This window comes from Salmo trutta, chromosome 22, assembly GCF_901001165.1.
Source record: "Salmo trutta chromosome 22, fSalTru1.1, whole genome shotgun sequence".
In the NCBI taxonomy this organism is placed as follows: Eukaryota; Metazoa; Chordata; class Actinopteri; order Salmoniformes; family Salmonidae; genus Salmo; species Salmo trutta.
In genome coordinates this window covers 14,475,066-14,593,709 of record NC_042978.1, presented here as the reverse complement: position 1 = coordinate 14,593,709, position 118,644 = coordinate 14,475,066, and the positions used below count along the sequence as shown (strand labels likewise).

General features: G+C 43.5%; 5 protein-coding genes and 1 long non-coding RNA gene across 10 annotated transcripts; 2 read left to right on the top strand and 4 right to left on the bottom strand.

Moving 5' to 3' along the window:
* Positions 1-19,553: 19,553 nt before the first annotated feature.
* Positions 19,554-23,396, bottom strand: hsh2d (hematopoietic SH2 domain containing). Of its 2 annotated transcripts, none has more exons than XM_029706782.1 (6): positions 23,216-23,396; positions 22,413-22,551; positions 22,167-22,256; positions 21,769-21,934; positions 21,248-21,541; positions 19,554-20,454 (listed from the first exon to the last, which is right to left on the bottom strand). In XM_029706782.1, exons 2-6 carry the CDS (start codon positions 22,532-22,534, stop codon positions 19,900-19,902), a joined length of 1,227 nt encoding a protein of 408 aa, XP_029562642.1. In that variant the 5' UTR covers positions 22,535-22,551; positions 23,216-23,396; the 3' UTR covers positions 19,554-19,899. The 2 variants fall into 2 exon arrangements, with proteins under 2 accessions (XP_029562642.1, XP_029562643.1); XM_029706783.1 differs by having other exon boundaries at positions 23,267-23,396.
* Positions 23,397-26,080: 2,684 nt separating this feature from the next.
* LOC115158168 (ras-related protein Rab-8A) lies at positions 26,081-31,751 on the bottom strand. The gene is made up of 8 exons (XM_029706789.1): positions 31,567-31,751; positions 29,645-29,705; positions 29,434-29,494; positions 29,019-29,096; positions 28,812-28,901; positions 28,473-28,538; positions 27,029-27,079; positions 26,081-26,940 (listed from the first exon to the last, which is right to left on the bottom strand). The coding sequence occupies exons 1-8, from the start codon at positions 31,688-31,690 to the stop codon at positions 26,851-26,853; spliced, it is 621 nt and encodes a 206-aa protein (XP_029562649.1). The 5' UTR covers positions 31,691-31,751; the 3' UTR covers positions 26,081-26,850.
* Positions 31,752-31,932: 181 nt separating this feature from the next.
* Positions 31,933-35,401, top strand: LOC115158169 (40S ribosomal protein S27-like). Its single transcript, XM_029706790.1, has 4 exons — positions 31,933-32,088; positions 32,788-32,896; positions 34,683-34,793; positions 34,904-35,401. The coding sequence occupies exons 1-4, from the start codon at positions 32,083-32,085 to the stop codon at positions 34,930-34,932; spliced, it is 255 nt and encodes an 84-aa protein (XP_029562650.1). The 5' UTR covers positions 31,933-32,082; the 3' UTR covers positions 34,933-35,401.
* Positions 35,251-62,373, bottom strand: tpm4a (tropomyosin 4a). 4 transcript variants are annotated; one of them, XM_029706785.1, is made up of 9 exons: positions 62,013-62,373; positions 57,747-57,872; positions 40,766-40,899; positions 40,303-40,420; positions 40,063-40,133; positions 39,692-39,767; positions 38,932-38,994; positions 38,750-38,819; positions 35,251-36,604 (listed from the first exon to the last, which is right to left on the bottom strand). In XM_029706785.1, exons 1-9 carry the CDS (start codon positions 62,124-62,126, stop codon positions 36,522-36,524), a joined length of 855 nt encoding a protein of 284 aa, XP_029562645.1. In that variant the 5' UTR covers positions 62,127-62,373; the 3' UTR covers positions 35,251-36,521. The 4 variants fall into 4 exon arrangements, with proteins under 4 accessions (XP_029562645.1, XP_029562648.1, XP_029562644.1 ...); XM_029706784.1 differs by lacking the exon at positions 35,251-36,604 and adding an exon at positions 37,219-37,487 and having other exon boundaries at positions 62,013-62,371; XM_029706788.1 differs by lacking the exons at positions 57,747-57,872; positions 62,013-62,373 and adding an exon at positions 53,647-54,111.
* LOC115158165 (keratinocyte proline-rich protein) lies at positions 40,907-44,034 on the bottom strand. The gene is made up of 2 exons (XM_029706781.1): positions 41,608-44,034; positions 40,907-41,565 (listed from the first exon to the last, which is right to left on the bottom strand). Exons 1-2 carry the CDS (start codon positions 43,256-43,258, stop codon positions 41,498-41,500), a joined length of 1,719 nt encoding a protein of 572 aa, XP_029562641.1. The 5' UTR covers positions 43,259-44,034; the 3' UTR covers positions 40,907-41,497.
* Positions 62,374-95,221: 32,848 nt separating the features above from the next.
* On the top strand, positions 95,222-96,744 carry LOC115158164 (uncharacterized). The gene is made up of 4 exons (XR_003868636.1): positions 95,222-95,416; positions 95,524-95,705; positions 95,812-96,156; positions 96,335-96,744. It is a non-coding gene; the product is annotated as an uncharacterized LOC115158164 (long non-coding RNA).
* Positions 96,745-118,644: the final 21,900 nt, after the last annotated feature.

Genomic DNA, 118,644 nt, shown 5'->3' with positions numbered 1-118,644 from the left:
TTTGCGTTTGACAGGGCATGCATCTCAAGTTAACTGCCTAAAATCAATGGCCTCTAGGCCTTTTCTCCTGTTCCCCAGTTAGCAAAATTACTCTGGTGCAGCTGTGGGGCACATACTTTGTGTTTTTCTGGACCATATGCCTGGGTCAAATACTGCATCGCCATCAGATGAAAAAGGAGCGGCCCAGATCTGGCACACAGAGTGCAGACTGATCAAATTGAAATGTGTGGCCCTCTGTAAAATTGTTCATTGTAAAAAGGTGTGGCCCATATCTGGTGCAAAACGATTGTAAAATTAAAAGGTCTGGTTCACGTACTGCACAAAGGTTGAGTTCCCGCTTAGATTCCCGGTCCAGAGGGTGGCTAGATGCACGCTGCCACATGGACCTTATATGGGGATATATTAAACCTGCTACTCCCCAAATCACATTTAAGTACTCTGCTATCAAATTATGTATTTAAATTAAAGGTTAAGAGCAGTTGCAGATCAAGTCAATCAAAAATCTATGGTTCATAAAATGTAGCAACAGGTAACATGAAGCATAGGAAAAACACTGAGTATACAGAACATTAGAAACACCTGCTCTTTCCATGACATATACTGACCAAGTGAATCCAGGTGAAGCTATGATTCCTTATTGATGTCACTTGTTAAATCCACTTCAATCAGCGTAGATGAAGGGTAGGAGATAGGTTAAAGAAGGTGTTTTAAGCCTTGATACTGTTGAGACATGGATTGCGCATGTGTGCCATTCAGAGGGTAAATGGGCAAGACAAAAGATTTAAGTTCCTTTGAACGGGGTATGGTAGTAGGTGCCAGGCACACCAGTTTGAGTGTGTCAAGAACTGCAATGCTGCTGGGTTTTTCACACTCAACAGTTTCCCCTGTATGTCAAGAATGGTCCACCACCCAAAAGACTTCCAGCCAACTTTACAGAACCTTGGCAAGCATTAGAGTCAACATGGGCCAGCATCCATGTGGAATGCTTTCAACAACTTGTAGAGTCCATGACCCAATGAATTGAGGTTGTTCTGAAAAAGGAGATGCAACTCAACATTAGGAAGGTGTTCGTAATGTTTTGTAAACTCATTGTATATAGGTACTATTGACTTGCATCGGATTGATGCCACAAATGCAAAAAAAGTTAGCATTTGAAACAGTGACCAGGTAAAAAAAACCAAAGCATGGACTGGTGTCATACCTTGTCCATAGACTGCTTACATTCTAAGGACATTTGGGTGAGCTTTCCTTATTCTTTAGAACCCATAGCGGCCATCTACGGCCATCTAGTCAGTTGCACAACTGAATGCATTCAACCAAAATGTGTCTTCAGCATTTAACCCAACCCCTTTGAATCAAAGAGGTTCAGGGGACTGCCTTAATTGAAGTCCACGTCTTCGGCGCCTGGGGAGCATTTGTTGTTGGGGGTTAACTGCCTTGCTCAAGTGCAGAATGGCAGATTTTTTTCCCACCTTGCAAGCTCAAGGATTCGAACCAGTGACCTTTTGGTTATTGGCCCAACGCTCTTAACCACTAGGCTTCCTGCCGCAAATGATGATATCGAGGTGATTGAGATGAGTAAACAGCAGATATAAATTCAGTAAATTCTGAAAATATTCAGACCCCTTTTTCCACATTTTGTTACGTTACAGCCTTATTCTAAAATTGATTCAATTGTTTTTTTCCCCTCATCAATCTACACACTATACCCCATAATGACAAAGCAAAAACAGGTGTTTAGAAATTTTAGCACATTTATTACAAATAAAGAACTGAAATATCACATTTACATAATGCTTTGGCAGCAATTACAGCCTCATGTCTTCTTGGGAAGGATCTTTGTACTTTGCTCCAATCATCTTTCCCTCGATCCTGACTAGTGTCCCAGTCCCTGCCACTGAAAAACATCCCCACAGCATGATGCTGCCACCACCATGCTTCCCGTAGGGATGGTGCCAGGTTTCCTCCAGATGTGACGCTTGGCATTCAGGCCATATAATTCAATCTTGGTTTCATCAGACCAGAGAATCTTGTTTCTCATGGTCTGAGAGCCCTTTAGGTGTCTTTTGGCAAACTCCAAGTGGGCCGTCATGTGCCTTTTACTGAGGAGTGGCTTCCATCTGGCCACTCTACCATAAAGGCTGCAGAGATGGTTGTCCTTCTGGAAGGTTCTTCCATCTCCATAGAGGAACTCTGGAGCTCTTTCAGAGTGATCATCGAGTTCTTGGTCACCTCTCTGACAAAGGCCCTTCTTTCCCGGTTGCTCAGTTTGGCCGGATGCCCAGCTCTAGGAAGAGTGTTGGTGGTTCCAAACTTCTTCCATTTAAGAATGATGGAGGCCACTCTGTTGTTGGGGACCTTTAATACTACAGAAATGTTTTTGTACCCTTCCCCAGATCTGTGCCTCGACACAGTCCTGTTTCAGAGCTATACGGACAATTCCTTCGACCTCATGGCTTGGTTTTTACTCAGACATGCACTGTCAAATCATGTCCAATCAATTGAACTTACCACAGGTGGTATTTGTTATTTTATTAGGATCCCCATTAGCTGATGCAAAAGCAGCAGCTACTCTTCCTGGAGTCCACACAAACATGAAACATGACATAATACAGAACTCCAATCAAGTTGTTTGTCACGTCCTGACCAGTAAAGGGGTTATTTGTTATTATAGTTTGGTCAGGACGTGGCAGGGGGTGTTTGTTTTATGTGGTTCGGGGTTTGTGGTTATATGTGTTTTGTAGAGGGGTGTTTGTTTAGATTAGTCCGGGGTTTTTGGTTAGGTTCTATGTTGTGTATTTCTATGTCTGATCTAGGGTGTTTAGTTCTATGTTTAGTTAATTGGGATTGGGCCTTCAATTGGAGGCAGCTGTTTCTCGTTGCCTCTTATTGAAGGTCCTATATATAGGGTTGTATTTGTTTTGGGTATTGTGGGAGGTTGTTTGTGCATAGCTGTGTATAGCCTGCATTACGGTTTGTCGTCTGTTTGTTTTCTTGGTTTGTTTCGTCAGTGTTCTTAATAAAGTTAAAATGAGCACTCAACCCGCTGCCCCTTGGTCCACTTCCTACGACGACCGTTACAGAACCTCCCACCAACAATGGACCAAGCAGCGGGGGAAGGAGCTACAAAGGAACTATGTGGACTATACGGAAACTTGGACATGGGAGGAGATCCTGGACGGGGCTGGACCGTGGCACCAGGCTGGGGAATATCGTCGCCCACCGGAGGAGATAGAGGCAGCCAAGGTGGAACGTCGCCGGTATGAGGCTCTATACACACGGTTGGCATTTAAGCCTGAGAGGCAGCCCCAGGAATTTTTTTGGGGGGGCACACGGGTAGTTTGGCTGGGCCAGGGTTAAGCCCCAAGCCAACTCCCCGTGCTTATCGGAAGCAGCCTGTTATTGGCCAGGTCCCGTGCTATGGGATGATACGCACGGCGTCGAGGCCGAGCATTCACAAGTCGGTGTGCGAGGTGCCAGCGCCCCGCATTTGCCAGGGGGAAGCGGGCATCCAGCCAGTAACTGTGGTGCCAGTCCTGCGCTCAAGACCACCAGTGCGCCTTCACGGCCCAGTGTATCCTGTTCCCGCTCCTCGCACCAGCCCTGAGGTGCGTGTTTCCAGTCTGGCACATCCTAAGCCAGCACCAGGCTTCCAGTGCGTCAGCCCAGTCCAACTCGTCCTGTTCCTGCTCCTCGCACTAGCCCTGAGGTGCGTGTTTCCAGTCTGGCACATCCTAAGCCAGCACCACGCACCAGGCTTCCAGTGCGTCAGCCCAGTCCAACTCGTCCTGTTCCTGCTCCTCGCACTAGCCTTGGGGCGCGTGTCTCCAGTCTGGTACCTCCACTACCAGCCCCACGCACCAGGCTTCCAGTGCGTCAGCCCAGTCCAACTCGTCCTGTTCCTGCTCCCCGCACTAGCCCTGAGGTGCGTGTCTCCAGTCTGGTACCTCCAGTACCAGCCCCACGCACCAGGCTTCCAGTGCGTCAGCCCAGTCCAACTCGTCCTGCTCCTCGCACTAGCCTTGGGGTGCGTGTCTCCAGTCTGGTACCTCCACTACCAGCCCCACGCATCAGGCTTTCAGTGCGCAGTCCCCGTCCAGAGCTTCCGACGACAGTACCCTGTCCAGAGCTTCCGACGACAGTACCCCGTCCAGAGCTTCCGGCGACAGTGCCCCGTGTAGAGACGGCCTACAGTCCGGAACCGAGTGAGACGGCCTACAGTCCGGAACCGGGTGAGACGGCCTACAGTCCGGAACTGGCGCAGCCAGAGTCGCCCTACAGTCCGGAGCTCCCAGAGTCGCTCTTCTGCCCGAGGTCTACAGCGATGCGCTTCAGCCAGAGGCATTCAGCGGGGGTGGACAGGTTAGGTGGGGGACTAAGGCCTGAGCCACCTCCACAGTGGGAGGGGGGGATGTAGCACGGGAACCGTCGGTGACGGTAGCCACCCTCCCTTCCCTCCCTTTAGTTTGAGGGGTTTATTTTTGTAGTTTTTTTTTGTGAGGTGCATCCGGGTCCTGCACCTTTTGGAGGGGGGGGGGGTACTGTCACGTCCTGACCAGTAAAGGGGTTATTTGTTATTATAGTTTGGCCAGGACGTGGCAGGGGGTGTTTGTTTTATGTGGTTCAGGGTTTGTGGTTATGTGTTTTGTAGAGGGGTGTTTGTTTAGATTAGTCCGGGGTTTTTGGTTAGGTTCTATGTTATGTATTTCTATGTCTGATCTAGGGTGTTTAGTTAATTGGGATTGGGCCTTCAATTGGAGGCAGCTGTTTCTCGTTGCCTCTGATTGAAGGTCCTATATATAGGGGTGTATTTGTTTTGGGTATTGTGGGAGGTTGTTTGTGTATAGCCTGCATTACTGTTTGTCGGCCGTTCGTTTTCTTGTTTTGTTTCGTCAGTGTTCTTAATAAAGTTAAAATGAGCACCCAACCCCTTCCTACGACGACCGTTACATTGTTGAAACATCTCAAGGATGATCAATGGAAACAGGAACCACCTGAGCTCAATTTCGAGTCTCATAACAAAGGGTCTGAATGCTTATGTAAATAAGTCATTTCTGTTTTCTTTTTAACACTTTTTAAAAATTATTCTAAAAGCCTGTTATTGATCCGTATTGGGTATCCATTTTATAATAAGTATTTAACGAAACAAAATATGGAAAAAGTCAAGGGGTCTGAATACTTTCCGAATGCACTGTATGTTTGAAATTGTCGATGTTTGAAATTTGGGGAGTAGCTCTCAGATTAGCAAATCCTGTCATGATCTCTTGGTTTGTACAGGCGAGTACATCAACGGTGGAGCTCAAAGGATTGCTCTCTGTCTCATGGAAAGAGTTGCAGTGTTTAGCTGTATATAGTCAGCTAACTAGTTGGTTGTTTTGTCTTGTTTCTACTGATGTAATTAATATGGAAACGTCCCAAACGGCTTGCTATATCTAGCTAGCTAGTCGGTCAGGAAAGAAATGTTGTGTGGCAGTAAACTGCGTTTGCGAAGCGTCAAGCTCAACTGTTACTTTTACTAGCTAGCCATACAGACAACCAGCTAACTAGCCACCGAAATGTTGTTTCTGTTATATCATGGTTTGTCATGTTTGCTAGGTACAGATATTCATAGTCTACATTGCCTCGTTTTCCGAATATTTGAAAGTTTAGCTGTCGTGTTAGGGTAGATGCCTGCGCAGTGATATTTTAAAGTTACTTGTTTTGTCCTGTTTCTACCGATGCTATTCACGTGGAAACTGTCCTAGCTTCGTAACTAATCAGCTAACATTGGCAAACTGTAGTTTGTCTCAGGCAAGAAAACAAGAGTTGATTGAAGGCAACATTGTGCTTCGCTCACTCGCGACGCTGTCACTAACCCTAACCCAGCCAACTATACCCATCGAAATACATGAATTATTCTAAACCTGTTTGGCTAAATTTCATGTAGTGTCTTCTTTGTAATATCTTACTTTCAACATCCCAAATAAATAAACAATAGTTGCTGTGTTGAATCTGTAAGCAGTGGTGCCACATACTTTAATTTATCATCTATGAAAAGTAATCTGACCATCGGTTTTGAGGTGTGTGTACCCTATTTATTTATAATTTGACCCATCTATGAACATATTCATGAATGTATTTTTGTGTACTCTATCCTGTCTGATTATTCATCAATCAGACATACATATGCACACCATGAACTGAAAAACAATCTGGCCACTAAAATAAATCAAAATAATATTGATTTATTGAAAGTGCCGTATAGCATCATTATGATACTGTGTGTGTATTTGGGGTGAGAGCAGCAGGAAGCTCATGTTGACAGGAGAGCCCACCTGTACTCGGCTGGCTTAAACAGGAACAGGATATGACATCAAACAGGAAGATATATATGGCAGGAGCAGTGCCTTGTATGTCCCGGGTTTTTCTGTTGTAGGCCGGGTTACTGTAAAAGCCCTTTGTGACAACTGCTGTTATAAAAATATATACTTGATTGATAGATGGTATATTAAGTACAAGTGATGACCTCCTATTCATCATGTAGGAAGTAGCTGTACCAACACTGCCACTTTGTTGGGATGTCCACCAACAGAGTGACACACAACACACAAAAGGAGAGGAAGGTCATGTCTTCCGTGACATACTTCCCCAGAGGGAGCAGAGGGAGAGTAGCTGGTTAGAGCCCTCACACACTAGCCCCTTCAGAGGGTACGACACGGTCTGCCTCCCCACCTCCTACACACACAAACACACGTCTCCTCCCTCCTCCCTAATTTCTCCCCGTCTTACGAGTAATGGCTGTACCACAAGGAGTGTTGTTGATAGCTCCATGGCTGTGTGCATGCAGTATAAGGGCTGCTACCCGCTCTGGCCCTTTCCACAGTCACGTTGAACTCTCCAAGCTCTCGACCAACACCTAGAACACTGTCACCAGAGAGACTTCATACACAGCTGCATCTCGGCAGCCCCTACACACACACACAAACACACACACACACAAACCCAGACACACACACTCAATTGAAGTAGCAATCAAGCTAACACATCATCACATAATAGCCTATAGGCTGTGTATGATGGTTAGCACAGACACACAAACCCTTACTAACACTGATAGCATGTAGCAAGCCTACTATTAACGTTACAGTATATTAATTAATAACAGATGAATAATTAATGAATCATAGATTAATTTATAGATAGTAGATTAAATGAATTAGAAGGCTGAACTGAGTTGTTTTGTTTTTTGACAAAAAGGAAAAACAAACAACTAAATATCAACAAAAATACAATTTCTTTTGTTCATCTGCAAAAGATGAGACAACAAAAATCAAGGCATTTTTCACATGTGAAAAAAACTAAAAATGGTCAGTTTTCACCTTGCTAACATTGCCGTTTTACATCGGAAAACCATTGGCCATGATATACACTGATATACACTGGGAGTGAACGTTAATTATAATAAGGGCCACATGGAGAAAATCACCTGTCTTTGTGCTTGTCTTTGTGCTTGTCTTTTTCACCTGTCTTTGTGCTTGTCTCCACCCCCTTCCAGGTATCGCCCATCTTCCTCATTATCCCCAGTGTATTTATACCTGTGTTCTCTGTTTGTCTGTTGCCAGTTCGTCTTGTCAGGTCTTACCAGCGTGTTTTCCCGTCTCCCTGTTTTCTCAAGTTCTGTTCCCTAGTTTCCCCGGTTCTGACCATTCTGCCTGCCCTGACCCTGCCTGCCGTTCTGTACCTGCCTGACTCTGCCATGGAATATGGACCTCTTCCTGCCTTTGACCTGTCTTTTGCCTGCCCCCTGTTTGGATCAATAAACATCTGTGACTCTAGCGGTCTGCATCTGAGTCTTATCCTGAGTTCTGATAGAGAGATATATGCCTGTGTGTTCATCTTATCATATTTCTCCAATGCCAAATCAGTGCGTATTGTTCGCAATGAAATCTGAGACGCCATTAGCATGGTACTTTCAAAAGTTAGGCCTACCTTTCCTCCCCAGACAGAGTACGTCTACCGATGCTGAAAAATGTTAGCTTTAACTGCTGGCTACCCTTCTTCTGTGGCTTAACCCAACTAGAGAAGGTCACAAGTGTTTCCCTAAAAGCTGTCTGGGTTTAAGAATCTTCTATTGTACAGAAAGTGAATAGCTTAATCAATTAATAGTGACAGAATTAGATTACTTCCAATGCAAAGTCAATGTTTTGTCTCCTCGGCTATATAAGGTTGTAGCTCAGCCTCTAAATCTCAAAGAAACTAAACAATGATATCCCATGTGCATCGGAGTTACGTCTTTCCCGGGTATTTTACAGCTTGTTTGTAGCATAAACCAACGCGGACCAAAGCGCTGTCATAGATCAATTTATATAAATCGAATCAGTTTTATTTTCCTCAAAATCTAACAAGGGGTAGGCCTGTGCTTTTTGCCATTTTCTTTAATAGAAGGTAGGCCTATTGCACACTCTCATCAATTCGTCCTGTTTTTAACTTAACAGTCACTGACACAGAGGTAGGCTTTTTAGGATGGGTGGGTGGGCATAAAGCACCCCCTGAGAAACTCTATGATTTTTTTTAAATATTACTTTTCCCCAAAAAGTAGTACACTGGGCCTGTATTAGTCCTGTATTAGCGGACCAAAACAGTAATCTGTAGCATGAGCAAACATTTTTCTGTTAAACAGGTAGGCCTACCTCTCATTTCTTAAATAGTAAGAAATAGACTCCAACACAAAGCCGTCTAGTTGTGAGTCTAATTCAAATGAAGACGATGAAATGAATTATGCCTACTTGAATTTGCCTACTTTCAGCACCATGGGCTGTCCATTTCCGATTGTGCCTCAGCTGCTGTTTCATGTTTCAGCAACACAATGTAACTTACTTGAATCTGGCTTATTTTGAGGTCAATATCTCTGATAAATACGTCATGGGTAAGAAACTGTTTTTATTCAAATCAATTATAGTTGTATCAAACTATCAAAGTTGACCTCCGGTCCTCCTCGTCTTCGCGCTTTCCTTCTCAAACTGAACAGAACATATGCTATAGGCTAATCCGCCTGCAAGATATTGCATTTTTTGGACTAGGCCTAAACAAAACAAAAATTTGGAAGAAACCTTTGATTTTCTTCCTAAACTGCCTGAAGGCCTACACAGCACAGCATTGGTTAGGCAGCACAGGAAAAAGGTTTTGATCGCAAGAGCAGAGCAGGCCGGGGCTCAGGGTTGGAATATCCATTGCCGTGTATAATTTATCCTAGTTTTATTTACACCATCCCAGTAGCTATCTTAGAAATATACTGTAACTTTGTGTTTCTTCAAGCATGCAGTTCGTTGCCTATAGATTGAGACCACACTAAATAGCCTATTGGTGAACTTGAAATTGTGCACCCAGCTGAGAAACAGAGATGAGGGTCGGCATAGGGCACACATCGATATACTGTATAGCCTAACAAGCAGCTCATTCTAAAACAAAATTACATGACAAAAAACAAAACTCTCCCCTTGACTGAAATTGAAAAAGCATGACCCTCCCCCATTTTCCTCCAGGTACCAATTCTGTACATTTCAATCCATCCTTTAGTATCTTTGGTACAGCGATAGCGTTAGCTAGCTATCAGATGATGTAACAGGCTACCTGGATGCCTGCTTCTTTTCGGCGTGTGATGAAAAGGCCCCCAATATATACAGTAGTGACTGTAACTATCTGTATGGGTCCCCAAGGTCTGTAGCATAGAGAAATCACACAATGTTATGTCTGCTCTACAGAACAATAGTCTCATTGTTTGAATGTCTGCCACTGAATCAGAGACAAACACTTCAATCACAGACTGACCTTTTCCAACATCATCATCGTCTCCTTTTAATATTTTTCTCAGGTAATTTTACCTTAACCTGTCTAGGTTTTTCATATCACAATAGTTGAAGGACAGTCACTAAAACATTGGCCTATCACTAAAACTAACATGAATGCTATTGAATGTGGTTAAATCTCTCTACCACATACACTCACCCAGTATGTATTGGCTAACTATTTAGCAGTCTTATGGCTTGGGGGTAGAAGCTGTTCAGGAGCCTTTTGGTCCCAGACTCAGTGCTCCAGTACCGCTTGCTGTGTAGTAGCAGAGACGACAGTCTGTGACTTGGGTGGCTGTAGTCTTTGACAATTTTGAGGGCATTCCTCTGACACCGCCTGGTATAGAGTTACTGGATGGCAGGGAGCTTGGCCCCAGTGATGTACTGGGCCGTACGCACTACCCTCTGTAACACCTTGCGGTCGGATGCAGAGCAGTTGCCATACCAAGCGTTGATGCAGCCAGTCAAGATACTCTCAATGGTGCAGCTGTAGAACTTTTTGAGGATCTGAGGGCCCATGCCAAATCTTTTCAGCCTCCTGAGGGGGAAGAGGCGTTGTCGTGCCCTCTTCACGACTGTGTTGGTGTGTTTGGACCATGATATGTCCTTAGTGATGTGGACACAACAGAACTTGAAGCTCTCGACCCGCTCCACTACAGCCCTGTTGATGTTTCCTGTGGTCTACGATCAGCTCCTTTGTCTTGCCCACGTTGAGGGGGAGGTTGCTGTTCTGACACAACACTGCCAGGTCTCTAACCTCCTCCCTATAGACTGAATCATCATCGTCGGTGATCAGGCCTACCACCGCCGTGTTGTCGGAAAAGTTAATTATGGTGTTGGTGTCGTGCACGGCCACGCAGTCGTGGGTGAACAGGGAGTACAGGAGGGTACTAAGCACGCACCCCCGAGGGGACCCCATCATTGTCTCCTTTTCTGTCTGGTCTCCTTTTCTGTGCAGGTTTTTCATATCAGTGTAGCTGAAGGACAGCATGGCCTGTCACTAAATACACTGGCCTCGCACTATACTAACATTAATACTATTGACTGTGGTTAATCTCCCTACCACAGACACTCCCCTCGTATGTATTTGTACAGTGAAGCTAACACACATGTAATAATAATATTTGGCTCTATACTCACAGCATGTTTCATATGGGTATTTTCATGCATATCTGTTTTTACCGTTTAGATATTAAAGCACTTTATATATCTAGTACCCCAATTTGAAGAAGTCACATGTATTTGGACCAATTCACCAAAAGTGTATTAAAGTACTCAAAAGATTAGTATTTGGTCCCATATTCCTAGCTTGCAATGACTATATCAAGAGTGTGACTCTACACACTCTTTGGATGCATTTGCAGTTTGTTTTGGTTGTGTTTTGGGCTATGTTTTTCCCAATTGAAACTGAATGGTGAATGATGACTGGAATTTTTTTTTGTCTAAGTAAGTAGATACAGTAAGATGTTTCTGAACTATACTGCCTACCAAGCAAAAAGGCAGTAACATCTCATAGTGTGAAACTGAGAAAAAGTAATTTTATTTACCTTGGTTTCACAGTAACTTTATGCAGTTACTGCTAACATGACCCCCATTTTCTCCAAAACACAATACAATAGAGTCAGGATACTTGTCCACACGATTAAGCATGTATTTAATGTAGCAAAAATGACATTAACTCATTTCTGACCAAATGAGCAGTTACTGCCTTTTTGCTTGTTAGGGCAGTATATTATAATGCCATGATTAAGAAAAATCAGGAATAACGATGAGTGAGAGAGTTAGAGGCTACAACAAAACATGCTAACCTCCATCACCATTACCAATAACAGGGGAGATGAGCATTTTTGTGGGGGGTATGATCTTTGTCCCTCTGTAACTTTCTCACTTTTTATCTTTCACAATTTATTCATGATTATCCATAATAATGGTATCATCCACATTAACATAGACGTGTTCAGAAACATCCTTTCCTTATTTCCTTTCCTATCTCCCATAAAGAAATTTGATAGTCCACACTTTTCTTAATCTAACAGTCTCTTTGCTCTTGTCCACCTCTAGTCCACCAGATTCCTCAAGACCTTGCAAGACCTAGGCCCCAGCAGACACCACCACAAGGAAACCTAAGGATTCATCAGACGCACAAGGGAGAGATGGGTCCATCCTACGCCGAGGATAGACACATGTTCCCTGTCTCTCCTCCTGGTGGGCAGCAATATACTTCACTTTAGTCCACCTCGTTGAGTATAGTGAAATGCCCCTTAAAAGGTTTTTCAGAGTTAATTCAGGAAATGCTCATCAAGCAAGAAAATATCCTGGAACAGAAAACAATCATCATACACCTCATAGTGGAATGCTGCAGAATATGTGATCTAAGAAGGCCTTTTGCCGTCTAAGGATCAACAAGGTCTCCAGAGCCTGGAAACCAAACTTCAGGGGGCTGACTTCAAACTGAAACTGGTGAGTTTCATTCCACTTTGTATTTCATGCTCTTTTTGAGAGATTCAATTTTATAGCATTCCATGTACCTGTTACAACTACATTTCACATATTTCCAACCACTTGTGCTCTTGTTCATTAGCTGCTGTCCGGAAAAATCCCAAAACATCTAAAGTACCGAGAACAGTGGAGTCGGTCATGAAAAGGTGGTTGCAGCTGGCAGCTGGCAGCAGACCGGTAGAGGGAGAAGGAGACGAGCCAGGGGTGTGAAGGCATCTGTGCCATGATGGACTTGGGTAGAGGGGTGTATTTGAGGGTGGAGAATGGTATGGAGTGAGGGATGGTATGTCCTAGTGTAACCGATGTGAAATGGCTAGTTAGTTAGCGGTGGTGCGCGCTAATAGCGTTTCAATCAGTGACGTCACTCGCTCTGAGACCTGAAGTGGTTGTTCCCCTTGCGTTGCAAGAGCCGCGGCTTTTGTGGCGCGATGGGTGTCAGTTGTTGATGTGTGCAAGGGTCCCTGGTTCGAGACCAGGTTGGGGCGAAGAGAGGGACGGAACCTATACTGTTACATTGATGCTGTTGACCCGGATCATTGGTTGCTGCGGAAAAGGAGGAGTGTAACCGTTGTGAAATGGCTAGTTAGTTAGCGGTGGTGCGCGCTAATAGCGTTTCAATCAGTGACGTCACTCGCTCTGATGCTTCGTGGGTGTCAGTTGTTGATGTGTGCAAGGGTCCCTGGTTCGAGCCCAGGTTGGGGCGAAGAGAGGGACGGAACCTACACAGTTACACTAGCTGGCGGATGGAGAGATTGAGAGGATCTGACGCCGAAGATCGACACTCTCCCCTTCTCCTGTGGGGCAGCAATACCTCACTCACTCATGCTTCAGTACCAGCTGGGGAAGGGAGATGTGGAGGATGTAACCGTTGTGAAATGGCTAGTTAGTTAGCGGTGGTGCGCGCTAATAGCGTTTCAATCAGTGACGTCACTCGCTCTGATGCTTCGTGGGTGTCAGTTGTTGATGTGTGCAAGGGTCCCTGGTTCGAGCCCAGGTTGGGGCGAAGAGAGGGACGGAACCTACACAGTTACACTAGCTGGCGGATGGAGAGATTGAGAGGATCTGACGCCGAAGATCGACACTCTCCCCTTCTCCTGTGGGGCAGCAATACCTCACTCACTCATGCTTCAGTACCAGCTGGGGAAGGGAGATGTGGAGGATGTGTTCATCCGAAGCTGAGGATAGACACATCTTCCTTGTCTCTCCTTCCAGCAGCTCGGAAAATATATACTAACCTTATCAAATCCAGGTAGAATTCTCAGGTTTTGACCTCCTGTTGAAGTGTTTGTCATTTGAGTATGACTAAATCAAATTCAAATCAAATCAAATTTATTTATATAGCCCTTCGTACATCAGCTGAAATCTCAAAGTGCTGTACAGAAACCCAGCCTAAAACCCCAAACAGCAAGCAATGCATGTGAAAGAAGCACGGTGGCTGGGAAAAACTCCCTAGGAAAAACTCCTGAGAAAGGCCAAAAACCTAGGAAGAAACCTAGAGAGGAACCAGGCTATGAGGGGTGGCCAGTCCTCTTCTGGCTGTGCCGGGTGGATATTATAACAGAACATGGTCAAGATGTTAAAATGTTCGTAAATGACCAGCATGGTCAAATAATAATAATCATAGTAGTTGTCGAGGGTGCAACAAGCACGTCCGGTGAACAGGTCAGGGTTCCGTAGCCGCAGGCAGAACAGTTGAAACTGGAGCAGCAGCATGGCCAGGTGGACTGGGGACAGCAAGGAGTCATCATGCCAGGTAGTCCTGAGGCATGGTCCTAGGGCTCAGGTCCTCCGAGAGAAAGAAAGAAAGAGAGAAAGAGAGAATTAGAGAGAGCATATTTACATTCACACAGGACACCGGATAAGACAAGAGAATACTCCAGATGTAACAGACTGACCCTAGCCCCCCGACACATAAACTACTGCAGCATAAATACTGGAGGCTGAGACAGGAGGGATCAGAAGACACTGTGGCCCCATCCGATGATACCCCCGGACAGGGCCAAACAGGCAGGATATAACCCCACCCACTATGCCAAAGCACAGCCCCCACACCACTAGAGGGATATCTACAACCACCAACTTACCGTCCGAAGACAAGGCCGAGTATAGCCCACAAAGAACTCCGCCACGGCACAACCCAAGGGGGGCGCCAACCCAGACAGGAAGACCACGTCAGTGGCTCAACCTACTCAAGTGACGCACCCCTCCCATGGACGGCATGGAAGAACACCAGTAAGTCAGTGACTCAGCCCCTGTAAAAGGGTTAGAGGCAGAGAATCCCAGTGGGAAGAGGGGAACCGACAAGGCAGAGACAGCAAGGGTGGTTCGTTGCTCCAGCCTTTCCGTTCACCTTCACACTCCTGGGCCAGAATATACTTAATCATAGGACCTACTGAAGAGATAAGTCTTCAGTAAAGACTTAAAGGTTGAGACTGAGTCTGCGTCTCTCACATGGGTAGGCAGACCATTCCATAAAAATTGAGCTCTATAGGAGAAAGCCCTACCTCCAGCCGTTTGCTTAGAAATTCTAGGGACAATTAGGAGGCCTGCGTCTTGTGACCGTAGCGTACGTGTAGGTATGTACGGCAGGACCAAATCGGAAAGATAGGTAGGAGCAAGCCCATGTAATGCTTTGTAGGTTAGCAGTAAAACCTTAATTACTGTTTCCCCTTCCTACTTACACTGGGCTCACAAATAGTTAATACAACACAATAGTACAAAAATCCAAATAAAATACAGAAAACAATTAACCCTATCAACACCAGTGGGCTTCACATGGGAAGGGGAAATAGTAATTAACCCTTTAGACCCCAATAGAATTCAAGAATGTTGCTTTATTAGAATGGTGCCCGGGGGAGATTGCCGCGGTTCTTACGGCTCCTGACAAATTGTGATATTTTCAGTGTTTTTAACTTTTTTTGTACATAATGTTTCTGCCATCGTTTCCTATGACCGAAAATAACTTTTGGACATCAGAACAGTGATTTCTCACCTCGATCTGGACGAGGATGTTTTCTTTAATGAGTCGTATGGAAAGGATATAATGTTCTTCCCGGACCAGGCCCAAAACCCCGTCATTCGTAAGAAGAGGAGATGCTGCTCCAGGGGTCGACGAGCCGGATGCCTGGCGAGACTACATCTGCGAATGGATAATCCGCCTCTACCCTCCGTTCCACTGGTGAACGTGCAATCACTGGAGAATAAACTGGATGAACTTCATTCAAGACTATCCTATCAACGGGATATTAAAAACTGTAATGTCCTATATTTCTCTGAGTCCTGGCTGAACAAGGACATGGATAATATACAGTTAGCTGGGTTTTTCATGCATCAACAAGACAGAACAGCAGCCTCCGGTAAGATTGGGGGCGTGATCTATATTTCTTTATCAACAACAGCTGGTGTGCTCTAATATTAAGGAAGTCTCAAGGATTTGCTCGCCTGTTAGTACCTCATGATAAACTGTAAACCACACTATTTACCAAGAGAGTTTTCATCTATCTTCTTCATGGCTGTCTATTTACCACCACATACCGATGCTGGTACTAAGGCCACACTCAGCGAGCTGTATAAGGTCATAAGCAAACAAGAAGATGCTCCTCCAGATGCGACGCTCTTCGTGGCCGGGCACTTTAATGCAGGAAATCTAAAATCCGTTTTACCTCATTTCTACCAGTATGTCAAAAAACTCTAGACCACCTTTACTCCACACACAGAGACGCGCACAAAGCTCTCCCTCGCCCTCCATTTGGCAAATCTGACCATAACTCTAGTCTCTAGATTCCTGCTTACAAGCAAAAACTGAAACAGGAAGTACCAGTGACGAGCTCAATACAGAAGTGGTCCGATGAAGCGGATGCTAAGCTACTGGACTGTTTCACTAGCACAGACTGGAATATGTTCCGGGATTAATCCGGTGGCATTGAGGAGTATACCACATCAGTCACCGGCTTCATTAATAAGTGCACAGACGACGTCGTCCCCACAGTGACCGTAGGTACATATCCCAACCAGAAGCAGTGGATTACAGGCAACTGAATCCACTGAACTAAAGGCTAGAGCTGCCGCTTTCAAGAAGCGGACACAATCCGGACCCTTATAAGAAATCCCACTATGCCCTACGACGAACTATCAAACAGGCAAAGTGTTAATACAGGACTAAGATGGAATCCTACCACACCGGCTCTGATGCTCATTGAATGTGGCAGGGCTTGCAAACTTTCACGGATTACAAAGGGAAACAGAGCCGTGAACTGCCCAGTGACACGAGACTACCAGACGAGCTAAATGCTATCTATGCTCACTACGATACTGTGTGATCCTGTTCTCCGTAGCCGATGTGAGTAAGGCCGATTACCAGTATGCGGACTCAGAGCATACGCTGACCAGCTGGCAAGTGTTTTCATTGACCTTTTCATACTCTCCCTGACACAGTCTGTAATATTTACATGTTTCAAACAGACCAACATAGTCCCTGTGCCCAAGAATGCCATGGCACCCTGCCTAAATGACTACCGCCCCGTAGCACTCACATCTGTAGCCCTGAAATGCTTTAAAAGGCTGGTCATGGCTTACATCAACACCGTCATCCCAGAAACCCTGGACACACTCCAATTTGCATACCGCTCCAACAGATCCAAAGTCGACGCAATCTCTTTTGCACTCCAGCCACAAGAGCCATAGTGAAGTCAGGCACTGATGTTTGGCGATTAGGCCTGGCTCACAGTTTACATTCCAATTCATCCCAAATGTGTTCGATGGGGTTGAGGTCAGGGCTCTGTGCAGGCCAGTCAAGTTCTTCCACACCGATCTCGACAAACCATTTCTGTATGGACCTCGCTTTGTGCACGGGGGCATTGTCTGGCTGTTGCCACAAAGTTGGAAGCACAGAATCATCTAGAATGTCATTGTATGCTGTAGCGTTAAGAATTCCTAGCCCAAACCATGAAAAACAGCCCCAAAAACAGCCCCAAACTAAAAAAACAACAGTTTTCACGTTGCTGACGTTGCCGTTTTACATCGGAAAACCATTGGCCACGATATACACGGAACCCCACCTCCCCTAACCCCTTTTTTCTGTAGCTGTACCATAAGCTGACAAGATCAATACAACAATTTGGAAGGGGTGCTTTCAGGACCACTGTAAACCAGATTCTTAAATACAATTACATTTTAATTTACTCAACCAGTTGTCTAGGTGATTAGTCATTATGCAGCTGGAAATTTGTGACAAAATGTACACAGGAAATAATTATTAAACAGACTTTTTAAAACAATGGTAGTGCTTTCAGATTTCTATCACCTGAATGAAGCATGTGCACACGACATACAGGGCATTCGGATAAGTTTTCAGACCCCTTGACACCTTCCACATTTTGTTACATTACAGCCTTATTCTAAAATGTATTAAATTGTTTTTCACCCTCATCAATCTACACACAATACCCTATAATAACAAAGCAAAAACAGGTTTTTATACGTTTTTGCACATAATACATTGTTTTTTAAATATCACATTTACATAAGTATTCAGACCCTTTACTCAGTACTTTGTTGAAGCACCTTTGGCAACGATTACAGCCTTTAGTCTTCTTGGGTATGACGCTACAAGCTTAGCACGCCAGTATTTGCGGAGTTTCTCCCATTCGTCTCTGCAGATCCTCTGAAGCTCTGGGAAGTTGAATGGGGAGCGTCACTGCACAGCTATTTTCAGGTCTCTCCAGAGATGTTCGATCGAGGTTCTGTGCTCTGGCTGGCTGTGTGCTTAGGGTTGTTGTCCTGTTGAAAAGTGAATCTTCGCCCCAGTCTTAGGTCCTGAGCGCTCTGGAGCAGGTTTTCATCAAGGATCGCTCTGTACTTTGCTCCGTTCATCTTTCCCTTAATCCTGACTAGTCTCCCAGTCTCTGCCGCTGAAAAACATCCCCACAGCATGATGCTGCCACCATCAGACTTCACCGTAGGGATGGTGCCTGGTTTCCTCCAGACGTCACGCTTGGCATTCAGGCCATATAGTTCAATCTGGGTTTCATCAGACCAGAGAATCTTGTTTCTCATGGTCTGTGTCCTTTAGGTGCCTTTTGGCAAATTCCAAGCAGGCTGTCATGTGCCTTTTACTGAGGTGTGGCTTCCGTCTGGCCACTCTATCATAAAGGCCTGATTGGTGGAGTGCTGCAGAGAAGGTTGTCCTTCTGGAAGGTTCTCCCATCTCCACAGAGGAACTCTGGAGTTTGGTCAGAGTGACAATTAGGTTCTTGGTCAGCTCCCTGACAAAGGCCCTTCTTTCACGATTGCTCAGTTTGGCCAGGCGGCCAGCACTAGAAAGAGTGCCAAGCATCACATCTGGAGGAACCCGGGCACCGCTCATCACCTGGCCAATACCATCCCTAAGGTGAAGCATGGTGGTGGCAGCATCACGCTGTGGGGATGTTTTTCAGCAGCAGGGACTGATGAATGGAGCAAAGTACAGAGAGATCCTTGATGATGTCCTGAGCGCTCCGGAGCAGGTTATCAGACTGGGGCGAAGGATCCCTTACAACAGGACAATGACCCTAAGCACACAGCAAAGACAACACAGGAGTGGCTTCTGGACAAGTCTGTCCTTGAGAAGCCCAGCCAGAATCCAGACTTGAGCCTGATTTAAAATCTCTGGAGAGACCTGAAAATAGCTGTGCAGCGACACTCCCCATCCAACCTGACAGAGCTTGAGAGGATCTGCAGAGAAGAATGGGAGAAACTCCCTAAATACAGGTGTGCCAAGCTTGTATCGTCAAACCCAATTAGACTCGAGGCTGTAAACCCTACAAAAAGATGTATGAACAAAGTACTGAGTAAAGGGTCTAAATACTTACAGTATGTAAATGTGATCGTTTTAAATTAATACATTTGCAAAAATGTCTAAAAACCTGTTTTTGCTTTGTCATTACGGAATATTGTGTGTAGATTGAGGAAAAACGATTTAATCAATTTTAGAATAAGGCTGAAACGTAACAAAATGTGGAAAAAGTGAAGGCATCTGAATACTTTCCGAATGCACCCGAATGCCCACTTCGTCACCTGATTCTCCCGATTGACTCACTCACATTCATCTGGTCAAACCAGTTAGACCAGCACCTATCTCTGAGAGCACACTTCCCTATTTTATTGTTGATAACAGATCAGCATTTGACTGCCATCTCTTTGCAGAAACAAAGTTGTATCGCATAACTGGATGGACAATTGAAACACGTATTTGCCATGGTTGTATTTTAATGAAAATAATACATAGATGTCTAACATAATTCCTCACACCAAATGAAATAAAACAAAAGTATTTTCACATTTGATATGAAATAGTTGACCATACACAGCACTGTAAAAGCATTGGACATTGTCTAACCACTAACCAGAGCTGGTTGCAGACATAAATAGTTCTCAATGTTACGTTGTAAAAGAGATAGATATATCCAGTTAAATAATAAAATCTTCAGACTAACTTTAACTCATCACTGCCTTCTCATAATTCATGTGTCCGTTTGGCCACCCAGCCATCCATCCATCCACCCAGCCATCCATCCTCAGGGTAGAGAAGTGGACATTAGTATCCAGGGGCAAAAGGAGGAGGGGTCAGATACTCTGGCGGTAACCCACTGTCCGTGGGTCTAACAGTGGTGACAGCAGTGATGGGTGGAAGGCCATTGTCAATCTCTCCTGGAAGCATCTGGTACTCGTTATCAACAGCTGTATCAACATCCCCATCTCTAGCCTCCAGGGCTGTGAGTTTCCCCTGGTCTTGCCCCTGCTCATCCTCAACACTAATCTCTGCATACATGTGCTCCTGAGAGGCACTTCTCTTCTTATGGAACTTCCTCTTGAAGTAGGCCAGGTTGCTGACCACTGACTTTACATCTTGATTCTTCTGTTGGTTGGAGTTTGGGTCCTGGTGGTGTGTGTTTGGTTGGGTCTGTGGTCTGCCTGTACCCACAGTCCTGGATTCTATGGGACCTTTAGATGTTGTGCTGCTCTGGACCTTGTCCTTTCTCGGTGGTATAGCAGGGCCTCTGGCAGGTAATTCAGGAGGCTGGTCCGGCTGGGCCGTGGTGACTACATGCATCTTCCTGGGCAATGGCACTGGTTTAGCAGTATGATCTACCTGGAATGAAAAGAATAGATGCCGTATAAGAGTACAGTCTCACCTTAGTTTGCTTAACCTACAGAGAAATATGTAGGTATGTAGTCTTTTTTAGACCCAAAGTTAGGTAACCTCAATATTATGGCAACGTAGGCCTACAACACATTTGCAATAGCATTATCTCACCATTCAAAGTATGAAAATAAAGCTTTAGCCCTATCTCTTGTCTTATCCGGTGTCCTGTGTGAATGTAAATATGCTCTCTCTAATTCTCTCTTTCTTTCTTTCTTTCTTTCTCTCGGAGGACCTGAGCCCTAGGACTACCTGGCATGATGACTCCTTGCTGTCCCCAGTCCACCTGGCCATGCTGCTGCTCCAGTTTCAACTGTTCTGCCTGCGGCTACGGAACCCTGACCTGTTCACCGGACGTGCTTGTTGCACCCTCGACAATTACTATGATTATTATTATTTGACCATGCTGGTCATTTACGAACATTTTAACATCTTGACCATGTTCTGTTATAATATCCACCCGGCACAGCCAGAAGAGGACTGGCCACCCCTCATAGCCTGGTTCCTCTCTAGGTTTCTTCCTAGGTTTTTGGCCTTTCTCAGGAGTTTTTCCTAGGGAGTTTTTCCCAGCCACCGTGCTTCTTTCACATGCATTGCTTGCTGTTTGGGGTTTTAGGCTGGGTTTCTGTACAGCACTTTGAGATTTCAGCTGATGTACGAAGGGCTATATAAATAAATTTGATTTGATTTGATCCCCCAACAAACACATACTGTAAACACTATGATAGTCCAGCGTCTTTACCATGCTTGGGGTTTGGAAGCTCAGTGTGTTTAACTCAGTCTCCAGGCAGGGGTAGAGTCTTAGAGAAGGGGTGTTTGGAGATACAGGTGGTTTGCTAGTGTTTGGAGGTGGGCCGGCAGGGTCACTCAATGTGCTGGGACGATGTGGGAGGGCAGGTGGAATGTCCTCAGCTACTTTCAGATGAGTACTACTGTTCATGTGTGGGGGATTATTTGGCAACACACCATGATTAGGTTTCATGGCTGGTCTTTTGGGGAATAATAGTTCTGCATAATCAGTCTTGTCCATTGATACCTACAACAAGAAGTAGATGAAGGGGAAGAATGTTGAGTCAAACACACGTCAATTCACTAATGTATCCACAACAGTGTACAGAAATGCAGCACAGTGTACCATACCCGGACCACTGTGTGTTTATGCTATATCAAACCAACTCAATTCAAGCCTATAGCATACTGGTGTGTATACAAAATAAACAATACAGTAGTTTGTAGTTTACTGAATCAAGTATAGTTCCTCACCTGTCCACAAGCTACAGTCAGCAGCTCATTGAAAGGCATGATAGGCACCCTGCGGTGAAAGTTCACCAGGTCTTGCAGTGAGCTGTGACGCATGTCCTCTCCTACAATAATGTAGTGATTGTCCTTCAGCACATCGATCATGAAGTGCCTGCACCGATCAGTGACACTAGATGTACAGAGAATTTATTTTGATAAGGAGGTGCAGATGGACTTTGAACTACACTGATGAATAAACATGGCGTTTCAGTGGGCAGTATGTGGCACTGACGTAGAATAGGATAAAAGCTATGGAAACAGAACACAACCAATATGCTTATTGTCATCAGCTGAACAAACAATCAATCTAATGACGCCTCACCTGGAGGTGTCTATCTCATGTACAAAGCACAGAGGCTTACCGATAGGAGAGTGTGTATCCTATCCTGCTTTCGCTGACACGGATCAGGAAGTAGCCTGTGGGATTGGACAGGAGCATTTCCTCAGCAACCCTACGGTGAATAAACACTACGATGTTAGAACAAACTTAGTGTCCTACTGTAAGACAATGACAGTCATGAAGCATACAGTATACCCTTCACCACACATTGGTCTCATCTATGTTGTTTATCTGGGAAAAGAAACAGAGACACAATTTGAGAACTTACTTCCTGGAAATAATGCCATGGAACCATTCTGGAACTATCCCATTCCTGATGACACAGTCCAGTTGGAACTCAGTGAACCAGGAAAGGGCGTCATGTCTTCCCTGAGTCTGTGTTCCATCCATACCCCCCCAGTTGTGTCCTGGTAACATACAGTAAAGAATGTCAGGAAGCACCCCTCATTCTCTAATGTTACTCCATTGCCAGTTTGACATGTCAACAATTATTTGAAAAAAGGACAATAAACATATTTAGTATAAACTGTAAGAAGACGGTAAAAAAATGTAAGCACTCCAATTTCAGAGAGCACTTCGCTATTGCTCTGGTTGTTCCTCTATAATTTTCCGTTTCTGAATTCAAAGAGGAAGACCATTCAGCTGGCTGGTTGATTCACTCATTTACATTAGGGCAACAACAAAAAGACATTTATGCTGCCAAATATTTGGTAGCACTAATAAACCTTGGATTAGTATTATATCTTCAACTAAATTTAAACTGAGACAGTTAACAAAGTGAAATAGCGTCACATACATGCCACATTGTCAGCCTCAATGCAAATAAAAAAAATGTAAACTCTGCTCTTAATATTCAAATATTATTTAGACAAGTGGGTACAACCAGATACAAAAAAATGCATCCAAATGAATACAATACTATAAGTATAGTAATACCGGAGAAATTAGGCCTACTACATCTGCATACCACATTGTCTAACAAAACAAATACTCTTCTTTGAAAATGTACATCATAAGAAAAATTGTCCAAACCCACAAATAAAACGAACATTAAAAAAAATGTCTACGCACCTGTTGGGGCTAGTTACAATTTTAGTCGGCTTTTCAATAAAAGCGATTTACCTCGTGAGGAGCAACGCGCAACTGGAGCTCTGCTCTGTTCACACACCTTTACAAAGTAACTCCTGTGAGGGAAAAGGGTGGAGAGATTTTTCCCATGCGTGAAACAGGTAGGTCTATCGTCGTAAATAACCTTGCCTGGCCTCAATACTAATTACAGCTTCATCAAGCTCGTTTAAACATTTTTTTTTTTTTAATTTATAGGCGTAGTCCTCTTCAATATATACGATTGATAAGATTAGATATACAGCACAGGTGCAATCGAAAGTGTAGAAAATTAAACGAGTTTCGTTGTGGTCGGATCTTGGGATATAAATATCTGACATTTCTGCATGGATAACGTCACCCTTAATATTATTATAGGAAGGAATTCATTGGGACAACGATTGATGGTAGCCTAATAAGTTGTAAGTAAATTGAGAAACTGCAGCAAGTTTTAAAATAATCATTTTAATAAATCATCAAAAGTACACATCTACAAAGGTGTAGATCAATTCAGTAATATTTATGAAAGTACAGTACAATCATTTTAGATCTTTCTTATTTACAATTGTTTTCTAAATGCTATTTCTCCCCCATTTTCCATAGTTATCTATGAAATCCAAATTGTCTTGAACATGGAATGCTGGACTGATTTATGAACTGAAAAAGATGTACAAATAGTTCCACCAAAAGGAAACGAAACCTTCATAATTGCTATTCTGAATAAACATTAGCCAGACCTATACAGGGTCCTGAACATACACAGCGGTTCAGCAAACTGACTGCCACTCGTGATGTTCTACACAAGAGGACATAAAAAGCTCAACCGCAAAATAATATATTTCAGTTTCTAAATACAATTTACTTGGTCACAAGTAGAGATAAGAGCTGTGCAAATTCAGGGGGGGAAGTAATTTCCTTTCGCTGTGATTTAACATGTGCTCAATTTCCTATAAATGTTTGTGTTGACAAATGGAATGCAAGTTCCACATTAAGACGGATTGAATGGAATGGTGGGAGTGACAAAGTATAAAGAGAACAGAAAGCAATGCAATAATGATCCTTTGCACATGTTTAATCTCAAAGAAAAGCTCTTCAAGTCAAATGTGCAAACGCTCAAGAGGTCCTACAGCCTCATGATGCATAGTTGCAAAGACCATGATATCAAGTATTAGGTGAAAATAAGACACGCGTGTTGTCATGGACAGTGGCAAATTCAGAGGGAAGGGCAAGCAAGGAGGGAGAACGAAACCGAAACGCTAAATCCAATAAGCAAAGCTACTTTCCTCCAGGAATCCATTTAACATCGTCACCCTATAGCGGACTAAAAATCCCGGAGACTGTGATTAAGCCTAGAGGATAGGGACTGGTAAAATATTTCAACTCTGGCAAGGGTTTCTACAAGGGCACTTTCATATTTGGATGTTTTGTTGTGTCACTGAAACTACTGACGACATGTCCTCTGACTCGTTGCCTGTGACATTTTAGTTCATTGCCATGTCACTACATTGCCCCCTAGTGCTTAGATAAAGTACTGATGCAAATGCCTTCAATGTAAAACTGCAACATTAAATCAAACCCCAAACACCCAGAATTAGATTGTCTTAATACTGGCACATGAATAGTAATTATCAACACCAAAATGTGGGCCTCTTCAGTTTCAAAGCAGCAAGTATTAGGAAACATATAGCGACTATCGTCAACTGAAAAGGCTGCAGGAGTGGTTCTCTAGTGAAATGGACTGTCATTGCATATTTCAAATATTCTCAATACAGTAGGTTGACGTTATTCAATTGAGTTCTTATAACCATAACATGTACTTTAGTTGGAATGGACTACAGGCCTACAAAGGCAGACTAATATTTGCACCATTGTCACTAATTTTCTGCCACAAATACTGGATAACAACAGCATTAAAACAGGCCACGAAAGCCACAAAGGCCCCACAAAACCAGACCTGAACGGTATTACAGTATCACAATTTAACAACCAGTAAACAAATATGGAATAGGCTGAGGTTGGCATTTGAAAAGGTTGCCTAAGACATGACTTAAAAAGTAATTATAATCCATGACAAAGTGATTATTACCACCCAAAAGATTCTCTCCACATCACACACACAATATTCATAATTGGGGCAAAGAAAACATTTTGTGGAGTGGTTTAATATTAAAACACATTTTGAATGCCAAAACCAAAGATGTGGGCAATTTATGCAACTCAATTGTTAGGAAACGAATTGTGATCTAACTAGACTGATGTTACTGTGGAACAGATTTCAACTGACAGCCACTGGAAGTTCCGGAATGTAATAGTTCTAAAGAATAGTGACATATACAAGGGAACAGAATAAGACATGCTTTTGCAAATTTTAAGCAGTGAAGCCAATTTCATTACTAAAGTGCAATCAAAATGTGCAGATATCGGCACAGAATTGTTTTACCACTCAAATATGGTTAATAAACCTTGCGCAGAATTTGTTTTGAAACTGCATAATGATAGAGTACATGTAAAATGATGAACACAGGTCATTTTTTTTAGGTATGTCTAAGATGGAATGTCCACTATTGAAGAAAAAAAAAAAAAAAGTAGGCAGCCAGTACATTGCAATACATTTTAGTGAACTGTTAACAGAAAAGATACATATTGGAGCAGATCAGCATTGTGCATGAGGACTTACAACTGCGACGCGCTTTGACTTCTACAGTCAGCGTCAAAACGCATCGCAGTTGTGCGTCCTCATGCACAATGCTGATCTGCTCCAATATGCATATTTTCTGTTAACAGTTCACTAAAATGTATTGCAATGTACTGGCTGCCCAATCATCTTATTTCTTGGATTGCCTGCCATTTAGGGGCCTACCTTCCCACTGTCCTCACCTCACACGTCCTCACTATTAACATGGTAAGACTTCAGAATTTTTCTAGGTATTATCTTAAGAAAATAAGTGTCTTTCTTGGATGCTATTTGTTGGATGGCAAATGAGTAACGTCAAGGTAGAATCACTATCATTTGAGAAAGGAAAAAAACAGGGACGCATAGATGTCCATAGTAGTAGCTAGATGACACAAAAGGCAACTATCTGACAGAAGACGTCAGATGTGTATGTAATATATATATATATATATATATATATATATGATGGTTAACTAGTCTCATCATGGAAATAAGCCACTGCTTTTAAGGATCGGGTTAATTCACGTTGAGAAAAAACAAAAAAACCTCACTAAGGATCAACTTTGGCAGCAGTGCAACCACATAGCAACATGATGTACCTGTAAGAATACCAGTTGCATAGGACAAAGAGAGGAGAGGGGGAGCAGAAGCCTAAGTGTAATTATGAGAGATGATATAAGAGCATGAGGAGTGCCTGGTATACAGATCTCCATCTAACAGCCCTGATTGAGCAACCGATTGATCCACCTGACCAACGAATACTTCCGTTTTTAAACTGGGGGACACATGGTGAATCAGAACAAAAAGCTCAAAGAGGCCTGGGATATGGGGAATGAGAAAGGGATGAGAACAGGGCGAAAGAGAGGAGAGCTCTGAGCAAGCTCAGTCCAGTTCTGTCCAGCTGTGGACAATGATAAGGCCGTGGTCCTCACAGGAGGGTGCAGCGGAAGAAACTGCTCTTCTTGGGCTGCTCTGTGATCTTCACCCCCTGACTGCTGCCCTGAGGACTGTTGCCCTCCTGGAACACACATAGACTCTAAGTCAGAGGGCACACACACATTATAGTCCATCTAAAATAGATGTGCACATACTACACACACACTTACCAGTTTCTTGTCCATTTTCGCCTTGATGTCTCTGGCGAGCGTCATAAATGCCTGAAAATGTCAGGGGAAAACCAGGGCAAATAGAGATCAAATCAAAGAGACAAAACAATGTGCATTGTCTTTCACTAACTTCACAACATTACTGTACTCCCATTGTTTTTAGAACTGCTTGGAATGAGTCAACTATGTAGGCTCGAGCCTAAACGGTGTGCTCGCTGTCACCTGGGGCTGCATGGCAAATGAAGCTGTCTATATGGATGTATGATCTCCGTGGTAACTTGTATTTGTACAGGGTGAACTTTAAATAACTATAGATGAATAGGGGTTTGTCTTCAGGCATTCCGTCTTATTTACATTGGTCTCGTCCCTCACACAAGCCTTTAGATTCTGTGACACCCTATGGGTGATCAGGTTACTGTAAACTTTGGATCATATGATTGGTCAATGGTGGTTGGTTTTACACCTTCAGATGTTTGAAATGAAGGTCTGCTGTTCTCCCTGTTATCCTGCATGCAGTCCATTGGATAACGGTTGTATGATATTTCCTTAGACTCTGGCCTAGTAGGCATCTCTTTGTTCATGCTTTGCCTTGTAAGTTAACCTTAATATTATGACTTGTATGTGAATTAGAGGTCTTCACGGATCCACTTGTACCCAAATACCCAAGACCCAAACCGGGACTCGAGCGGGTCTGGATCCAGAATTCTAAATAAAGTCACGGGTCTGATCGTCACGGGTATGTGTAATTTTAACCGACTTGTCCGGAAGGGCCGGTACAGATCCGAACGCAACTGCTGCAGTAGAGAGAGAGCGACAGTTTAATAATTTATGCTGCTACTCTTGCTTTTCACAAGAGTGGAGCATGGCACGTGTAGCTACGGCAGCCATTAGTCTACTATAGTGCGAGTCGTCTTGGTTGGTTGCCATCTCTTCCTCCCCGTGCCACTCGCTCACAGTTCGGCCCCTCCCCCACCTGCTAAAGCAACACCTCTCTCTCCCTCTTACGCTTTATCAGCTCAGGTTAATAAAGTAGCTTATAAAAATTATTTGCTGCGGCTTCCCTCACTCGGATCGGACCTGGTCTGGAGCCAACCAGGTCGATACGGAATGGGTCTAGTTGTCCTCGGGTTCGTTCGGAACGGGTTGCAATATTTAAAATAATATATTTATTCATATCGGGTCTGGGTGGGAAAGCCCAGATCCATTTTGTCCAAGTTTTTTGACCCGTGAAGACCTCTAATGTGAATCCATTCATTTAACAAAGTTATTAAATAATACTTGCTTTGATATTCTCTTCTCATGACCATTCCTTGATCTTAGTCAGCTAAACACATAATTGCACATGGTTTTACTATAATGTTAAATCGAGTCAGACATTCGGTTTAATAGACTTTGATCATATTAATTGCATAGTCTTATAACATTTTACCCCACTGCAACTCACATTCTCCACGTTGATGTTGGCCTTTGCACTGGTCTCCATAAACTTAATACCGTACTCCAACGCTAACTGCCAACAGGAGATAAGAGCGACACACACACACACACACAAAACCTCAGTCAACATGTAGATTTCTGATTGTACTGGCCATGTTGCCTCGCAAAGCCACCTGATCCCGTGAGCTTACATGCAGCGTTTTAATGTAAGTTTGCGTGGATCAGGTGCCCTTGAGTGGCTACATGGACAGTATCATAATCAGAAATCGACATCTACTGTATAGACACTATCAGTTATTTTGTTTATGATATCATACTTTTAATTTACTGGTCAGCGATCACCCACCTTCTCCCCTCTGTCTTTGGACACCTGTCGCTTGTCATTGACGTCACACTTGTTGCCCAGCACCATCTTCTCCACATCTGCAGAGGCATGCTGGACAGGAAGAGAGGATAAGTCATTCATAGTGTTTATAGAGCAATGCAACGCCTTCAATTTCACTAACTTCTGTTCTCCTACAGAGGTATAAATGTTACAATTTCTGACGACTACCTCCTCTATATTCCTTATCCAGTTCTTGATGTTTTCAAATGACTTCTCGTTGGTAATGTCGAAGACTAACATGATGCCCTGGGGAGGAAGAAAAAAACAACCGACCACTTTAACAGAGCATGTCAGATATCAGCATCCTGTTAAACTTGAGAAACCTGTACACTTGGGAGGATAGCGAATTGTTATAAAGGGCCTAAACAGGATTCCAGGGTGATTGTACCCACCTCCCATGGATGATCTCAGGTATGTACTGCTTCATTTACAACTATAAAAGGGAGAGGCTCAAACTACTTAGGAATCTATTAGTTGATGCACTGATCGCCATGAATGTCTCTGAATATTCTTAGCTAGCTAGGCATATGCCTAGTACATTTCTGACATTGTGAGAGTGACATAGTGAAACAAGGCGACTGACCATGGCTCCTCTGTAATATGCCGTTGTGATTGTTCGAAACCGCTCCTGGCCAGCTGTGTCCCTGGTAGAGAACAACACAATGAGAGCCTTTCATTCCTATCCCTGAATCAACCCACTTGTTGAATTATAGGCCAATTGTGAGCATTCCCAAGGTGCTCTTTCTAATACATAATTTAAGACACTGTGTGAAGAAGTCAAAGGGCTGTCTTACCATATCTGTAGCTTGATCTTCTTCCCGTCTAGTTCTATTGTTCTAATTTTGAAATCAATACCTAAAAAAGGCAAAGAGGAATAGCAAGAGTGAGACAATTCTTGCTCTTCTACCCACCTAAAACAGGATGTGCATTTCACTGTCGTCTAAGAGTTGCAAATGACAAAGGATTTTTGAAACAGCCATTTGACGTTGATGTACAGCACTGTTTATGCACAGGTGGAAAAAGCAGACTGCATTCAACATTTGCTTGGAAGCTAGAAAGTACTTATTGTAATTCTTAATGTAATTCTCAGCTAAAATTGGACTGCTTGCTGTGTAGGAACGTCACTGCTAGATTAGCTAGCTAGAATACACAATATGACCAAAAGTATGTGGACACATGCTCATCTGGTTTACCCAATAAATTACTGGGAGTTTATACATGGAGTGTGCGACTCTGTTTTTATAGACACCTGCTCGTCGAACATCTCATTCCAAAATCATGGGCATTAATATGGAGTTGGTTCCCCCATTGCTGCTATAACAGCCTCCACTCTTCTGGGAAGGCTTTCCACTAGATGTTGGAACATTGCTGCGGGGACTTGCTTCCATTCAGCCACAAGAGCATTAGTGAGGCCGGGCACTGATGTTGGGTGATTAGGCCTGGCTCGCAGTCGAAATTTGAATTCATCCCAAAGGTGTTCGATGGGGTTAAGGTCAGGGCTCTGTGCAGGCCAGTCAAGCTCTTCCACACCGATCTCAACAAACCATCTGTTTGTGCACAGGGGCATTGTCATGCTAAAACAGTAAAGGGCCTACCTCAAACTGTTGCCACAAAGTTGGAAGCACATAATGGTCTACAATGTCCTTGTATGCTATAGCATTAAGATTTCCCTTCTCTGTAAATAAGGGGCCTAGCCCAAATCATGAAAAACAGCCCCAGACCATTATTCCTCCTCCACCTATCTTTACAATTGACACTATGCATTGGGGCAGGTGGCATTCTCCTGGCATCCGCTAAACCCAGATGGTGTGATTGACCACTCCAGAGAACACTTTTCCACTGCTCCAGAGTTCAATTGCGGCGAGCTTTACACCACTCCAGCCGAAGCTTGGCATTGTGCATGGTGATCTTAGGCTTGTGTGTGGCAGTTTGGCCATGAAAAAAACATTTCATGAAGCTCCCAACGAACAGTTATTGTGCTGGCAGTTTGGAACTCAGTAGCAATAGTGAGCATTGCAACCAAGGACAGACGATTTTTAAGCGCTGAGCTTGTGTGGCCTACTACTTCGTAGCTGAGCCGTTGTTGCTCCTAGATGTTTCCCCTTCACAATAACAGCAGGTAGTTGAACGGGGCAGCTCTAGCAGGGCAGACATTTGACAAACTGACTTGTTGTTAAGGTGGCATCCTATGACGGTGCCACGTTGAAAGTCACAGGTCTTCAGTAAGGCCATTCTACTGCCAATGTTTGTCTATGGAGATTGCAAGGCTGTGTGCTCGATTTTATACACCTGTCAACAACGGGTGTGGCTGAAATAGCGGAATCCACTAATTTGAACTGATATATATATATATATATATATATATATATATATAGTAGTGTAGTTACTGAGTCAGAGTAGTCTACTTGCTCACCTGACAGCTAACGTTAGCTAGAAAGCTAAAGAGTCAGCTGGTGACGTCGCCAGCTAAAAAAATATCATGAACATTTCAATGAGGTACTGGTTTTATTGTCAAGCGAACACTGTAACAAGCCGATTGTTTCCTGGCGTTGTTTCCTGGCTGGAGAACTGAATGCTAACCAAACAAGCTCTAGTTAGCTAGCGTTAGCATGACAGGATGGGCGCTCACCACCAATATTGCTAGTTGGGGTCGAGAGCTAGCTACCCCTCCTCCTGCATAACTTTTCGAACCAAAAAACTTAAGAAATGTACATACCTATTGTCGAGATAAACGTTGAGTTAAACGCATCTTCTGAAAATCTGAACAACACACAAGTCTTTCCGACGCCAGAATCGCCGATTAACAGTAATTTGAACAAGTAATCGTAAGTCTTCGCCATGTTATTAGCTATTGCGGAAATCCCGCCCGGCAGCTGTGTAAAGAGATATGCTTAGTTGAAAAAAATATTTGGATATGTCACTGCTTTTTCGATTTATACTGCACCAGTGATTGGACAAACAACATGTCACTCTTGACAGCAGTCGTGGCTCCGGAAGCGCGACTTACCCACTGTCAATCAAAATAGAAAAGGCAGCTGATTGTGCGTTTGCAGTCAATGTCCCACCCATTAAGATGTGATCCCACCCATTATATGATCTCACGCTTTATACAGTTTTACAACTTCTCAGCTTCACATTCACAACAACAATATCAGTGTACAGTCTGAAAGCCGTGCTATAATCTTGTTATCAAAGTACAGTACCAGTGAAATAACAATAACCAAGAGAAGCAATGTCGGTAAGTGTTTTTTCTTTGCTCATGCGTTTGTAAAGTTGCCACACCACAGTCAAATATATCGTGTTTACACCATTGGAAGAGCCAGTCAAATACAGTAGGCCTAATTCTTGATTGTAGGCCCTGCTTTCATTGGTGTAAAGTACTTAAGTAAAACTATATACCCAAAAGTACTCGTTACATTTCGAATGCCCAGACAGGACAGCAATATTGTCCAATTCACGCACCTATCAATATAACGTTTTGTCATCCCTTTTGCCTCTTATCTGGTGGACTCACTAAACACATACTGTGTTTGTAAATTATGTCTTGAGTGTTGGAGTGTGCTACTGTCTGTCCGTAAATAAATAAAAAATCGTGCCGTTTGCTTAATATAAGGAATTTGATGTATAGCATTTACTTTTTACTTTTATTCAAGTATGATGATTGATTGCGTTTTCACCAAATGCCTTGAACAAATTAAATAATGGAGCTTGTCCCGGGAATGGGATACATGTCTGGGCATGCCTCAAAAATAGCTCTGCTGAAGTTTTTCTACCAGACATGAGAGGGCGCCCTTGACTTATTTACATAAAAACCATACAGTTATATCAAATGTTATTATATCTAACGATTTCCCTTTTAATCTGTGTTTAAATCTTTCTATGGGTCTTAATGTATAAACTGTACAATCATATATTTACACAATAATCCGTATTGCAGCTCGCTAAGGACCTAATGCACCCTACTTTGGTGGCTGAGAGGCAAAGACACAAGAAGAAGAGGTTGGTTCAGAGTCCCAACTCCTACTTCATGGATGTAAAATGCCCAGGTGAGTTGTAAGGATGTACAGCTACTTACCATTAGGGCTGAGAATTGCCAGGGACCTCACGATATGATATTATCCCAATACATATGTGCCGAAACGATATGCATTATAACTCTCACGATTCTGTATATTTTGGGGGGGCAGGGTAGCCTAGTGGTTAGAGCGTTGGGCTAGTAACCAAAAGGTTGCAAGTTCAAATCCTGAGTTGACAAGATACAAATCTGTCGTTCTGCCCCTGAACAAGGCAGTTAACCCACTGTTCCTAGGCCGTCATTGAAAATAATAATTTGTTCTTAACTGACTTGCCTAGTAAAATAAATATGCATTGCACTTCCATACTGATATTTTATTGCGATTTGATGGTCCAAATATTGCTCACTAAATATCTGCTGCAGAGACCATGAGAAAATTATTTTTGATCAGTCATGGAAATACATGTGTTGGAAACATGTTGGCTCACTATTTAGAAAGAAGATGGGGAACAAGCTATTGGATGATCAATGCTGGAGTTTTGGCACATAAATGAAAAAGCACAACGCTTGCACACATGGCTTGTGTGCGCCTTGAGCCTTTACCTTTTCAATGAGGATCTAATTGTTTGATTGCACCTCGACTCACATTGGTTGAGCGCCTGCCACTTCTTTCCATTACCAATATTTATTTACAGACACGGTAGTAAACTATATTTAAGTAAATTTCCATGGAAAGATTACTGTCAAGTGATTCTCTTCCGCCCATGCATAGCCAGCCTACTCTATTTAATTGAGACCACACATACTGTAGGCACACTTGATCTTGCAAGCCCAACTAGGAGAGGAGAGGTAGGCCATTGAACTTGAAGGAGTGAATTCTGAGTGTGTGAATAATGCGACAAAAAGTTGCTTATAATACAATAGGTCGGCCCAGGCTAATGCATACAAAGCAGAAAGACAATTGTTTCCAAATAATCTGCGTGACCAAAAAACATTTTCATCCCAAAATTGTCTGTCTGACTGGCCGCTCCTGCCCACAGCATGAACAATTACGACGCACCACAATGATCTCTGTCAGGACGCGCAGCCCTCTACTTGGAGTCAAAGTATGGATACTGTATATCTGCCAAAATAATATAATGATATGTAACAATTCCCCCCCCATAACTATTTACCATACTGCATTGATAAACTATGTATGTATGTATGTATGTATGTATGCATGTATGTATGTACAGGGCGGCAGGCAGCCTAGTGGTTAGAGCGTTGGGCCAGTAACCGAAAGGTTGCTTGATGAAATCCCCGAGCTGACATGATAAAAATCTGTCGTTCTGCCCCTGTACAAGGCAGTTGACCCACTGTTCCTAGGCCGTCATTGTAAATAAGAATTTGTTCTTAACTGACTTGCCTCGTTAAATAAAATAAATATCTCAAATAATTATAATTTACAACAAATAAATGAAGCATGAAAATAAAGCATTTACAAAGGCTTATTAAAGGGATATATCGGGATTTTGGCAATGAGGCCCTTCAGCTACTTCCCCAGAGTCAGATGAACTCGTGGATCCCATTTTTATGTATCTTTTAGCATTGCGCAATGACAAAATCTACAGGAACAGCTAGCATGCCAGTCATTGCGCTAACGCTTGTTAGCAGCTTCCTTCAAACTACGCAGGTACATCAAAATGGTATCCATGAGCTCATCTGACTCTGGGGAAGTGGATAAAGGGCAACATTGCCAAAATCCTGAACTATCACTTTAATGAAAACATATATAAGGGAACAGAAAAACATCTTTGTTTTCCCGTTTATTCCAGGCTGCTACAGGATCACCACAGTGTTCAGTCATGCCCAGAGAGTGGTGCCCTGTGGCGGCTGCTCCTTCATCCTGTGCCAGCCCAGAGGGGGGAAATGTCGCCTCACTGAGGGTAAGAGGTTGTACAATCACATTGCTCAAGAGCCTGAACTTACAGTTTAGAGCTCTATTGAATGTCTACTGATTATTAACTTCCAACTTCTCTTTCTCCCCTCTGTCCAGGCTGCTCGTTCAGAAGAAAGCAACACTGAGGGAGGTTACAGTAGTGAGCTTTCAACTCTGATAGTCGTGAAAGGTGGACCATGGATGATTCTGACTTCAGTCTTAATTTTAGCTTACATTATGTTGATTGGAATGGGTATATTTAGCTGTGCTGATTGACAGTGCTTTGATCTTATTGTGATGTCTTTCATGCAAAATACAAGCAGATTAATGTTTAGCTACAATATTATGTCTTCTTTTCATATTGAATAGGAATAATATGATATAATATAAGTTGAAGTAGTCTGCCTCTGTATGTGTATGAAATTTATATTTGTCTTAATAAGTAATTGCTTAAGCCAGGTAACTTTGTTTTGTAAAAATTTATTAGATTGAAAGAGGGAAAGGTGAATGAAACATTTTAACACAGACTCAAGTCAAATGAGAAGCTTTTTGCACGGGCCAAGGATGAGAAACTATGATCACCTTCACAGACAACAATAAAAACATTTGAGGGTTCATCTTCTCTGGTATGTGTATTCTTTGGTTTCAAGAGTTCCCCTGCCAGAAAGTGGTGAAAAACTGGAGCAATATATCTTCTCAATAACTAACATTATTCTACTATATACAATAAGTATCCATGTTTTATTACCTTGATTGAGGTGCCAGTGGTGCTTATTTGGCATAACGTTTACTGCATATGCTACCACCACATTTAATACCAGGAATGTGATTTTACATCCCAAGGCTAGGCAGTCAAATGTAGAGCTGGGATAGTGGAAAGTAGGTGCTATGAAGCTGCATGTCAGCATATGGTGTCACTTTAAAACCATACAGATTATAGGTTAAGTCAGAGGATGGGATGCAGTTCTTTAAAGGATTTGTATGAGGCTCTTTTCACATCAAAAACATTTGAGTTTGGCTTTGGCAAACCCTCCACCTGACTGTCAGTCATAGTATTTTACCACCACAAGTAGCACCACAGACATGTTCACCATACTTTCCTTGAGTCATCCTCTATTCTCAACGACCATGTTAACACACGCAAGCACACCAAAGGTAGAATATTGTCTCATTCTGAAAAGGCACAGTCCAACCTGTGAATATGATCACACACATTGTGAATGCATTAAATATGACCATGTCAATGGGTGCATGGACAGTAAAGCTGATTCCTGTAAACTGTTCACATAAGACCTCTAGGTGGAGCTCATGAATCATACATAAAATGAAGACCATGTCACATGACCTATTTCAAAAACTTGCTCTTGGAGTGCACGTTTCAGATATGAATTGTCGTTTTTTTCTATTCTTTACTAATTGGTCTGAATATAAGACTGTTTGTAAATATGGTCATAATCCATTTTTTTAATGCTGGTCTATAATCTCAAAGTTTCATAAAACAAAATGCTGTAAACATAAGAAACGGGATTCGAGGAAGCTGGTGATTTGGAATGTATTTCTCTTAAAGAGAGAGAGAAAGTTGTGACTTAAAAAGAGAAGAAAATATTAAGGGTACAAGTATTTAAGTTAATCCCCTTTCACTGGGAATAAGACTTTACAGCTGAAAATGTGGAACGAAATTGAATATTTATGGAATGTTGCAAGACTTTTATCTTTTCCATCTTCTTCATAATTTTTATAAGCTGTTGAGCTCTTGCAGTGTTTGATCCAGGACTTGATGCATCCCCAAGTTCTCTTCTTTGGCACCTGCTAATTTTTCTGGAAAATAAAAAAGAATGACATATTGAAGAATAATTGAATGAAACCACACAGGACAGGAGCATCATAAAGTTGATTCATATTCATTCATTCTCCTTAGGTTTGGTAAACAATAGTCTACACTGACGCCAAAGCGATTCTTATACAGTATGTCCAACAGCTGTTGAACATAACTGCTGTGGTCATGTTAAGTTGTTCCATATGCAAGCCTCAACCACACTAAAGAACCCTACCCAAAACAAAAGGCAGATTTGCATGCATAAAACGGATGATGGTGAAGTCTGCATCTATTCAGCAGCTTTGTACAGTAACAGTCTATTGACAGCAATTTGTTAAACTGAACTTAAAAGACAAAGCCACTGGACTTTTCCGATCTTTTGAGCTGTAAGCAAAATGCACACTTTTTAAAACTCGTTGCTATGAACACACCTCAAATACTTAAACTGCAACCACAAGCAGGAGTGTGTTAGTCAAGAGATACATAGTTGTGTGACATTTATGCAAAAGTGGTGAGGGACACTCAACGTGAATGCATACGTCACTCTATAAATTCTCACCTTCTTAAAACAGTTGTTTTGAAACATTTAAACATTTAATTCAAGAAGAAAGGCTGGTTTAGATGTAGGAAAGACTAGGCTTTTAATGAGTTTCATTTGCACAGTGAGATGGACAGAAGGCACAGAGAACTGGAGAAAGGCCTGTGTTTCTGGAAGCGAACCCTGGGACACAGTAGGCCAACAGTGGGAAGGGTGAGAGGACGGACACCCTAGAGGCAGCATGAGACAGACAGGAAGAAACATCTACAAGGAGGTCATGTCATTGAGGGCATGGTCCAGCTCCTCGCTGATTGCCTTGTACTTCAGCTTCTGAGCGTACAGTTCATCTGGAGGTCAAAGCGCAGCAGGAAGTAGTGCAGGTAAGGCCCAAGGGAAGCAGCAGTAGCAGAGAGAGAGGTGGAGGACAGGGAATGAGAAAAGAAATAGCAGCAAAAAGAGAGGGAAGAGAAATAGAGGACAGGTCACTGGTTGCAGAAGAGAAAATTCATACAGTATAAACATCTAAGAACAGAAGATGCCAGAAAGACAAGAGATGTTTGTCTACCTGTGAGCATTTAAAAATAAAAATATGTTGCAAATCTTTTTTTATGGGCAGGAAGTGACTACCTTAAGCAATTAAGCCCATTTAAAGGTTTTCATCAAAGTACTTCATACCGGTAAACCCATTCCATGTGGCTTTAGGACCAAATATGCTGATCTAAAAGGAATTTGAGCATACTTTGTCCTTTGTGCAGACAGCAGACACAAAAAGTGGTTCTCTTTGGAAGCCGGCCTTTTGCCGGTTAGCAGAGAATGGGCCTACATATTTCTTTACACTTGAGACCACAGCAGTGTGTTTTATTAGCTTGTCGGAGAAGTTTCCATACGTTTGGCAAGGTACCCTTTCTTCCAGAGAGCTAGTTGAAACACAAAACCCTTGCTGGGACCGTGTCAATGTGAAACGTTATCACAAAATGGAACTGTGTATATTAAGATGATGTTTCTTTGCTCACGGAGAGGATTAAATAACCAGACCTCTTGACCTAGGAAACTACATCCACTGAGGATTCCTGAACTAGCTTTGACATCTTTAGTAATTTAATAAATTGGAACGTCTCCCTGGGAGAAATGTATTTGGTAAACTGTGGCCTCACTTGCCTGATATACTACTGTATGAATGACATTTTATTTGTGTGTCAAATCGCCAATTGGCAACCCATCCCTTATGTGATTCATTTACACATAAACAAACATTACAATAATTCACTGTGGTAATTCAGTGATAATTCTTCTTCCGGTGTTCTCTGCAGTGCACATTGCATAAAGAGTGAAAAAATTAAATGTACAAATCTATCAATAACAGTAAAAAAGGTTATCCAAACAATAATTATAATCCCTGTATGTTATTCTTGTTAGAGATACTCAGGTTTACAGGTCTGAGTTGCTACTAAAAACAATGATAAAACTGTTCTTTCAAAATATAGTTTAATATCATGCAATAAAATATGTCGAACTTACAGTAACTTGCTCTACACTAAGATAAGTTGACATTCTCTTCTATATTGCCATAGAGCAGTTTGCAACAGTTTCGTAAACAAAGCACTCATACCTTCCAGGTCGTCGATGGACTTTTCCAGTTTGGCTACAGTCCTCTCTGCAAACTCTGCACGAGTCTCAGCCTGGGGGACGCAGAGGGAGTGGGAGGGCGTCAGAACAAGACGCCATCTTTGACATGGAGCAAATTGGTTTACTACTGTAGGAATTAAGAATCAGATGCCAGCAGCTGCTTACCTCCTTCAGCTTGTCACTAAGAACCTTGATCTCCTCCTCATACTTGTCCTCTTTTTCGGAGTACTGTCAAAATACAAGTCTGTTACAGACAAGCTCTGAACTCTTCAACATGTCTGAACTCCAAAACAGATGCAGACATATTAGCATGAAAGTGCACAGAGACTGATGGTCTTGCAGGACTGTTTGTCAACCATGCTTAGTTGTAATACAACTCTTCAGGTGCGATCAAACTGGCTATGTGTTGGTATAAGGAACACATTGTGCTGCGATGCCAAAGAGAAGGACATTGATTTAATCAGCACAGGGCAACTGCTTAAGTGGCTACGGTGGAATCATGTGGCGTGAGTGGCACTAGAGCGGCTGGGCAGGAACGCAGAGACGAATCTGTGCTGGTTCAGGACTATTACACCTTCATGCGTCATCGACATTATCATAGAGAAATCAACGTCCAATTTGTCAGGTGACAACAGGGTCTTTGCGCTGACGTCTGCGAAGGTAAAAGTGCGGCAGGCAGTGATTATACTCAAAACTACTCTGCTTTCACGTCAGCAGTGTCGAGTCAACTCCTGACAAACGCAAAGGCTCGGGAGATCCCTAAGTGGGTGAACTAACCCCGATCATGCAGATATCCAGAATAAGTTCAAGTCATGTATTTTGATTTGGGAATAGGTGATCTACACCGTTCTTCACACTTCTACAACGTTCACTTATCAGCAGTTGACTGCATTTACTTGTATGATGTAATAGTATGCACACTGACCTTCTCAGACGAGGCTTCTAGGGACTTGAGGTTGTTGGTCACATTTTTCAACTCCTCCTCCAGGTCACTGCATTTACTACAGGTGGAGATAGGAAGAGAAGTACTTGGCTTTGACATCGTAATAGCTACACAAGCCTGGAAAAACCTTCAAGTTACTGATGTCCATTTTAGCTTATGGCAGAAAATCCGCGTTTTTAACTGGACACTGTTTTTTAAATGTTCATAAAAAAAGGTGTTATGAAACTCCTTACAACCCTTAGTCTTTTGACTCTGCTATTTCTAAACAGGAGGATAAGAAACCCCATCTCAGAGGTCCTAACCCCCAATTCCCCCTGTATTCCAGCGTAATAGGCGGACTGTGCTGCACTTACAGTTCTGAGACCTCTGCCCTCTCCTCAGCTCTCTCCAGCTCTCCCTCCAAGATCACCAGCTTACGGGCCACCTAAGGTAGACAGAGCCAACTGCATGAGTGAACAGTAAGATGAAAAGGAATATGAAAAGGAAGAGGGGTGAATGGGAGAACAGTATGAAAACACTGTGGACGGGTGAACAGACGGTTGGGTGTAGAACTGCAGACAGGACAATCGCTGTGGGACTATATGATGTCTCACCTCCTCGTATTTGCGGTCGGCCTCCTCAGCGATGTGCTTGGCCTCCTTCAGCTGCATCTCCTGGATCTCCATCTTCTCCTCGTCCTTAGAGGCCCTGTTCTCTATCACCTTCATTCCTCTGATTGGACAGGACACGCAGCGATGTCAGCAACACCCAAGACACACTCAATTTCAAGAGTCATTTAGATAGCCCATCCAACATGGAGGCACATTGAATCATTTTACACAATCAAGATGGCTGTCTGGGAAATAGTGCGCTTTCAGTACGCTATTGAAGGGGCTTGTCATTTGCTAGCAAAGCACATAGCAACAAACCTTATAACGATAAAGAACCTTCAAAGCAAGCTGCATGTGCCTGGTACTATCCAACAGGCCTCAAATTAGCAGGAAAATAGGGCATATAAATATGCTGTCAAATGAAAGATTATAAATCCATCAGGTTCTGTGGCCGGCTGGTACTGACCTCTCGCTCTCGTCTGCGGCCTTCTCGGCCTCCTCCAGTTTCTGCAGCGCGGTAGACAGCCTCTCCTGGGCCCGGTCCAACTCCTCCTCCACTAGCTGGATCCTGCGGTTCAGACCCGCCACATCACCCTCCGCCTGGGAGAAGAGAGGGGGAAGAGGGGTCAAAGGTTAGGCAGATATCAGGGTCACACTCACATCGTAACGCCGTTGTACGAAAATGGATGCTCTTTACTCGATAAACGATCCACGATGTAGAAAGCAAACAGAAAAGCAAACATTTATTTAGTCCATAAACATATCCACCTCCCAGCGAACTGACTCCAGACCAGTGCAATGGAAGTTCTCCAGCAAACTCCGACTCACTCAGGCCCTGCTACTACTTCTCCCACAGTTCAGTACAGCGCCCGCAGGCCTGCCTCTGGCTGACCATGACCAGACCCATTTTACATAACCTGCAGTTACTCTTCTCCTAATTACAAGGCGTGTTGACAAAGGGAGCTGCCCTCCACTGCCCTCTATCACTTGGTCCTATCACCAGCCAGTCAGTCTTTCAGTCAGGTAGTTACCATGGGTGTGAGGACTGAACACGAGGCCTGCCTGCTAGAGACATGCTGTTTCAGAGGCCAGCAAAACACACGTTACGGCTAGGGCCTGGAATAAAAGGGCCACAGAGAGGGCGGTTTCCAGTTGGAGAGGGAGCTAACAGAGCACAGGGGAAAAGGGTAATTAGGAGCTATTTGTGCAGAGTGAGTGCCATTCCATTCCATTTTCTCATGGGCTGGATATTCCAGCTCTGCTCTGGGCTGACTGTGGGAGAGAGACATGGCTTCCTGCTCTGCTCAGGGCTGACTGTGGGAGAGAGACATGGCTTCCTGCTCTGCTCAGGGCTGACTGTGGGAGAGAGACATGGCTTCCTGCTCTGCTCAGGGCTGACTGTGGGAGAGAGACATGGCTTCCTGCTCTGCTCTGGGCTGACTGTGGGAGAGAGACATGGCTTCCTGCTCTGCTCTGGGCTGACTGTGGGAGAGAGACATGGCTTCCTGCTCTGCTCTGGGCTGACTGTGGGAGAGAGACATGGCTTCCTGCTCTGCTCAGGGCTGACTGTGGGAGAGAGACATGGCTTCCTGCTCTGCTCAGGGCTGACTGTGGGAGAGAGACATGGCTTCCTGCTCTGCTCAGGGCTGACTGTGGGAGAGAGACATGGCTTCCTGCTCTGCTCTGGGCTGAATGTGGGAGAGAGACATGGCTTCCTGCTCTGCTCTGGGCTGACTGTGGGAGAGAGACATGGCTTCCTGCTCTGCTCTGGGCTGACTGTGGGAGAGAGACATGGCTTCCTGCTCTGCTCAGGGCTGACTGTGGGAGAGAGACATGGCTTCCTGCTCTGCTCAGGGCTGACTGTGGGAGAGAGACATGGCTTCCTGCTCTGCTCAGGGCTGACTGTGGGAGAGATACATGGCTTCCTGCTCTGCTCTGGGCTGACTGTGGGAGAGAGACATGGCTTCCTGCTCTGCTCTGGGCTGACTGTGGGAGAGAGACATGGCTTCCTGCTCTGCTCTGGGCTGACTGTGGGAGAGAGACATGGCTTCCTGCTCTGCTCAGGGCTGACTGTGGGAGAGATACATGGCTTCCTGCTCTGCTCTGGGCTGACTGTGGGAGAGAGACATGGCTTCCTGCTCTGCTCAGGGCTGACTGTGGGAGAGAGACATGGCTTCCTGCTCTGCTCTGGGCTGACTGTGGGAGAGAGACATGGCTTCCTGCTCTGCTCAGGGCTGACTGTGGGAGAGAGACATGGCTTCCTGCTCTGCTCTGGGCTGACTGTGGGAGAGAGACATGGCTTCCTGCTCTGCTCTGGGCTGACTGTGGGAGAGAGACATGGCTTCCTGCTCTGCTCTGGGCTGACTGTGGGAGAGAGACATGGCTTCCTGCTCTGCTCAGGGCTGACTGTGGGAGAGAGACATGGCTTCCTGCTCTGCTCAGAGCTGACTGGGAGAGAGACATGGCTTCCTGCTCTGCTCTGGGCTGACTGTGAGAGAGAGACATGGCTTCCTGCTCTGCTCAGGGCTGACTGTGGGAGAGAGACATGGCTTCCTGCTCTGCTCTGGGCTGACTGTGGGAGAGAGACATGGCTCCCTGCTCTGCTCTTGGCTGACTGTGGGAGAGAGACATGGTTTCCTGCTCTGCTCTGGGCTGACTGTGGGAGAGAGACATGGCTTCCTGCTCTGCTCAGGGCTGACTGTGGGAGAGAGACATGGCTTCCTGCTCTGGGCTGACTGTGGGAGAGAGACGTGGCTTCCTGCTCTGCTCTGGGCTGACTGTGGAGAGACGTGGCTTCCTGCTCTGCTCTGGGCTGACTGTGGGAGAGAGACGTGGCTTCCTGTTCTGCTCTGGGCTGACTGTGGGAGAGAGACATGGCTTCCTGCTCTGCTCTGAGCTGACTGTGGGAGAGAGACATGGCTTCCTGCTCTGCTCTGAGCTGACTGTGGGAGAGAGACATGGCTTCCTGCTCTGCTCAGGGACTGGTGTTTAGTCAGCACTCTCCATTCTATGCCTCTCTTTTGCTTGCTCTTGATCTCTCTTTCAGGCCTGACTGACACCCCACCCATCCTCTCTCTCTCTCCCTCTCTCTCCCTAGTTACGACAGAAGCCTGTGAAGAGACAGTGGAGGAGGGCAGGAAATGTCTGTTAAATGAAAGGTTGATGTAACAACAGCCAGCCAGCTAAAAGCCAATTGAATCCAACGCAACGATGACCGATTTTCCAGAAAGTGAATGCTGTTGCATAAATTGACCACAAAATGAATCATTGTGGATAATATATCGTTCCCTAACTTCTTTATGGGATTTTATGGATATCAGATCAACTGCCAGTTTGAAAGAAAATACAAACCAGGCCGGAAAAAGGGATTGTTATTTCCTGGGTGAAGTAATGTCTATCTGGAGAATTCCTCCACACACAAACATTCTATTCATGAGCGCAGGTCAGTTAGGTACGCAGGTCAGTATGTGGCTGTAAAACAGGTCCAGATACAGACAGGCAGGCAGTTAGCAACAGAGCTAGCTTCCTGAACAGTTTAACGGCTGTAGTCAAAATATCAGCACCATAGAAACATGATTACCAGGGGATTTACCACTAAAACAATGCGCAATAGTGTTGAGGTACTAGTTTATAATGGCGATCTAACATCAGACTTTCGAGTTTTTACGTTTTTAATGTCACGTGCACAAGTACAGTGAAATGTCTTCGATTAAGATGTAGGGAAATCTCCCTCAGACAGAGCTCTGTGGGTTTTAAAACGTGCTTATCCATCTATACAGTATGTCCCTTCATGCTTCTGAGGGTAATTCATTCAGCCATGTGGAGGGAACCAGGCTTTCTTCGGTGAGACTCATGACGAAGGTAGATACTGGCGTTCGACAACTTAAGTCTCTCAGGGTTGGATGGGAGACGCATTTTGTTGTTGTTAGTTCAGCTACACAGTCACTTATCTATGGACAAGGCCCATGCCATTATGGATTGTCGCTAATGAATACTCCGGAGACTTGAAAAGTACCACAAAGAAAAGCATGCAACACATTTCCAATAAGTACATTCCTGTTACACATGAAACGTTTTAGACTAAACGTAATGACCCTTTTTGAGAGAAAGGAAGTGGAATACGTTTCAAGGTAGAAAAGGAACAGGAAGCCAACCCTCTCCTTCCCCTCTTTCTTTCTCCGTCAGTTCTGGGTCAGAGGAGAGTTCGCTCTCCCTCTCTTTCCCTAGCCATGCCCCTTCCTTAGTCACCCGGCATTCTCCGGCTGCCTGCGCGCCTTATATGGTAAAACATACTCAAAAGAATGTTTGTGGTGCAGTGCCAGGAAGACGTTTGAGAGCAATCACACACACACACACATACACTCGCACACACACAGAAAACAATGGTTAAATGAAACCATCTGGGATCCATGAAAAGGAAAGATACCAAGCTACAAGGACTCTTCCTCATATGAACTAAGCCGATCCAAGTCAGTCAAAAACAAATTCTTATTTTCAATAACGGCCTGGGAACAGTGGGTTAACTGCCTTGTTCAGGGGCAGAACGACAGATTTTTACCTTCTATTTTAGCTCGGGGATTCGATCTTGCAACCTTTCAGTTACTAGTCCAACGTTCTAACCACTAGGCTACGAACGGCGATAGGACATGTCTGGTGAGAAACTAAACAGACTACGTTAATGACATGTCTAATATTACGTCATGATGGCACTTAATATCGCTATCAACAATAATGTGTTCAGAATGAAAAGTCTGTCCGTAGCTATGGCTTGGGCCAGGAGTGAAGAACCTGCAACCTCAGTTAACGTTATGGTCTATAACTAGGTTCTTTTCTGATCCCATGGCCAGATCAGGAAAAACTGGAAAACCCAAGTTATATTGGTCAGGGAAAAACTCCTTGCACGTAGGTAGCTACAATATATCTGCAGTACCAGCTGAATATGTTATGTTATATGGAGGCTGTTTGAAGCTTGGCAGCTGATGACACGACGACACCCTACTGACACTAATTACACACTGACACAGCATCCTCAGTGAGCGCCCGCAGCTCACTAGAAGAAGCTTGATGTTGTTCGCCGGGCATCTGGAGTGCTGAATCACTCCCTTTGTCCCCCGCTCTGCGCACCGTGGTATCTCCCTCCCTTTGGCCACGCGACTGCCTTTCTTTATGCTGTCAATATAACTTCAAGATACTTCATATCAACACCAGAGCCTTTTCAATGGTCACGATTATGTATATTCAGAGCAATAGACGACAGGGATTGGCTATATAATTTAGCACTTTCTTTTTTTGCCAAAGCGACTTATACAGTGACTAAATACATTCTCGCATTGATGTCCCCAGCGGAAATCGAACCCAAGACCCTGGCATCGCTAGCGTCAAGCTCTTGCCAACTGAACGAGAAGCGCCTCGCTGTGGCTCATGGAACCGACCGGGCCCGAACCAGCACACAACATATTTTTATTTGCGGAGGCAAAGGACCATACTTTATGAAAGGAGAAGACGTTCTGTGCTATTCAACCAGGACCAAGACTACTATTTCCACATCCATACTTAAGCCAGAGTTTTCAAACTAAACCATCTTTGCTTAAGAGTTCTTTCCATACATACAAGTGATGAGTGGAGTTCGGTATGCCTGGTACCCACCAGAGCCATGCATTTATTAATCTAAATACATGGCTCTGGTACGCGCTTGTCCCTCTTGTCAAAGCGACTAGTGCCTTGGTCCGTGCTATCCAGAATCCTTTGGACTTCCCGACTCTGACTTTGCCCCATTGAAGATGAAATGTAAAATGGTTCTGGTAAGGGTTAAAGGTCCCGATCAGTCATTCTAATTCCATGTAAAATAGCCTTTTGAGTGACTAAAATATCACCTATAATATATATATTTTTTTTTTGGGGGGGGGGTAGAAATATTCAAATTTGGAGAAAATGTGTTTTTCTCTCATGGCTAACCACCAGGAAGTTTAAAAAAAAGTGGCTGATGGGGGGTGGGGGGGGGGTGATGAGCTCACCTTGACTGACAGCTATTTGAAACGCCTATGACAAGAAACTTGGATGCAGTGAACAGTGTTGCACTAAAATCATCTCAAGCAAATTTGGTGAAACACAAAGCAACTGAAATAACATTGAAATTGCATCAATGATGTTAATTGTTTTTATACATCTCCTGTTCGGCATGTTTCTTGTGATGCGGTTCACAGCAGCACTGATGGACGTGTTGACATGACAACTGCATCAGAGTTTTGAACATGGTGGCTGAAGACATAGCTAGCCATTAAGTAGCTAACACCAGACACAGATGAAGACCTAGCTAGCCATTAAGTAGCTAACACCAGACACAGATGAAGACCTAGCTAGCCATTAAGTAACTAACACCAGACACAGATGAAGACCTAGCTAGCCATTAAGTAGCTAACACCAGACACAGATGAAGACCTAGCTAGCCAGTAACTAGCTAACACCAGACACAGATGAAAGGGGAAACATATAAGTATCTTTGCCATAGATGAATAGTGTAAACTTTTAATTATATTTCCTGACAGCCTACAGTCAAATTTTGGCAGCAGTTGAGTAGCTATCTAGCTATATTAACCACGCCCCTCTGCAAAACACACCTTCTCCAATGTTGGTTACAAGGCTGTAATTATTTAAATTAGGTAAGAGAATATCATGTTACCATTGGTGTATTAAAATAAGAGTAACCCCCATCCCCTTAATAATCCTGAATCCTGAATCCAAGTGTTTAACATGGGGGAAGGGACCAGTACCTTTATGATCAAACCTTATCAATGTAGAAGCAACAGTACTTTGTTATACTTTGGTCATCATACTTTGAACTGGTTTCATCCAAATATCATCCAATTTCATGAAGAAAAAATAAGATTTGGGCTATACATGACTGTTAAGGTTAGGGTTAGGGTAGGGGTTAAAGTTAGGGTTAGGGTAGGGGTTAAGGTTAGGGTAAGGATAGGGGTTAATGTTAGGGTAAGGGTAGGGGTTAAGGTTAGGGTAGGGGTTAAAGTTAGGGTTAGGGTAGCGGTTAAGGTTAGGGTAAGGGTAGGGGTTAAGGTTAGGGTAGGGGTTAAGGTTAGGGTTAAGGTTAGGGGTTAAGGTTAGGGTAAGTGTTAAAGTTAGAGTTAGGGTATGGGTTAAAGTTAGGGTAGGGGTTAAGGTTAGGGTAAGGGTAGGGGTTAAGGTTAGGGTCAGGTTAGGGGTTAGGGTAGGGGTTAAGGTTAGGGTAGGGGTTAAAGTTAGGGTTTATGGTAGGGACGTCCCAAGGATACCGGATAGCACTAACTCTAGTGCATTCACATACACACACAGGCACGAACGCACGCGGAGGACGACAGCCAATGGTGACCATAGCAATGGAGTGAACAAACATTTTCAAAGTGTGAAAAGTGAATTGCTATAGCACCATAAGCAGGCATAAAAAAGTATTTAAAGGCAACCAAAATGATTACCAAAATGTGTTAGAATGTGATGTGGCAGCTGTGACTGACTCTGTAAAGATGTGATGTGACAGCTGTGACTGACTCTGTAAAGATGTGATGTGACAGCTGTGACTGACTCTGTAAAGATGTGATGTGACAGCTGTGACTGACTCTGTAAAGATGTGATGTGGCAGCTGTGACTGACTCTGTAAAGATGTGATGTGGCAGCTGTGACTGACTCTGTAAAGATGTGATGTGGCAGCTGTGACTGACTCTGTAAAGATGTGATGTGGCAGCTGTGACTGACTCTGTAAAGATGTGATGTGGCAGCTGTGACTGACTCTGTAAAGATGTGATGTGGCAGCTGTGACTGACTCTGTAAAGATGTGATGTGGCAGCTGTGACTGACTCTGTAAAGATGTGATGTGACAGCTGTGACTGACTCTGTAAAGATGTGATGTGACAGCTGTGACTGACTGTAAAGATGTGATGTGGCAGCTGTGACTGACTCTGTAAAGATGTGATGTGGCAGCTGTGACTGACTCTGTAAAGATGTGATGTGGCAGCTGTGACTGACTCTGTAAAGATGTGATGTGGCAGCTGTGACTGACTCTGTAAAGATGTGATGTGGCAGCTGTGACTGACTCTGTAAAGATGTGATGTGGCAGCTGTGACTGACTCTGTAAAGATGTGATGTGGCAGCTGTGACTGACTCTGTAAAGATGTGATGTGGCAGCTGTGACTGACTCTGTAAAGATGTGATGTGACAGCTGTGACTGACTCTGTAAAATTGTGATGTGGCAGCTGTGACTGACTCTGTAAAGATGTGATGTGGCAGCTGTGACTGACTGTAAAGATGTGATGTGACAGCTGTGACTGACTCTGTAAAGATGTGATGTGACAGCTGTGACTGACTCTGTAAAGATGTGATGTGGCAGCTGTGACTGACTCTGTAAAGATGTGATGTGGCAGCTGTGACTGACTCTGTAAAGATGTGATGTGGCAGCTGTGACTGACTCTGTAAAGATGTGATGTGGCAGCTGTGACTGACTCTGTAAAGATGTGATGTGGCAGCTGTGACTGACTCTGTAAAGATGTGATGTGACAGCTGTGACTGACTCTGTAAAGATGTGATGTGGCAGCTGTGACTGACTCTGTAAAGATGTGATGTGGCAGCTGTGACTGACTCTGTAAAGATGTGATGTGGCAGCTGTGACTGACTCTGTAAAGATGTGATGTGGCAGCTGTGACTGACTCTGTAAAGATGTGATGTGACAGCTGTGACTGACTCTGTAAAGATGTGATGTGGCAGCTGTGACTGACTCTGTAAACCTAGTTATAATGCTATCCAGCTAGCTACAGCTAGAGTGGGAAGCTAGCTGATCAGTAGCTGCATGTACGTGCTGACGTATAACCACGCAGGCTAGGTTGTGTTGCTGAACAAACGTCTCTAACGTGGTGGAATGCGAATCCGCCTCAACCAATGAAAATGTGTTGTGGATGGGGTCAGCCCCACAGCCGACCCCACCCCGTTCTATGTGCCGCAGCGAGGGGTACTTGAACTGAGCCACAAAGGACCAAGGAGGTGAGACATGCCATTCATTAGGAAATACATTCCTGTTGTTGCACTCATCCTGTTGAGTCATAGGCATTGAGAGGGAAGGAGGGCTACAGCACAAGGAAGTGAGACATCGGGAATGTAATAATTGCTTAATTTGAGGATGGTGGGGTAATGAAGAGCATAAGGCTTGGGTTTCTATGGACGTGTTCCAGGCAGGCGCTATGTAATAGTGCTGGTCCAGTCCTGGTGTGATCCCATCTGTTAGCAGAGACTTAACATGCAAAGACAGCCTCATATAAGCAGGCATGTCAGGAGGAGAATGAGATATGTAAAGGCAGGCTATTAAACATCAGGCACATGCTTCTAATGCAGCTCTACACGCCTTTTCAATGCAAATAGGATGCTGAATCAATAGAGTGGACAACTCCATCCGATTTCAGCCACATTCAGACCCGGCTCCATTCTTCATCCAGACTTAAGCCAGCTTTATAGTGGAGACTGCTCACTGCTCACTGATTCGTATGCGAGTCTTAGAACATGGGTAAAACCAAAGGCCGGAGCTTCAGTAGGGTCCACAGTAGTGTGGGTATGCATGCAAATAAGAATGCAAGAGCTCCATTTGGTCTTAAATCTTGAGCCTTGTTGACAGCAGAGACCAGAGAGTTAAGTGCCATCAGGTCAAGTAAACATTCCGCTAGTAAAACTAATTACTGGTCTATATATCATGGTGACCCCCTCCCACAACTCTAAAGCAGTGGACAAGCTTAGGCCTGTCACAATGCACGGCAGCCAGTGGGACCCCTGGTCAACACCGTAGGTAAGTATGAGACAACATCCACTCCAGCGATGTCGTGGTAAAATATAAACTCCAGTGGGTGATCGAGATAAGACGAACAACCACCGATATAAACCAAAACATATGACATTTTTAGAACTGTATTGTTTGATTGGACATTCATGCATGTCTATAGGGAAGGCCTAATGTCATTTCCTGTAGGAAAAATGACACAAAATGCACATAAGGTAATCCCTCCCAAAATAGTCCATTTGGACGCTAGAAAAGTCTTAGTTCTTAGTATCTTATGTGAGCTGCACTGCAATTCTGTATTGTAAACTGCTTAAGTGGACCAGTGTAAAAGGCCCTTAGTTGACTCTAAAATGTACTCTATACCCATTTGAAGAAACACAAGTTTGATAAGGTTGGACTCCATGTACATTTCTGGGGACCCTATATAGAATATTAGTGTTCTGAGTATTGGTCAATGCTGCGAACACAATAAGAAGTGGGTAAACAATAATTAACAAAATGAAAAAGGTGAGTAAACGCTATTTCACCCCAAAAAAGTGGGTAAACGGCGTAAAAGTTTATGTGCGTTTACCCGCCACTGCATCCCTGATCTACTTCAAATACTGTACTTCGAAGGCTCAAGGGAGTGCCCCGTGGAACTTCAATTAATGCCAAAATGCATTACTTTTGAAGTTAAATTAGGAAAGTCGTGATATTCCCATAGAGAAAGTCCAAAGAGAAAAAATAATCCAGTGGAACAAGGAAGTAATTCTTTCCATAGCATGCAATTCATCCTGGTGCTATTAGGGGCAGGAAACCACTAGCCAATTACCAGACAGGCCAGTCAACAGGTCTAAGCCTATTTGGCATTCACTGTAGGCTGCTGTATGTTTACGTGGCCGTCAAAAGCATACAGATCTAAGCAAACAAATGTAATTTAAAGCTTGGTGAGAGGGACAGACTGTTGTCTGCCCTTAAGACTTTTATAAGAAGGGATTAGTTGGGGTATTTCAAAGAAAAAAGTATTGGTGAGAAATACCCTCAGCAACAAAGTCAGTGGCCAACTTCAAATAGCAACTGGGTTGTCTTGACCCTTCACATAATCAGGATGTGTCTGTATCATAGAGCCCAGGCCTGGGAGAAATGTCCAGCATCTGCTTATCTTCCTGCTGATCTGGGCTGAAGCACAGGAAGTGTCGGAGTGTAGCTGGCAGACAGGCAGTATCCTGGGCATGTTCCTCAGGGGCAGGGAGTAGAGAAGCTGCGTCTCTAACCACTGATACTGGGTCAGATACTGTTTCATCCCTCTAATGGTTAAGACTAGGACTGGGGGTAGGGTAATCTGATCCTAGATCTGTGGTTTGGCGCAAAAAGGTCTATATCGAGCCAGAGGTATTCCCTCCAGGAAGAGGCTTGGCTCGGCTGGGAATGGAGTTAGCAGAGCCTGGGCTATAGCTACTCACTGGGCACACACTGGTTGAATCAACGTTGTTTCCACATTATTTCAAAGAAATTTCGTTAAACCAACTTGGAATAGATGTGAATTGGTGTCTGTGCCCAGTGGGCGGCAATCGTCCTTCTCATCTACATGAATGGAAAATAGATCTTACCTGAAATAATCTCTAAACTAAACTGTGAGAACTGTTGAAATGAATATCCAGAAGAATATAAATGGTGGGACACTTTGCTCCTCACACTTTTCTTCATTGAATCTTTCAACGGCGATTCAACAAAAGCTGAGGGTGTAGTGTGAAGTAAAGTAACGCCTTGAAAGACAAGAACACCACTTCACACCAAATTAACGTCAAGGAAAAGAGTCTCCCTGCTTTAACTATTCAAAAGACGATTCACTACCTCAAAGACAGACCAATGTTCCCTCTTTTGTGTACCGTGTTCCAATGAAAGGGTTTGTTGTGCCAAGAAATCATCCTGCTCTGCGCCAATTACTCACACATGGGCCCATACTCCCATAAGGTTGCTACACAAGCGCTCAGTCAACCACTTCAAGTCTTTTCATCCTTGAACACGGACAAATAGCTTGAGTTTAAGAGGTACGTGTTCTTATGCTTTGAAGCTGAGAAGACTGAAATGATGTTAAGACAGTCTGTGTCTGAGTGAACTGTGAATGAATGGCGGATCTCAATAGCAACCAGTTTGGAGGCTTGGGGTTAAGTCAAGGGATGAATTAAAGCTGCAATATGTAACTTTCTGAGCGACCTGACCAAATTCACATAGAACTATGAGCTATAGATCTGTCATTCTCATTGAAAGCAAGTCTAAGTAGCGGTAGATCTGTTCTATGTGCACTCTTTCTTGGCTTCCCATTCTTATGTTTCGTTCGGTTTTGTACACCAGCTTCAAACAGATGAAAATACAATATTTTTGGTTATTGAAAAGATATGTCACAGCTTTTAGATGGTACAATGATAACAAGTCAGTGTTCTGTCATCAGTGAGCCTTGAGGTTCTCTCTTCTTTGTTTATCACCATATATCAGTGAAAGCTGCCTCCCCACAAGGCCTATAGCTGACAACAACTCCCAAGATGCCAGTGGTCTGGCACATTGACATCCTGGGCTTCTCATGGAGGACAATTCCATCCATTTCACATCTCTCTTTCTTTGCTTCCTGCAATAGATTACTCTGAAATGAAGGGGAAACCCTTCCTTTAGCCAGATCCTCTCATTACCTCACCTCTGCTGCCTTTCCAGGAAAGACCTGAGCTTTCTCTAATTATATCATCCGGCCTCCTACAAGTATGCAAATGGTAGCCTACATATGCTCTCTACATACATAATCAAGTATTTTAACATACATAACATGTCAAGGCTGCCTCCCATTCTACTGAGCAGTAACTCCACAACTCTCTCTCCCTCTCTCGCCCTCCTTCTTTCTCCAATCTCTCTCTCCTTCCCTCACTCTCTGTCAGAATCTAATATCGCATAATGCAACAAGCCATTTAATACTTATGTTGGAAATATCATCATATTATGTTTGATGATTCGGATCCCCTAGGCACATTTAAGAAGGACCAGTGTGTGAAATACTTTTTGAACCATCCAGCTAGGTTTGAACTGGCCCTCCAGAATTACCCTGTTTACCTATAGGCTACTAACATCTTATTCCAGTATTTGCACTTATACAAACCAAAATTAGGCCTTATTAAGATGTAATACTAATGAAGTAGACTACTTACAGCTTACTCCCTTTATAATAATAAGTAAATGTGACAATGTCCAAAACGAGAATAAGATCATATATTAATGCTATGAAATATGTCAATAGAGGACCTTCTAAGACAAAGATGGACGATTCCTACTTTTATAACACCTCTAAGAATGATTATCCAGCTTTGTTTGGAGACCAAACGCCACGCATTGTACGTCTTCATCACTACCGGAAGATCAATTAATTAACGTGGCTTTACCACACTATTACAGAACGTAACGCTGTTTTCTAATAGTGAACATGACAGACTTGGTCAGGGGGAGAAGGACAGGTAAAAGACGTTTCCAAAGGGAATAGACAGAGAGAGAGGGAACAGATAAGTATTCTATTGTCTCACTTTCTCCCGAAGTTCTCGTTCCCCATCCAGTTCTCTCTGTAAAACCTGAGTCCGGTCTTCTGCATCGTCGGCTTGCTGTTGCAAACACTGGATCTTTCTCTTCACAGCTTCCAAAGAATTCAAACCTGCCATTGTCGTGCTATTTGGTTAAAAAGAAAACTTTTGGTATAGAAAAATAAAATATTGTGTAAAAGCTGCTTTAGTCTATTCGAAACAGGATATAGGCTACAAATAGTATTCAAAGTCTTTGGAATGGACCGAAAGAGCAGAATAGAAATCTCAAGTGGAAAAATAAAAGTTGTATAAGCCAAAGCAGTAGGCTATCCAGGTGTTTCCCGAAATGTTTCTTAAATTCAGCTTCAGCCTAAGAATGGCTTTACAAAATGATTGAAATATCTACTTTGGAATGTAATATTTATGAACGCATTAGCGAAGCGCAGCGTTCCAGTTTTGAAAGGCAGATAAAATGGCAGGAATGATGAGGAAAGTTAATGTGCACTCCTCCAACGCAGAGAAGTGTGATTCAGATGAGGTCACGGTTCCAGGATAGGCAGGGCGTGCCGGTCCTGGTTGCGTGATGCTTGAGAGGGGTGTAGGCGAATGGGAACTTTCAATGAAAATTCAATGAACAGCTTAAATGATGAGACATCAATACAGTACATAGCCTGTAAAGCCTTGTGTAAGTCAACAGTTGCCTATGGTAAATTACGTATGTTCTTCAAATGCAGGTCTTCAGTTTAGTAACAAAAAAAACAAGGAGTAACGTTACAGGGGAAATCGAGTCCAGCAAACATGAGGCTAAATGTAACACTTTTAACTGCCTAAAAAATAGCTCTCCTCTCTGACAGGGAAAAGCCTTGACCTTTAAAAGATTTAACTGAACAGTTCATTCTTATGATGCTATATAGTATGTTACAGTGTACCAAAAAATTCAGGTTTTATCAACAGTTGTCCAGATCAAAGTCCAAAGTCTTAGATTTTTAGGCTATACTCAAATCAAATCCAATTTAATTGGTCACATACACATGGCTAGCAGATGTTAATGCAAGTGTAGCGAAATGCTTGTGCTTCTAGTTCCAGCAGTGCAGTAATATCTAACAAGTAATCTAACATTCCACAACAACTACCTAATACACACACATCTAAAGGGATGAATAGAATATGTACATATACATATATGGATGAGCGATGACCGAGTGGCATAGGCAAGGTGCAATAGATGGTATAAAATACTATACGTATGAGATGAGTAATGTAAGATATGTAAACATTATTAAAATGGAATTATTTAAAGTGACTAGTGATCCATTTGTTATAGTGGCCAATGATTTCAAGTCTGTATGTAGGCAGCAGCCTCTCTGTGCTAGTGATGGCTGTTTAACAGTCTGATGGCCTTGAGATAGAAGCTGTTTTTCAGTCTCTCGATCCCAGCTTTGATGTACCTGTACTGACCTCACCTTCTGGATGGTAGCAGGGTGAACAGGCAGTGGCTCAGGTGGTTGTTGTCCTTGATGATCTTTTTTACCTTCCTCTGACATCGGGTGCTGTACGTGTCCTGGAGGGCAGGTAGTTCGCCCCGGTGATGCGTTGTGCAGACCGCACCACCCTCTGGAGAGCCTTGCGGTTGAGGGCGGAGCAGTTGCCGTACCAGGCGGTGATACAGCCCGACAGGATGCTCTCAATTGTGCATCTGTAAAGGTTTGTGAGTGTTTTAGGTGACAAGCCACATTTCTTCAGCCTCCTGAGCCTTCTTCACCACACTGTCTGTGTGGGTGGACCATTTCAGTTTGTCCGTGATGTGTACGCCAAGGAACTTAAAACTTTCCACCTTTTCCACTGCTGTCCCGTCGATGTGGATAGGGGGGGTGCTACCTCTGCTGTTTCCTGAAGTTCACGATCATCTCCTTTGTTTTGTTAACATTGAGTAAGAGGTTGTTTTCCTGACAACACACTACTGTATGTTGTGATGTGTTAGTGTAGCTCTGGAGATGCCTATTTGTATTGGCTACTGTAACTTTATTGTTAAATATCTCATATGTGTGTGGGTGCCAATACACAAAGCAATGCTTATGATTCAGTTGTCTGTATATACTCCAACCAGCAGATGGAATAAGCAGGTTTTGATTTATGGTGTCTTGAGTGAGTGTCTGTTGTGGAAATGTGGTCGATACAGCTCCAGCTCTGTAAATGCCAGTGTGATTTGCCCACCAGAAAAGCTTGGAGCATTGATTTCATTAGACACAGGACTGTGTTGGCCTTTCTGTTTGCTTTAGCTGCATTCCTGACATTCTAGGACTGCTACTCAGCTATTGGAGCCTGCTCTCCCCTGCTGCTCCACAGCCCTTATCAGTAACAGGCCTGCAATAAACTACCACCAGCCCCCTATTCACTACAGCCCACTCCCTCCTAATGTAGCATGCCCCAAAGACACAGACTTACACTCTTAGAAAAAGTGTTCCAAAAGGGTTCTTCGGCTGTCCCATAGGAGAACCCTTTTTGGTTCCACGAAGAACCATTTTGGGATGCAGTTAGAACCTTTTTTGTGTTCCATATAGAAATCTCTGTGGAAAGGGTTCTACATGGAACCCAAATGGTTCTACCTGGAATCCAAAAGGGTTCTTTAAAGGGTTCTCCTATGGAGACAACCGAAGAACCCCTTTTAGCTTTTAGGCTCTAGATAGCACCTATTTTTCTAAGAGTGTAGGACATACCACACGCTTCAGGTTGGAGTTCCCCCTAGACACTGATCTAGGATCAGCTTCCCCCTCTCCAAAATCCTGATGTTAATCATTATGTTGGTTTGCTTATATTGTTTATTGTATAAATATTTGTGGTAATTCGTTCTGTCTGTCTGCTTGCAGATCCCAGGCACCAGGCCTGCTGTGTTTGGTGTGAGTGATAATATCTGAGGACGAAAGCAGGATAACATAATTTAGCCACGGGCAAAACAAACAGTGCCGTCTTCTCTGACAGCTGCTTGTGTCAAAATCTTCCTTTCTTCTGATGAAAATCTGTACATTTTGTATATTTGAATGGCTATAGATTAAAATAAGATTGTGGCTATTGAGAAACAACAATACAAGTTTATCCTCACTCAATACTGAAAAATACCCCTTATAAGTATGACAAATACACCCTTAATTCTATATGAAACTTTTAAATGAAGCCTAAGCCTGTAAGTACAGCTGGACAGTGCAGTACAGTCAGTGAATGTATAGGGATACCCCCTTTACAGCAACTGACCAGCCATACAATAATCACTATGCTGTGTTTATCAGCATTACTGTCTGTTAACCAGCATTACTGTGTTTAGGTGGAACAGATCGACTGAGTGTGAGTGTGTATGGGGTGTACAGGACTGGGTGCACAAGAATGTGAACACACTCTCTGATCTCCTCCCCAGGAGATAGGCCTGATCAAAGCACACTCACAGCTGGCACTGGGGCAACGGGCCAGCCATAGAACTAGAATCTGTAGAATGGATATTCCCATTCATAATGATCTGTGCTGGTACAACAGTGGCCATATTTGGTTTTGGTGTTCTGAAGGCCTTTTAAGGGTCACACATGTTGCACAGGAATGTGGATCTCCTGTTCGCCTACCGATCGTTCAGCGTGCGTTTGACATCTGACTGCCGACTCTGCGATTCTACATGTAAAATTGGTCTGCACTCGGTTCGTAAGTACTCTTGGTAGGCAAACGCTATTGGTGTGTTCGAGCCCTTAGTGATAGTGAAGGGACTGGGTGAAGGCCATTCCACTAATGCTCAATACTGTAACAATTATCTAACTAAATAATAAAGCCTTGGTAATAGGGACTGTAAATAACAGAGAACCTGTGTTATAGATGGACTATTACATTACCGTTCCCCAAATAAGCAATATTAGCCCTTATTCTTAGTTTCTACATTTTCTAAACAAACTTAAACAAATGACAGGAACTGGGGGGCCTGTGGTTTGGTTTTAATGAGGGTATTGGCGCAGGTGTGCCCCAAACATACTTAACCCATACCTCCAACCTCCTCCTAGTCCCCTCCCTCCAATCACTACCCAGTGGGCGTGTTATAGGGGCTCTACCCAGGGGCTTTGGTGCCTACTCACGTCTGCGGCGGTCTTCTCAGACTGTTCCAGTTTCTCCTGGGCATCTTTGAGGGCCTCAGAGTATTTGTCCAACTCATCTTCAGTCCCCTTCAGGTTCTTCTGCAGGCTCAGCAGCTCGTCTTCCAGCTAGAGCAGGACAGATGCTGGTTAGTTAAAAGTACACACAGTTAACTCTCTCTCTCTCTCTCTCTCTCTCTCTCTCTCTCTCTCTCTCCCTCTCCCTCTCTCTATCTCTCTCTCTCTCTCTCTCTCTCACACACACCCGTTAGCTCCCTCTCACACACAGAGGCACAAAAACACACATACATTTTCTTTTGGTGTCTTTTCTTCTTTCAGTATTATAATAACATATTTTACTCATCTTAAATTACTGCCCTATCAAAGTTAAACAAGAAAGTCTCTTGAAGAATTCTTCGAATTCCTCCAGGTTTTTAGTATCAAGTTTCCTTTATGTCTTATCGTTTTTGTATATCCTCTTTTATGAACGAATGAAATCCATTTAAGTGGTTGAATTGGAAAGATTGTTCACTTTCTGTAAGAAAATATTTTGGTATGGGCGGGAGTGTGTATGCTTTGTGCAGCATTGTGTTTCAGCTACACATCTAGCTACATCAAATTCCCCAGAGCCGCAAATAAAAGGGTGTGCATTTTCATTTACAAGGCCTCCCGAGTGGCGCAGCGGTCTAAGGCTCTGCATCTCACTGCTAGAGGTGTCACTACAGACACCCTGGTTTGAATCCAGGCTGTATCACAACCGGCCGTGATTGGGAGTCCTATAGGGTGGTGCACTATTGGCCCAGTGTTGTCCGGGTTTGGCCGGGGTAGGCCGTCATTGTAAATAAGAATTTTGTTCTTAACTGACTTGCCAAGTTAAATAAAGGTTAAATAAAAAAATGACTTTCTTAGATGTTTCTGTTCAGTGAACTTTATAGGACCAATTCATCTTGTTATTCAGGGACCTATTTAGCAGGCACCCTCATGGGTACCATTATTACACCCCTCTATCATGGGATGGTAAAATGTTACAGAGGAAAATTAATGCCTTTAAAATTATAAGAATTCTGCTGATGGATTGATCATCTGCTCAAAGTAACAGTGATGAGATGATATCTCTATAAAGTGCATGATGACTTCCTTCGGGGTGTTGAAAGCTCCGTTTATTTTTAGTCAGAAATAATAAGAGCTTTGGCATGCACAGCCTCCTGATAATCCCACTGGATTCCACACGGCCTATCTCTCCTTCTGTCTAAAAATACAGCTGCTATCCAGGTGGAGACACCTGTCAGGCATTTGGATGGACGACCATACAGACGCCCTTGGTCTACCAGTGGACCCCAGCCAGAGCCCCATCACAAAGCTCCATTCTCAGTGTGAATAGCCTCTGGCACCTGGGTCTCCGTGGCTGTAGAGGTTGGGATTGTTGGACCAAATATCTTGATTTTGGGGCGAGCCTTGCAGAAAACAGACCATCAATCAAGACATATCCCAGTGATGCTGCATTCAGCCCCTATTTGTCCTTTTTTCAGTTGGCATCACTTTAGTCCAAGTGTGGGGGGATGAAGTACTCAGATCACCATGAATCAAATCAAATCAAATGTTATTGTCACATGCATTGTAAACAACAGGTGTAGACTAACAGTGAAATGCTTACTTACGGGCCCTTCCCAACAATGCTGAATACAATACAAATAATAATAGAAATACAAATCTTTATATGATGTGCTGAATTCAGTTTGATGCAAACTAAAGCTAAACTTAGGGGTTGTATAGGCAAGTTTACATACACCTTAGGCAAATATATTTAAACTCAGTTTTTCACAATTCCTGACATTTAATCTTAGTAAAAATTCTCTGTCTTAGGTCAGTTAGGATCACCACTTTATTTTAAGAATGTGAAATGTCAGAATAATAGTACAGAGAATGATTTATTTCAGCTTTTATGTCTTTCATCACATTCCCAGTGGGTCAGAAATTTACATACACTCAATTAGTTTTTGGTAGCATTAAAATTGTTTAACCTGGTGTCAAATGTGTCGGGTAGCCTTCCACAAGCTTTCCACAATAAGTTGGGTGAATGTTGGCCCATTTCTCCTGACAGAGCTAGTGTAACTGAGTCAGGTTTGTAGGCTTCCTTGCTCGCACACGCTTTTTCAGTTCTGTCCACAAATGTTCTATGGGATTGTGTTCAGGGCTTTGTGATGGCCACTCCAATACCTTGACATTTTTCCACAACTTTGGAAGTATGGTTGGGGTCATTGTCCATTTGGAAGACCCATTTGCGACCAAGCTTTAACTTCCTGACTGATATCTTGAGATGTTGCTTCAATATTTCCACATAATTTTCCTACCTCATGATGCCATCTATTTTGTAAAGTGCACCAATCCCTCCTGCAGCAAAGCACCCCCACAACATGATCCTGCCACCCCCGTGCTTCACGGTTGGGATGGTGTTCTTCGGTTTGCAAGCCTCCCCCTTTTTCCTACAAACATAACGATGGTCATATGGCCAAACAGTTCTATTTTTGTTTCATCAGACCAGAGGACATTTCTCCAAAAAGTACAATCTTTGTCCCCATGTGCAGTTGCAAACCATAGTCTGGCTTTTTTATGGCAGTTTTGGAGCAGTGGCTTCTTCCTTGCTGAGCGGCCTTTCAGGTAATGTCGATATAGGACTCGTTTTACTGTGAATATAGATACTTTTGTACCTGTTTCCTCCAGAATCTTCACAAGGTCCTTTGCTGTTGTTCTGGGATTGATTTGCACTTTTCGCACCAAAGTATGTTCATCTCTAGGAGACAGAATGCATCTCCTTCCTGAGAGGTATGACGGCTGCGTGGTCCCATGGTGTTTATACTTGTGTACTATTGTTTGTACAGATGAACATGGTACCTTCAGGCATTTGGAAACTGCTCCCAAAGATGAACCAGACTTGTGGAGGTCTACAAATTTATTTTCTGAGGTCTTGGCTGATTTCTTTTGATTTTCCAATGATGTCAAGCAAAGAGGCACTGAGTTTGAAGGTATGCCTTGAAATACATCCACAGGTACACCTCCAGTTGACTCAAATGATGTTAATTAGCCTATCAGAATCTTCTAAATCCATGACATCATTTTCTGGACTTTTCCAAGCTGTTTAAAGGCACAATCAACATAGTGTATGTAAACTTCTGACCCACTGGAATTGTGATACAGTGAGTTATAAGTGAAATAATCTGTCTGTAAACAATTGTTGGAAAAATTACTTGTGTCATGCACAAAGTAGATGTCCTAACCGACTTGCCAAAACTATAGTTTGTTAACAAGAAATTCGTGGAGTGGTTGAAAAACAAGTTTTAATGACTCCAACCTAAGTGTATGTAAACTTCCGAACTTCAACTGTAGCTCTGTTTTATTCCTCTTGTCAAGTCCAGGTGGTAATGTGTGTGGTCCATTGAAGGAGATATCATCCTGTCCTCTTTCCCTCCCAAGGCTGCTGTGGGCTGTTGGGAAGGAAACTTGCCTCAGAGGTCAGCGTCTTCAAGTTTCATAGTCCATGAGTCGTTTATTGATTTATGCCGACATTCACACTTTCATACCAAGCTTTGCTCTGTCAGCTCAAACCCTTGTAGGCATACTGTACACTCTCACTCCGTGAAGCATCATCTTTAATATGCTTTCATTTTGCTTAATAAAAGTAGATTATTTCATACATTTTCATGAACTTTGATTGACTTGGTCTTACATCTTCTTTTAAAATTCACTAACAATAAATTGCTAACAATGTCAATCTTTGATTTAGGTCCATACTTTAATCAAACATAATGTCTGGGATTAATTCAATAAACTGTGTGATGTGTTTAGGGCTCATTTCCTCAGAAATATGTCTGGTATGGAATAAATGTTGAGATTGTCTTACAGAGTCTGGAGCAGTATGAGACATAACATCAGAGCCTGTACATGGCTTGAGTTTGAGCATCATCATCATCCAACTCCGTAAAACTAAAAAGGGGTTTTCGGCTGTCCCCATAGGAGAACCCTTTGCAGAACCCCTTTTGGTTCTAGGTAGAACCCTTTGGTTCCAGGTAGAACTCTTTCGGGTTCCACGTAAAAACCTTTTTACATGGAACCCAAAAGAGTTCTACCTGGAACTAAAAAAGGGTTCTCATATAGGGACAGCCACAGAACCTTTGGGAACCCTTTTTTTTCGAAGAGTGTGCAATTTTACTGTGTCTAGTGTATGGTCCATAGATCCATCTGCATGTATCCTCTCCATCATTCTGAACTCACCTGTTTGCACTTGTCCTCCGCTGCCTTCTTATCGGTCTCGGCCTGCTCTGCACGGTCGATGGCGTTCTCCTTGTCCAGCTTCAGCATCTGCATCTTCTTCTTGATGGCCTCCATGGTGCCTGGTTAGAGTGTGCTCACTGAGATGAGAAATGCAGCTGAGAAAGTTGAGATGTTAACCCTGTAGTTTGAGACAGAGTCTGTCCTGTTCAGTACTGGAGCAACCTCCACTGGAACCTGCGTCCACAAGAGTCAGAGGGATAGCGAGACAGACAGAGGTAGAAAAGAGGGAGAGCAAGGGAGTGAGAGAGAGAGAGGGAGCACGCGCAGCACAGAAGGATGCAGACTCAAGGCTAGGGCTGCCGTCAATACTTTAAAAGCCCAACTAAACCTGAGTGTAATCTCCGATGACCCCCTCTCCTCTCCATCCTCCATCCCTCCCGCCCTGCACTCACCACACTGTCCCCCTCACCTCACCAGACACCCCCCCCCCCACCCCCCCACTCGAACCACTCATACAAGGCCTTGCTAAAGAATGTCTTGGCCCGCTGTACACACTCACTCACACAGCAGCCCTCAGCCAATCTCCTTATTTGGGTTGCTATGTTTTCACTGGAAAAAAAGACCGATCAGACAGGAGAGAGAAACACAAGGCCTGTTTCCACATTTAACCCTGTGGATGGAAGTGTTGACATACAGTACAAGGCTTAACACACCTCTTGTCCTGCTCAAGAATAGGTTTGGGCCCTGTTATGAGTGAGCCAGAGCGAGAGAGAGATCGAGAGAAAGAGAGTGAAAGAAAGAGAGAGAGTTATCAAGTTGTGATTGCTTAGTGAAGATGTCTGTAGGCTATTGTTGGACGGGCCATCTAAGCCACTAATACAGGATGCTTAGCAGCTCCAGATACATCAAAGGACAGATATAATGAGGTTGCATTGACGTAGTTTCCCCTCAACAAGCTGATATTAGTGGGAATGGCAGGGTTTTGAGGTTTGGATGAGGGGATCAGATGTCCTGTTGATGGGAGAGAATGGAGTACAGGGTTCGATAGGTTACCTTCTAAATGTAATCCATTACATTTACTAGTTTCTTGTCCAAAAATGTAATCAGTAACATAATTTTTGGATGACCAAAACTCAGTAACGTAATCGGATTACTTTCAGTTACTGTTAGATTACTTTCCATTAGAAGACAAAAAGGATCCATCAAATAGATTTGATCTGTCATCATGTGGTCTCTGACTTGTGTTCAGACTCGCTCAGGTGGAACACACTTAAACTTGTGCCTTTTTTCAATGCTGAATTTAATGTAATTGAGAAAACAGAAAGGTATCATATTGTACTTTTTCATTCTTTCTAAATTTAAAAGTAATCCAAAAAGTACATGTAATCAGTCACTCCCCAACCCTGATGGAGAATAATGGCTGCCATCAAAACAGGAAGATAAACATGATTCTAATTAAGGATTGACATACATCTACTGTAGTATTAAATAGAAGGCAAAATTCTGCATTTTGTTACCAAACACCCACCTCTGAAAGGTACAGTTTTGCCCAGATTTCTGTAAACCTGATATTTGAGTTTGATGAGTGAGGGGTGAAAATTCACAGAGAGCCAGGGCATTGTGAACAATGGTAGAACTGTGGAGAGGTTCTCTCTCATAGGGGTGTATGTGGAGAGATGTGCAGGGGGTAGGGGTGTACCCCCCTAAACCTGGACCTGCAGCCTGTCTGTCTGTTCACAGCTTAGTAGCATAGCAGCTGCACCACAACTGTCTAGCTGTGGTAAAGCACTACAACAACAGCCTACGCAACTAATTACAATGTTATTTTTAAGCTAATAGCGGTGTTAACACTGTGTATATTCTCCTTGGCATGTTTATCTAAAGCAAAACACATAGACAAAATATATCTGGGATTTTATAAACTCGTTAAGTCTCTTCCGTACACACTCTCCTTCTGTATAGACAGCATAGCTGTACGTTATTCATTCCTGAAGATCTGGAAGAAAAAAAAACTCATATTCCAACTGGTTGGATGTTACACAATAGTAAATGTTTTAGAGGGGTCGGAAGAGGCCTCTTGGCAACCTTTATTGATTGGCCCTACACGTAGTTTCCAGCAAGGATCCTGATCTGATTTAAAACACTGTGCACTGTTAAAACAGTTTAAAACACTGTTCACTGTTAGATGTTAGGGTTGTCAGTGGCAAAGGCATCCTATCCGCACCAACTCACCTGATTCATGGAACAGCATTGTTTACAGACACATCAGCTGCTATGACTTGGGTGACACTGAGGTGCAAAGCTGCCATAGTCCCATCATTAGGGTCCTATCATCCTCCAACTGGGATTTCGGGAAAACCAGGGAATTTATTGAAAGTTCCCGGGAAGTTTTTGCAACCCTACCCGTCATACATATTTCCCCTTGAGCGGTACCAAGGCAGTTGGCCAGGAAAAGCTCACTGAAGGGAAAAATGTCACACCATGTACCATCCAGCCCACTCGTTAACCCAGGCTAACAGCTTTATTGTAGGGCCATAAGTAGTTCAGATAAAGCCTGCTAAGTCCATAAGCATTTGATACGTGGCAAAGATCATTTGATGATAGGTTAATATGATGATAATATGGCTTTAAAGAGAACAGCACATTTGTATTGTATGTAAGAACTGTAAGCCAGTGTGATTAAAGTATCCCCCTAAGATGGTCAGAGGGTGTTATTATAACAAATCTCATCCACTAAGGAATGAGACATGAGGAATCCAAATCCAAAAAGGAACATTTACTTGTTTTTCTAGTGTTTTCATGATTCTTTGTTGTGGCGTTTTCTCCCTTTGAGAATAAGACATTGCACTGCTATTTTGTTCACATTGCATTTCTGCATGGATGGATGCCACTGGAATTTCCCAAATACGGAGCCCATTTCTGAATGTGGGTTGAGAACCAGAAGGATCACGTATGATAGTTATTGAAATATGTGTTACGATTGGCTTCCTCTGTCCCTTCAATTTCTGTCTTTGGGACAGCAGGTAGCCTAGTGGTTAAGAACATTGGGCCAGTAACCAACAGGTTGCTGGTTCAAATCCTCTGAGCCGACTAGATAAAACATGTGCCCTTGAGCGAGGCACTTAACCCTAGTTGCTCTGGATAAGAGTGTCTGCTAAATGTAAATGTCTCCTCTTTAGGAATAGGCCTGAATTCAGACAGGCAACTGGATGGACTCTATGGAGCTGGCACCACATAGGTTGATGGGTCCTCAGAACACTCTGGATCCAGAGATCAGAAATGCTTCTGAATATTTCAGCATGTTCCCTCTCTCAGCCTCTGAGACAGAAACTCTGGAGCATAATTTAGTGCTTTTAATATTCTCTACCACATTTCCAGGCCCACATTCTGTTTCAGAAGAGAAGCCACAGAAATGCTTCAAAATAAATTTGACCAATATTAAATATGTTGCTAACGGAGTTTGAATGGCTAGTATAAGTGTACAGTTTTGATTTATAACCATGAATTATACTGGTCTGAAGTATGTAAGGCGGAACATATGAGAGGGTTAAGGAAAGGGGAGAGTTATAATGGAATTGATGGATATTAATTCTGGCATGGATTAGGAATCTGCACAGACTCAACAACTCTTAAACGTCATTTTTTAAATAATTTATATCTGCTGATCTTCTCTCTTAAGAGGAAAGGAATCCTATTCCTACCGTACCTATTATATTTTATGTAAACATGTTAATCACCACTATTAATGGCTTCAACCATCAATTACAATGTAGTTACACTTCTCTCAATTGTTCAAGCAGTCATTCGTTCTCAATTTGATTCCTTATCACTACGGTAAAACAAAAGCATGTAGTCATGACTTTCACTCTTTCCCAGTCAAAGAAATGAAATCAGGCCAGAAGTACACCTCCAGCTCCATCCATCACCTTGTAATCCGTCTCAGACGCTCTGACTATGACTCATCCTAGACACCGCACCACCTGGTCTCTGTTACCAGCTGTGATGATGACGTTCTCCTCCTCCTCTGTAACACACACACAAACACGCTCACACACACACTCACCTGTGTGAGAAGGGCACATGTTCCCCTGATTATCATTGCGGCCTTCGTGCCTGTTGGAATGACGTCATGCAACCCCCCCCGGCCATGCACAGATGTTTGGATCACATTTAGCCAATCAGACGTGAGCTCACCTCTGAACGTCCCCTTGGGCATGAGGACCACGTTTTGTACCATGGTACGCTTGCAGAATAACACAGACAGTACATAGACGCATACAAGCATACACATTAACACTGACGCTCACTCGTATACAGACACACACCTGTGTGACTCAACCTTTGCTCGCCTCTCAGTTATTCGGGGACAAAGCCTGTCCCTGTATATGTCACCATGTGACGACTGTGGGATCCCATATCAATACATCACCATCACATTATACTGCCTCACAATGCACACTTCCCATTGGAAACCAGATGGGCTGTAGGCCTATGGCCAATCGTTTCTATGAAGCAAAATAACAAGGACAAGTACAGCAGGTTTATTCCATGACCACATGTTCTTTGATTTGTTCTAATCAGTACACAATAATCCAGATAGTTAATTGAGAATTGTCCTGAGGCACACTGGGGCAGAAACCTGTGGTACAAGTTTAGATGGGGTGATAATGAGAAGGAGGCACACAAACAGTCATCTGATCACTCACTCGTGAAGCATTGACATCACAGGAGAGAGCAAGAGACTAGAGCGAGATTCCTACCTTCCCCAGGTGGTGAAGGTAGGAAACAACATCTCCACCCCACTGATCTTCAACAGAGGGCCCCCACAAGGCTGCGTTCTCAGCCCTCTCCTGTAATCCCTGTTCACCCATGACTGCGTGGCTATGGACGTCTCCAACTCAATCATCAAGTTTGCAGACGACACTACAGTGGTAGGCCTGATTACCAACAACAACGAGACGGCCTACAGGGAGGAGGTGAGGGCCCTCTGCGTGTGGTGCCAGGAAAATAACCTCTCACTCAACGTCAACAAAACAAAGGAGATGATCGTGGACTACAGGAAACAGCAGAGGGACCACCCCCCCATCCACATCGATGGGACAGTAGTGGAGAGGGTGGAAAGTTTTAAGTTCCTTGCCGTACACATCACGGACAAACTGAAATGGTCCACCCACACAGACAGCGTGGTGAAGAAGGCTCAGGAGGCTGAAGAAATGTGGCTTGTCATCAAAACACTCACAAACTTTTACAGATGCACAATTGAGAGCATCCTGTCGGGCTGTATCACTGCCTGGTACGGCAATTGCACCACCCTCAACCGCAAGGCTCTCAAGAGGTTAGTGCGGTCTGCACAACGCATCACCGGGGGCAAACTAACTACTACACAGGCCCTCCAGGACAGCTACAGCACCCGATGTCACAGGAAGGCCAAAAGATCATCAAGGACAACAACCACCCGAGGCACTGCCTGTTCATCCCACTATCATCTAGAAGCCGAGGTCAGTACAGGTGCATCAAAGCTGGGACCGAGAGACTGAAAAACAGCTTCTATCTCAAGGCCATCAGACTGTTAAACAGCCATCACATCACTATAGAGAGGCTGCTGCCAACATACAGACTCAAATCACTGGTCACTTTAATAAATGGATTTAATAAAGATATCACTAGTCACTTTAAATAACGCCACTTTAATAATGTTTACATATCCTACATTACTTATCTCATATGTATAGACTGTATTCTATACCATCTATTGCTTCTTGCCTATGCCGCACGCCATCGCTCATATATATATATATATTTGTTTACATATCCTATTCATCCCTTTACATGGTGTGTATTTGTGTGTATAAGGTAGTTGTTGTGAATCTGTTAGATTACTTGTTAGATATTACTGCATAGTCGAAACTAGAAGCACAAGCATTTCGCTACACTCGCATTAACATCTGCCAGTCATGTGTATATGACCAATACAATTTGATTTGATTTTGAGCCTAGATGAGGAGAGTTTAACTATTAATCTCTCCCTTATTTATGTTGTATCATGAATGCAGGTCTATTCCAATCATTTATAGTACTCAAATGTGATAATACACTATTTATTGTATGACTACTGTTTTCAGAAGGCTATGTTTCTGTGTCACAACACACTTGTTAATTTCCTCAACAGGGATGATAAAGTACTCATATCCAACCTAGTGATGAGTAATGACACACCAACACCTGTAGCAATTCTCCACAGTACTCAGTAAAGCAGGAGTCATCTTCAGCATGTGGAAGTATACCTTATAAGGACATGAGCTGACTGAGTCATGTATTATTGTCTGGTCTGAGGAGGAATCAGGATGCTTCTCACAGAGGATGTTACGCGCTGAGGATGATTTAATGTTTCAATGAGCACCTACTACTTGGAGTACTCGCTCTCTCTCTCTCTCTCTCTCGCTCTCTCGTTCTCTGTCTCTCTCCCCTTTCTCGTTTCATTTCTCACTGTCTCTTCCACCCCACCCCCACCCAGCCTCTCATGATTGTGTAGTTGTAGTGGGCAGTAAAATTGTTTGGACATACCTACAGTATCCTCCATTAGGCAATCATTGTGCTCTGACTTTTGGGTTATTTAGTGAAAAATCGTAACCAGCATGAGAGATAGGAGGAACGCCTTAAAGTATATTTAACCTCTGTTAAGTAAGAGGTCAGGTCAGCTTTGAGTGGTGGGGACAGCACAAGCTCACAGAGAACCGTCCAGTTGAGCCACACATACGCTGTGTATATCTGGCTTTGTGGGGATTGTGCTCTACTCTGCCTGGAACAGGAAAGAGACCAGAAGTGAACGTGTATTTGTGTGTGAGGGAGTGGCACAGTGGAGGAGCCAGGACTTGCCGCTGGAAAGGGAGGGAGAACCAGAGAGAGAGGGATGTAAAGGGGGAGGAGGGGCAGGTCAAGTCGCCCAGTTACACAGGCGGAGAGAGGAAAGCCCTCCCACAGGAAACCACAGCTCAACTCGGCATGGCCTTTTAAGGTAAAAAAACTCCCTAAAAGTTGTTTGCCTAGGGAATAGGAGTAAGATATATCTGGATTTAAAGCTACAGAGTCACAGGGAAAAAGAGAGCTTAGTGTATTGCTGAAGGACAAAACAGGGATTTAACTCTCACACTACTTCGAACATGTTAGTCTGAATGTTTGTTTAGTGTAGATAAGATACCCTTACGGACAAAAAACAGAAATGCCAGTTAAATTCTACAAGAACAGATGATACCAATAGGTAAAACACTCAGAGCATTAGCTTACATTTTCTTATTGTCCTTGGTGAAGATACTATACCTAGTATAAGGCTGTTTGAGGTGGTTCACGTCACTGTCTCTAACACATGGCACATTTTCATAACATTTCACTATCGAGCATTTATGTGCAGAGCATACATGAACCTCAGGCATTTCTATATCTTTATTGCATAATATAAGCCAATAAGCCTAGGCACTGACGATATATTGTAAACATTCCTCACTGTGTCATCCTCTCCAGACGTTTACAGTACTGAATGACTCACATAGTAAAAAATCCTGTTGTTTTTACAATAACTTACTGGCAGCCAGTTACATGCAAGTTACTGTAAAAAAAGGTACAGTAATGTACTGTTAAACTAAAGTTTATTTAATTTTTTTTACAAGTAATTGGTTGCCAGTAAGTTATCGTAAAAACAACAGGATTTATTTTTACAGCGCAGTTCTTGACCATAGGAAACGTGTCATAAATACAAAGGAAACCTAAACAAGACATGTGTCCATATCCCAGATAAACACTGTGAAAAAACATCAAATAGGACCCTTGTGTCTGTTTCGCCTCCATGACCTCTCATGGCCAGAGATTTGCCTCCAGGAGTCTTTCTCGTCAATAACATTTACCCTCCGTGCCCTCCCTATGACTAGGATTGTACTGTGTGAGCTGTGTTCATGGAGGTCACAATAACACAGATAACTCAAGTCTGACCCTTTCTTTATTGTTCTCTTCATCAGTGGAGCACGTCATCATGTAGGCACCCTACATGGCAGTGAAAGCTATGGGAAAGAGGACAGTCTTTCTCCACACAAAGACTGTATCAGTCTACACTTTACAGCTGAATCATTATATCCTCTCCAGCCGGCACCGTTATCTGCTGTTACATTTGCCTCCTCCTGCTGTTCATTGAGACAGGGAATAAATAAAGATCCAGGGCTTTGAATGATGGAAGAATATGATGCGAAGTGAAGTGTACTTACAATGCTTATCATTTCATTACATTCATTCATAAATAGCAGCCACAAGTTGCACAAGGGCTGGGCATTGAAAGGGAAGGAGAGCAAATATAACACTTTGTTCATAGGAAAATGAGAGTAGTAGCATGGATGAGACATGAGTGAGACCGAGCCAACATAATGTTTGAATGATTGCTAATTATTAATAGGCTCTAATTCAACATTCTGTGAATTGTTTGCCTCTGTCCTGGGATTACCCACATTCAAAGACCCCACAGGAAAGTGAAACAGTGTCACGGATCAGTGTCACGGTACTGCTGCTCATTCCGTTCACCGGCTCCGGAGATCTATGTCACCGGCCTTCTAGGTGTCACTGAACTGGATTCATTACCACCAACCCTGGACTGTCTTGTCTCATTACGCACACTTGGTTCCCATTCCCCCTGATTAGTATGTGTGCCCTCTGTTCCCCATTGTCCTTGTCGGTTATTGTTACCATGCACATTGGTCGTGTGATTACATGTGCTATTGTATCGGCTTTCGTGCTACGTGTTATTGTGCACTTGTTTTGCGGGTCTCGTCCGGTGTATTATTTCGAGGTTTACACCTCGCTCTTTTGTTTGGGTGGAGAAAGTAAAACCCCCTACTACGTCTTCCTACGCCTGTCTCCAATCATGATACAACGTGACAAACAGTACCTCTGCGTTTATATTGTTTGCATGACACCTTACAGTCGATGACCACACTGACTTGACCGTTATTCAAAACTCCACACACAAATGGTAGACATATGAAGAAACACATGAATATGAAAATGATTGCGTGGGAACATCTTAACCACAGCTTCATGACCTGGTTACAGAGAAATGTGCAACACTCTTCACTGCTACATTTTCCATTGTTGAATGTTTCAATTCGACAGTTAATGACATGCATTGTGCTCATCCATACCAAAAAAGGACGAACATTTCCATATTTAGCTAGCTACAACGTTAGAGCTATTTGTGTTCTCCTCCTTCACATTTATTTCTGGCACACAGTGAGTTGTAGTGCTGAGGTTATCTGGGTATTACACTTAAGAGCACAGGAAGAATGCATGATGTAATCCGGCCTGCCATTCCACTGATAGGCCGGCAGCAGCCAGCGTAACCATGCGAAGTGCCCCGCGAGCTGTTGAAAAGTGGGTAGACGGTACATGGACACAGGCCACCGTGTGAGTAATCAACATGCCCACTCAAGAATAAAAAGAGCAGTTAGGAGAGGAAAGGCAGACAGAATGAATCACTGTCCTAAGACATGTAATTCAATCAAACATGCAATGTGGCAACATAAATTGTAGGGAAATAATGTTGCTTGAGTCAATGAAGTGAGAAGGCATGTTTTAGGTAAAGTAATCACAAATTTGATTTCTTTGCAAAGGTGGAATTACAATACACTGCAGCTTTCATTTAATTCAGCCCTGATATCATCATAGGCATTCTGGGAGACCAAAGCAGTAGAAATCAAACTCGCTGTCTGTTTTCTCATTCCATCACATTTTTCTTCGCCTCATTTCCACTCTCTCAGAAGCTAGTTCAGCACAACACAACTTTGATATTCAGATTAGTTTATCCACCCTGACTGTATTCTCTGTCCAGCCGCAGCCATTATCTCCAGACCTGAATAAGATGTCAGTGTCCACTAGTCCTGGATGACTCTCCGTTTAAAAGCACAACACAGGCCACTGTTTCACTCCCCATGGTCAGAAGTGAGACCTTACTGAAGACACACATAGACTAAATCAGTTTCTTTTCATGATTTGTTGGATACTTAAGGCAAACACAAAAGGAGGGTGGTTGGTCGGGGTGGATGGATGGATATCATGGACTTTAGCATTTTAGATAATTAGCAACTTTGCAAAATACTTACGACTTTTTAGCTACTTTACAACTACTTAGCATGTTAGCTAACCATTCTCCTAACCCTAACCTTAACTCCTAGCCCTAACCCCTAGCCTAGCTATAATATATGTTAGTGTTAGCCATCTAGCCACCTAGCCACCTTAGTGACAACAAATTGGAATTCGTAACATATCATACGCATTGTAATTTGTAACCTATGTGACTCGTTTCAGGAAACTAGGCGTATGTCGCACGTCACTACTTCGCAGGAGAGCCATTTGAACATAAACTTTTTTTTAAATCAAAATGCGTTTTTTTGGCAGAAATGCCTTCTGGAACATGTGAACTTTCATGTGCCTTAATAACAAACTTGTATGCCATCTGTAAATACAAATAAAATAGTTAAATTACGGGCCTAGTTGGTTTAGCCACAGAAAAGGGAGCAACCTTCTTGCTAGCCATGATTGGCTGAGATAATAAGTGGGCTGGACATGCCGAGAGATGCGTTTGGATTGGTCTGCCATGTAGCACGTTTCTGTCTATTTCAGCTGGTCAGTATGTGTAGGTAATCCTGTGTAACGCACCTTTAAAAAATATATATTGCGCAGTAGAACTACATAAGTGTTGCTCTCCACTTTCGGGAGGACTGAGTTTTGAAATCAGGGGAATTAGAGTATGATAGTTAAGGAGATGGATAAAACAGCTGTTTCCGGATTACATCTTTGTAACGGCTGTCTTTGGAGAGAGTGGACCAAGGCGCAGCGTGGTTAGTGCTCATCATGAATTTATTAAAAGATCGAACACTTTAAACACAAAAAGCAAGAAACCGACAGCCAAAAAGTTCTGTCAGGTGCAAAACACTAAACAGAAAATAATCACCCACAAACCCCAAAGGAAAAACAGGCTGCCTATGTATGACTCCCAATCAGCAACAACGAACTACAGCTGTTCCTGATTGAGAGCCACAAACGGCCAACCAAAGAAACAAACCAACATAGAAAAATAAACATAGAACGCCCACCCATGTAACACCCTGGCCTAACCAAAATAGAGAACTAAAAACCCCTCTCTATGGCCAGGCACCATGGCATCTGTGACAGGGAGAAGGGTCCATTCCATGTATATGGGTAAGATAGTCTAGCTAGCTACATCTTCAGATATTACACATTTCTAATTTTGACAGAAAGTCGCTTTCATTTCAAGTTAAAGTGTACTGTTAGCTAGCTAGCTAACGTATGATATGTGTAGTAATATTATTCGTATCTCAGAGCCATTTGCTTTGCTAGTTATAGCCTAATGCAGGGTAATAATGCAGGGTAATAACGTCATGAGTTGGGATTATGGTTCACTGTTTAGCTAGCTAGCTACAGTGGGGGAAAAAAGTATTTGATCCCCTGCTGATTTTGTACGTTTGCCCACTGACAAAGAAAGGATCAGTCTATAATTTTAATGTTAGGTTAATTTGAACAGTGAGAGACAGAATAACAACAAAAATATCCAGAAAAATGCATGTCAGAAATGTTATAAATTGATTTGCATTTTAATTTTTGGAAATAAGTATTTGACCCCCTCTCAATCAGAAAGATTTCTGGCTCCCAGGTGTCTTTTATACAGGTAACGAGCTAAGATTAGGAGCACACTCTTAAAGGGAGTGCTTCTAACCGCAGCTTGTTACCTGTAAAAAAGACACCTGTCCACAGAAGTAATCAATCAATCAGATTCCAAACTCTCCACCATGGCCAAGACCAAAGAGCTCTCCAAGGATGTCAGGGACAAGATTGTAGACCTACACAAGGCTGGAATGGGCTACAAGACCATCGCCAAGCAGCTTGGTGAGAAGGTGACAACATTTGGTGCGATTATTCGCAAATGGAAGAAACACAAAAGAACTGTCAATATCCCTCGGCCTGGAGCTCCATGCAAGATCTCACCTTGTGGAGTTGCAATGATCATGAGATCGGTGAGGAGTCAGCCCAGAACTACACGGTAGGATCTTGTCAATGATCTCAAGGCAGCTGGGACCATAGTCACCAAGAAAACAATTGGTAACACACTACGCTGTGAAGGACTGAAATCCTGCAGCGCCCGCAAGGTCCCCCTGCTCAAGAATACATATACATGCCCGTCTGAAGTTTGCCAATGAACATCTGAATGACTCAGAGGACAACTGGTGAAAGTGTTGTGGTCAGATGAGACCAAAATGGAGCTCTTTGGCATCAACTCAACTCGCCATGTTTGGAGGAGGAGGAATGCTGCCTATGACCCCAAGAACACCATCTCCACCGTCAAACATGGTGGTGGAAACATTATGCTTTGGGGGTGTTTTTCTGCTAAGGGGACAGGACAACTTCACCGCATCAAAGGGACGATGGACGGGGCCATGTACCGTCAAATCTTGGGTGAGAACCTCCTTCCCTCAGCCAGGGCATTGAAAATGGGTCGTGGATGGGTATTCCAGCATGACAATGACCCAAAACACACGGCCAAGGCAACAAAGGAGTGGCTCAAGAAGAAGCACATTAAGGTCCTGGAGTGGCCTAGTCAGTCTCCAGACCTTAATCCCATAGAAAATCTGTGGAGGGAGCTGAAGGTTCGAGTTGCCAAACGTCAGCCTCGAAACCTTAATGACTTGGAGAAGATCTGCAAAGAGCAGTGGGACAAAATCCCTCCTGAGATGTGTGCAAACCTGGTGGCCAACTACAAGAAACGTCTGACCTCAGTGATTGCCAACAAGGTTTTTGCCACCAAGTACTAAGTCATGTTTTGCAGAGGGGTCAAATACTTATTTCCCTCATTAAAATGCAAATCATTTTATAACATTTTTGACATGTGTTTTTCTGGATTTTTTGTTGTTATTCTGTCTCTCACTGTTCAAATAAACCTACCATTAAAATTATAGACTGATAATTTCTTTGTAAGTGGGCAAACGTACAAAATCAGCAGGGGATCAAATACTTTTTCCCCCACTGTACATGTCTTAACAAAAGACTCCACAATGCAAGTAGGCCGAGTAAAATAATGTCACTGCGACAGCTGTTGATAGAGGTAGCTGGTAAATTCAATCTGGCTATCTACTCCAATTTCAGAGCACTCTCGTCTGAGTGTGCCAGAGCACAGAATAACTGACGAATTTACAAATGCTCAACACCCATTGAATATGGCCGTTGTCAGTAAACGTTGGCAAAAAAAACGTAAATTGTTGCCAGCAGCACAGTCACCATAAAAACAGCCTAAGCAGCTCTGCTAGGGCAAGTTAAATGGTCAATGAGCTGTTCTATTATTTGTGTCAAGCTAACTGGCCAATGTTGGCCAGTTAGCTTGGGTGCTTGACTGCTGTTGTTTGGACAGAACGCTTGGATCAACCCTTAAAGAGATGGGTGGGCCTAACGCTTAAGAGGGTGTGAACGATGCTGAATGTGTGTCGACAAACAAGAGCTCTCCAGTAGGTACCAAAAATATTCAAAGGCCATTTTATCAAAGGTGAGGATACAAGTTTATCAACTTTCAAAGCACATATCATACGAAATGGATGATGGACATCCCAAAATGAATACATAACATACAAAACGTAACATACCATACTAACTGAGTGTCTCGGATTTATGTACAGAATAATACTAAATGCTCTGAGACCAGGTTGTAACCATGACTGTAACAGATCGGAGGATTGTGTGTGTGTGGACGTGTGTGTGTGGACGTGTTTAACTATTCTTGTGGGGACCAGAAAAATTTGACCAACTGGGGACATTTTGTTGGTCCCCACGTCACGCTCTGACCTGAGAGAGCCGTTTTTCTCTGTTTAGGTAGGTCAGGGTGTGATATGGGGTGGGCATTCTATGTATTTATATTTCTATGTTTTGGCCAGGTATGGTTTCCAATCAGAGGCAGCTGTCTATCGTTGTCTCTGATTGGGAACCATACTTAGGCAGCCTTTTCCCACCTGTGTTTTGTGGGTAGTTGTTTTCTGTTTTGTTATATGTGACATAACAGAACTGTTAGCTTTCGTTTCGTTTTGTTTCTTTGTTCTAGTGTTCTCAGCATTAAATAATTATGAACACTTACCACACTGCGCTTTGGTCCCCTTCCTCTAACGACAGCCGTAACACCCCACAAGGTCAAATTCTATTTCTAGGGGGTTTAGGGTTAAAGTTAGAATTAGGGTTAGGTTTAGGAGCTAGGGTTAGTTTTAGGGTTACGGTTAGGAGCTAGGGTTAGGTTTAGGGTTAAGGTTAGGTTTTTGGGTTAAGGTTAGGGTCAGGGTAAGAGTACGGGTTAGGGTTGGGTTAGGGTTAGGGAAAATACGATTTTGAATCGGACTGAATTGTGTGTCCCCACAAGGTTAGCTGTACAAGACTGTGTGTGTGTGTGTGTGTCTTAGGGGATAGCCCAGACCGTGATTCCTACGCTATTAGGGAAAAAAGGTGCTATCTAGAACCTAAAAGGGTTCTGCGGCACTAAATAAGTGTCACTTGTCCTCAGCATTCTACATGCACACAAACAAACAACCACATTCTACAGTAGCTAGCTCCAAATTAGACGTTTCCTTTAGGTACAGATCAAGGATCAGCTTACGCTCACCATCTCCAAACCTTTAGTTTCTAGAAGGAAATTCTTCCGAGTCAACCATAATAACCGCCATACCACCCACCTCCAGGGCTCATACTGTACCATTCCCCTGGGCAGAGAGAAGGGGGCCCTGCCCTTCCTGTAACACACCCTGGCTGGCATGGCTCCCCTGACCACTGCCCACTACTAATTGTTCCAGGAAAAAGGCATGTGGTTGGTTCCACATATTGGGGTCTCCTCCTTTTTCTATTAATCCCTCCTTTCAAACAGCACAAATTAAAGTGATTCAATGTGAAGAGTTACAAGTGTTACCAGTTTGGAGTTTTATACTAAGAGTTTTGAAAATTCACCATATACTTGTGAAAATAGTACCAAAGCGATAAAAAAGCTAATTATGTCAGAACTTCGGTAAAGAAAACACCCATCTTTCCATTTATTTATGTCTTTCAAACTAAACTACATTACAGTGGAGTACTAGGTTCTTTGACAAAGTCCCACCACCATAGGCATGTGAGACAGCAAAAAAAAAAAAATTTCAGTGAAAGGCTATATTGAAAAGCAAAAAAAAATCTTAAATAATAATATACACTGCTCAAAACAATAAAGGGAACACTAAAATAACACATCCTAGATCTGAATGAATGAAATAATCTTATTAAATACTTTTATCTTTACATAGTTGAATGTGCTGACAACAAAATCACACAAAAATAATCAATGGAAATCCAATTTATCAACCCATGGAGGTCTGGATTTGGAGCCACACTCAAAATTAAAGTGGAAAACCACACTACATGCTGATCGAACTTTGATGTAATGTCCTTAAAACAAGTCAAAATGAGGCTCAGTAGTGTGTGTGGCCTCCACGTGCCTGTATGACCTCCCTACAACGCCTGGGCATGCTCCTGATGAAGTGGCGGATGGTCTCCTGAGGGAGACCTGGACTAAAGCATCCGCCAACTCCTGGACAGTCTGTGGTGCAACGTGGCATTGGTGGATGGAGCGAGACATGATGTCCCAGATGTGCTCAATTGGATTCAGGTCTGGGGAACGGGCGGGCCAGTCCATAGCATCAATGCCTTCCTCTTGCAGGAACTGCTGACACACTCCAGCCATATGAGGTCTAGCATTGTCTTGCATTAGGAGGAACCCAGGGCCAACCGCACCAGCATATGGTCTCACAAGGGGTCTGAGGATCTCATCTCGGTACCTAATGGCAGTCAGGCTACCTCTGGTGAGCACATGGAGGGCTGTGCGGCCCCCCAAAGAAATGTCACCCCACACCATGACTGACCCACCGCCAAACCGGTCATGCTGGAGGATGTTGCAGGCGGTAGAACGTTCTCCACGGCGTCTCCAGACTCTGTCACGTCTCTCACATGTGCTCAGTGTGAACCTGCTTTCATCTGTGAAGAGCACAGGGCGCCAGTGGCGAATTTGCCAATCTTGGTGTTCTCTGGCAAATGCCAAACGTCCTGCACGGTGTTGGGCTGTAAGCACAACTCCCACCTGTGGACGTTGGGCCCTCATACCACCCTCATGGAGTCTGTTTCTGACCGTTTGACCAGACACATGCACATTTGTGGCCTGCTGGAGGTCATTTTGCAGGGCTCTGGCAGTGCTCCTCCTGCTCCTCCTTGTACAAAGGCGGAGGTAGCGGTCCTGCTGCTGGGTTGTTGCCCTCCTACGGCCTCCTCCACGTCTCCTAACGCCTCCATGCTCTGGACACTACGCTGACAGACAGAGCAAACCTTCTTGCCACAGCTCGCATTGATGTGCCATCCTGGATGAGCTGCACTACCTGAGCCACTTGTGTGGGTTGTAGACTCCGTCTCATGCTACCACTAGAGTGAAAGCACCGCCAGCATTCAAAAGTGACCAAAACATCAGCCAGGAAGCATAGGAACTGAGAAGTGGTCTGTGGTTACCACCTGCAGAACCACTCCTTTATTGGGGGTGTCTTGCTAATTGCCTATAATTTCCACCTGTTGTTTATTCCATTTGCACAACAGCATGTGAAATTTATTGTCAATCAGTGTTGCTTCCTAAGTGGACAGTTTGATTTCACAGAAGTGTGATTGACTTGGAGTTACATTGTGTTGTTTAAGTGTTCCCTTAATTTTTTTTAGCAGTATATATACACTGAGCGTACAAAACATTAGGAACAGTTTTCCGTATGTATCAAGAATGGTCCACATCCCAAAGGATGTGCCGGCAACTTGACACAACTGTGGAAAGCATTGGAGTCAACATGGGCCAGCATCCCTGTGGAACGCTTTTGACACCTTGCAGTCCATACCCAGACGAATTGAGGCTGTTCTGAGAGCAAAAGGGGGTGCAACTCAATGTTAGGAAGGTGTTCCTAATGTTTTGTACACTCAGAGTATATCTCCTACAGGCTGGAGATAAAATCTATGACAATGTACTGAGAAGTAAACTTTTTACATCATGCAGGTTTCTTCGATCAAATAGCCTAACCTAAATGGTGCCCAATCAAATATAAAATGCGCTGACATGTTAACAAACAGCAAATCCTAAAAACTGGACAAGTCAGCGTAAAATGGACAATACGGAATGGATAATCAGGCTACTCACAACTGCTGTCCAGGAGTTTCATCCTGTGGGCTAAAATTGTCATGATCAGTGGTTTCAATTTTGTATTAGAAAATGTTTTACGAGCTAATCATAGCGAAAAAGAAAATGCTTCTTCTGCATTTCCCACTGTGTAAACACATTGCAAATCGGCTCAGGATAACTCCTCCTGATAAAGTTGGGTAACTGATATTCAGAGCTTAAATTGATTAGTCACAGGAATCAGGACTAATAAAGCCAATGCAAGGGCCTGTTTTGGTGGGCCTACCACATGGATGGGCATTCATAAAATTCCATTGCTGGCCGACATGGTAGGCTACACCCCAGTAAGTACGAACTGACGTCGGACGTCTTTTTTCGGTCCTATTTGGACTGGACGTCTTTTTTGTTGTTGTGTTTTACAAAATGTAATTTCAAGCAACACTGTAGGCTAGGGATGGGCAACTCCAGTCCTCTGGGGCCTGGTTGGTGTCACACTTTTGCCCAAGTCCCAGCTAACACATCTGACTCCAATAATCAACTATTCATGATCTTCAGTTCAGAATGCAATTAGTTTCATCAACTGTGTTGACTAGGGATGGGGAAAAAGTGTGACACCACTCCGGTTCTGAGGTCTGGAGTTGCCCATCGCTGCTGTAGGCTATAACTCCGTTAGCACGGAGCAACACTAATGCCTTTTAGATGTCTTTTTTTGGTCCTGTCAGGACTGGACTTTATTTTTTTGTGCAGTCCGGACCGTACTTGACTTCTACGTCCATGGACGTTGGTTTTTGGTCCAGTCCAAATCATAGATGTCTATGGTTGGTTCAGATTTTGTCCCGTCTGGACCAGTCTTGATTTGGCCCGAACATAGATGTCTATAAATTGCATATTTTCAACTTCCATTCAGAACCAAAATGATCCTGATTTCCATGTCCAGAAAATACCTATTCTCACCTTTCATTTAGAACCTAAATTGAACCTAACTTCAACGTCTGGAAAAATCTATATTTTAGATGTCTTTTCAACGTCATTTTGCTTACTGGGACTACTCTTGTAGGGGAAGCAATTTTTTTCCTCCCCTTGGGCGGCAGAACAGCCAGGACCGGCCATCAGATTTCCTGGCCAATGGTCGCAACTGTCTGTCTGCATCACTGAGATTCTGTAAAGATTATGGCCCCATCTAACCCCCTAAGGTCGATGCCTGCGCCCTCTCTGAAATATAATTAGCATAATAAAAAAATCCCCATAAAAATCTGTACATTTAAAGCAGAGATATCTGCATTGGATGCGTCTCAGTCTACCACATCCGCGATGTTGCACTTCTGTATCTGCGGTTAAGGTGACAGAGCTAGAGTGGTGTTTGTCAGACCAGGAGACATTCCGAAATTCAGTCTATTCACAAAATCGTCTGTAGCGTCCAAACAGTTTGGCCAGCAAACTATTATGGAAAGATAAGACTCTCACTAACATGATGGTGTTCTCCGTTTTGTACTTTGGACGCCCACAGGCCTCACAAGACCCGTCTGAAGGTCCCCGGTACCAGAGGGAAAAATCAAAGGAAGTATATATGGAAACTGTTTAATGCCAAAAATAAGCAGTTAAATACATGTAAAAAACAACAACAAATGTTTCCTGATCTTTCTTATATCTCTCAGATATAGGAGAGACATTTCAGAACAAACTTTTTTGAAATATTTTTTGGGGACAATCTGTTCCATGTAGTGAATCTGTCAAAACTAATTTTTCAGCAAATATTTTTTTATAATATATTTTTTTAAACCTCAAGTGGTCTTACAATTCTAAATAAAATAGCTAAATGATCATTGGTATGAACTTCTTAAAACAATTCCATATAGGTGAGACAGGGCTTAGACTCTGAGGGGCGACTGTTGTAACAGCAGTAAATAGGTGTCACTTGTCCTCAGCATTCCACACCCACACAAACAAACATTGTACAATAGCTAGCTCCAAATCAGACCTTTCCCTTAGGTACAGATCAAGGATCAGCTTACCCTCCCTATCCCCAAACCTTTAGTTTCTAGCAGGAAATTCGTCCTTCTCCACCATAATAACCACCACACTTTGTAGCCATACCACCCACCTCCAGGGCTCATACTGTACCATTCCCCTGGGCAGAGAGAAGGAGGCCCTGCCCTTCCTGTAACATACCCTGGCCTGCATGGCTCTCCTGCTCACTACCCACTGCTAACTGCTCCAGGGAAAAGGCATGTGGTTTGTTCCACATATTGGGGTCTCCTCCTTTTTCTCTGCGTCCCTCTTATCACACAGCACAAATGAAAGTGATTCACTGTGTGGAGTTGTGTGTGTTAGTACTTCCCTTCTACTGCAGTGGTTCCCAACCAGGGGTACTAGGACCTCTGGGGGTACTTGGTCTATCCACAGGGGGTACTTGAGAAGACTCATGAGCCCATAGGTCTACTGGTAAAATGCACATGAGGGGGTATTTCAGGGCTACTCCAGGCAGAGCAAAATGTATTTGGTGGTATAGTAACCAAAAAAGGTTGGAAACCACTGCTCTACTGGGGACATCTGCGGAGTGTATTACTATGTCTAATGCCTCTGCTCTTAAAGTGGAGTTCATGTCTATGTCATGATATATAATAATGTGTTACCCTCTAGTGGTCAATATTCAGAGGAACCGTCTCTCCAACTCCAAATGCTTCATATCTGCACCAATTAGGGTCCCATTCTCAATATGTTTCCAGTTTCTATCCTCTCATTTTAGTGCGATTTTCACAAGTATGTTGTACATTTTCACAACTTTTAGTACAAAACTCAAAACAGATCATTAAAAATGCAGTTGTTTCAAAACTCTGAGCACATTTTTTTATTGACTAAGTATAACATACAAAATCACACAGTCACTTTTTCACATACCTTAGTCAGTGTTTCATCTAGAAATACATGTTTCACATTGCAATACATGTTCATATGAAGTAATTGCCTTTCACAATGCAATGCTCACATTTAATTTCATATGATTCTCTTCTCTTTTGTTAAAATACATTTTATTATTACTTAATTTGATTGCTCTTAATTTATGATTTTACATGTAAACTGGTTTATCTACCACAGATTTTGAGAACTACATAATGAAAATGTATGTCTGTAAAGTACAAATGTACTTATGTATTGTAGTGGTCTATCAGAGATTTTGTATTTGTATGTATTGGGATCCCCATTAGCTGCTGCCAAGGCAGCAGCTACTCTTCCTGGGGTCCAAACACATTAAGGCAAATACACTACATACAAAACAAACGATAAAACAGTACATCATATAACATTCTTACACCACTACATATCTACAATGCAAAATTTATACAGTGCATTTGGAAAGTATTCAGACCCCTTGACTTTTCCCACATTTTGTTACATTACAGCCTTTTCCAAAAATGGATTACACAGTTTTTCCCCCCTCATTAATCGACACACAATACTTCATAATGACAAAGTGAAAACTGCCCCTGATCAAGGCAGTTAACCCACTGTTCCCCGGGCCCAAAGACGTGGATGTCGATTAAGGCAGCCCCCCGCACCTCTCTGATTCAGAGGGGTTGGGTTAAATGCGGTAGACACATTTCTGTTGAAGGCATTCAGTTGTACAACTGACTAGGTATCCCACTTTCCTCATTCTAATCATTGTACGCTATGCTTTTCAAAAGGCTGGGAGTACATTCAGATTTTTACCACCTAAAACCATGTAACATATGTACAAACTTGGCTAGTATATGCATGCATCGCGAGCATGTAAATAGAGTGCATTCGGGAAGTATTCAGACCCCTTCCCATTTTCCAAGTTTTGTTATGTTAACAGCCCTGTTCTAAAATGGATTAAATTATATTTTTCCTCATCAATCTACACACGATACCCCATAATGACAAAGCAAAAACAGGTTCTTAGACATTTTTGCTGATAAAATGTTTGTTTTTTTAAATATTGAAAAAGAGCTTAGGTGCATCCTGTTTCCATTGATCATCCTTGAGATGTTTCTACAACTTGATTGGAGTCCACCTGTGGTAAATTCAATTGATTAGACATGATTTGGAAAGGCACACACTTGTCTATATAAGGTCCCACAGTTGACAGTGCATGTCAGAGCAAAAACCAAGCCATGAGGTCGAAGGAATTGTCCGTAGAGCTCAGAGAAAGGATTGTGTTGAGGCACAGATCTGGGGACAGGTACCCACACATTTCTGCAGCATTGAAGGTCCCCAAGAACACAGTGGCCTCCATCATTCTTAAATGGAAGAAGTTTTGAACCACAAAGACTCATCCTAGAGCTGGCCGCCCGGCCAAACTGAGCAATTGGGGGAGAAAGGCCTTGGTCAGGGAAGTGATCAAGAACCCGATGGTCACTCTGTGGAGATGGGATAACCTTCCAGAAGGACAACCATCTCTGCAGCACTGCACCAGTCAGGACTTATGGTACAGTGGCCAGACGGAAGCCACTCCTCAGTAAAAGGCACATGACAGCCTGCTTGGAGTTTGCCAAAAAGCACCTCAGACCATGAGAAACAAGGTTCTCTGGTCTGATGAAACCAAGATGGAACTCTTTGAATGCCAAGCGTCACGTCTGGAGGAAACCTGGCACCATCCCTACGGTGAAGCATGGGGGTGGCAGCATCATGCTGTGGGTATGTTTTTCAGCGGCAGTGACTGGGAGACTAGTCAGGATCGAGGGAAAGATGATGGATCAAAGTACAGAGAGATCCTTGATGAACACCTGCTCCACAGCTCTCAGGACCTCAGACTGGGGTGAAGGTTCACCTTTCAGCAGGACAACTGTCACACCCTGATCTGTTTCACCTGTCTTTGTGATTGTATCCACCCACCTGCAGGTGTCACCTGTTTTCCCATTAGTCCCTGGGTACTTATTCCTGTCTTTCCTGTATGTCTATTGCCAGTTCGTCTTGATTTGTAAAGTCAACCAGCGTGTTGTTCCGTGCTCTGCTCCTGCTTTTTCCGTTTCTCTGTTTTTGCTAGTCCTCCCGGTTTTGACCCTTGCCTGGCTTGAGTCTGAACCTGCCTGCCTGACCCTTCTGCCTGCCCTGACCTCGAGCCTGCCTGCCACTCAGTACCTCCTGGACTCTGACCTTGTTATGATCTTTTGCCTGTCCACGACCATTCTTTTGCCTGCCCCTTGGATTATAATAAATATCAGAGACTCGAACCATCTGCCTCCCGTGTCTGCACCCAGCAGACTTGGACCAGCTCAGTCACGCTGTCTCCCTGCAGGGAGCCACCATTGGGAGGCATGAGGAGCTACTGCTGGACCTTTTGGAAAGGCTTCATTCCCTGACGGAACACCACGACCAAGGGTTCAAGGCTATTATGGAGCAAATCAGTGAGTTAGCTCATAGGTAGCCTGACACCTCTGAGACCTCCCAACCACCCAGTAACATGTCTACTATCAGTGGTGGGTTTGTACAGCCTACCCCGGCTCCTCGAGTACCTCGCTTACCTCCTCCGGAGCGATATTCTGGGGATCTGGGAACCTGCTGGGGTTTTCTTTCTCAGTGCTCCCTTATTTTTGAGCTACAGCCATCTTCGTTCCCTTCGGATCGGTCGAAGATAGCATATATTATGACACTAATGTCAGGAAGGGCGCTCTCCTGGGCTACGGCAGTTTGGGAGCAACAATCCGCCATTTGTCGTCATCTGGAAGATTTCATGGCATAGGTGAGGAAGATGTTTGATTCTACGGTATCCAGGAGAGAGGCGGCCCGAAAACTACTTGAATTACATTAAGACTCCCGTAGTGTGGCAGACTACGCAGTAGATTTTCACACGTTGGCCGCCGAGAGTGCCTGGAATCTGGAGTCCCTATTTGATACCTTCCTTCATGGACTTTTTGAGGAAATAAAAGAGGAGCTAGCAGCTCGGGAGTTACCGCTGGACCTCGATTCCCTTATCGCCCTTACTCTTAGGATTGATGGGCGTCTACAGGAACGTAGGAGTGAGAGGAGGTCTGGTCGTGGGCACACTCATTCATCTGCTGTTGCTCATTCATCTCCGAAGGAATCCGGAAGTCCCCGAAGGCTGTATTTCCGAGAAGACCCGAAGCCACCCGAGTTCCCTCGAGAATCATCGGCGACGGGTGAGTCAGATACACCGGAACCAATGCAACTAGGCAGAGCTAGATTATCGCCGAAGGAACGTTCATATCGACCAACCTCCAACAGTTGTCTGTATTGTGGTGCTGCGGGGCATTTCATAGCCACCCGCCCAGTGAAGAGACCTCAATCATTAGAAGGTACAAGTACACTGGTGAGCCAGACTGGGAACCCTCTAATTCCCATTACCCGTACTCCTTTTGTTGTTATCCTGCTGTGGGGAGACCAGTCTAAGTCTCTTCAGGTGTTCATTGACTCTGGGGTTGATGAGAGTTTCATGGACGCTACCCTGGTATCGGAACTAGGTATCCCCTCTCAACTCCTCTCTGTTCCCATGGATGCCAGAGCACTGGACAGCCGCTCCATTGGTAGAGTCACGCACAGCACAGTTCCTATTAATCTGCGGATATCTGGTAATCACAGTGAGTCAATACAGCTTCTCCTCATTGAGTCCCCTCACATCCCTGTTGTTTTGGGATTTTCTTGGCTCCAGAAGCACAACCCCAATATTGACTGGACCACGGGTTCAATCCTGGGTTGGAGCCCGTTCTGCCATTCACACTGCCTGAAGGCGGCGCAGCCTTCCCTGGAACATCTGCCTCCAGGGTTAAGTACGGCCTCGGATCTCTCTGCCGTTCCCGCAGAGTATCATGACCTGCTGGAAGTTTTCAGCAAGGCTCGTGCTGCCTCCCTTCCTCCACATTGACCTTACGATTGTGCTATTGACCTCCTCCCGGGCACCACACCGCCTCAAGGCCGGCTATATTCCCTGTCTGGCGCTGAGACCAAAGCCATGGAGGAGTACATTGAGAACTTGAGAGGATCTGCAGAGAAGAATGGGACAAACTCCCCAAATACAGGTGTGCCAAGCTTGTATCGTCATACCCACGAAGACTTGATGCTGTAATCACTGCCAAAGGTGCAGTTTTGTATTTTTAATACATTTGCAAAAAATATATAAAAAACAGTTTTTGCTTTGTCATAATGGAGTATTGTGTGTAGATTAATGAGGGGAAAAAACTATTTTATCAATTTTAGAATAAGGCTGTAATGTAACAAAATGTGTAAAAAGTCAAGGGGTCTGAATACTTTCCCGAATGCACTGTAATACCACCATACAACAACATTGCAATGTACATGTGTGTAGAGTGCGTGTGCTAGCGCTTGTGTGCGTATGCATGTGTCTGTACCTTTGTGTGTGTCTCTTCATAGTCCCCGCTGTTCCATAAGCTGTATTTTTACCTGTTTTTTGTTGATAGTGTTGTTAAGAAGGCAGATCAGCACTTTATTATGGACAGACTTCTTCCCATCTTAGATACTGTTGTATCAATATGTTTTGACCATGACAGTTTACAATCCAGGGTTACTCCAAGCAGTTTAGTCACCTCAAGTTGCTCAATTTCCACATTATTCATGACAAGATTTAGTTGAGGTTTGGTGTTTAGTGAATGATTTGTCCCAAATGCAATGCTTTTCGTTTTGGAAAGATTTAGGACTAACTTATTCCTTGCCACCCATGTACTGTATGTTTATTGGTTGAGTACACATATTAGCATATGTTACAGCAGGTGCAGTGAAATGTTTGTGTTTCTAGCTCCTACAGTGCAGTAATTCAATGTACACACAATACTAATACGCAAATAATCAAGAAAGTCCCAAACAAGAAAGAAATGCATAAACATGTATCCAAAATTAAGATGCTGGGATCTTTTTGATTGTACAATACTATAAAATACAATACACGATTACAATACAGGTGGAAGATGTATGATTGCTATCCCTATAAGTGTACTACCCATGGATGAGGCATGCAATGATTTCACTCCAGACCTATGTCAGGCTTGGATTCGCCATGGCAAAAGGTTTTTCCCCATTTTTTATGAGAACCTATGGCCAAATGCTCAAGACAGGCTTGATGCAAACTAGTGATAACTTAACATTGTTTGTTTCATTTCTTTCATTTGATTACATTGTGAAATATGTCTTCAGTGATCACACCTTTGATAACACATGGGATAGAAATTATGAAAATGTGATGTTCAGTCAATTTTAATGGGTAGTGCAAGTGTATTGCCAAATGTGAAAACAGTATAATGTACTGTAATTTACAGTACTGTAGCATACTACATTCAAAGGGCAATTTTGAAACATTTCTTACATTTCTTGCTATTGGATTAATGGGTTTTTAAAATAACTAAATTAATAAGATATCATTATGTTGTGTTTTGATGATTAAACTAATGTACTCATAATACAGTATTTCACAGTAAACTTATATTTTCAATCAATGGTTGTGTGATTAAAGATGTCTACAAACAAAATGAATGCACAATTAAAAGTTTTAAATGTAACACTGACTGCGTAACAAGTGCTACTAGTTTGGAGTTTTGTACTAAGAGTTTTGAAAATTCATCACATGTGAAAATACTAACAAAGCAATAATACAATTTTTTTAACAAAATGAGTGGCTAATTATGGCAGAACTTATGGAAAGAAAACACTCATCTTTCTATTTATTGATGGCTTTCAAAATAAACTACATTACAATATGGTACTAGGTTCGCTGACAAAGTTCCACCACATTAATGTGAGACAGCAAAAAAAATATTTTCAGTGAAAGGCTATATTGAAAAGCAACTGGGTCCGGAATAAGAAATGTTAATTTTCATTGCAAAACTTTTTGCTACGGTTTGCTCTGTATACATGCATTGAATGCAACTTTTTGCTACGGTTTGCTCTGTATACATGCATTGAATGCAACCCTGATCTTTGGGATAATTGCACCACCTACAAAATCCATCAGAGGGGGCAATAGTACTGCTCATAAAAGCAGAGACAATGGTGGCCCAGGGCATAAGTGACATAAGAGGTCGCTTAGGTCCCCCGGCCGCTACGGGACCCCTGACCCCCCCCACCCCACAAAAAAACAAACAAACAAATATATATACAGTACCAGTCAAACGTTTGGACACACCTACTCATTCACGGGTTTTTCTTTATTTTTACTATTTTCTACATTGTAGAATAATAGTGAAGACATCAGAACTATGAAATAACACACATGGAATCATGTAGTAACCAAAAAAGTGTTACATTGTAGACCTCAACTATGAAATAACACATGGAATCATGTGTTAAACAAATCAACATATAGTTTAGATTCTTCAAGTAGCCACCCTTTGCCTTGATGACAGCTTCGCACACTCTTGGCATTCTCTTAACCAGCTTCACCTGGAATGCTTTTCCAACAGGAGTTCCCACATATGCTGAGCACTTGTTGGCAGCGTTTCCTTCACTCTGCGGTCCAACTCATTGCAAACCATCTCAATTGGGTTGAGGTTTGGTGATTGTGGAGGCCAGATCATCTGATGCAGCACTCCATCACTTTCCTTCTTGGTCAAATAGCCCTTACACAGCCTGGAGGTGTGTTGGGTCATTGTCCTGTTGAAAAACAAATGATAGTACCACTAAGCGCAAACTAGATGGGATGGTGTATCGCAGCAGAATGCTGTGGTAGCCATGCTGGTTAAGTGTGCCTTGAATTCTAAATAAATCACAGCCAATTTCACCAGCAAAGCACCCCCACACCATCACACCTCCTCCTCCATGCTTCACGGTGGGAACCACACATGCAGAGATCATCCTTCGTGTCTCACGAAGACACAGCAGTTGGAACCAAAAATCTCAAATTTGGACTCATTAGACCAAAGAACAGATTTCCACTAGTCTAATGTCCATTGCACGTGCTTCTTGGCTCAAGCAAGTCTCTTCTTATTATTGGTGTCCTTCAGTAATGGTTTCTTTGCAGCAATTCGACCATGAAGGCCTGATTTACATAGTCTCCTCTGAACAGTTGATGCTGAGATGTGTCTGTTACTTAAACTCTTTGAAGCATTTATTTGGCCTGCAATTGCTGAAGCTGGTAACTCCAACGAACTTATCCTCTGCAGCAGAGGTAACTCTGGGTCTTCCTTTCCTGTGGCGGTCCTCATGAGAGCCAGTTTCATCATAGCGCTTCATGGTTTTTGCGACTGCACTTGAAGAAACTTTGAACCAAAGCGTCCGTTGCTATGCTGGTTGCTTGGCTATATTTTACCTTGTAGCGTTTGCGGGAGACGCTGGCATTTCTAGTTCTATTTCACCCCATAAGGGCTTGCTCAGTCCTTTCAAATTGATTACCTCTCCAGGACTCCAAGGACTGTTTTTTTGATGGTGACAACCTGCTGACTACCTACTGCTTCAGAAGAGCGAAAAGACTGGAAAGAGAACTCTATTTTTATTTATATTGTTAAATAGGAATAAATAATTTAAGCTGTTTTTAGGTTGACAGCTACTTCAATGGCATCCCTCGAGGGAGATTTTTCTTTCCAACCAGGCAAAGTACTATGAACGCACCACCGATCTCGACAAGAGGTGCAACGTTCGTAGAGGGCAGAGAAATTCACAATTCAGGGTAACATTAAATCAAATCAAACTTTATTTGTCACATGCGCCAAATACAACAAGTGTAGACCTTACCATCAAATGCTTACTTACAAGCCCTTAACCAACAGTGCAGTTCAAGAAGAGTTAAGAAAATATTTACCAAATAAACTAAAGTAAAGAAAATAAAATAAAATAATAAAAAGTAACACAATAACATAACAATAACGAGAATATATACAGGGTGTGTCATTACCGGTACCGAGTCAGTGTGGGGGGGCACAGGTTAGATGAGGTCATTTGAACATGTAGGTAGGGGTGAAGTGACTATGCATAGATAAAAAACAGAGAGTGCCAGCAGTGTACAAAACAAATGGAATGGGGAAGGGATGTCAATGTAAATAGTCCAGTGGCCATTTGATTAATTGTTCAGCAGTCTTATGGCTTGGGGGTAGAGCCTTTTGGTCCTAGACTTGGTGCTCCGGTACCGCTTGCCGAGTGGTAGCAGAGAAAACAGTCTATGACTTGAGTGACTGGAGTCTCTGACAATTTTATGGGCTTTCCTCTGACACCGCCTATTATATAGATCCTGGATGGCAGGAAGCTTGGACCCAGTGATGTACGCACTACCCTCTGTAGCGCCTTATGGTCAGATGCCGAGCAGTTGCCATACCAGGCGGTGATGCAACCGGTCAGGATGCTCTCGTTGGTGCAGCTGTAGAATGTTTTGAGGATCTGGGGACCCATGCCAAATCTTTTCAGTCTCCTGAGTGGGAAAAGGTTTTGTCATGCCCTCTTCATGACTGTCTTGGTGTGTTTGGACCATGATAGTTCTTTGGTGATGTGGTCACCGAGGAACTTGAAACTCTCGACCCGCTCCACTACAGCCCTGTTGATGTTAATGGGGGCATGTTCGGCCCGCCTTTTCCTGTAGTCGATGATCAGCTCCTTTGTCTTGCTCACATTGAGGGAGAGATTGTTGTCCTGGCACCACACTGCCAGTTCTCTGACCTCCTCCCTATTGGCTGTCTCATCGTTGTCGGTGATCAGGCCTGTAAGTGTTGTTACATAGATGCTGTGTTCACTATGCATGATTAATACATAATTCAAGGTTTATTTGATGTAGTAAATAAATAAATGATTTATTGATGTATAGATAAGAATTTAAATGTGATGTAACAGGTAAATTAACGTTAGGCCATTGTTTGTGTTTTTATGTTCCATCCCGGAACTAACGTTCTCTGTTGTGTTACTGCTACGGAATTTGTTAATTGACTGTGTGCAATCTAACTTAAGCAGATCTTAGTCTGAGTCATAATTGTTGCTAGCACAGGCTAAGAAAGACAGTAAAGGGACTTTCAAGGGACTTTAAGGATTCAAGAACCTCTTTTCAGGACAAGCAACCAACGAGGTATTTTGTTCAACCTATAGAACTTTGTTTATAGTCGCGCCAAGTTCCATTTGTATTGTCGCGCCAAGCGCCATTTGTATTGTTGCGCCGAGCGCCATTTGTATTTCTTTGTTTCAGTACTGTATAATTTATCAACATTACTGTGTTCATTCAAACATATAGTTCTCACGGCGTGACGTGGATGCATCGGAGAAAAAGACCTGCAATGCAATAAACGCCCGTTTCAAGGAACCAACCTGTGTCTGTTGTCGTGAAGAGAGCTACAAGGCCTACCACTGTTGTGTCGTCAGCAAACTTAATGATGGTGTTGGAGTCGTGCTTGGCCATGCAGTCGTGGGTGAACAGGGAGTACAGGAGGGGACTAAGTATACACCCCTGATGGGCCCCAGTGTTGAGGATCAGCATGGTAGACGTGTTGTTGCCTACCCTTACCACCTGGGGGCAGCCTGTCAGGAAGTCCAGGATCCAGTTGCAATGGGAGGTGTTTAGTCCCAGGGTCCTTAGCTTAGTGATGAGCTTCGTGGGCACTATGGTGTTGAACGCTGAGCTGTAATCAATGAACAGCATTCTCTTTCCTTTTGTCCAGATGGGAAAGGGCAGTATGGAGTGCAATAGAGATTGCATCATCTTTGGATCTGTTGGGGCGGTATACCAATTGGAGTGAGTCTAGGGTATCCGGGAGGATAACGTTGATGTGAGCCATGACCAGCCTTTCAAAGCACTTCATGGCTACCGACATGAGTGCTACGGGGCGGTAATCATTTAGGCAGGTTACCTTCGCTTCCTTGGGTACAGGGACTATGGTGGTCTGCTTGAAACATGTAGGTATTACAGACTCAGTCAGGGAGAGGTTGAAAATGTCAGTGAAGACACTTGCCAGTTGGTCCGCACATGCTTTGAGTACACGTCCTGGTAATCTATTTGGCACCGCAGCTTTGTGAATGTTGACCTGTTTAAGGTCTTGCTCACACTTGCTACCAAGAGCGTTATCACACAGTTATCCAGAACAGCTGGTGCTCTCATGCATGCTTCAGTGTTGCTTGCATCAAAACGAGCATCAAAGGCATTTAGCTTGTCTGGTAAGCTCGCGTCACTGGGCAGCTTGCGTCTGGGTTCCCCTTTGTAGTCCGTTATAGTTTTCAGGCTCTGCCATATCCGACGAGTTTCAGAGCCAGTGTATTAGGATTCAATCTTAATCCTGTATTGACGCTTTGCTTGTTTGATGGTTCGTCTGAGGGCATAGCAGAATTTCTTATAAGTGTCCAGACCACATCCGTATTGAGCGAGTCACTGGTACTTCCTGCTTTAGTTTTTGCTTGTAAGCAGGAATCAGGAGGATAGAATTCTGGTCAGATTTTCCAAATGGAGGGCGGGGGAGAGCTTTGTATGCATCTCTTTGTGTGGAGTAAAGGTGGTCTAGAGTTTTTTTCCCCTCTGGTTGCACATGTGACATGCTGGTAAACATTTGGTAAAACTGATTTAAGTTTGCCTGCATTAAAGTTCTCGGACACTAGGAGCACCGCTTCTGAACGAGAATTTTCTTGTTTGCTTATGGCCTTATATTGGTTGAGTGCGGTCTTAGTGCCAGCATCGGTCTGTGGTGGTAAATAGACGGCTACGAATAATATGAGAACTCTCTTGGTAGATAGTGTGGTCTACATCTTATAAGGTACTATACCTCAGGCGAGCAATACCTTGAGACTTCTTTAATATTAGATATCGCGCACCAGGTTATTGACAAAAAGGCACACACTCACACCCCTAGTCTTACCAGACGTAGCTTCTCTGTTCTGCCGGTGCATTGAAAATCCCACCAGCTCTATATTTTCTGTGTCGTCGTTCCCGCACTACTCGGTGAAACATAAGATATTACAGTTCTTAATGTCCTGTTGTTAGGATAATCGTAATCGTAGGTCATCAATTTTATTTTCCAATGATTGCATGTCAGCAAGTAGGATGGATGGCAGTGGGAGTTTACTCGCTCGCCTACAGATTCTCAGAAGGCAGCCCGATCTGCGTTCTCTTTTCCTCTGTCTTTTCTTCATGCAAATAACGGGGATTTGGGCCTGTTCCTAGGAAAGCAGTATATCCTTCTCGTCGGACTCATTAAAGGAAAAATATTCTTCCAGTTCGTGGTAAGTAATCGCAGTTCTGATGTCCAGAAGTTATTTTTCGGTCATAAGAGACGGTAGCAGCAACATTACGTGCAAAATAAGTAAAAAAATAAGTTACAAACAACGCAATAATATTTTTTAAATAGCACAATTGGTTAGGAGCATGTAAGACGTCAGCCATCCTCCTCAGCGCCATCTTTACGATCCGCAGTTAACTTCTTTCACATAACTGGAAGGATTTAGCTTTATACAACCCTTTTTCAACAACCATTTTCAATCTAGCTAGTTGGTCATCTACACGTTGCGAGCTTAACCTTTAGATATGCAGTCGATTCGGACTTGGTCATGGATCTGACATGGGCTTTAGGAGTAGGGAAGCGTATTCAGACCCCTTGACTTTTTCCACATTTTGTTACATTACAGCCTTATTCTAAAATGTATTAAATTATGATTTTTCCTCATCAATCCTCAGGTAAAAAAATGAAATATCAAATTTACAAAAGTATTAAGGACCCTTTACTATGAGACTCGAAATTGAGCTCAGGTGCATCCTGTTTCCATTGATTATCCTTGAGAAGCTTCTACAACTTGATTGGAGTCCATCTGTGGTAAATTCAATTGATTGGATATGATTTGACTTGTCTATATAAGGTCCCACAGTTGACAGTGCATGTCAGAGCAAAATCAAGCCATGAGGTCTAAGGACTTGTCCTTAGGGCGCTGAGACAGGATCGTGTCGAGGCAGAGATCTGGGGAAGAGTACCAAAAAATCTGCAGCATTGAAGGTCCTCAAGAACACAGTGGCCTCCATAATTCTTAAATAGAAGATGTTTGGAACCACCAAGACTCTCCTAGAGCTGGCCGCCCGGCCAAACTGAGCAATCGAGGGAGAAGGGCCTTGGTCAAGGAGGTAGCCAAGAACCCGATGGTCACTCTGACAGAGCTCCAGAGTTCATATGTGGAGATGGGAGAACCTTCTAGAAGGACAACCATCTCTGCAGCACTCCACCAATCGGACGCCACTCCTCAGTAAAAGGCACATGACTGCCTGCTTGAAGTTGTCAAAAGTAACCTAAAGGACTCTCAGATCATGAGAAATAAGATTCTCTGGTCTGATGTAACCAGAATTGAACCAACATTTTTGGACAGACTAACAAGTGTCACGTAACCAGGCACCTCATCACCTGGCCAATACCATCCGTACGGTGAAGCATGGTGGTGGCAGCATCATGCTGTGGGGATGTTTTTCAGCAGCAGGCACTGGGAGACTAGTCAGGATCAAGGAAAATAATAACGGAGCAATGTACCAAGAGATCCTTGATGAAAACCTGCTTTATAGTGCTCAGGACCTCAGACTGGGATGAAGGTTCACCTTCCAACAAGATAATGACCCTAAGTACACAGCCAAGACAATGCAGGAGTGACTTTGGGACAAGTCTTTGAATGACCTTGAGCGGCCCAGCCAGAGCCCGGACTTGAACCCAATCGAACATCTCTGGAGAGACCTTAAAATAGCTGTGCACCAACGCTCCCCATCCAACCTGACAGAACTTGAGAGGATCTGCAGAGAAGAATGGTACAAACTCCCCAAATACAGGTGTGGCAACCTCGTAGCGTCATACCCAAGAAGACTCAAGGCTGTAATTGCTTCCAAAGGTGCTTCAACAAAGTACTGAGTAAAGGGTCTGAATACTTATGTAAATGTAATGTTAGTTTGTTTTTAATACATTTGCAAACATTTCTAAAAACTGTTTTTGCTTTGTCATTATGGGATATTGTGTGTAGATTAATGAGGGAAACAAATATTTTATCAATTTTAGAATAAGAAATGTGGAAAAAGTCAAGGGGTCAGAATACTTTCCCAAATACACTTATACAATTATTGCATATACTGTAATATTTAAAATGTGTGATTGACTTAGTGTTGATGGTTGTCTATTGCTATTTTTGTATAACGTACTTTCAGATCACTGAAACTCCACCTGATGTGGTGGAAATTGTTTTACCAGATCAGAACGCCTTCGAGGACCACTTTCAGGCACGGGCTGAGGAGGATGTGGAGATTTTTGACCAGGTAAATTATTGTCCGTTATTTTATTTTCTGGCCCTCCAAGGCATATGTAAGAAATGTATTTGTAATAATATGAAATATAATTGCATATTTTCCTATTATCAATCAAGGTGAGACTAAAAATCAACAAGGCGCAGGAGAAACAGGACAGCTACTGGAGGAGAATCAATAAGGGGACCAAGTTCTACGACATCTGGGTGAATTACTTGATTTGAAAGAAGGACGAAAGGAAGGCGAGACCTGGGAAACCTCGCTGCTCTTTCGCTCTTAGCTGGGGTCACCATACATTAAGGTGAATATAACAATCTCATATAATAACTATTTGCATTTGCACACAAAATAACCTGAATCTAGTTTTCTTTTCCCTAATACTGATATGTTTTTCTTTGTCTTCCTAGGGTTACCTTGGTGGAAGCCAACAATCTTCTCTAGTTGGAGCAGTTGGACGGTCGACCACTGAAAGCCCCGACGCCCTACACTCTGGAGAAGCAAATTTTTTTCAATTTACCTCTCCAAATGACTTAAAGACCATCGACTGTCCGAGCCACCCAGGAGGTATCCCATCCACCAGAGCCAGTGAATTTGGATCAGTCTGATTCTATGTGCTCTAAGCCGAAGGGGACGAGCTTAAAGTAGGCTATACCTTCAAGAACTGTTGAAATGCATCTCCCATGTATAACACTGCACTTATCCATAAAATATTCTCACCGGTCGCTTGTGTTGGACTGCAGGAACAGGGGCAGGTAAGGTTCTCATCACTAGCAATAGACAACCATCAACACTAAGTCAATCACACATTTGAAATACTTTAGTATTTTGTCCTGTATTTTTACATACCTTATCTACCTGTAACCTGTGTGTTTGCTTATTTACGTCTCGGTCTCCTCCCCTCTTCCCTTTAACTCTGCTCCTGTTCTCCAGAACCTAGGGGATCTGTCTAGCACCCAGACGTGGATCCACCTGATGTCCTCCATCCACCCTCCAACTTTTCATTACATCATCTACAGCTACTGTTACTGTCATGTTGGCATTATCTGCTAAGAAAGTTTTCATGCTCTACTGGGCACATAATATGTGAGATACACAAATTAAAAACATTAGCACTGCAAACACTCAGAACAAAGAGAGCAGCAGTGCCTGGACTTTGCAGTGTCCCTCTTCGAGTCCCCCTTCTGAGACTGGCTGCCTGTTGTGAACAAGTCACAGGCAGAACCACGCACCCACCTCCTCTCTATTCCACACACCAGAATTCAGTATTTCAGTCTATGATTGCCATGTGTGTACAAAAATCTGTGAAAATAAATTAATGACACACCTGTACCAAAAAAAAATCAAGGTTTATATGTTTAAATCTGAAATATTTCCAGGTTAGTTTTCACAGCTGTTTCACAAGTTGTTTATTGTAAGTTATCCCTTGATGGTATTTGTTAGTTGTTGTATCCTAGGACCTACAATAGATACTTATACTGTGTATTCAACCACAAGGGTGTACTAATAAACTATGAGAGATGGGGAAAAAAATGAATCATAATAGAGGACTACTAAAATATGATTATTTCAGTGTTTAAAAGGGAAGGGCAGCTTCAGGTAAAAACATGACAACCAGACAGTCCAGTGTGTAACGGCCGTCTGAAGGAGAAGTGGACCAAAGCGTAGCGTGGTAAGTGCTCATGATCTTTTATTAACACAACACACTCAAACAAAATAACAAAAGGCGAAAAACGAAAACGTACAGTTCTGTCATGCAACAGAAGCTAAACAGAAAACAACCTCCCACAAACACAGGAAGAAAACAGGCTGCCTAAGTATGATTCCCAATCAGAGACAACGATAGACAGCTGCCTCTGATTGGGAACCACACTCGCCCAAAAACAAAGAAACAGAGATTTTCCCACCCGAGTCACACCCTGACCCAACCAAACATAGAGAATAATAAGGATCTCTACGGTCAGGGCATGACAGTACCCCCCCCCCCCCCCAAAGGTGCAGACTCAGGCCGCAAACCTGAACATATTGTGGAGGGTCTGGTGGGCATCTCCACTTGATGGAGGCTCCGGTCCGGGACGCCGATCCCCCTCCGCTTGGGGCTCCCCCCACTTTCGTGGAACCGGACCGTGGATCATCGCCGGAGGCTCCGGACCCTGGATCGTTGTCGGAGGAACCGGACCGTAGATGATCGCCGGAGGCTCCGGACTGGGAACCCCCGCTGGAGGCTCCGGACCGCTGACCGTCGCTGGAGGCTCCGGACCACCGACCGTTGCTGGAGGCTCCGGACCGCCGGCCGTCGCTGGAGACTCCGGACCGTCGCTGGAGAGTCGCTGGAGACTCCGGACCGTCGCTGAAGGCTCCTGACTGGGGACCGTCGCTGGAGGCTCCTGACTGGGGACCGTCGCTGGAGGCTCCTGACTGGGGACTGTCGCTGGAGGCTCCGGACTGGGGACCTTCGCTGGAGGCTACGGACTGGGGACCGTCGCTGGAGGCTCCGGACAGGGGACCGTCGCTGGAGGCTCCGGACAGGGGACCGGCGCTGCAGGCTCCGTGCCATGGATCCTCGCTACAGGCTCCGCGCCATGGATCCTCACTACAGGCTCTGCGCCATGAATCATCACTGGAGGCTCCGGGCCATGTATCATCACTGGAGGCTCCGGGCCATGGATCATCACTGGAGGCTCCGGGCCATGGATCATCACTGGAGGCTCCGGGCCATGGATTATCACTGGAGGCTCCGGGCCATGGATTATCACTGGAGGCTCCGGGCCATGGATTATCACTGGAGGCTTCGTGCCATGGATCATCACTACAGGCTCCGGGCCATGGATCATCACAGGAGGCTTCGTATGTGGAGCCGGAACAGGTCTCACCGGACTGGGGAGACGCACTGGAGACCGGGTGCGCGGAGCTAGCACAGGATATACTGGGCCGTGGAGGTGCACTGGAGGTCTGGAGCATAGGGCTGGCACAACCTGTCCTGGCTGGATGCTTACTTTAGCCCGGCAAGTTCGGGGCGCTGGCACATTTACATTTACATTTTTACATTTAAGTCATTTAGCAGACGCTCTTATCCAGAGCGACTTACAAATTGGTGCATTCACCTTATGATATCCAGTGGAACAACCACTTTACAATAGTGCATCTAAATCTTTTAGGGGGGGGGTTAGGATTACTTTATCCTATCCCAGGTATTCCTTAAAGAGGTGGGGTTTCAGGTGTCTCTGGAAGGTGGTGAGTGATGAACTGGCACAGGATGAACTGGGCTGTATAGGCGCACTGGCACAGGATATCCTGGACCGAGGAGACGCACCGGAGACCAGGAGCGCTGAGCCGGCACAATCCTTCCTGGCTGAATGCTCACTTTAGCCTGGCAAACGCGGGGAGCCGGCAACGAGCGCACCGGGCTGTGAATGCGCATCGGAGATACGGTGCGCATCACCGCATAACACGGTGCCTGACTGGTCACACGCTCCCCACGGGAAGCATGGGGAGTTGGCTCAGGTCTCAACCCTGACTCCGCCAATCTCCCCGTATGCCCCCCAAAAACATTTTGGGGAGCTGCCTCTCGGGCTTCCGTTGTTGCCGTGCTAGTTCCTCGTAGCGTCGCCGTTCCTCCTTTTCTGCCTCTATCTCCTCCCTTGGACGGCAATATTCCCCAATCTGCGTCCAGGGCCCTTTGCCGTCCAGGATCTCCTCCCATGTCCAACTCTCCTGGCCACGCTGCTTGGTCCGTTTTTGGTGGGAGGTTCTGTAACGGTTGTCTGAAGGAGAAGTGGACCAAAGCGTAGCGTGGTAAGTGCTCATGATCTTTTATTAACACAACACACTCAAACAAAATAACAAAAGGCGAAAAATGAAAACGTACAGTTCTGTCATGCAACAGAGGCTAAACAGACAACAACCTCCCACAAACACAGGAAGAAAACAGGCTGCCTAAGTATGATTCCCAATCAGAGACAACGATAGACAGCTGCCTCTGATTGGGAACCACACTCGCCCCAAAACAAAGAAACAGAAAACATAGATTTTCCCACCCGAGTCACACCCTGACCTAACCAAACTTAGAGAATAATAAGGATCTCTACGGTCAGGGCGTGACACAGTGTATAAAAGGGAAGGGCAGCTTCAGGTAAAAACATGACAACCAGACAAGCCAGTGTATAAAAGGGAAGGGCAGCTTCAGGTAAATACATGACAACCAGACAAGCCAGTGTATAAAAGGGAAGGGCAGCTTCAGGTAAAAACATGACAACCAGACAAGCCAGTGTATAAAAGGGAAGGGCAGCTTCAGGTAAAAACATGACAACCAGACAAGCCAGTGTATGAATCAAATGTATTTGCATATGAATGGAAATTAGCTGACTTCGTGATCTGTAAGGTAATTAACATTGTGTCAAGCAGATTTTCTTTGCTATTTCCGAAACGTAGCAACGTTTAAGACATGGATTTCATGTTGTTGAAATGTTAACAAGGTACCCAAAAGTAGTTTGAAGTAATGTTTTCATCTTATTAGCTAAGCAAAACTAGTTTAAACAGAGACATTGTCGCTGAAATTAGCCTTGTTTGCATAGCGGGGATGAAAAGAACGTAATTTAGGCTGTAATGATCTCCAAAATTCGACGCATTAAGTCATCACATCGTTGATATAGCAACAGACGCTAATAGTTTATCGAATCCCATTGTGACGCTGGGGCACATTTTGTCAAAGGGACACTATTTGGGATGATAGGGCCCCCAACAAAATGTTGCTTAGGGCCGCAAAAGGCCGACCATGGCAGGAACCATAAAACTAAGTCACTTTGAATAAGTCTGCTAAATTACTTAATGTAAATGTAGGCTGAACATCAGAAACTTTAGTTTATTTCTTAATTTCCGTGAGTGAACTTTCCCATTTGTCTGGTTTTACCGTGGTTAAGGGTCAGAAACGAAACTTAAAACACTCACAAAAACAGCTCCCAAACTAAACTGTGCAATAAGATGTTTTTTCCTTAGAACTCAGTACATCCGTCAAAACCTTTAATAGATGTGGATTTTTCATTTACTAAGTCATTAACTAATTTCCTCCAGGACCATCTGAGCCCTGACGGCTCCCTATGTGTAAAACAACATTTGTACCCGTCATCTGTGTATTTGCATCTTTCCTTCACCCTTTCCATGTCTGAACCTGTTCAGCCATGACCATCTCCTTGGCCCCTCTCTAGCCTCCTCAATTGTACAGTACGACTGGAGCTCTCGTCTGCTTCCTTTACCTCCTCCCCTGTGCAACTATCCTCACAAAAGGCTCTCCGGATGTAGGGCAACTGAAGTCTAAAGTCAACACAACCACACCAATACAGCCTAAGGGGAGACAGTGGAAGCACACGTAGGCCTGGCAACAGACAACCGCCCTCAGTCAGAGGCCTTGGTCTGTACACACAATGCAGCCCTGTCATCCACCTACAGAGCAACATCCCTTCACTCATCCACATTAAATGGCTTTGGAAATGGCTCCGCTTGTTGTTTCTGTTGATGAGTGGTTTGGACCTGAACTCACACGCTAGACCAACAAGACCTGCACATGAAGGGAATCTGAGGACACTGGTTACACTCTCCAAGACCCCACTCTTCTGACCTGCTACAGCTAGCCCCATATTTTCAAAAGAACCAGCATGTCAGTTACAACACATTGTGTCTCTCTGTTTCCGGTCACAACTTGCAGACTTGTTTACTTTGCTACCTGACTACTTCACGGTTTTTACTTTTTCATTACCGTATATTTTTAGTTTTTCCCTCACTCAACTTTTTTCATTCAACGTTTTCACCCCGGAGGTTTTATCTGGACATGGTTCGTCAGGACTTCAAACAGCCAAAGCTAAGTAACATTAACATGATGCCTTCTAATTGCAGTCGTTGTACTTATAATATACAGGAGAACGATCGCCTTACGGCGAGGATAGCTGTGCTGCAAGCCCAGCTTCAGACGCAATCGTTAGGCAAGGGCAATTTCAGTGTAGGAAAGGATGAAACAGCGTCTGTGCCACCAGTAAGTACAGATAGTAATGTTAGTATAAACCCCATCGCACGGACAACGCAGCCGGACAACTTTCTCATGGCTTCTGGAGGGAAACGCTGTAGGAATGCTCAACCGGTGTCGCTTATTCAGCCGACAGAAACTTTCAACCGGTTCTCCCCATTAAGCGAGTCGGAGTCAGAGGCCGAGACTTCTCTGGTCTCTGCTCCTCCCGTTATGGGGTCTGAGACGCCGAAGCTTCTCACCATTAGCTCTGACAAATTGAAAACCCTAGTCATTGGCGACTCCATTACCCGCAGTATTAAACTTAAAACTAATCATCCAGCGATCATACACTGTTTACCAGGGGGCAGGGCTACCGACGTTAAGGCTAATCTGAAGACGGTGCTGGCTAAAACTGGTGAGTGTAGAGAGTATAAAGATATTGTTATCCACGTCGGCACCAACGATGTTAGGATGAAACAGTCAGAGGTCACCAAGCGCAACATAGCTTCAGCGTGTAAATCAGCTAGAAAGATGTGTCGGCATCGATTAATTGTCTCTGGCCCCCTCCCAGTTAGGGGGAGTGATGAGCCCTACAGCAGAGTCTCACAACTCAATCGCTGGTTGAAAACTGTTTTCTGCCCCTCCCAAAAGATAGAATTTGTAGATAATTGGCCCTCTTTCTGGGACTCACCCACAAACAGGACCAAGCCTGGCCTGTTGAGGAGTGACGGACTCCATCCTAGCTAGAGGGGTGCTCTCATTTTATCTACGAACATAGACAGGGCTCTAACTCCTCTAGCTCCACAATGAAATAGGGTGCAGGCCAAGCAGCAGGCTGTTAGCCAGCCTGCCAGCTTAGTGGAGTCTGCCACTAGCACAGTCAGTGTAGTCAGCTCAGCTATCCCCATTGAGACCGTGTCTGTGCCTCGACCTAGGTTGGGCAAAATTAAAGATGGCGGTGTTCGCCTTAGCAATCTCACTAGTATAAAGACCTCCTCCATCCCTGCCATTATTGAAAGAGATTGTGATTCCTCACATCTCAAAATAGGACTACTTAATGTTAGATCCCTCACTTCAAAGGCAGTTATAATCAACAAACTAATCACTGATCATAATCTTGATGTGATTGGCCTGACTGAAACATGGCTTACGCCTGATGAATTTACTGTGTTAAATGAGGCCTCACCCCCTAGTTACACTAGTGACCATATCCCCCGCGCATCCCGCAAAGGCGGAGGGGTTGCTAACATTTACGATAGCAAATTTCAATTTACAAAAAAAACAACGAAGTTTTCCTCTTTTGAGCTTCTAGTCATGAAATCTATGCAGCCTACTCAATCACTTTTTATAGCTACTGTTTACAGGTCTCCTGGGCCATATGCAGCGTTCCTCACTGAGTTCCCTGAATTCCTATCGGACCTTGTAGTCATCGCAGATAATATTTACATTTTTGGTGACTTTAATATTCACATGGAAAAGTCCACAGACCCACTCCAAAAGGCTTTCGGAGCCATCATCGACTCAGTGGGTTTTGTCCAACATGTCTCTGGACCTACTCACTGCCACAGTCATACTCTGGACCTAGTTTTGTCCCATGGAATAAATGTTGTGGATCTTAATGTTTTTCCTCATAATCCTGGACTATCGGACCACCATTTTATTACGTTTGCAATCGCAACAAATAATCTGCTCAGACCCCGACCAAGAAGCATTAAAAGTCGTGCTATAAATTCTCAGACAACCCAAAGATTCCTTGATGCCCTTCCAGACTCCCTCTGCCTGCCCAAGGACGTCAGAGGACAAAAATCAGTTAACCACCTAACCGAGGAACTCAATTTAACCTTGCGCAATACCCTAGATGCAGTTGCACCCCTAAAAACTAAAAACATTTGTCATAAGAAACTAGCTCCCTGGTATACAGAAAATACACGAGCTCTGAAGCAAGCTTCCAGAAAATTGGAACGGAAATGGCGCCACACCAAACTGGAAGTCTTCCGACTAGCTTGGAAGGTATCGAAGAGCCCTCACTGCTGCTCGATCATCCTATTTTTCCAACTTAATTGAGGAAAATAAGAACAATCCAAAATTTATTTTTGATACTGTCGCAAAGCTAACTAAAAAGCAGCATTCCCCAAGAGAGGATGGCTCTCACTTCAGCAGTAATGAATTCATGAACTTCTTTGAGGAAAAGATCATGATCATTAGAAAGCAAATTACGGACTCCTCTTTAAATCTGCGTATTCCTCCAAAGCTCCGTTGTCCTGAGTCTGCACAACCCTGCCAGGACCTAGGATCAAGGGAGACACTAAAGTGTTTTAGTACTATATCTCTTGACACAATGATGAAAATAATCATGGCCTCTAAACCTTCAAGCTGCATACTGGACCCTATTCCAACTAAACTACTGAAAGAGCTGCTTTCTGTGCTTGGCCCTCCTATGTTGAACATAATAAATGGCTCTCTATCCACCGGATGTGTACCAAACTCACTAAAAGTGGCAGCAATAAAGCCTCTCTTGAAAAAGCCAAATCTTGACCCAGAAATTATAAAAAACTATTGGCCTATATCGAATCTTCCATTCCTCTCAAAAAAAATTGAAAAAGCTGTTGCGCAGCAACTCACTGCCTTCCTGAAGACAAACAATGTATACGAAACGCTCCAGTCTGGTTTTAGACCCCATCATAGCACTGAGACTGCACTTGTGAAGGTGGTAAATGACCTTTTAATGACGTCAGACCGAGGCTCTGCATCTGTCCTCGTGCTCCTAGATCTTAGTGCTGCTTTTGATACCATCGATCACCACATTCTTTTGGAGAGATTGGAAACGCAAATTGGTCTACATGGACAAGTTCTGGCCTGGTTTAGATCTTATCTGTCGGAAAGATATCAGTTTGTCTCTGTGAATGGTTTGTCCTCTGACAAATCAACTGTAAATTTCGGTGTTCCTCAAGGTTCCGTTTTAGGACCACTATTGTTTTCACTATATATTTTACCTCTTGGGGATGTCATTCGAAAACATAATGTTAAATTTCACTGCTATGCGGATGACACACAGCTGTACATTTCAATGAAACATGGTGAAGCCCCAAAATTGCCCTCGCTAGAAGCCTGTGTCTCAGACATAAGGAAGTGGATGGCTGCAAACTTTCTACTATTAAACTCGGACAAAACAGAGATGCTTGTTCTAGGTCCCAAGAAACAAAGATCTTCTGTTGAATCTGACAATTAATCTGGATGGTTGTACAGTCGTCTCAAATAAAACTGTGAAGGACCTCTGCGTTATTCTGGACCCTGATCTCTCTTTTGAAGAACATATCAAGACTGTTTCAAGGACAGCTTTTTTCCATCTACGTAACATTGCAAAAATCAGAAACTTTCTGTCCAAAAATGACGCAGAAAAATTCATCCATGCCTTTGTTACTTCTAGGTTGGACTACTGCAATGCTCTACTTTCCGGCTACCCGGATAAAGCACTAAATAAACTTCAGTTAGTGCTAAATACGGCTGCTAGAATCCTGACTAGAACCAAAAATTTGATCATATTATTCTAGTGCTAGCCTCCCTACACTGGCTTCCTGTTAAGGCAAGGGCTAATTTCAAGGTTTTACTGCTAACCTACAAAGCATTACATGGGCTTGCTCCTACCTATCTTTCCGATTTGGTCCTGCCGTACATACCTACACGTACGCTACGGTCACAAGACGCGAGTCTCCTAATTGTTCCTAGAATTTCTAAGCAAACAGCTGGAGGCAGGGCTTTCTCCTATAGAGCTCAATTTTTATGGAATAGTCTGCCTACCCATGTGAGAGACGCAGACTCAGTCTCAACCTTTAAGTCTTTACTGAAGACACATCTCTTCAATAGGTCCTATGATTAAGTGTAGTCTGGCCCAGGGGTGTGAAGGTGAACGGAAAGGCTGGAGCAACGAACCGCCCTTGCTGTCTCTGCCTGGCTGGTTTCCCCTCTTTCCACTGGGATTCTCTGCCTCCACCCCTATTACGGGGGCTGAGTCACTGGCTTACTGGTGTTCTTCCATGCCGTCCCTGGGAGGGGTGCGTCACTTGAGTGGGTTGAGTCACTGACGTGGTCTTCCTGTCTGGGTTGGCGCCCCCCATTGGGTTGTGCCGTGGCGGAGATCTTTGTGGGCTATACTCGGCCTTGTCCCGGGATGGTATGTTGGTGGTTGGAGATATCCCTCTAGTGGTGTGGGGGCTGTGCTTTGGCAAAGTGGGTGGGGTTATATCCTACCTGTTTGGCCCTGTCCAGGGGTTTCATCAGATGGGGCCACAGTGTCTCCTGACCCCTCCTGTCTCAGCCTCCAGTATTTATGCTGCAGTAGTTTATGTGTCGGGGGGCTAGGGTCAGTCTGTCACATCTGGAGTATTTCTCTTGTCTTTTCCGGTGTCCTGTGTGAATTTAAATATGCTCTCTCTAATTCTCTCTTTCTCTCTTTCTTTCTTTCTCTCTCTCAGAGGACCTGAGCCCTAGGACCATGCCTCAGGACTACCTGGCTTGATGACTCCTTGCTGTCCCCAGTTCACCTGGCCGTGCCGCTGCTCCAGTTCCAACTGTTCTGCCTGCAGCTATGGAACCCTGACCTGTTCACCGGACGTGCTACCTGTCCCAGACCTGCTGTCCCAGACCTGCTGGAACCCTGACCTGTTCACCGGACGTGCTACCTGTCCCAGACCTGCTGTTTTCAACTGTCTAGAGACAGCAGGAGCGGTAGAGATACTCTCAAAGATCGGCTATGAAAAAGCCAACTGACACTTACTCTTGTGTTACTGACTTGTTGCACCCTCGACAACTACTATGATTATTATTATTTGACCATGCTGGTCATTTATGAACATTTGAACATCTTGGCCATGTGCTGTTATAATCTCCACCCGGCACAGCCAGAAGAGGACTGGCCACCCCTCATAGCCTGGTTCCTCTCTAGGTTTCTTCCTCTCTAGGTTTCTTCCTAGGTTTTGGCCTTTCTAGGGAGTTTTTCCTAGCCACCGTGCTTCTACACCTGCATTGCTTGCTGTTTGGGGTTTTAGGCTGGGTTTCTGTACAGCACTTTGAGATATCAGCTGATGTAAGAAGGGCTATATAAATACATTTGATTTGATTTGATTTGATGTCGGAGTCACTAGGCCAGGGGTGTCAAACTCATTTTAGCTCAGGGGCCACATGGAGGAAAATCTATTCCCAAGTGGGCCGGACCGGTAAAATCATGGTATATATATATATATAACTTAAAAACAACAACTTCAGATTGTTTTCTTTGTTTTAATACGATCAACATAAAACATAAAGCTGGAGCCTGAGGACAGTGTGTCCACAATAGTACAAGCACAACATCACTATTAATCATAAAACACCTCAAGTTTATTTGAAAATTCTAAAGAAAAAGAACACACAAACACACAATGCCTCAGTGATTCACAGAAGTATATCACAGAACTATATCAGGGTGTCTCATGCAGCACTTTAAGTGGGGTTGCATAGTTTATTTGACTCCTGATACCTGGCATCTTTTAGCTTTCACCAGCGCATCAATATCAGGCGTCACATCCTGAGTGGCAGCCAACTTCAGGATGTGATTCAAGTGCTTGTGCGTGAGCCTTGAGCGCAGCTTTGTTTTATTTATGCTCATTACAGAGAAAACTTGCTCACAAAGATATGTGGTTCCAAACATGCACAACAGTTTTGCAGCGAGGGCTGTCAAGTTGGGGTAACCTGGCAATAGATTCTGATAAAATGTGTCCAAGCCAGCTGCGGCAAATTTGCCCTTCATATCCGAGTCACACTGCAAGTCTATTATTTGAAGTTGGATGCTGACGGGCAGATCAGAGGGATTCACGGTGAATGGCGAGCAAAAAACGTTGAAGTCTTTCTCCAGTTCACCAAAAATCTGAAAGCGTTGCTTAAACTCCCGTAACAGTCCCGTTATTTTATCTTTGAACCGCTTCATGTCTGCCACATGTTGGGTCGCGCACACATTTTTCAGACAGGGGAAGTGAGCTGCATCACCACCGGCGAGTTGCGTCTCCCACAATGACAGCTTCAACTTGAAAGGATGTATGCTGTCATAATACTGCGTGACGACTTTGTTGCGCCCTTGCAGCTGTTTGTTCAAGTTATTCAGGTGCTCTGTAACATCCACCATAAATGCAAGGTCCTGCATCCATTCTGCGGAATGAAATTCTAACACTGGTTTGCCCTTTTCTTCCATGAACTGTTCAATTTCTTCTCATAAATCAAAGAAACGCCTAAGCACAGCACCTCGGCTTAACCATCTTACCTCAGTGTGGTATGGCAGGCCATAGATGTGGTCTTTCTCTCTGAGAAGGCTGTCAAACTGACGGTGATTCAGGCTTCTGGATCGGATGAAATTAACAGTTTGGATGACCACCTTCATGACGTTATCCATCTTTAATGACTTGCAACACAAAGCCTCCTGGTGCAAAATACAGTGAAAAGTCCAAAAATCACGTCCTCCATTTGCAGATTGCACTTTCTCTCTGAACTTTGTCACAACGCCTGCTTTTTTCCCGATCATTGAGGGCGCACCATCTGTAGCCAGGCTGACAGCGCGGGACCAGTCCACTCCGACCCTGTCCAGTGCGCCAACGAGTGCGGTGAAAATATCAGCTGCTGTCGTTGTATCTGTCATCGGCACCAACTCCACGAACTCCTCGGTGACGGTCAATGTGTCATCAACTCTGCGGATGAAAATGGCCAGTTGTGCAACATCTGTAATGTCCGTGCTTTCATCAATTGCAACTGAAAACCCAATAAATGACTTTACTTTTTGCTTCAACTGGCTGTCCAAATCCACTGAAAGATCGGAAATCCTGTCTGCAACTGTGTTTCTTGTCAGGCTGATATTTGCAAAAGCCTGGCGCTTTTCAGGGCACACAATCTCCGCTGCCTTCATCATGCATGTTTTTACAAATTCACCCTCACTAAATGGTTTTGAAGCCACTGCGATTTCATTAGCAATGAGGTAGCTAGCTTTCACTGCAGCGTCACTGATGTCTCTCGGCTGTGAGTAAACACAGACTGCTGTTTCTTCAGACCCGCCAACAGTTCATTCACCTTCTCTCTTCTCCTCTGTCCTTGAAAGTTGTCATATTTGTCGGCATGAAGACTCACATAGTGGCGACGAAGGTTATACTCTTTCAGCACTGCAACATGCTGTGAACACACCAAACATACAGCTTTCCCATTCAATTCCGTGAATAAATAGGAGGATGACCATTTTTCTTGGAACACTCTGCACTCTGCGTCCACTTTTCTCTTTTTTGACAGAGACATATTGGGGCAATGAGGGTGCCAAAGCACACAATGTTAAAAGTAGAAGCCGTAATAAAGATCGCGGGCAAAACAAAGTAGCTCATCCGGACTGGCTGCACTTGCTTGACCTACTTGGTCTGCTCCGGTATAAACAGTTTGCTTCCTTAACACAATTGCTATTGCGCCATCCAGTGGACGCAATTGGAACAGCAGTTTCTTTTATTGAAAAATTGCAGCTCATTTTTATACTTTACAAAATCATCTCGCGGGCCGGATTAAACCCCTTTGCGGGCCTGATCCGGCCCGCGGGCCGGACGTTTGACACCCCTGCACTAGGCTCTTCCCAGAACAATCCTCCATCCATCCATCCCCACTCTGTCTAACTAAGGTTTAAGAGAATGTAGGACAACATCCACGCTATCGTTCATAATATTATTTTTTTAAATCAATTTTTTATCAATATTATAGTTCTTTCTCGTTCATAATATTATTTTTGGCTATCCATTTTTTAATTGACATTTTACACAGCGTTCATAGCATTTTGATGGCCGCAGGTACCCGAGCCCCACCTGATCCCACTTTGTGTGAGATGCGTGCGATGGATACATCAGCACAACATGGGGGAAGTTCCTGAAAACAGAAAGTGCAAGTGTGACGTGGTCATTTGTAACATCATCCATGTGGTTCTGGGCCCTAAAAGTGTTACGCTACTATTAGGGCCCAGAGTTGTTCCTGGTTAGTTCAGGAAAAACTCCTGGCCCTAATTATGATTGGTCCAAACTGAGGTGGGAGGCACATGCGTATCGCCATAGGTCCTTCCCTGAACAGAAGAAAGAAAGTAAAGTTGTGGCAACATCCTTATCATTTCATGGAATTCAAGCTCAGCTAAATAACTGGAGCTCCGGGGAGGCAGCCTTCAGGCTATGAGTCAAACAGAACAATCAGAAAGACTGTTTCTTTAGTACATCAAGAAAAGAAGGAGAGAAAGGGAGGTCATGGAATTGACCAACAAGGCTGATCGCCAAGAATAATACACATGCATATAGAGTCACACACAGTGTACTGTGGATGCACACATACACAGCCATGTAGTATATACATACCAGCATGCCTGTACTCTGATTCTGTCCTATGCACGATTGCAAATGCGTTCAATTCAATTTTAATTGAAGGGCTTTTATTGGCATGGGAAACACATTCACACACACATTCTGTTCATGCAAGCACTCAGAAACACACACTAGATCTTCCTGAACTTAAATCCATAAAAAGTCCTTTGCGGAAAGGATGTTTGGCATAAATTTGTTTAAAACAGGTCTAAAAATGAACAAAATCAAAAGGGAATACTTTTGAGACATTTAAGTTTTATATATTTCTCTATCCATTAATTCATGTAAATCAATTGTATTCTTTAACACTAATCATATGTCAGAAAACACAGTCATTTTTCAGATGACACCAACACATGCTATGTAGCATCTACAAACTCATTGTTGAAGTGTCTAAAAGAAGGCCAGGATAAGGCCAAAATGTCACAAATGTCACAACTTTAATTAGTTATTTCTCAATAATTATTTTGGATACAGATTTCAAAAGTATGCCAAACATCCTTCCCCCAAATGAAAGTTTTATGGATTTCGTTTCAGGAAGATACAAAATATCATAAACGGGCCATAATGGCATGGAGTTGCTCCGTTGTGAAATGGGTAAGCTGAGCGCAGGACTGGCAAGACTGTCTCCTGGGCCTGGGTGGATGGGTAGATGTGATGAGTTGTGAAATGCTGTTACACAGTGGAGGCTGGCTGACTGCTGTGCATGGGGCCTGCTGGCGCTGGGATGGATCCCATGGTCAGTCAACTCCTGTGTGAACAGAAGATACATTATCCTGTTGGGTCATTCTGCATTCCCCACATAACTGACTGACAGCAATTCCTCATACACACAGGCATGTATACATGCAAGCACACAAACTTATTAGTGCACATTAAGACATTAGCACTTTCAATCCTAAACTGAGTTAAGCAACTAACCCAGCTAACAAACATTCCCACAAGTTTAGAGAATGTTCCCTTAAGAGTCTCATTCGGTCATTCACCAATGTTTTCATGGGAATTTTCCCGTGATGTGCAAGGAATGTTTCCAAGAGACAATTCCCTTAATGTCAAATAGAACTTGCACAGAAAGTGGCTACCATGTTCTCAGAACTTGTTCTAGACAATTCATGGGAACGTTGCAAGACATGCATGAGTCCAGTTCTCTGTGGGTTAGGAGAATATTCCATCAGCGTCCCACCAAGCTTACACAGACCATGGTTGCCATGTTCTCAGAATATAAGATAAAGTTCTAGATACATTATATAAGAATTTTGCAAGAACATTCATGTCGAATCAAATAAAATATTATTTGTCGCTTGCTTCGTGAAGAACCGGTGTAGACAGTGAAAGGCTTACTTACGGGTACTTTACCAATAATGAATAGTTAAATATAAAAAAATTGAAATAGTGACAAGAGGAATAAATACAGTGAATAGCGAATAATGAGTAAAAATAGCATGGCTATATACTGTGCAGGGAGTACCAGTATCGAGTCGATGTGCAGGGGTACAAGGTAATCAAGGTAGCTATGTACATATAGGTAAGGGTAAAGTGACAACAGGATAGATAATGAGCTGAGCTGTAGCAGCAGGGTATGTGGAGCAGTAGTAGTGAAAGTGTATGTGGGCATATGTAGTGTGTCAGTGTAAGGATGTGTGAGAGTGTGGGTAGAGTCCAGAGTGGGGGGTCAATGCAGGAAGTCCGGGTAGCCATTTGATTAGCTATTTAGCTGACTTGTTTAGCAGTCTTATGGCTTTGGGGTAGGATTTATTCATGATCCTGTTGGTTCCAGACTGGGGACAGCCCGTCAGGAATTCCAGGATCCAGTCGCAGAGGGAGGTGTTCAGTCCCAGGGTCCTGAGCTTGGTGATGAGCTTGGACGGGACTATGATGTTGAATCCTGAGCTGTAGTCAATGAACAGCTTTCTTACAGTACATAGGTATTCCTTTTGTCCAAGTGGGTTAGGGCAGTGTGGAGTGGGTCCAGGGTGTCTGTGATGGTGTTAATGTGAACCATGACCAGCCTTTCATGGCTCTAGATGTGAGTGCTACAGGGCAATAGTAATTTAGGCAGGTTACCTTGGCGTTCATGGGCATGGGGACTATGGTGGTCTGCTTGAAGCAAGTTGGTATTACAGCCCGGGTAAGCAATAGGTTGAAAATGTCAGTGAAGACACTTGCCAGCTGGTCAGCACATGCTCTGAGTACGCATCTTGGTATTCCGTCTGGCCCTGTGGCCTTGAGAATGTTAACCTATTCAAAGGTCTTATATCGGCTACGAAGAGCGAGATCACACAGTAGTCCGGAACAGCTGGTGCTCTCATGCATGGCTCAGTGGTGCATGGCTCAGTGTTGCTTCCCTGAGCATAGAAGGCATTTAGCTTGTTTGGTAGGCTCAGGTGTTCAGTTTCCTGTGGATTTGGAGAATATTCTATCAACGTTGCACCAAACATGGTTGCCATGTTCTCAGAATACACTGTATATGTTAGTCATTATTGCCATTTTGAATTGCATTTCACTTAGGGCTAGGCCCCTTTTTTCTCAATTTCCGCCTGAATGACGTGCCCAAAGTAAACTGCCTGTTGCTCAGGCCCTGGAGCCAGGATATGCATATAATTGGTACCATTGGAAAGAAAACACTGACATTTGTTGAAATGTTAAAATAATGTAGGAGAATATAACACAATAGATAGATATGGTAGGAGAAAATCCAAAGAAAAAACAACCAGATTTTTTTTTTGAGAGAGAGACCATCCTCTTACAATGGCAAGTATAAGGGCATACTGAAGATTAGCTCCCTGGATGCATTTCCTATGGCTTCCACAGGGTGACAGCAGTCTTTGTTCAAGGTTTCAGGCTTGTAACTTCCAAAACGAATAAGAAATATCAGTTTTAGTACAGGGACACAGTCTTGGAAATTCGTGTTTGTGCGCGCCATGAAGACAGGATGCACCAGCTAAAATCTGTTTCCTACTGAACATACTTCTTTCCGTAAGAAATATTATAATTTGATTACATTTTAGGGTATCTGAGGAGTAAATAGAAATGTATTTTGACTTGATGAAACAAAGTTTAGGGGTAGATTTTTGGATTCCTTTAATCCACTCGTTCCCGATAGCGCCAACTAAAAACTGACTTTTTGGCATATAAAGAAGGATTTTATCTAACAAAATGACACTTCATGTTATAGCTGGGACCCTTTTTAAAAAAAACATTTATTTCACCTTTATTTAACCAGGTAGGCAAGTTGAGAACAAGTTCTCATTTAGAATTGCGACCTGGCCAAGATAAAGCAAAGGAGTTCGACACATACAACACAGAGTTACACATGGAGTAAAACAAACTTACAGTCAATAATACAGTAGAAAAATAAGTCTATACACAATGTGAGCAAATGAGGTGAGATAAGGGAGGTAAAGGCAAAAAAGGCCATGGTGGCAAATTAAATACAATATAGCAAGTAAAACACTGGAATGGTAGTTTGTAGTGGAAGAAAGTGCAAAGTAGAAATATAAATAATGGGGTGCAAAGGAGCAAATAAATAAATAAATACAGTAGGGGAAGAGGTAGTTGTTTGGGCTAAATCATAGATGGGCTATGCACAGGTGCAGTGATCTGTGAGCTGCTCTGACAGCTGGTGCTTAAAGCTGGCGAGGGAGATAAGCGTTTCGAGTTTCAGAGATTTTTGTAGTTTGTTCCAGTCATTGGCAGCAGAGAACTGGAAGGAGAGACGGCCAAAGGAGGAATTGGCTTTGGGTGTGACCAGAGAGATATACCTGCTGGAGCGCGTGCTACAGGTGGGTGCTGCTATGGTGACCAGTGAGCTGAGATAAGGGGGGACTTTACCTAGCAGGGTCTTGTAGATGACCTGGAGCCAATGGGTTTGGCGACAAGTATGAAGCGAGGGCCAGCCAACGAGAGCGTACAGGTCGCAGTGGTGGGTAGTGTATGGGGCTTTGGTGACAAAACGGATGGCACTGTGATAGTCTGCATCCAGTTTATTGAGTAGGGTATTGGAGGCTATTTTGTAAATGACATCGCCGAAGTCGAGGATCGGTAGGATGGTCAGTTTTACGAGGGTATGTTTGGCAGCATGAGTGAAGGATGCTTTGTTGCGAAATAGCCAATTCTAGATTTAACTTTGGATTGGAGATGTTTGATGTGAGTCTGGAAGGAGAGCTTACAGTCTAACCAGACACCTAGGTATTTGTAGCTGTCCACATATTCTAAGTCAGAACCGTCCAGAGTAGTGATGCTGGACGGGCGGGCAAGTGCGGGCAGCGATCGGTTGAAGAGCATGCATTTAGTTTTACTTGTATTTAAGAGCAGTTGGAGGCCACGGAAGGAGAGTTGTATGGCATTGAAGCTCGTCTGGAGGGTTGTTAACAGTGTCCAAAGAAGTGCCAAAAGTATACAGAATGGTGTCGTCTGCGTAGAGGTGGATCAGAGACTCACCAGCAGCAAGAGCGACATCATTGATGTATACAGAGAAAAGAGTTGGCCCAAGAATTGAACCCTGTGGCACCCCCATAGAGACTACCAGAGGCCTGGACAACAGGCCATCCGATTTGACACATTGAACTCTATCAGAGAAGTAGTTGGTGAACCAGGCGAGGCAATCATTTGAGAAACCAAGGCTATTGAGTCTGCCGATGAGGATGTGGTGATTTACAAAATCCAAAGCCTTGGCCATCCTTTGGATGACAAATCAGGAAGAGTTTCAAAAAGTGAATATTTAATCGCTATTTGTGAATTTATGAAACCTGTGCCGGTGGAAAAATATTTTGATGTGTGGCGCCGTCCTCAAACAATCACACGCAGACATTACATTTGGATGATTTGTTATATGCATATAAAATGATATTATTCAACAGGCTAAGTTGATTGAGAAACATGATGTAATTTTCTTTTTTTTGCACTCTGGCAGCAAAAGAATTGCACTACACCACTGAGTATAATAAATAAATTACTTGCTTTGTGTAAAGACTGGAAGGTCTCATCATAAAAGTATTTTGTTCAAATGGGTTACCTGTCTTTCTTCGGTACATTCCTATGTGATTTTACCAAAAGTGACATGTACAGGGCAGACGGACAGAGACCCGGCTTTGACTTTGAGTTGGGTTTTGATCATGTGGAGAATACAGAGGTGTCTTCTGTCTCCTTCCACTCTGATTGTTGTGTTTTCTCATCAAAGGGGACAGATTAGAAGAAAAAAAATGTAAACACGCCAATTTAAAACATCTACCTAGATTTGTTAATTCCAGTAAAATTATCATATTCTTGTTTCCTGTTCCAACAGTCATTCTCAAACCCTCACTGTCAGTGTAAGTTACGGTATTGTTGTTGTATTGTTATATTTAAGCAATAAGGCCCGAAGAGGGTGTAGTGTATGGCCAATATACCACGGCTAAGTGTTATTTCGTATGCGCAACGCAGAGTGCCTGGATAAAGCCCGTATCCGTGGTATATTGGCCATATACCACAAACCCCTGAGGTACCTTATTGCTGATATAAACTGGTTACACATGTAATTAGAACAGTCAAAATAAATGTTTTGTCATACCCATGGTATACGGTCTGATATACCACGGCTTTCAGCCAATCCGTATTCAGGGCTCGAACCACCCAGTTTATAATATAGTGCAAAGTATGTGGTGCGTTACTCTGAATCAATAATATTATTATATTGAAATTAGGGATAGTCTATCTGGACAAATACTGTTTTCATTGTGAGTAGCTATATACCTTGTCATTATCACTGAGCTCCGTGCCATAATGTAATGTTCTACCAGAAAGGGTAATGTAATCATAGAACACAACCAGTGAAATAAAGGTTATGGTAAGGGTTAGAAAAGGAGGAGAGATAGCATCATCTAATCTATTGTAACTAGTCATGAAAACCTTTACAAAAAACAGTAATTTGGCACGTGTTTTTACCTATTTTTTTAACTAAAAGTTTAAAGGATATGGCATCTTTGGGTCATTTTAGCGTGTTTTCCAGACCCCCTCAAACATTTGAAGCCATGATTGGGCTGTATATACCAATTATTTATGGATATATTGTCACGCCCTGACCTGAGAGAGCATTTTTATATCTCTATTTAGGTTTGGTCAGGGTGTGATTTGGCTGGGCATTCTACGTCCTTTTTTCTATGTTTTTGTATTTCTTTGTTTTGGCCTGGTATGGCTCTCAATCAGGGACAGCTGTACATCGTTGTCGCTGATTGGGAGCCATACTTAGGCAGCCTGTTTTCCTTTGGGGCTTTGTGGGTAGTTGTTTTCTGTCTTGTGTGTTACCTGGCAGAACTGTTGGCTTTCGGTTTCTTGTGTTATTTAAAGTGATTCATTAAAGTTAATATGAGCACTTACCACGCTGCATCTTGGTCCCCTCTGTCAGACGATCGTTACATATATGGCCAAGTGAATCTTGTCCAATATGGCCTCATGCAGATGGTTGGTGGCCATATTAGAAATGGCAATATAGGCAAAAAAACTTCTTTAGAAATGCGTCAGCTGTATGTGAAATTTGGTGGCTCTGTCACAAAGTCAATATTTGTTTCCAGTAGCCACTGGATTATGGTCAGTATGACCCCCATGAAGGTCTTAAGAGTATTTTATGATCAGAATGATTGTCTATATTATTTGTGGGGTGTATTTAGTGGGTAGATAACATTACAAAGTAAGATATTTTTTGGAATGATTTTATTCTAACAGGATATCCAAATGGTAGCCATTTTATTGAAATGGACACCCTGGTTGGTTGACTGACCTGCTTCCCAGACTGCTTGCAATCCTTAAAATGTTCCTTAAGGTATCTAGCATCAGTGTACCAAGTTTGATACTTGTATCATAAAGTGGAATGATCTCGGGTATCGTGTCACTGATCATCACTGATCCCAAGTGATTCTGTTGCAATTTGTCAATTTGTCCACATTAAAACTTGGAGATGGAACTCTGTGTTGTGTATTGCTTTGGTATAAGTGGCATCATCCTTGCTTAAATGTCAAATGTGAGAAAGTACAGACATTCTACTGTAAATATACACATTTATGATATTCTGAGAATAATGGCAATCATGTTCGTCGTATATTTCTATCAGAAGCAACACTACCATCTGGGCCATGTTTCGACAACAGATTAAGAACGTTCCAGATAGAAATGCAATGACGAGAGCTGATGTGTTTCATTATCAGACATGTTTGTTCTACATGGTAAGCGCTGTGAATTTCAAAAAGACCAAAGAGAATTCTCTTTGAGATGCTCAGCTATCTACAATTCTACTGATTACCGTCTTTCAATGAGAAATGTTTATTAGGTGTGTTGTAACTGTTGCCAAATAATGACATTAACATACCTGTATATTGCTAAAAATGTGAGAGTAGGGTGACTCCGGTAGTGGTTCTCAACCCAAGTCACCAGCGTCAATGACGAACACCCTAAGCACTAACCCAATAAGGGATATCTCTAGGGCGTGTTCTTATTGGGCCAGTATAGTTAGGCCCTTATCACCAAAAAAACTCGCCCTTCCTCCCTAGGCACTTGTGTGAATCTGAAACAGCTCCATAGATGTAAGCATTACAGTGAATGCACATTGAAGTAAATCTCAGCTCTGTTAAAAGTACACTCAAGAAAAACGTATATTGACCAGAGTGATTTAGGAGTATTATTTAAACAGATTAATATTCCCCACCAACAGTCGACAACTATACAGAAAGCCCTTAAACAATGATGAGAGAACAGCCAAATTAACTGATCATTGACACAGACATGGTGGCGTAGCAGGAAGATCTGAATGCTGTGAACCAAGAGTTTGGGAGTTCAAATCCCAGGTGAGGACATGTTGAGTAATAATTACTGTATAAATGAACATGTACAATGTAATCATGTGTGTCAAATATGCAAGTTGAAAACACTATGTTAAAAGCATGTGTGAGTTTCCCTTGCCAACAGAATGCACTGTACGTTATCAAAAATCTTCTGAGAACATGTTTTGGTGTTAAAGTTACGAGAACATTCCCTTAATGTCAAGCAGAAGTTATCTAGAATGTGGTTACAATTTTCTCTGAATATAAGATATGAATGTTCTAGACACATTTCATGGGAACATTGCAAGTACATTTCATTGTATCAGTTGTGAGGACGGTGCCTGATGGTCCCAAAGAAACATAAAAAAAAACATATTTTCCCATCACGCCTTGTTAAAGTTGCCAAGTCCATCAAGGCCTTGATTGGTGAACCACTGATCAATTCACAGTATTCAGATCCCTTGACTTTTTCCCACATTTTGTTACATTACAGCCTAATTAAAAAATGGATTACTTTTCTCATCAATCGACACACAATACCCCATAATGACTAAGCTAATTTATTTGATTTTTTAACATTTTTTGCAGATTTATAGAAATTTCCATAAGTATTCAGACCCTTTAAACAGTACTTTTTTGAAGCACCTTTGAAAGCGATTACAGACTTGAGTCTTCTTTGGAGTGGTCTAAGGCACTGCATCTCAGTGCTTAAAGCATCACTACAGACACCCTGGTTCCTATCCAGGTTGTATCACAACCGGCCGTGATTGGGAGTCCCATAGGGCAGCGCACAATTGGCCCAGCGTCGTCCGGGTTTGGCCGGTGTAGGCCGTCATTGTAAATAAGAATTTGTTCTTAAATGACTTGCCTAGTTAAATAAAGGTTAAATAAAAAATACAAATAATAATAAAGCTACAAGCTTGGCACACCTGTATTTGGGGAGTTTCTCTCATTCTTCTCTGCAGATCCTCTCAAGCTCTGTCAGGTTGGATGGGGAGCGTCATTGCACAACTATCTTCAGGTCTCTCCAGGGATGATTGATCGGGTTCATGTCCGGGC

Bases quoted from the DNA above. Each gene is read 5' to 3' on its own strand.
- tpm4a (XM_029706785.1), bottom strand. From the start codon at position 62,126: ATGGAGGCCATCAAGAAGAAGATGCAGATGCTGAAGCTGGACAAGGAG. The intron at 39,768-40,062 runs GTAAGTGCAGCA...CTCCACCTGTAG, and splicing joins AGGGCAGAGGTCTCAGAACT to TAAATGCAGTGACCTGGAGG. The intron at 38,820-38,931 runs GTAAGCAGCTGC...TGCGTCCCCCAG, and splicing joins TTAGTGACAAGCTGAAGGAG to GCTGAGACTCGTGCAGAGTT.
- LOC115158165 (XM_029706781.1), bottom strand. From the start codon at position 43,258: ATGTCTCTCTCCCACAGTCAGCTCAGAGCAGAGCAGGAAGCCATGTCT. The intron at 41,566-41,607 runs CTGAGCAGAGCA...CCACAGTCAGCC, and splicing joins TCTCTCTCCCACAGTCAGCC to CAGAGCAGAGCTGGAATATC.
- LOC115158168 (XM_029706789.1), bottom strand. From the start codon at position 31,690: ATGGCGAAGACTTACGATTACTTGTTCAAATTACTGTTAATCGGCGAT. The intron at 29,495-29,644 runs GTAAGACAGCCC...GTTCTCTACCAG, and splicing joins AAGATCAAGCTACAGATATG to GGACACAGCTGGCCAGGAGC. The intron at 29,097-29,433 runs GTCAGTCGCCTT...CTTCCTCCCCAG, and splicing joins CATATTACAGAGGAGCCATG to GGCATCATGTTAGTCTTCGA.
- LOC115158169 (XM_029706790.1), top strand. The intron at 32,897-34,682 runs GTGAGTTGTAAG...CGTTTATTCCAG, and splicing joins CATGGATGTAAAATGCCCAG to GCTGCTACAGGATCACCACA. The intron at 34,794-34,903 runs GTAAGAGGTTGT...CCCTCTGTCCAG, and splicing joins GAAATGTCGCCTCACTGAGG to GCTGCTCGTTCAGAAGAAAG.
- hsh2d (XM_029706782.1), bottom strand. From the start codon at position 22,534: ATGGATGGAACACAGACTCAGGGAAGACATGACGCCCTTTCCTGGTTC. The intron at 21,542-21,768 runs GTGAGGAACTAT...TTCTTGTTGTAG, and splicing joins TGACTGTAGCTTGTGGACAG to GTATCAATGGACAAGACTGA. The intron at 20,455-21,247 runs GTAAAGACGCTG...TTTTCATTCCAG, and splicing joins GCTTCCAAACCCCAAGCATG to GTAGATCATACTGCTAAACC.